Raw genomic sequence first — 111100 nt, 5'->3', positions numbered from 1 at the left:
GGTTGTGTGCAGCCATTTGTTTTTGTAACATCTGCTACATCTGTCCCACGTGTTATTTGCAGCTCAGTTGTTAGTTCTGCCCCTCTTGACTGTGACAAAAAGGTTTTGAACAAACTTAATGTCATAGCTTGTATTTGATGATCTTCTTCTTTGTTATTTACTTGAATGGTTTGATCATTGATTAATGGAGTAATATGGGGTTCTGATAAACTAAAATTATTTGTTAAAATAACATAAGCTAACATATTTCTACATCTATGCAAATGCATATGCAATATTTTTAATATTATTGTATTATAGTGAACTTATAAATCTGTATAAACAAAGAGATAAGGCTTGGGAAAAGCGTCGTCTGACAAAGGATTCTGCCGACTTCATTGCATATAAACAAATACGGAACTTATGTACAACTAAAACAAGAAATGCTAAATCCAACAATTTCAACGATTGTTTAAGCAATGAATTTAGCAATCCAAAACAGTTTTGGAAGAGAATCAACAGCATTACTAAGAAGTCTATAAATCCCACTCATATTAGAATTAATAATGAAGTTGTCAATGATCCCTCCTCAATTGCACTTGCCTTTAATCAGCACTTTAATTCTGTCTGCAGACTCAAATTTAATGACTCCTCATATTCCGATGTGCCTCTTAATAAAACCAGATGCAACAGCTCTTTTTCCTTTAGAAGTATCCGTCCGCCTGATGTTCAGAAGGTCATTGATGAATTAAGATTGGGTACTAGCTGTGGTTCAGATGGTATGGAGATCAAATTCATCAAACTTGCATCTCATGTATTATCATATCCTTTGTCTGATTTATTTAATTTATCTTTAACAACTAATGAAACTCCATTAAGCTGGAAATGTGCAAAAGTCATTCCATTGCATAAAGGTGGTGATCCTTCTGATCTCAATAATTATAGACCAATTTCAATTATTAATAGTATAGCAAAAGTATTTGAAAAACTAATTTTTAATCAATTATCCCATTATGTTAATGATTCTCATATTTTATCACCATGCCAATCTGGTTTCAGGCCAAACTACTCCACAACTACAGCCCTTCTGAAGTTGACCAATGATGTTCACTCAGCAATGGACAATAACATGGTTACTGGAGCAATATTTATAGATCTCACAAAGGCTTTTGATTTGGTTGATCATTATCTTCTTCTTGACAAACTGTGTGCTATTGGTGTCTCTAATAATTCTTTACTTTGGTTCAATTCCTATCTCCACCAGAGACGTCAGTGTGTATCATATCAGGGTAAACAGTCTGATTTTTTGATTATGGATAAAGGTGTTCTTCAAGGATCATCTTTGTATTTTATTTTTTTATTATTTTTTAAACAAACATATAAACAAACATGACAACACACGATAAGATATACAAGCATTAATTGTCAGGGCACATCCAATGAGATCACCTTTTAGTTAGTTGTCTTATATAAGATATACCCATAATACCTGTTATCTAAAAAAAAAACTACACACATATGCTCAGCTCGAACCCCCCCCCCCCCCTCCCGGACCCCACCTTGAGAAGTACCTCCACTATCCCTCGCACCTAACCAGACACTACCATTATAAGCTAGCTTTTATTCTCTCCACCACTTCTAACCACATTGACATTTTGGATTCATTGAGACCCAGAATTCTTGCTGTAGATATTTCATGGTAAATTACATCGAGATATGTAAGAAACCAAACTTTACGGCAAATTTTTTCGGGTTGAAACCAGCGTGATGCGATCAGCTTTTTGGCTACTGTGATACCCGATAAAACCAATCTCTTTAGCTGTGGATTCACTGCAAACTCAAAAACATCATTCAACAGCAATACCGAGGGGTGTACAGGTATATTCCAAGATACGAGTTTTGATATTTGTTGGGTCACATCTTTCCAGAATGCCTTAACTGGTGAGCAGTCCCAATACATGTGCATAAATGTCCCTTCGTCCCCATTTGTACATTGGGTGCATTTGGAATCTTGTTTGAGCCCCATTCGGCACAGTCTTATAGGAGTCAAGTATGTCCTGTGAATATAGTTAAGATTGATTTGTTGATGATCCGGGTTCCTTGATGTAAGTCGGACATTTGCCCAGGCTCCTTGCCAATCAAAGTCATTTTCCAGGTCTGGTATATCCCTCCTCCAGACAGAGTCAAGTTGGAGGGTTTCATACGAGGACGTTAGTAATTGATGATAAAATTCTGAAACAAAACCTCTCGATGTCTCTCTTGCGTAGAAGAATTTGTGGTATCTGTGGTGTTCAATTGGTCTGTCTAATGGAACACCGTGAGACTTCAAACATAGCTCTAACTGTTTGTGAAAAAGCCATGTGGACTTGGTGAGATTAAATTTTTTGCGTATTTCTTTATCACTACAAAAACCCTGTTTGTTAAAAACATCCCCTAATGAGTGTATGCCTTGCTCTTCCCATATAGGGAATCTTATAGGTCGTTTTCCAATTAAGAGAGCATTGTTATTGAATAAGGGAGTATGATTGTGCCATTCTTGTGGGTTAGGATTTTTTTTTTGTGATTCACGCCATATCCGGATCGCATGAGTAATTATGGGGCCAAATTTTCGTTCACAGTGCTTGATTGGTAGTTTAGTGTATGCTATGTCCTTCAGTCTATGTGGGGCTACTATGTTTTCTTCTATTTTTCTCCAAGATGCTAATGCTTGGGAGTCAAACCATGTTGTCAATGGACTTAATGAGTACGCCTTAAAATATAGGAAAAAATCTGGAAATGCCATGCCACCATCTGCTTTATTTCTCTGTGCGGTGGATCTTTTTATACGTGGTGGTTTGTTATTCCAAATAAATTTGTATGTGGAGGAGTGTAATCTTTTCCAGTAACCCTCTGGAGGGGGTAACGGTAGCATTGAACAGAAGAAGTTGATTTTAGGTAGTACATCCATCTTAACTATTGATATCCGTGCTTGTACTGTGTTTTTAAGTTTTGCCCATCTATCAAGGTCGTCTTTGATTTTGTTTTGGATTTTTGTGTAGTTGTGCTTCACCGTTTGTCTTATGGTAGGGAATATTTCCACTCCCAAGCATCTGAAATGTTTTACCATCGGTATCTGTCCTGGGAGGGTTGTATCTTTTTTTGCAGGGGTGTTAAGTGGAAGGAAAGCCGACTTCGGCCAATTTATCTTAAATCCCGATAAATCACCAAAGTCCTCAATCAACTTGAGCAGATGAGGCAATGTGGTGTTGGGGTTTTTCATGAACAATATTACATCGTCCGCATATAAACAAATTTTTTGTTGTGTGCCCTTGATTACGATAGGTTCTATGGATTGGGATTGTCTTATATATTGTGCTAAAGGCTCTAATGATAGATTGAACAGTCCGGGACTAAGAGGACAACCCTGTCTGGCAGAGCGTGATACCGGAAATATTTCAGAGATGATTGTGCCTGTTGTAATCATGGCCGATGGGTCTTTGTATAATACTTTAATCATATCGATGAATCCTTTTCCTAACCCCATCCTTTCTAGCACTGCCCACAGATACGACCATTCCAGCCTGTCAAAGGCCTTCATAGCATCCAGGGACAGCATCGCCTTAGGTATGGTGTCCTCCTTGTCGGCATCAAGTACGTGCAGTATACGTCTTATGTTCTCAGTGATCAGGCGGCCTCCTATGAAGCCAGTTTGGTCCGGGTGAACTAAAGACGTCATATGCTTTTGTAATCTGATGGCTAATACCTTAGAGTACAGTTTGATATCTGTTCCGAGGAGGCTTAAAGGTCTATAACTACCGCACTCGTTGGGGTCTTTGTCTTTTTTAAGGAGGACTGTTATGAGTGCAATATTGTCATTTTTATGGAAGTTCCCCTCCTTGACTGAGTATAAGATCATATTTAGTAATAAGGGGCCAATTATGTCCCAACAAGAAAGGTACATTTCTGATGGGAAACCGTCTCTTCCTGGAGCCTTACCACTTTTCATTGCGGTTATGGCCTTCTTGAGTTCCTCTAGTGTGATCGGTATTTCTAACTGTTTAGCGTCATCCTCTGAAAGTTTAGGGAGAATAATTTGATTAAGAAATGTGTCCATTTTGTTTTGATCGAAGGTCATTTCTGATTTATATAAGTCGGAGTAGAATACTTTGAATGTATCGTTTATTTTTACAGGATCTGTTACAAGTACTTGTTGTGCTCTAATGGTAGTTATATCTGCAAATGTTGCATTAATTCTTAATCGCATGGCTAATAGGTGGCTGGGTTTGGAACCATGGGAGTACTGCTGTTGTCTTGTGCTGCGTATTTGTATTTCCGATTGTTGTCTGTATATGGCATTGATCTCTATTTTTAGTACGTTAACTTGATTTTCTAGTCGAGTTGAGTTGTTGTATTTCAGAGAATTAAATAACGTTGAGTAAAGCGTTTCCAGCTCATCCAGTTTTGTGCTTTGATTCTTGCGCATTTTGGAGGAAAAGCTATCTGTGAAGTCTTTGATCATTCCCTTTACCGACATCCATATTATTCTGGGGTCTTGCACCGAGTTTGCATTCTCCCGTTGGAATACTATAAGAGCTTCTTTGAGTTGTGTAATGAATTCCTTGTTGTTAAGCAGCAACGAGTTAAATCGCCATCTTGGGGCTCGGGAGGATAGTATACCAAATGTACCTTTAAGGAGTAAATAACAGTGATCTGATAGTGCGTTGGGTATCATTTCCACTTCATAATTATCAAATAGTCTCTGTGATGCAAAGGCATAATCTATTCTGGATAGTGTATTATGTCTCGCAGATCGACAAGAGTACTTTCGGGTCGTGGGATTAAGTAACCGCCATAAATCATTTACACCTGTAATCTTTGACCAATCCTTTAATGCCTTCGATGAATTCTTTTGTTCGCTGGAAAAGGCGAGGTAAGATTTGTCCATCCTTGGGTTCCAGATGGCATTAAAATCCGCTCCTATTATAAATGAGTAATCGGGAATGTCTAACATTGCATTGGTTAGTGTAGTGAAGAAATCTTCTTCGTACAAATTTGGGGCGTATACCGCTATCAACGCTATTTTCCTGTTCTTATGTTCAATCTTAGCTATAGTTATCCGACCTTCTACATCAGACCATACTCCCTTTAGTACAATATTCAACTTACGTTTAACGACTATTGCTACACCCCGAGTTCTCGTACCAATAGAGGAGTGACTGATATTATGGTATATGTTGTCCGCTCATTTATCTATGTCTTTCCCTAGAATGTGTGTTTCGCTTAGCAGAGCAATGTCCACATGTTCTTTTTTCATCAGTGTGAGCACGCTTTTGCGTTTGAGTTGGTTATTTATTCCCCCGGTGTTCCATATCATTATATTCAAACTAGCCATAGTCTATACATGTTGCATTGTAATTTTTGGTAATGCTTCTAGAGTGCGAGGCAATAATAGATATACATCCCACTAGTGAGGTCCCGTTGAGAGCCGAGCTTAAAAACATACATATATACAAATAAAAATCCCCTACCCTTCCCTCCCACCGAGAGTCGTACAGGATTGTGTTCCATGAACACAACCTTTGCGTATGACTCCCTCCCTTGCACCACCGGATATCCCAGAATGATCCAATTATCCTTAACATTCCTATGTATACCATAGGATCTAACACTCTAAATTCTACCATAAGTAGAATGTCGACTGTGGCTTGGCCACTTACCCGTAAAAAATAAATAAATAAAAATTGAAATGAGATAAACTAAAAATAAAGACCAAAAATAAGCTTCAATTGTCATGCCCTAATCACTTACATTTTATATGAACTTGTGTAATTTATAGTAACCCATGAATAATATGAAGGTATTGAACTGAAGAGAGAGCCTCAATAAATCAGAGAGAGCGGATGAAAAAGAAAAAAAAACAAGTAAAAGGAAGAGAACATTAACTTAGATCTTAAAAGAGCATTGCTATGCTTAAACATCTAAAGTATAAATTGGAGAAGTAGTGAAATTATTTCCCATTAATAAAAAACAGTTTTTAAATACGTATATGCAGCATTTCCCCTGACCGGGGTGGGCGATGATCGTTGTGTAGAGTGATCTTTCAGCCGGCCGGCTATGATGGCTCTGTGGTTCTGCATATTCCCCCGAGGGGCTTCTGGTAGAGTGAATGACCACGTATTGCTGATATTCCAGAATGCTCCATATATCAAAGAATGCTTCGATGTTCTAGATTATTCCAATATGTCATTTTTACATTGTCTGAATGTTCCAGTATGTTCTGGAGTGTTCCAATCTTGAATCCAATATGTCCGCAATAATATAAACACGTCGGGGAAAGCATTCAAAAACTCTGAGCACGTAGGTCTCTCTGTCCCAAATCCTCGGTTATTAAAGATTGTACTATATGGTGACCTTGCATAACTGAGATTTAAAAGGCCATTTATACACTATTCTGCGTGTTGTTCAGACAGGAATTTGGCTGCATCTTCAGGCGAGTTGAGGAGAACCCTTGCTCCTTGTTTGTCGACAATGCGAAGTATTGCAGGGTATATTAGTAGGGGTCTGTATTTCCCCAGGTATAGTTGAGACATCACCGTCTTGAACTTGGCACGCAGTTCCACTACATCATGACAATAATCTTCAAAGCAGTGTATTGGTACCTCCATGTATTTCAGATTGCCTTTCATCCTGCGAGTTTCACGAATAATCATTTATTTTATTCTGACTTGGCGCAGGATAACCAATATCACTCTGGGCTTAGCGTTATTGTCACTGGAGCGGGGTCCCAATCTGAAGCACTGATCCACCTCCGGTATTTTAGGAAGGATCCCTGTTCCCAAGATTTTCTGTAATTCTGTGGCAAACTCTTCAGGGTTTGCACATCTCACTGATTCGTCCAGACCGACAATACGAATATTCAGCTTGCGTTTTTGATATTCCATCTCGAATATTTTGGCTTTCTGTTCTTTATTGATTCGCGTAAGCTCCAACGTTATTTCGCTGAGCTCCGTCTTGATTTCATTGTAGTTCCCCTTCATCTCAGCAGTTAGGTTAACTTTGTTAACCTCTACTTTATTGTAGATGCGAGTGAAATTGATTTCGTGGGCTTCCATTACTTTCTCCAGAGCCTCGGTGCGTTTATTCTGTGCGTCGGCGTCCGCTCTCAGCGCATCAATTTTGCCTTCAATAGATTCTTTAATAGCATCTACTTTTTGAGTTATTATCTTCTCCGACAGGTGTGATTGGAGGATCATTTCCTTCATTATTGTCTTCCCCATTTCCTCCATTTTCCGGATGATATGTTCGGTATCTGCGGAGGTGTTTGATGGGGTTGAACTTGAAGCGGCCTCTGTCAAGTCTATATTTCCTGCTGTCCGCTGTACGAATCCTGGGTCCCGCGGCGGGACCTCTTCGACTGGTTTTGGTTTCGCTGTGTCTTTCCTTGTGTTTGGCATCTCGATTCTTTTGGTCAATATAGTTAGTTGATAGTCTCAGTTGATATATGCGTCAAGTTTTAAACGCATTAATGGTTTAAAAATATGTTTTTAAAACGAAAAAAAAAATAACGGGTGAGCAGCTGTGTCACATGCGACCTACTCCATTCTAACGCTAAACCGGAAGTCATCTTTCGGACCATTTAGGACCATTATTATTTTCTATATTTGTTAATGATCTCACCCTGATACCATCTGACTGTCTTACTCAATTGTATGCTGACGATACAGTGATTTATTCTTCTAAGTCTGATATTCAACAAATTCAGTACTCTTTACAGACTCATTTTGATGCTGTCCAGAAATGGTTATCTATTAACAAACTTTTATTAAATAAGAAGAAGTCCTATAGTATGCTGTTTGGTACTAGATCAAATCTGGTGCAAATATCAAATCAGTTGTCGATTAAGTTTTTAGATGATGCTCCTCTTGAAAATGTCGATGAATATAAGTATCTGGGTCTTTGGCTTGATTCTCAACTCACCTTCAAGTCACATATTGATGCTGTGATGAAGAAAACAAATTGTAGCCTGAGAATATTGTATCGTTCTATTAACTGTTTTTCTCTTCAGGTTAGGAAAAGAATCATTATACAGCTGGTACTTCCAATAATGGATTACACAGACATAGTCTATCAAAACACCACACTAACAAATCTCCGTCCTTTAAGGGGAGACACTACAGGTGAATAGGGTAAAAAGATTAACTAATAGATATCACAATGAAACTTCCCCAGTTGATTACTTATATAAAGACAAGACTTTTTTGTATTACAAGTTTTCTGAAATTGTATGTTTAAATATGCAAATGAGGCATTATCTACTTAAATATGCACTAATTTACATATAATTCCAGGACAGAAATCTGAACATTGGATAAAGCCATTTTCAAAATTATAGTTTCATTTTGTTGACATATTAGAGCCAAAGGTTATTACAGAGGGGATTTTGGATATCTCTTTTTATCACTCCATAAATCAGAAAATTCTCCATTCAGTCCATTTTTATGGTAAAATTCCATATTTTGCCATGTTTTTTTGAATAAAATGTGATATAAATCAGGGTATGAATGCGATATCAACAAACCCTTCTGTAAATACCTTCAGAACATAGATATGAATAGAACTGGAAGGTTTGGTGTATGTGAGTGCTACTGAAGTGGAGATTTCTGGCTCAGAGTATGAGGAAAAACTCTTAAAACTCATTTTTGGGAAAACGCCTTCAAAGTTCTGTATTGTAAAATGCCATACTTTTTTTTTTAAACAGATATTTACAAACACAATACCTAATCAAACCATTAGTAATAGACAACCTAAACACATGCCTGATAACTGAATAATAATAATAATGATGTTATTGAACTGAACAGAACTACACAGGCTACAAACAGTGTAGTACAGTGTAGTACCCCCTAATAGGCAAAAAATATTTGAATAGATATCACTATGAAACTTTCCCAGTTTGTTATGTACATATAAACTAAGAAAAAATATATTGCAAGTTTTCAGAATTTTATGTTTATATATGCAAATGAGGCACTTCCCCATTAAATATGTGCACATTTATGGATGCAATAAGGCAAACTGAAGTAAAATAAACAACTAAATGTGTGTTATTGATGTTTTATTGTCACTAGTTTCATAGAAGACATGTTTAGGAAGCAAAATATAACAAAATCTCAAAATCAACAAAAAAAGTATATTTGCCTATTCACCTGCAGTGTCTCGCCTTAAATGTTACTTATAATAGTGTTTGCAGATTTATATTGAGGTGTCCTTATAGAACCCATCACTGTCTTATGTTTGAGTTGTTAAACTGGCTTTCTCCCCAATTCAGAAGACATTTTCATTGGTTGCTTTTTGTTTACAAATGTATTTACTTTAATTATCCCCCCTATCTAAAGCAGTTCTTAACACCATATAGTTCAACTTATAATTTAAGACACACGGATCTTCCTTTCTTTAGTATACCTCGAACCATCAAAGCTATCGGTCGACTTGCCTTTAAATATAAAGCACCAGCTGATTGGAACAAACTGCCTAGTTCACTCAGATCTCTTACTTCTTACCGGTTATTCAAGATATCTTTGTTTACTCATCTACAGACTACTTGCACCTGTTATTGATTTACTGTGTTAGGGCTTAAATGTCGTTTTCAGATCAAATTATAATTTTGTTTGTGTTTTATAAGGGAACATATATATATATATTGGTGATCCTCTTGGGAGGAATCAGTGTGGATTGTAGGAGTGAGCTTGGGAGAGCGTCAGTTGTCAGTGTATAAGTGCATTTGTTGTCTTGTTTTTTGTTTTGTTATGTATTGTATTGTATGTTTTGTATCCTATGTTAAGGACCCCCTCGAAAACGAGATAGCATATCTCAAGGGGTTTATCCTTCAAATACATTTCAAAATTTCAAATTTCAAAATGTCATAGCTTGTATTTGATGATCTTCTTCTTTGTTATTTACTTGAATGGTTTGATCATTGATTAATGGAGTAATATGGGGTTCTGATAAACTAAAATTATTTGTTAAAATAACATAAGCTAACATATTTTTACATCTATGCAAATGCATATGCAATATGTATAACTTGAATAAGTAATAAATACAGAAACAACATGTTTAACAATATGTAAATGAGTAGCTACATTTATTTTACATTACATTAACATTTATACGGTCTTTGGCCCTTTGAGGGCAACCATAATGCTGATGTGGCCCTCTGTGAAAATGAGTTTGACACCCTCTAGGCATTGGGGGAGGGAGGGCATTGTTGGTAGTTCTCCTTCCTTCCAGGGTGATTGCCAGTTGTCTTAGGACCTGGTTGTGTCTCCAGGTGTAGCGCCCTTGGGACAAACTGGTTTTGTAACCGGTGAGGATGTGCCTCAGTGTTGCGGGGGTTTGGCAAAGCGCACAAGAAGGATCTTCTCCAAACCACTGGTTTAGGTTCTTGGGCGTGGGGAGAACATCATAGGTGGCTCTGATGATGAAGCTGATTTGGCTTCCTTCCATCTCCCAAAGATCCTTCCATGTGAGCTTACGATGCTCCAGGTTTTCCCAGCTAGTCCATTGGCCCTGTTTGGACTGTGAGACTGCCTTTGCGCATCTGTCTGCCTCCTCTTGTTGCCGAACCTGAGCCACCACCAGCTTTCTCCTCTGGGTTGATGTTGCCTTGTGCCATGTGGGTCGACTTGTCCCAAGTCCAAACCCACCTGTTCCATGCTGCACCTGTCCTACAATGTCTCCATGCCTGAGAGCAGATTTTGCTTGCTGTACGGCCTCAGATGGGATCCATTTCCTCCCAGTTGCCAGTCTGGGAGCAGCCGCTCGGATCAAACAATGAATGAATGAATGAATGATGAATGAAAACTTTATTTAACAGATTGCAGAATGGGTACAGTACAGTACGGCTCAATACACACAATTGTTAAGGGGATGCAGACCAGAGAAAGACGTTTGTCTTGTTTACATCAGGGTCCCCCATTTTCAATTCATATATAGTGACATTTATGACATACACAACATACATGACATCATGACATTTATGGCATACAGGTATATAGTACTGTTACATTTGTGACATATATGATATGCAAATATACAGTACTGTTACCCATAGATCCGGACAGAGAGTATATACATATGATGGGGAGAAGACTGTACATTAGGAGGGGGTGGGTGGGTGGGAGAAGATATATACATACGGTGGGGAGGAGACTGTCTATTAGGAGGGAGGGAGGGGTTGGAGATTTACCGTGGCCAGTTTAGAATTGCAGCCTCCCGTAGGTGCTCTTTAACCGGCGATGCGGTGCGCCTTACCGCCGTTGAATGCCAGCACCCACTTCAATGATAGCGTTGTGAACGCATAATCTCTGTTTTAAATTATGGCTATGTGTCTAATCGGCCCGTCGTTTTTTAATGACTTGTTTGCAGTCAACATTGTCGAGACGGATTGTTTTTTTAATCGGTTAATTTCTGTTTTATAGCATTTTGAAAAGCCCTCGTTTTTCAGGAAAATATAAAGATTCCGTAATAAACGGCATTTACTGGAATATTCTGGCATACACAAAAAACGTTGTCATTTTTTGGCCTATTTATGAATAGTTTTCAAATAAACGCTAGATTATCGATAGTATATGTGTAGTTATGCACGCTAGAGAAGTGATCTGGAAAATATATTCTCTCATTTCCTGATCAGCGAGCACACACTCACAGCCACACACTCACAGCCACACACACGCATATGGGACACGTTGATATATAGGTGAAAACAGCTCTGATTATCCCAATACTGGTCAAATACCTTACCGCAGATCAGTGGCGGCACATATCAGACCCGGGCCGGGGGGCGGGGCCACATGATGTAAACACATTATGGTGTTCTTGTTCTGTTCTTGACTTATTGTTATGTTTCTTCTTGACTTGTTTAAAGAAGACGTGTATGGCCCATGGGGACATTAACATGTGTTGTCGGGCCTTACAAATACATTTTATTTGATTTGATTTGATTAATAAAATGACTACATTTCTGACACACCATTCAGCACCATGGATAGCCACAACCAGAGCACAGAGCAGTAATCAAATTGGCACAGCGGCCCCACACATTAAAATCGGCACAGGCCACACATTAAAATTGGCACAGCGGTCCCACACATTAAAATAGGCACGGCGGCCCCACACATTAAAATCGGCACAGGCCACACATTAAAATTGGCACAGCGGTCCCACACATTAAAATAGGCACAGCGGCCCCACACATAAAAATTGGCACAGCGGTCCCACACATTAAAATAGGCACGGCGGCCCCACACATTAAAATTGGCACAGCGGTCCCACACATTAAAATAGGCACGGCGGCCCCACACATTAAAATTGGCACAGCGGTCCCACACATTAAAATAGGCACGGCGGCCCCACACATTAAAATTGGCACAGCGGTCCCACACATTAAAATAGGCACGGCGGCCCCACACATTAAAATAGGCACGGAGTAAATAAAGTGTACTCACCACTACTTGAAGGCTACTTGGCGAGCCTTGCGCTCCGCGAACTCGTCCACAATCCGCTGTATGTCCAATTTCATGAAGGACTGTCCGAGGCGGTTAGTTGAGTGTCGGGGGGGAATGAGTCTGTGGCTGAACGAGCTTCTCATCTTGACTAGCTCGTCGTAGAGGGGGTGGTAGGGGTTCTCCATGATGGCAGCCAGCTTCCTTATCATCCCCCTCTCTGCCATCACCTCAAGTCTAGGTAGCTCGACTCCCACCACGGAGCTAGCCTTCCTCACCAGCTTGTTGAGCTTGTTGGTGTCCCTTGAGTTGATGTAGCCTCCCCAGCATGCCACAGCATAGAAGGGGATGCTGGCCACAACAGACTGATAAAAAGACTGCAGCAGTCTGTTGCACACATTGAAGGACCTGAGTCTCCTCAGGAAGAACAGCCTGCTCTGTCCCTTCCTGTAGAGGGCCTCTGTGTTGTCCGACCAGTCCAGTTTATTGTTCAGGTGTACCCCAAGGAACTTGTATGAGTCCACCATCTCCACATCCACCCCTCGGATGGAGATGGGAATCGGGGGGGGCCTCTTCTTGCCCCTCCGGAAGTCCACCACCAGCTCCTTGGTCTTACTGGTGTTGAGTTGGAGGTGGTTGCTGTCGCTCCACCCCACGAAGCTCTCCACCAGGGCTCTGTACTCCTCCTCATCATCGTCGGTGATGTAGCTTATGATGGAGGAGTCGTCTGAGAACTTCTGCAGGTGGCACCCGAGTTGCGGCAGAAGTCTGAGGTGTAGAGGGTGAAGAGGAAGGGTGACAGCACAGTTCCAAGTCAAGTCAAGTCAAGTCAAGAGTTTTAATTGTCACGGCATACAAGTATACAATGAAATGCGGGTGGTCTTGCCCGCAACGATGTGCAATACAGTGTTACAACATATAATAGAATCCAATAAAAAAAAAACATTGTGCAATAAACAGGTAACAGGTAACATGGTGTGACATCTCGGTATCTGTACATAGTTATTTACAGAGCATATAGGACATGCTAGGTAGCTTAGGTAGTGCAATACACTGTTCCTGTTATTCTAATTTAAAGTGGCCTTTCCTTTTGGCCATAAGTGTGCGGCATGAGTGTGTGCCCGCTCATGTTAAAGTGTTAAGTGGCTGCTAGTGTGTGAGCGTGCACAGCGTGCGTGTTGTGTGTGTGTTCATGTGTGCTTGTGTGTGGATAGTTCAGTGTTCTGTGGCACTCAATGTTCATTGTTCAGGGCTCTGATCGCCTGGGGGAAGAAGCTGAGCCTAAGCCGCTCTGTCCTAGTAGCTGGGGTTCGCAGGCGTCTGCCTGACCTCAGCAGCTGGAACAGGCTGTTATTGGGGTGGTGAGGGTCTTTCATTATCCTGCAGGCTCTGGATTTGCACCTCTTGTTGTATAGGACCTGCAGGGGAGGTAGTGCAATACCCGTGGTACGCTCGGCTGAGCGCACCACTCTCTGTAGGGCCTTCTTGTCTTGTGCCGTGCTGTTTCCATACCAGGCAGTGATGTTTCCGGTCAAGATGCTCTCTCTACAGCTCCTGAGTAGAAGGACTGGAGTATCTTCCCCGATACTCTGAACTTCCTTAACTGTCTCAGGTGGTAGAGGCGCTGTTTCGCCTTCTTTACTGTGTCTATGTGTGTTGACCATGTCAGATCCTCTGAGATGTGGACCCCCAGGTACTTAAAGCTGCTCACCCTGTCCACGGTAGCCCCGTTAATCATCAGTGGTGTGTGTGTCTCCTGCTGTCCTCTCCTATAATCCACGATCAGCTCCTTGGTTTTACCAATGTTCAGGAGCAGGCTGTTGTCCTGGCACCAGCGTTCCAGTACCTCAACCTCCTCCCTGTAGGCCTTCTCGTCATTGTCCGAGATCAGCCCCACCACCACGTGTCGTCTGCAAACTTCACTATGGAGTTGGAGCTTGGGGGTCGCCGGTGTTGCTCACCAGTATGTCAGACTGACTGTCCTTTAGTCTGACGTACTGTGGCCTCTCAGTGAGATAGTCCTTGATCCAGGCCACCAAGCCGTGCTCCAGCTGCATCGCGGAGAGCTTCTCCGCTAGCAGTGACGGCTGGATGGTGTTGAAGGCGCTGGAGAAATCAAAGAACATAATCCTCACTGAGCTGCGCGGCTTCTCCAGGTGCGTGTACGCTCTGTGGAGCATGTAGATGATGGCATCCTCCACCCCGATGTTTGCCTGGTATGCAAACTGCAGGGGGTCGAGGGAGTCACGCACCAGGGGCTTGAGGTGTTGCAGGACCAGTCTCTCAAACGTCTTCATGACGTGTGACGTCAGAGCGACTGGCCTGTAGTCGTTGAGGGTGCTGGAACGTCCCTTCTTGGGCACCGGGACAATGCAGGAGGTCTTCCAGAGCTGGGGCACCCTCTCCAGCCTCAGGGAGAGGTTGAAAAGATGCTGGAGCGGTGCTGCCAGCTGCTCCGCACATACCTTGAGCACCCTGGGATTGGTGTTGTCCGGTCCTCTGGCCTTGTTTACATTAATCCTGGAGAGCTGCCTACTGACCTGACTGATTGTGATCGTCAGGGTTGGGGGTGGTGGGCAGTCTGCTGGTGTTGGCGGTGGGGTGCCGTTGCTGATGGGTGTGGGTGGGTGGGGGGTGGGGGGGCTGCTTTGTAGGTGTGATCTGGTGCTGGTGTCGATGGGTGGGGGGAGGGGTGTGGGGAGGCCACTCTGGTCAAAGCGGTTGAAAAACGAGTTGAACTCGTTTGCACGCTCTGGCGGGCCCTCAACAGCTGTGCCCTGCTGTTTGAAACCAGTGATCTTCCTGACCCCCGCCCACACCTCCCTGGTGTTGTTGACCTGTAGTCTGCCCTCCAGCCTGTCCTTGTAGCTGACCTTGGCTGCCCTTAGCTCTTTTTTGAGCTCCCTTTGGACAGCCCTGGCCTGCTCAGTGTCCCCTGCCATGAAGGCCCTCTTTTTCCTGTTTAGCAGGTGTTTAATGTCCTTGCTAATCCAGGGTTTATTGTTTGAAAAGCAGCGTACCTTCTTTGTGGGTACGATGCTCTCCTCACAGAACCTGATGTAGTCTGTGATGCAGTGGGATAGTGTGTGCGTGTGTGTGTGCGCGTGCGTGCGTACGCACGCAAGGGTGGTATTACTTACCCTGGAATGACTGGCATGCTGGCTGAGCAAGTCTCAGGGGTTGCAGGAAGTCCAAGGAGACGGTTCCTATAGTATACAGAATATAAGAAGAAGCGGCATTGCGTTCAGTGTAGGAAAGGTCTATTATGGTTTATTGTGAAAAGAAAGGTATTAGCTTTACCTCCTGCTGATGTTAATTTGAGCATTTCTGCTCTCATCTCCGGACTTGTGGGGAGGAAAGTGCTTGACATCTCCACACTGTAAAACCTGGCCACTGCTGCCAGGTGTTTACACACGGCCCCAGTTAGTCCTGCCGGGCATGAGCACATCTCCGCCTCCGTGTCCACGATGTACGCCCCCGAGCCCTTCACCTCGTACCTGTTGTCCTCAAGCTATACAAATCATAAGTCATACAGGACATTACACAGTGGCTAAATCTGCACTGGTTACTGCAGTCAGTCATCTCTAAAAGTATGCATTTGATATATTACCCGCTGAATCTGAGATGCAGTGATGTTGCTATCCTGGGGAAGGAATCTCCTCTTGTTGTATGTCACCCAGTGTCCGAGGGCAACATCAACAATGCGGGCCTCATAGTAGACATCCAGCCTCGAGGTCAGGAGGTGAAAGAGTTGGCATGGGTTGAAGGCTTTAACCCTCTGCATGATCCTGTCTTTCGCTGCTTCAGCGAAATTGTTGGTGTCATTTCCCCGGGTGAGGAGACTGCGGCTGCACCGGTGGCTCAGTGCCCAGCACTCTCTGCGAATGTAGAGGCGCTCAATGTACCTCAGGTACTTTTCATACCTGCAATTGATCAAATAAGGAAACAAACACAGAAGATGCACAAACATGGATGTAATGACAGCAGGCTCATGAAGAGGTAGACACAAGCCTCCTGACTTTCTTGCACCAAATTTGCAAGACTGCTGTGCTGTGTGATTGTGGGAATGTCTGTGTACATAAGCAAACGCGTCTAAGCACTAACCTGACAGCAACAGGGTGCTCTCTCGCCTCCGTGTACAGCCTTTCCACCTCTGCTGTCTCCTTGGAGTAGAGCATCCCTTGAACCAGAGTGAGCAGAGTTGGTCTGTCTCGGCACTCCACCAGACTCTCCTCCTCACAGCAAGAAGGTCCAGGGTTCGATTCCCGCTTGAGGACCAGGTTTCCATGATGCCAGTTACCCAGGTGGGGTATCTCCCAGGCCTTTCTGTGTGGAGTTTGCATGTTCTCCCCGTGCTCGCAAGGGTTTCCCCCCCGATAAGATAAACCCAATGGAAAAACATGCACAACAACAAGATCGCTAACGCTGTGGCGTCCTTGACGAAGACGGACAGGAGCACTTGGATTGGTCCCCTGGCGCGGCTCACGTTGACGCCTGTCTGCTCCCGGCTGCCCTTGGGGGGGAAGGGCGACGGGATGGGTTAATCGCAGATACGAATTGCATGCATGCATCGCATGTGTGCCAATTGATGACCTCGGAGCAGGTCCTAAATTATTATTATTATTTTAACCATCTCCATACTGCTTGTAGCAGATGGAAAAAGCACAGGAGAAGAGTGGCTAGTGGGAATGCCCTCCCTAAGGCTCCCCTCTCTGCCGCGCAGTCATCGGTGATGAAGACCTGTGGCCCAGCTGCTCCCCTGCCAGCAAAGGCCCTCTCTCCAATCAAATTAGTCAGCAGCTGTAGCCCTTCAAAAATCGTCTCCTCGTCCTCAGACTGGCAGAAGAAGATCCCCAATGGTACGCCTCCGGCAGGGCTGTGCGTCAGCAACAAAAAAACTCTGATGTTTTCCCTATCCATGTTGCCGGATGAATCTATAAAGCACAGTTCGCCACTGTGCTTCAGCTGACAGACCGACAAACACAGATGGACAGACAGACAGACAGACAGACAGACAGACAGACAGACAGACAGACAGACAGACAGACAGACAGACAGACAGACAGACAGACAGACAGACAGACAGACAGACAGACAGACAGACAGACAGACAGACAGACAGACAGACAGACAGACAGACAGACAGACAGACAGACAGACAGACAGACACACACAGAGGCAGGCAGGCAGGCATAGTTAGTGTTAGTTAGTGTGTTACATAGTTACTTAGTTAGTTGCCACCTCAGCACCACTGTGAATGGAACACCATGACAAAATCACAGTATACAGATACCTGGTGGTGCACTCGTTTCATCAGGGGAGAGCACAGCGCAACTAATGGGGCCCCTCAAGAAGAGGTGCCCATTACAGCACACGCATCCTGGCACTTGGCGTTGTACGCGTCCACCTGCTGACCGAGGGCTTCCACCATACTCTGGCCACTCTGGGCGCCAAATTGGTTCCTGAACACCTTTGCGAATAATCTGAAAGATTATTGGCAAAGAACACTAATTTAGTTGGTGAAATTGTAACTGCATAAAATTCCAATTCAATGAACATCTACATGGTTATGAATATTTTGGCAGTACTGTAGTTTATAACTGAACGTCTACCTATGCACATAGGACAGGTCTGGGCAGATCCCTCTGTTTTCTGCAGCATACACGTATGCGTCTCCGTGTTCGATTAGGAGATCGTGCTTTAGCACAGCCAAAGCAGCGCTAGGCGTGTGGCCTAACTCAAATAACCCGGTCAGCGTGTCTATGGCCTTTTGTCCAACATCTCGATAGCGCATGGCCTCTGCGACATGGAGATTATGGTTGTGAATATTCACAATGCGAACTTGCATTGGGAAATTAGGGATGTGTGGGTCTTTACTCCTGTAAAAGAAATCAAAATCAACTTATCAATAAAAACTAGGCCCCAACTGTTATGTCCATAAAAACAATTGAATTATAAGTATTGTATTGTATAGTTCAAACTCACCGGGTCATTCCTCTATTTTTTAGTGTAACAGCCATGGTAGCTTGGCAGCCGGTGTTTTTGGATGTCTGCTTGCCTTGTCTCGCCCCGATCACCTTATGCTGGCACCTGTAACTTTTCTGCACAACATTTTGATTGAATGCAGTATGGGTTAGCATTATGCGTATGGGTGAAAGGCACAAATGGTAGTCTAACAAATGACATAAGACGTTTTGACAACACAATTCTTACCTTGAATAGGACACGGCTCCCCCCCCTTGGTCGCGTAACCTCCACTCTCCATGTAACCCTGTATGACTCCTTCACCAACTCCACCCACTCGTTGGCCTGTTCCACAGTGCGGACATCCGCGTGTACTGTAGACACGAAACCAGTGTGGTCTCCTAATGGGGCGACCTCTTCTTCATACTCACACACATGAAGCGGAAACGCGTCAGGCAGCCAACCCTACAGCAGAGATGCAATTAGCCTACTGGTAATTTAAGACCCCCACATAAAGATTAGGAATGATCATAATCAACGACAGGGATTCATTTTAACTGTGGGAAGTCCTCTATATTGTTTCTCACTGGGTCATCCTGCTCACAAACACCATCACTGCGTCTAAAGTCCAAATGAATGCAAAAACAGCAGGCTAGCTATTTAGGTATTAACAATTGTATGTATTGACCTGTACTAATAAACTTTTCAATCAATCAATCAATCATGTAACCTACTGTACCTCTGCGCTGGCTTGCACGTTGTAATGTAGTTAATCAATCAATCATGTAACCTACTGTACCTTACTGTACATGTGCACTTACTGTACCTCTGCTTTGGCCTACAGCGCACAGCAGGTAATGGCGTTAATCAATGAATGAATGAATGAATGAATGAATGAATGAAAACTTTATTTAACAGATTGCAGAATGGGTACAATACAGTACGGCTCAATACATACAATTGTTAAGGGGATGCAGACCTGAGAAAGACGTTTGTCTTGTTTCCATCAGGGTCCCCCATTTTCAATTCATATAGACATTTATGACATACACAACATACATGACATTTATGGCATAGGGACATATAGGTATTTGGTATTGATACATTTGTGACATAAGCGGTATTCAAATATACAGTACTGTTACCCCTAGATCCTGACAGAGTATATACATATGATGGGGAGGGGACTGTACATTAGGAGGGGGTGGGTGGGTGGGTGGGAAATATACATACGGCGGGGAGGGAAACATGCGTGGGGAGGAGACTGTCTATTAGGAGGTGGTGGGGGTTTTGGGCATTTACGGTGGCCAGTTTAGAATTGCAGCCTCCCGTAGGTGCTCTTTAAGAGCGGTTTTGAATGTGGGCAGGGATTCACATTCCTTTACAGCTTTGGGTAGGGCGTTCCACATTGTTGTGGCATAATTGCGAAACGTGTTTAGTCCCTTGTTTGAGCCGAATCTGGGTTTAACATGATTTGTTGAGCTTCCTCTGGTGTAGTGGTTGTGGTATTCACTGACCTTTGGGAAGTATTTTGACATGTACATGGGCACCCCGGTCGTATAGTGTATCTTGTAGACCAAGCCCATTGCAAGTTGCTGTACTCTGTCGTCTACTCTAAGCCATCTTAGGTTGTCAAAGTGGGCAGGGGTGAGGTGGGTTCTGGGGTTCAGGTCAAGTAGTAGTCTGACCAGTTTGTTTTGTGATGTTTGTAATTTTGTTTTAAGCGCCTTTGAGGTGCTTTGGTACCATGAGGTGCACGCATAGTCATAGTACCCTTGAATGAGTGCTCCTGCCAGAGTCTTCAGGGTATTCTTGTTTACCGGAGAGGAGATCCGGTACAAGAATCTAGTTCGTTGGTTGACTTTTTTTATTACATTGGATGCCATTTTGTCACAGGAAAGATTTGCCTCTAGGATGGAACCCAGGTAGGTAATTTCGTCTTTCCTTGTGACAATATTGTCACCCACTGTAACTGAGAAGCCGTCGGTCTTGCTGAGTTTGTTATTTGAACCGAAGAGAATGGACTCTGTTTTGCCCATGTGTAATGATAGTTTGTTATCAGCGAGCCATATGCAGATTTTGCCTAGTTCCGCGCTGAGGGTTTTTTCAACCTGCAACTTGTTCTTGTCAGAGACCAGCAGGGCTGAGTCGTCCGCAAACAGGAACAAGTTGCAGTCACAGGCTGACGACATGTCATTTGCATAAATTAGGAAGAGTAGCGGTCCTAGTATGCTTCCTTGTGGAACACCACAGCTCACTGTGAGGGGGGGGGATAGAGTACCGTTTACCTCTACCATCTGTTCTCTCCCCTCCAGGTAGGATTGCATCCAGCTCACTGATAAGCTATCAAAACTAGGGATGCTCGATATTGGCTTTTTTACCGATACCGATATTCCGATATTGTCCAACTCCAATTTCCGATACCGATACCGATACCGATATCAACCGATACCGATATATGCAGGGTTTCCCCCCCAAAAAACGGAATAATTTCAGGTAACTAATAATTTCACTGGATGCATTCAAAAGGCTTTCTAAATGTAAGCATTATCTGTGCAAAATATGATAATTAAAAAAGTAAAAATGAACATTTTAAACCAACATGCATACTTTTGACAATAAATAAAATAAGAATTGGTTCTTACTTGCTTGCCTGGGTAAATAAAGGTTAAATAAATGTTAAAAAAAAAAAAAAAAAAAAAAAAAAAAAAGGGTTTTTTTTTTTTTTTTTTTTTACCGATACCGATATTTTCCGATATCACATTTTACTGCCGATATCGGCCGATAATATCGGTCGGCCGATAATATCGGACATCCCTAATCAAAACCAATTGCTTTTAGCTTGTCCATTAGAATGGAGTGATTGACAGTGTCGAAGGCCTTTTGTAGGTCCAGCATGACCATGCCGCAGTATTTGCCCGCGTCCACCTCTTGTTTGATGTGGTCGTTCAAATAGAGGAGGCATGTGTCAGTGGAGTGGGACGTTCTGAAGCCAGATTGGAATTCGTAGATTAGATTTTTTTCCGCCAGGTACTTTTCGACCTGTTCGTAGACTATTTTCTCCATGACTTTCGAGATGGAGGTAAGAATAGAAACAGGGCGGTAGTTGCCTGGGTCTAATTTGCTGCCCTTTTTGTGCAGAGGGGTCACTCTCGCAATTTTGAAGTCCTTGGGGACGTGCCCCTGTTTTATAGAGAGGTTTATTATGTGTGTGATGACTGGGGTGATGGCGGCTGCTGCGTCTCTGAGGAATTTGGAGGGGATGTTGTCATGGCCAGTGGCCTTGTTAGGTTGGAGGGCGCTCAATTTTTTGAGTACCTCATCGGTTGTTACCATTTCAAGTTTGAAGTCGTCTTTGTGGACCCCTAGGTTTTTGTAGTATGCTACTATGTGTTCTACCCCATAATGCCCTGAGTGGGAGGGTAGTTTGTTTACCAGTGTTGTGGCTATGTTTGTGAAAAAGATGTTTAAGTAATTGGCTACATCCAGCTTGTCTGTGATGAGCGTGTTGTCCGTCTTTATGTTTATGTTTGAGAATCTGGTTTTAAGTTTTTTACTGCAGCCTAGTTGATTATTGAGTAATTTCCAAAGTTCGCAGGGTTTGTTTTTGTTTTCCTCAGTTTCGTCGTTGATGAAATTTCTTTTTGCGGTTCTGATCATGGTGTTTACGTCATTTCTTAGTCTGTTTCTTTGAATTTTTAGTTCAACCACGTGGGCTTGGAGTTCACTGTTTGAGCTTTTGGAAAGCTTTGTCTGACTTTTATGAAGTTCAGAGCATTTTTTGTCTCTGGTTTTCATAGCGGCCAGCATTTCAGTGTGCATCCATGCCTCAGCGCGATTTTTCACCCTGGTGGTTCTTATGGGTGCCATGTTGTTGAGTATTTCTGTGAATTTGGTTTTGAATCCAAGCCATGTTTCTTCAACCTGTGTACCACTGAGTTCATCTGACCAGTCCAAGCTCCCCAGTTCTAGGTTAAAGGCCTCATAGAGTAAGTTTTGAGGTCTCTAGATGTGACTGTTTTGTGACAGCCGGCCTTCTGTTTTAGCTTTTTGCGGGTACAGAAAATCATATAATGATCACTTAACCCGCATGCTATCACCCCTTTATTGGAGATCATTGACTTGTCAGAGGTCAAAATGAGGTCAATGGTGGTTTGTGTCGAATCGCATACCCTTGTGGGTTGGGTGATTAGCTGGCTGAAACCGTGCAGATCAGAAAATCTACTGAAGGCCTTGAAGACGGGTGCTGCTTTACGCAGCATATCCGTGTTCCAGTCCCCAATAAGAATTTTTTCTACCCCCTCCACCCCAGCTAAACACCCATCAAGTGTGTCATAAAAGCCACTCTGTTCTGGTGGTCTATAGATTGTGCCTACTAGTACTGGTTTCGCCCTGTCTAATAAGATTTCAATCCAAACAGTTTCAATTTCATCATGGTTAAGGTCAGTACGGTTGATGTATTTGGTATCCTTGTGTATATACACACAGACACCACCTCCATACTGGTTCCTATCCCTCCTGACTATTGAGTAGTTTTCAATTTCAATCTCTGGATCCTGTACAGATGAGTCTAATTTTGTTTCTGTGAAACACAATATGTTAGCTGGATGCAATCCTACCTTGAGGGGAGGGAACAGATGGTGGAGGTAAACGGTACCCTATCCCCCCCCTCACAGTGAGCTGTGGTGTTCCACAAGGAAGCATACTAGGACCGCTACTGTTCCTAATTTATGCAAATGACATGTCGTCAGCTTGTGACTGCAACTTGTTCCTGTTTGCGGACGACTGACAAGAACAAGTTACAGGTTGAAAAAACCCTCAGCTCGGAACTAGGCAGAATCTGCATATGGCTCGCTGATAACAAACTAGCATTACACATGGGCAAAACAGAGTCCATTCTCTTCGGTTCAAATAACAAACTCAGCAAGACCGACGGCTTCTCAGTTACAGTGGGTGACAATATTGTAACAAGGAAAGATGAAATTACCTACCTGGGTTCCATCCTAGAGGCTAATCTCTCCTGTGACAAAATGGCATCCAATGTAATAAAAAAAGTCAACCAACGAACTCGATTCTTGTACCGGATCTCCTCTCTGGTAAACAAGAATACCCTGAAGACTCTGGCAGGAGCACTCATTCAGGGGTACTACGACTATGCTTGCACCTCATGGTACCAAAGCACCTCAAAGGCGCTAAAAACAAAATTACAAACATCTCAAAACAAACTGGTCAGACTACTGCTTGACCTTACTCCTAGAACCCACCTCACCCCTGCCCACTTTGACAACCTAGGATGGCTTAGAGTAGACGACAGAGTACAGCAACTTGCAATGGGCCTGGTCTACAAGATACACTACACGACCAAGGTACCCATGTACATGTCAAAATACTTCCCAAAGGTCAGTGAATACCACGATCACAACACCAGAGGGAGCTCCACAAATCATGTTAAACCCAGATTCGGCTCAAATAAGGGACTAAACACGTTTCGCAATTATGCCACATCATGACATCAATGTGGAACGCCCTACCCAAAGCTGTAAAGGAATGTGGATCACTACCCACTTTCAAAACCTCTCTCAAGGGACACCTACGGGAGACTGCAATTCAACACTGGCCCCTGTAAATATCCTAACCCAACCCCCTCCTGTCATGCACTTGTCCTAATAAACGAACCTACAATGTAACACTCAACACTCTGATGAACATTGTTACTCAGCTGATAGAGTTTTTTTTTTTATCCACTTTTTCTCCCATTTTCTATATTTTCTCCCATCCCAATTTCGTATCATCCAATTCAACCCTCCCCTGTCACGGACGCTGTTTCTTGCCTCCCACAAGCCGGCTGCAATGTGGACTAAGTCATACATAGCACAAGTCCCCTCCGGTACTTGAGGTAACAGCAGTCGCATCATTTCACCTGCGCAGCTCGATCTCTCAGTGGCGAGGAGTAACGCGTGGGAGGCTCACGCTGCCCCTGACACTTCCTGATTCTACTGCGCAGGCGCACCAACCGACCTGTAGGAGTCGCTGTCCACAACGCCCGATTCCCACCCCCTAATACGGCCAATGTGTATTAGTACGGACGACCAGCTAAACTGAAAGCAAATGTGGAGCGCTGGGCTCGAACTGACGAGCCCAGCGTCTCCAGCATTTTGTGGCGAGTGCCTTGCCCACTACGCCACGTAGCCGCTTACTCAGCTGATAGAGTTGTGCCCTTCCTGATGACTTGTCGTACAGAACTTGTAAGTCGCTTTGGATAAAAGCGTCAGCTAAATGACTAAATGTAAATGTAAATGTAAATGTACAGTCATTTACCTAGTATGGTTTTGTCAATAGTCCAATGTACAATTTTGTTTGTTTGTACAGTGTCTCCCCCCCCCCTCAATGTACAGTTTTGCTTGTTTATACAGTGTGCCCCCCCCCCCCCCCGCCCCAACCACCTCCAATGTAAATTACCCAGTATGGTTGTCAATATCCCAACGTACCCAACCTCCTCCAATGTACAGTTTCTACGTCAAATGTATATACTCCCTTTTCTTGACTCCTTCTGTATCACAAACAGTACTGTATTTGCAAATCTGGTATGTCATAAATGTATAGATGTAGCAGTACTGACTATCTGTATGTCATGTATGTCATATATGTCCTGATGAATTGAAAATGGGGGACCCTGATGTAAACAAGACGAAAGTCTTTCTCTGGTCTGCATCCCCTTAACAATTGTGTGTATTGAGCTGTACTGTATTGTACCCATTCTGCAATCTGTTAATAAAGTTTTCAATCAATCAATCAATTCAGCCTTACCGTTTAAAAACAACTGTTTGATTTCAGCCAGTTTAGGTCTCAGGCTATTTGTATTAAGATGAAATATGTGAAGTCCATTTTTGCTGGTAATCAGATTGTCTTGCACAGTCTCTGGAGCGCAACAGTAAGAAGCATTTTGTATAAAAGTATTCTGTACTTCTGTATGACAACTATTAAAGAAACTTGAAACTTGAAACACTTGAGGTAACTCTGTTCATTTGTGTCCTGTCCTGTGGTGGGGGAGGGGGGGCGTTATTGCTGTTTGTGCCGTGGGTGGGGAGGGGGTGATTCTTTGTCCTTTGCTGGAGTCTGTATTCCTCTGTGTGAAAGCCCGCGATGTGGGGGGGGGGGGGCTGGTTGTTTACAGATGTGTCTGATTGTACTCCATTGTGGGGGAGGGGGGGTGCCTTTTGTCCTGGCCCGGGCCCAGGTAGACTAGCTGGCATGGCTGGGCCAGCCAAGCTAACCGTCGGGTCCTCGGTGGTCTAGATGTCCCGCGCCGCTCTCCCTCTAGCCTCTCGCCAAGTCTGCTGGGGCTTCGGTGAGGGTGTGTCGCCGCTTGCTGGTCGGCTGGTGCAGCTGCTGGCTGAAACATGTAACCTACTGTACCTTACTGTACCTCTGCTTTGGCCTACAGCGCACAGCAGGTAATGGCGTTAATCAATGAAACATGTAACCTACTGTACCTCTGCTTTGGCCTACAGCGCACAGCAGGTAATGGCGTTAATCAATGAAACATGTAACCTACTGTACCTTACTGTACCTCTGCTTTGGCCTACAGCGCACAGCAGGTAATGTAGTTAATCAATGAAACATGTAACCTACTGTACCTCTGCTTTGGCCTACAGCGCACAGCAGGTAATGTAGTTAATCAATGAAACATGTAACCTACTGTACCTTTGCTTTGGCCTACAGCGCACAGCAGGTAATGTAGTTAATCAATGAAACATGTAACCTACTGTACCTCTGCTTTGGCCTACAGCGCACAGCAGGTAATGTAGTTAATCAATGAAACATGTAACCTACTGTACCTCTGCTTTGGCCTACAGTGCACAGCAGGTAATGTAGTTAATCAATGAAACATGTAACCTACTGTACCTTACTGTACATGTGCGCTTACTGTACCTCTGCTTTGGCCTACAGCGCACAGCAGGTAATGGCGTTAATCAATGAAACATGTAACCTACTGTACCTTACTGTACCTCTGCTTTGGCCTACAGCGCACAGCAGGTAATGTAGTTAATCAATGAAACATGTAACCGCCTGTAGCTTACCTCTGTGCTGCACGTTTGGTGGCGTTGTGCAAAGAGTTAACATGTCCTCCATATGACTCAATGTTCAGATTAAAGAATAAGAAAAAAAAAATCAAGATTTTTAGAAGTGGAAATGTACGTTTCTGGTGGAATTACCCATCATTTGGTCTAAAGATAAGATTTAAAAAGTGGGGCAATCATGTTGACAATTAGGATTCATTTACGACAACAGACTATAGACTATATTATGAGTAACAGTTCTCATTTTGCTTTTAAGATGGATATGTACCCGTTAAAACCTAATAATTATATAGGCGGCTGAGTGGCGCAGCGGACATTGCGCTCGTCACCAACGCAAGAGACACCGGGTTCGACTCCGGCTGTCGGCGTTGCCTCCAGCTTGGGCCAGCCGTCATACTAACTCAATTGGCAGAGTTAGCGGGTGGAAGTCGATGGGTGGTAATCTGGACGTTGTGGACAGCGACTCCTACAGGTCGGTTGGGGACGCCTGCACAGCAGAGACAGGAAATGGCGGGGGTAGTGTGAGCCTCACACACGTTACACCTCGCCAATGAGAGTCCGCGCTGACAGGAAAAAAGATGTGACAGGCTGCCTCCTCGTGTATCGGAGGAGACACGTGATGCAAGGCTTCTATCCTCCCTACAACCGGACAGTGGGGGGCATATGCGAGCAACATTCAAGACAGGGGAGGGGAGAATTGGCACACTGGAATTGGAGAAAAATAGAAAGAGGATAAAAAAAACTAATTATATAGTGTCGTGGAATATATTATCATGTCATTATGAGTCTTTGTTATTTTATCATGTCATACAGCTTGAGTTTCAGTCCGACCAGATTTACTGGTTAATGTGTGTATGTCTCTTTAAGATTACTCTGATATTCTCTCAGTCATAACGAAGTTGTTGTTTCTCCCAGCCATAGAGCCATAACCCAAGGTCATGGGAACTGTAAGATGGAGCTGTTTTCCTTCCAGGCTTAGCCATAACATAGTCGTATTATTAATTTCTCTAACCAGCCATTTTGTTTTCTTCTACGTCATTTCATGTATTCAATTGTATGTCTGACCAAGCCTCTGGGTCAGTCCTCGGTCAGACGCTAGTGGGTTAACATGTCTGTCTCTGGCTGGGGACTGGTCTGGCAGCGTGGCCACGCTGTCATAACCTTTCTTTATTGAATAAACCTTTTTATTATTATGAATAATGACTCAGAATGATTAATGTAAACGGCTCATCGTTTGTCCTTTAATAATTCCCATTACAATAGCCTACTATGAAACGGAACCACAATGTGCTTTTATAAGAAGAATATGCCTTTATACATATAAAAGTTAAAAATAAAAACAATACATTGTAAAAAAATGAAATGGTACAACCATGTGTAGAAGAGTGTTGTATTAATTTATTCACCAGGTTTCAAATACTTTTAAGAAATATCAGGTGTACAGAAGAAGCTATGACCACAAGGTGAATGACTAATTAATGAGCTCCAGCTATTATTGTGCCAGCGCCCCAAAAAGTTGTCCATCTATGTCAGATTTCAGAATTGTAAGACGGTTTCAACTTGACAACAAACATTCTAAAAGGACCCAAGTTTAAACACAGAAGAGAAAGCCCCGATAGGACCCGATCCCAGGCCAGCAGGGGCACAAGTAGGTCCAGAGACAGGGGTCCCAAAACACAGGAGATAAGGCCCAGACAGGACCCGATCCCAGGCCAGGGGCACACGTGGAGACAACTTCTACAGACTTTGGGTACCAGCGTCTTTTCTAGCTCGACCTAAATCCACCTCTTATCTGCACTGACAGGAGGCACAGGATTGTTTCCAACTGCAAAACAACTACAGACTGAGAAGCCCTCCTCTCCATTAGCCTGACGCACATCCATAAGGAGGGAGCCCCATCCCCCCGCACATCTCGGATTGCCTGCCTTGAATGCACAGACCAAGCTTTGGTTTGGCATACGTCTACTATACAGCAATCTATTCTAATGTACTGTAGCATGGTCACTGTACGGTACAACACAATGACACGTTGGTATGTTGAAGGTATAGCAATCATGTTCCCCTTTTTGATCCACTTTTTCTCCTCTTTTTTTCTATTTTTCTCCCATCCCAATTCCAATGTGCCAATTCTTCCCTCCCCTGTCTAGAACGTTGCTCGCATATGCCCCCCACTGGCCGGTTGTAGGGAGGATAGAAGCCTTGCATCACGTGTCCCCTCCGGTACACGAGGAGGCAGCCTGTCACATCTTTTCACCTACCAGCACGGACTCTCATTGGCGAGGTGTAACGTCTGGGAGGCTCACACTACCCCCGCCATTTCCTGTCTCTGCTGTGCAGGCGTCCCCAACCGACCTGTAGGAGTCGCTGTCCACAACGTCCAGATTACCACCCATCGACTTCCACCCGCTAACTGAGTTAGTATGACGGCTGGCCCAAGCCGGAGGCAACGCCGACAGCCGAAGTCGAACCCGGTGTCTCATGCGTTGGTGAGGAGCGCAATGTCCGCTGCGCCACCCAGCCGCCCCGACACGGGTCATTTTCTAATCCGTTATATAACAGGAGAACAAATGTATAATCACACAAATTGAAAACCAGTGATGGACGTAGCTTTATTTGAGATTATGTCAAAATTGGGGAGTAAGTGTGCATCATCATCACCACACTTTGTGTGAAGAAAGGTAAGAGTAAAGTGTGAAAATGATTTTGTCTTTTTATTTTAAACGTTTTAAATCTAAAAGTCCTCATTAACTCATTGACTGCCACGCTGTTTTTCCATCTTTACTCCCTGGCGCCAGCGTTATTGACCATTTTTACGATTTTTGCGGACCAATCGCATATTCTATATTATAGCTATGGAGACAATAGTATGGCTCATTTGACAGGCACTATTTATAGTCCAACAGGGACAAACCAGTTCATTTCTACATACTTTCGTTTGTGCGCTATTCTACGCTAAACATCGCCTCATTTCAAAATAATCTCGTTTTCTAGATCGTGAGATATGACGTGTTATATGCATATGCGCAAATCGTTCAGGTTGCTCGCCTGAAACCTATATTATTTCCAAATCAAAAGGTATATAACATAGATGTTTCTTCACAAAGTTATCAAGGGGGGGGGGGGGGTCGTTTTACGAAGCTGCGATCGTTATCAAAAGCATGTTTTAGGTTCGGTAAAATACGACGCTGTGGTTAATACAAAAGCATGTTTTAGGTTCGGTAAAATAGACCTTACCTTTGTCAGAAGGTACTCCAAAATGAATAATCCCAGTAGTTCCATCACGATCACCATTACTGGTGTGCATTGGGCCTGGCTGGCTATAATACGGGAAACAATAGGTTTCAGGCAAGCTAATCGGCGACAGATGGCTGTGTGCTGATTCACTTTGAGGGGGAGGGGATTCCTGCAGCCGGAGGTACTGAGAGACAACTGAGAGACCCAGTTCAAAAGGTAAGCGATACTGCCACCTGTCAGGATTCGATCGTCATTGCAATTATAACGTAGGCAGCGGTGCCAGGGAGAAACAGACGGGTCCACGCGAGTGTTTAGAATGGGAAAATCGAAAAAAATATAAAAGGATCTAAAAATGAGATATCTCGGGTTTGGCGCTCAACGCTTGGATTTGAAACATGAGAAATCTCGTGTTTGGCAGAGAATGAGTTAAAAGCTACGTAACATTTAATTTTTTTTAATTTTATATAAACTTGGTCCAACCTAGTAATTGCTATCGATACTATACGATATATAAAAAATAATACAAACCAAGTTTCTAGTTAAAAGAACAGAATTGACACAACTTTGATTTGAATCCGAAGTTTTTCACCCCCCCTCTGAACAGACAAGTTTGATCCCTATCTGGGAAAATAAGACATCAGCGTGGGACCGGTAGAAGAACTAGGGTCAGTTGTAGAACCTGGATGGACCGTCAGAATACCTGGATGGACCTGCAGAGAGAGGAGAGATGATCAACACACGGAGGAATAAAAGACTGAACATCATAGCCTAGATTCTAGGCCCTAGAAGACTGTCTTTCTCGCAAATGTTTTTCTACTTTTGCCATACAGACTGGTCTTCATCGTATCCATCGATTTCCAGGAATTGCCATGCAATCAGGGACTGCGTTCCAACTGCTGTTCTGTCCCACGGTGGAACCGAGCCCCTGATTGGTTGCCATAGTTGTTGATCTAAAATGCAGGCCCCCGCTGACAAAACAGTAATGGTATCTCCCAAAGCAACGAGTGGTAATGTTAACTTCAGTAGCGTAAACAAAACGAGCGGTAACGTTAACTCAATGGACGCCATACCCGAATAAAGTCGGGTTAACTCGCCGACGATTGAGCGCCAAACCCGAGAAAAGTCGGGTTTTCATCGTATCTATATTTCCGTTCATTATCCATACAGGGAGCCTGGTGTTATCATAGGGAATGAGTCTGAGATAGCAAAAGTGCAATACCGGCCACATCCTACCAGGCGGCGGTATCGAGCACACTTTGAAACATTGCGTCTTGGGCTGTGCATCAATATAAATGGTCCGGTGTGATTTTTCCATGTCGGGCAAGGGGAGCGGTTGTCCCGATCGGCTTGAGGAGCGTCAAATGCTCCAGATGGATGATGTGTGGCGGATTATGTTGGCGACACGATCGACACCAATACTGGGACTTGTGATCAGATAATTGGAATATTCTTTTTGGGGCACATCCTAGTCAAGGTAAGGGCTATATGATATCAATCTTGCGTTGATCAAAGCATGCCTTCATTGCGATCCAAGCGTATGTGTGTAACGCTAGTCCATAACGTATTCCGTTGGTGAAGATCAAAGCATCAAAAAACTACCCCCCCCCCCCCCCAACCCTTTCATGCATTCATGATGGAACATAATACCCATCATATGCATTTGTTTTTTAATTGTAGCGTGTGTAGGGACAGAACGCCAATGCATTTAGTATAATACACGTTGCGGGCTATTACCAGCCTCCCATGAATTACCATAAAACCATACTTATATTTACCACGGTATAAAACGGGAATGTATGGATGAAAAAACAATTTCTTTTTCACATATTGAACGATAGATACTCGATGTCAAATGAGCAATAGTATTGTATCCATAGCTATAATATATAATATAGTTATATCCCTGCAAACACCGCCACGTATTCCTATACTTTAGAATGCTGGCCTTTTAACCACACATTAGCACCCTCTGGCGCTGATTGAGTTAACATTAGTAGCATAAATAATAATAATAATAAATTAAATTTGTACCGCACTTTATATTTGTGAAAATCTCAAAGTGCTACAGGAGATAAAGATAAAAAGTTAAATGAATAAAAACAATTCAAATGAATAAAACAACCAATGAAATGGAAGAACATAAAAATTAAAATAAAATAAGAAGCTTACAGTGATTAACTGGTCCCTAACACTATTGGATGTGATTTATCTTGAGATATCCACGGCGCGGGTGATTGGGGTGGGACAGGCAGGTATTGACCTGTGGTTTGCAGCAGCCGAAAAGGTCAGGACCGCCGTGTGCGGCTGAGCGGGGTTGAGGTGCGTGTTCGGGTGAGTCCGGGGGTCTCTTGGGAGGGGGAGGAGGAAATGTTTTGTCTGTCTTGTCCTCTTGAGTTTAGCTGGGGATTTTATGGGGGGGCAGCTATTTAACTATTTCTTCACTGTTTGGTCACTTTTACACGGTCTCTGAGAGTCTATGGAACACCTCTACAGGTTTTTGTTTTGTCATGAAGGTTCATTGCTCTGTTTTCGGGTTGTGTTCTCAAAAAGTGGTTCTTGTGGTGAATTGGAGATGTACGTTTAATTAATATAGGGTCACACAGCCGGGAATCGGGGCTGAACACTGGGAAAGACCATTTATTAGATAGTACCCCTTGGATTTAAAATTTAGAAGGTTGAACTCTGTTTTCTTTTCTCTTTGTCTGTATAAATTGTTATTCTGTATTATTGTTTTTGTTATTTTCTTGTGAAGTTCTATGTATTGTGATTGTGTTTAATGTGTTGTCTTGTTTCATGTGAATAATAATTAAAAAAAATTGATCAATCTTTTTTTTTAAATAAAATAATAATAATAATAATAAAAATGAATAGAAGTCAAATTAAAAGTAAAAGAATAATTCAGGCAAATGCCTTGTTAAAAAGAAATGTTTTTAGGCCCCTTTTAAAAACCTCAACGGACTGTGGTGCTCTCAGATGGTCGGGGAGGGCATTCCACAGCCGAGGAGCAGCTGAGCAAAAGGCCCGGTCACCCATGGTGTAGAGGTGTGTCCTGTGTATGGGTTGGAGTGTGTTTGAGTGTCCAGAGCGGAGGGAGCGGGTGGAGGTCGGGGGAGCAATGAGCTCTTTTAGATAGGAGGGGGCGTTGCTGTGGATGCACTGATGGGTGAGGAGGGAGACCTTGTATTCAATCCTGGAGGAGACAGGGAGCCATGAATGGAGTATGGGTGTGATGTGATCATATTTCCACACTCTCATCAGGATCCTAGCAGCACAGTTCTGGATGTGTTGGAGCTTCTGGATGCTCTTGCTAGGGATCCAGATGAGCAGTGCGTTGCACTGCAGTAGTCAAGCCTTGAGGAGACAAAGGCGTGAACAAGCTTTTCCGCATCTGGCAGGGTGAGTGTGGGACGGAGTCTTGCTATGTTTCTAAGGTGGAAGAATGAGGTTTTGCACAGGTGCTTAATGTGGGAGTCAAATGTCAGGTGGGGGTCCATTTTTATGTCCAGGTTCGTTATTACAGATGAGAGGGGGAGGTTCTGGCTGGAAAAGGTGATGCTGGTGGTTATTGGGGATGATTTGGTTTGGTGTGGGGTGCCGATTAAAATGGCTTCTGTTTTGGCGCTGTTTAGTTGTAGGAAATTGTGACTCATCCACGCCTTTATCTCTTCAAGGCAGGTGGTCAATGTGGATGAAGGTGATGATGGTGGTGGTGACGGTAGGGGGGCAGAGGGAAGTGGATGAGGCGTGGATGAGCTGACTCTAGAGCTATGTGGCAGGGGCTCAAAACGATGACAGACTACAAAGGCGCCTCCCTCAAACTGAACAGTGACATCTCCTTAGCAAACGACCTCAATACCTTCTATGCGAGGTTTGATGCTGGTAATAACAACACCAGCTCACAAGCCTCGGCAATGGGGGGGGGGGGGTCGGCTGCTGATGGAGGCGCAGTGTTCAGGGTAACAGAGCATGAGGTGAGGCGGACCTTTAAAAAAGTGAATATCAGGAAGGCAGCAGGTCCGGACGGCATCCCCGGCCGCGTCCTAAAAGTCTGTGCCGACCAACTGGCCCCAGTATTCACTGACATATTTAACCTGTCCTTAGAACAGGCTGTCATCCCCACCTGCCTGAAGAAGTCCACTATTATCCCTGTACCCAAAAAATCCAAGCCTGCTTGCCTCAACGACTACCGCCCTGTAGCTCTCACCTCCATAGCCATGAAGTGCTTTGAGAAGCTAGTAAAGGGCTACATCTGCTCCTCCCTCCCCATCAACATGGACCCCCTGCAATTTGCATACCGCCCCAACAGGTCCACGGAGGACGCCATATCCCATGTGCTGCACACAGCAGCATCACACCTGGACAAGAGGCAGGGGAACTATGTGAGAATGCTATTCATCGACTACAGCTCGGCATTCAATACCATAGTCCCCTCCATACTCATAGCCAAGCTCAGGGACCTGGGCTTGGGCTATGACCTCTGCCAGTGGGTCTTGGACTTCCTGACTGGCAGACCCCAGGTGGTGAGAGCAGGCAACTGCACCTCCTCATCCATCACCCTCAACATAGGGGCCCCCCAGGGCTGTGTTCTGAGTCCCCTCCTCTACTCCCTGTACACACACGACTGTGTGGCTCAGCGGAGTAGCAATACAATCGTCAAATTTGCTGACGACACAGTGGTGGTGGGCCTGATCTCTGCCAACGACGAGAGGGCCTACCTGGAAGAGGTCAAGGTCCTGGCGGGATGGTGCCAGGAAAACAGCCTCTCCCTGAACGTCAGCAAAACAAAGGAGATGATTGTGGACTTCAGGAGGTCGGGGGTCAAGGACTACAGCCCCCTCAGCATCGACGGGGCACCGGTTGAGAGAGTCAACAGCTTCAAGTACCTCGGAGCCCACATATCCGAGGACTTGAAATGGACCATACACATTAACAGTGTGGTGAAGAAGGCACGACAACGCCTCTACTTCCTCAGGCGCCTAAGGAAGTTCCAAGTCAGCCAGAAGATCCTTAAGAACTTCTACTCATGTACAATAGAGAGCATCTTGACCGGCAACATCACCTCCTGGTTTGGGAATAGCACTGCAAAAGACCAAAGCAGACTACAAAGAGTGACACGTTCAGCCGAACGCACAATTGGAGGGGGGCTCCCCACCCTCCAGAACATTTACTACAAGCGTTGCAAGGGGAAGGCTAAGAGAATTATTAAGGACTCGAGCCACCCGAACAACTGCCTCTTTGAACTGCTGCCGTCAGGCAAGCGATACAGGAGTCTCAAGGCGAGCACAGAAAGACTCAGAAGTAGCTTCTATCCCCAGGCCATCAGGCTGCTAAACGAACAATGAATGAACACTACACAACAACAACCACCAAACACACATAGCACACACATCCACACGCACACACTCACTTTAAACAAACACACTGTAGCACCCACTACACACACTTTATAGCACACACCCACTTTAAACAAACACACTGTAGCACCCACTCCCCACACTTTATATTTATGGATGAAGGATTGCACTACAACTCGTACACCTTACTGTAAATTGTACCTAAAATTGTACCTCATCCCATTTCTGCTTTGCACTAGATAGTACTGTACATTAGTACACTGCATAGTTGTGTATTGTATATTATATGGTAACTCAGAACATTGTACATATGTCTATACCGAACAACTGTGACCTCATTTTCTTCTTCTAAATTCATGCTATATTATGTTATTATGTTATTTGATACTATCTTGTCTAGCACAGTCTCTGGAGCGTAACAGTAAGAAGCATTTTGTATGAAAGTATTCTGTACTTCTGTATGACAACTATTAAAGAACTTGAACTTGAACTTGAAGTGGGGCAGTCCTGAGGTAGAGTTGGGTGTCATCAGCGTAGCAGTGGAAGTCAAGTCAAGTCAAGAGTTTTATTTGTCACGGCATACAAGTATACAATGAAATGCGGGGGGTCTTACCCGCAACGATGTGCATAATACAATAGTAATATATAATAGAATCCAATAGAACGACATTGTGCAATAAAACAAGTAAACAGAGTAGGGCATATCGGTATATGTACATGAGTTATTTACAGAGCATGGTAGGACATGCTAGGTCCTGTGGTAGTGCAATACACTGTTAGCTACGGATGAGGCACTGGATCTTTATGTACATGCTATATTATACAATCTCAAGTTATTAGGGCTGTCTTAAATGCTTCGAAGCTTCGAACGTTCGATTCGATGGCACAAGCTTCGAACATTAAAAAAAAATCGAAGTTTATAAAAAAATAAATAAAAATCTAATTTTTTTTTTCAACATTTTATTTTTTTTACTTCGATTTGTGTGTAGGTGTGTGTGTGTGTGTGTGTGTGTGTGTGTGTGTGTGTGTGTGTGTGTGTGTGTGTGTGTGAACTACCCATCCCAGTTAGGACAGCCGAATCCCGTCCAATCTTTCGCCGTCGACTAAAGACTCACTTCTTCAACCATTATCTGAAATGATAAAAAAGAAAAGAAAAAAAATCTAACCGTGACTAACCTTACTGTCATGCACTTGTCCTAATAAACGAACCTACACTGTAACACGCAACACTTGAACATTGTTACTCAGCTGATAGAGTTGTACCCTTCTTGCTGTCTTGTCGTACAGAACTTGTAAGTCGCTTTGGATAAAAGCGTCAGCTAAATTACTAAATGTAAGTGTGTGTGTGTGTGTGTGTGTGTGTGTGTGTGTGTGTGTGTGTGTGTGTGTGTGTGTGTGTGTGTGTGTAGGTGTGTGTGTGTGTGTGTGTGTGTGTGTGTGTGCGCGCGCACCTTGTAGAATTCCACACATAAGAAAGAAAGATACTGGGATGAATAAACAAAATAGGAAATAAAATGTAGAAATGCATGCAATACATAAATAAATATGAATCTCCATATATGAAATATAACATTTAGATAAGGTGCTACTGAGATGTTTTGGTGAGTTCTTTGTTTTTTTGTGGAAGTTGCCCTTCTTAAAAATGCATGAACATTCACTGATAATTGGTCTGTAGTGGAGTCTACAAGGTCTACATTGCCGGACCATGTAGAATCCGGACCTTGTAGACTGACATAATTCTGTGCATAGTTTAGTCTACACAGGCCATATTTCAAATAATCAAAATCTTACTTCATTCATCTTAAACATTCTTGATTTGGGGGATTGGTAGTTCCCATGAAATCTGAAGTTGTTCAAACGACAACAGCGATCCACCTTGAATTAAATCACGCAGCCGAGTGAAACCTTGTTGGATGCGTCAGTCACGAAAGGGGCTACTTAATTAATTAATCCAACCCACTTTATTTATAGAGCACATTTAAAAACAACAACGTTTACGAAAGTGCTGTACAAGTCCCACAACATAAGATAAAAAAAAAAATATATTAAAAAAAAAAATATATAAAAAAAAAAAAAAAAAATCGAAGCTTGGCCCCGAAGCTTCGATTGCCAAAAAAAGCTTCGAAGGTCAGCCCTACAAGTTATACTCTACTATTCTTAAAGTGACCTTTCCTTTTGTAAAGTGACCATAAGTGTGAGTGTGTGTTTGCTCATGTTAAAGTGGCTGCTAGTGTGTGAGCGTGTACAGTGTGTGTGTCGTGTGTGTGCTCATGTGTGGAGAGTTCAGTGTTCAAGGCTCTGATGGCCTGGGGGAAGAAGCTGAGCCGAAGTCTCTGTCCTAGTAGCTGGTGTTCGCAGGCGTCTGCCTGACCTCAGCAGCATGAACAGGCTGTTGTTGGGGTGGTGAGGGTCTTTCATTATTCTGCAGGCTCTGGATTTGCACCTCTTGTTGTATAGAACCTGCAGGGGTGGTAGTGCAATACCCGTGGTACGCTCGGCTAAGTGCAGCACTCTCAGATACTTCCCAGATACTCTGAACTTCCTTAACTGTCTCAGGTGATAAAGGCGCTGCTGTGCCTTTTTTACTAATGAGTCTATGTGTGTTGTCCATGTCAGATCCTCTGAGATGTGGACCCCCAGGTACTTAAAGCTGCTCACCCTGTCCACGGTAGCCCTGTTTATCCTCAGTGGTGTGTGTGTCTCCTACTGTCCTCTCCTATAATCCACAATCAGTTCCTTGGTTTACCAATGTTCAGGAGCAGGCTGTTGTCCCGGCACCAGCGTTCCAGTACCTCAACCTCCTCCCGGTAGGCCTTCTAGTCGTTGTCCGAGATCAGCCCCACCACCACTGTGTCGTCCGCAAACTTCACTATGGAGTTGGAGCTGAACTTGGCCACACAGTCATGTGTGTATAGTGAGTATAGCAGGGGGCTCAGAACACAGCCCTGGGGGGACCCGATGCTCAGGGTGATGGTGTTGGAGGTCTGACCCCCCACCCTGACCGCCTGGGGCCTTTCACTCAGAAAGTCCAGTATCCAGGCCAGGGTTTCCGTTCGAATTTTTTTTTGCAGGTCTGAGTGTCCGGTAGATTTCAATCTACCGGACAAATGGGATCAATTCCGGTCAGAGTTTATTGAGCTTAAAAACAATTGATATGCCTATATAAAGAATGACATCATCAAGGCATTTATAATATTTTAACTTAAAACTAGGCTACTTTTGCATATATACAGTCATTAATATATTCCAAATAAAATAAGTCCCGAGACTTCGTGCTGCTGCCGACTTGAGGTGTCGGTGGGCAGTCTGCCCGACCTTAATAAACAGCAGTCTGTTATAATCACATTTTTATGAGCTAACGAATTCCGTTATATTGGACATTTGTATTAATTATATCAAGCGAAGAACTGAGAAATTTGGCAGAGAGAGACGGCAACATTATCGTGGGTTTGCGTGATGTATATCTCCACCTCCCAACGACTTGGTGCTGGTCATAATGTCCTGTGAAAATAATTCCCTCTAAACACAATTTGATTATTTGAATTGTATTAAAATAGGCAAAAATTAAATAGCCTATGCGATGAACGAAACAATAATTTGTTTCATCGTTGCTTCACCAAGCAGCCGGTCTAATAATGACATCCTGTTGTCAGCGCGAGCTGGCTGCTGATATATTTACGTGAAGCATGGAGCAGCAGTGTTTTTAGGTCCGGTCTGGAAACCGCTCAGCAGCGCCCCCACCCAACAGCTGAATTGCCAATGGCTGAATTGGAGTACTGCACCCTGCCGGCCGGCAGATGGATGCTTCTCGCAAATATATCAGCAGCCAGCTCGCGCTGACAACAGGATGTCATTATTAGACCGGCTGCTTGGTGAAGCAACGATGAAACAAATGTAATGATTGTTTGTTTCGTTCATCGCATAGGCTATTTAATTTTAGCCTATTTTAATACAATTCAAATAATCTAATTGTGTTTAGAGGGAATTATTTTCACCGGACATTATGACCGGAGAGATTAAATATGTCGGACTTCAACAGATTTTGCCGGTCAAATACCGGTAATTACCGGCTAACGGAAACACTGATCCAGGCGCTCAGAGCGGAGCTCAGACCCAGCTCGATCAGCTTGTCCACCAGTCTGGTGGGGACTATGGTGTTGAACGCTGAGCTGTAGTGAATGAACAACAGTCTCACATAGCCCCCCTTCTGGCGGTCCAGGTGAGAGAGTGTGTGTTGTAGGATATCCCATGCCGGCTGATGACACGACCACAACGAGTGGTAACGTTAACATTAGTAGCATAAACACAACGAGTGGTAACGTTAACATTAGTAGCATGAACACAACGAGTGGTAACGTTAACATTAGTAGCATAAACACAGCGAGCGGTAATGTTAACATTAGTAGCATAAACACAACGAGCGGTAATGTTAACATTAGTAGCATAAACACAACGAGCAGTAACGTTAACACAATGATCGCCAGATGGCGCTGTGGGCGTATGGCCGTTTGTGCCAGCGCTTTGTTCAATGGGATAATGCCGGTGTTTGCAACTGCTAAAACTATATTAAATATTATAGCTATGGATCTAATAACATTGTCGATTGTCAGTGAGTTTCTTCCGGTCAACATGCAAAAAAAAACGAAAAATTTCATCCGTACATTTCCGTTTTATGCCGTGGCGAATATGAGTATAGTTTGAGTGATTCTGAGTAATCCCAGGAAAAGACGCGAAAACAGTGTTTTAGTGAAATTCACAAAACACATTGCCATTCCTCGCTTGGATCAACAATCAATCTGAAATCAACTCTAGATTATCGGTATTATCTTTCATCATGCACGCATGAAAGGGAGACGGGGACGCGGGGCCACTCCGTGCTTTTGATCGCTACCAACACATACACACCACCCCGACACGCTTCGATCGCGGGGAAAGAATTATCGGATCAACGCAAGATCGATAACATATAGTCCTTACCTTGTCTATGATGTACTGCAAAAAGAATAATCCAACTATCTGATCGCCATTCCAAATACTGGTCGCGTCAGTGTATCCAGCGGTATCCAGCATTGCATATGAAAGGGGGGGGGGGCCTAGTCGATGCATCGATATAAGCCGGAGTGTATAGACCCCGCCTGCACGGCTCAGCCGAGAAAAGAAACCACATCGTTTCAAATGGGGTGCAATAGCGGCCGCAAGGCGTTAGGCGGCGGTATCGGACCGCTGCGGTCTCAGACAGAGTGTCACCCAGTCCTACAGCACAGCAGGATGAATTATGAATGGAAATAGCTAATAAAAGAAGAAAAGATCCAATAACGAGTTTCCTCGTTGTTGGCGGCCAACGATTGGCGGGCTATAACGAGTTAACTCGTTTTTGGCGCAGAAATGGTTAACATTAGTAGCATAAACACAACGAGCGGTAGCATTGTGTGTACCTGAGTGGTTGCCTGAGAGGTTGCCTGAGAGGTTGCCTGAGAGGTTGCCTGAGTGGTTGCCTGAGTGGTTGTCTGAGTAACGGTTTCCGGTGCTGGGCATTCTGGAAGGAGGGGAGGAGTAGCTCATGGAACTCATGGATGAGTTGTTGTTGTTGTTCATGCTGCTGTTCATACTGTTGCTCATACTGGGGCCCTAGGAGAAACATAGAAAAGAGTTTAAATTCAAACACTGTTCTCCATAGAACTTGCAATGCATACTATATTTTTTATAAATCTTTTATAATTGTTTATCTACACTACTTCCTCTGTCAGTTCTTAACTATAGACCTGTTCGCTGTATACAAAAAGACCCTGTTCGAGCCAATCAGCAATACCAACTGAGTCACATGACTAAGTTGCCCCCTGCCTGCGCGAGTTGCTGCGCAAAAAAAATATGACTGTGCTCTATGGAGAAACCAAGACACCTGACTAAAAGTTGTTTCAAACAAAAACGTCTGGATGTAATTTTGCCAAATCAGCATGGCTGTGAGTGTGAGTCTTTCACCTTTTACATATCTAGCTTTGGCATGGATCGATTGTTTAGATCACTAGATTGATAGTCTGCCCCGTTGTTCTGACCAGGATTACGTTCCTTTTGCCCCCCTTGATGTGCGCGCACACAGAGTCTGACGTGGACAGCGAACAGGTCTCTAGGCTGGGGCACAAGATGGGTCCGTCTCTGGTCGGTCGTCACTTGATACAAATGACTGGCTGAGACCACTTATCGATAACTGCGGCGACTTATCGATTGTTTTGCATGTGTAAAAAAATTTAATTTAAAAAGTTTAAAATACTTTAAAGAAAGAAAATTATTTAACGTTAGTTTGTGTGTCGTGGGCCAACTACAGCACCGCAAAAACTACAGTGAGTGCATGTGACACACACACTAACGGTAAATACGTTTTTTTTTTGTGCAAAAGATTTGAATACAAATCTATATTTATCGATAATTTTGTCCCGATTTATCGATTCTTCCAAATGGCATATAGTCTCAGCTTTACAAATCACCTGTGTGTTTTGGTGCGACTGGGTCCCAGAGTGACACTTTAGATTAGATTAAATTCAAATGTATCACACAACACAAGTACAGAACAACGAAAAGAAGTTTGGCATCCAACCAGCATGTTTTTTTTTTAATCTTTTTCCCCCTCCTTTTTCCGATTTTTCTCCCATCCCACCCTTCCTGGTTGTTGCGCACTTTCCCCTACTGTTGGTCCGAGAGACCGGAGACTGTCACATGCTTTCCTCCGACCCAGCCTGGCCGCGCAGATTCTCCGGGGAGAGTGTAGCGTGTGGGAGGCCGCACTATCTCTCCCTAGATCCTACCCATGCTGAGCAGGCGCCCCGACCGAACTGTAGGGGTCGCTGTCCACAACGCCCAGGACCCACCCTTCAGCTTTCCCACCCTCCAATACTGCCAATTGTATTAGTGTGAACGACCAGCCAAGCTGATAGCAACACCGGGAGCTGGATTCGAACACGCGAATCCAGCATCTCCGGCGTTGGTGACGAACGCAATCTCCGCTACGCCACCTGACCGCCGATCCAACCAGCATGTTAAATGCAACAGTAGATTACCAGAGCAAAATGTACTATACAATTCATAAAAAAATATGTTTCAATATAAATATGATGGCAAAGTTTGTTAACAAATAAAAAAAATTTGCCTTCATGGCAAATCAATTCAATAACATTTGTTTTTGTCACGTTTGTGGTGGCCTATTTTGTTTTCAAACAAAGATGGTCAATCACAAATGTAATTTAGATTAAAAAAAGATATATCTTCGAACAAAAAAAGTCCATCTGTCATCACCTTCAGCTAACTGAAACCTCACTTAGAATTCAGCTCCTCAAAGCACACCTAAATGATCCAGCTGCCTTTGAATTCATGTTTTTTTGTTGTTACCCTAGTGGGAGTATTTAATTTTTATTACAATTCCATTATGATTTTATGTCCTTTATGCATTTTAAAATATTAGACGTCTCTGCAATGTGGTCTCTTGTCTTCCTTGTATTCTTTTTCATATCCACTAGATGGAGATCGGTAGGATTAAAGCACTGATATTTAGGATTTAATCATCAAAGTTTTGAACTACTGGGCCCAGGTGATTAAACTGGGTAAAAAATATATAAATATTTGATTGTACATGCTATCATACAGAGTTATATGAGTTATATGCAGGAGTGTAAGTAACTTGAGGTCAAATGCTAGAAAAGTATAAGAACCCTGACTCTACAGTGTAGCTTAACGCTACTAAACTATGGCACTGTGTACGCTTTGTAGTCTGAACGCAAAGCTGAATGCAGAGTGGCAGGTTAAACATACTTCTACAACTAGCCACTTAATCCTCTCCACTCTGCTTACAGTTAGTTTTAGCTGTAGTGTGTGAACAAAACATGAGGGGTCTCATACCGAGTTAACACTCTGGAGGCTGTAATCCATCAGCACGTCCGTTAGCTTCTGCGTCACCTTCAGTATGATCTGGGCATCGTTCTCGTTCTCGATGCGGAAGGAATCCTGTGGAAAGTTATCGGCACGTTTTGTAGAATGGAAACCAACAGCTGGTGTGATCAGATGGAAAGCATCACGATTCCTAATGAATTAATCATAGTAATTTTTAGGGATGGGCAAAACTAACAATTTATATTCAATGGGAAGTTCCCCACCCCCCGTTAACATATAATAAATGTTTTACTTAACACATTGTGTGCCAAAAACAAGTATACTCGCTATTGCCCGCCATGCGTTGTGCGCCAGAAACGAGTTAACTCGTTTTTGGGATTTTTTCGCCATGGCATTCATAATTCATCCAGCCTCCCTCCGCTGCTGCAGCTGGACCCTGTTCTGATATTGCAACGCCTCAATACCGCCGCCTGGTGGATGTCGGGCGAGTTACACTCCAAGCCAAACCAGAAGTGCATCTGGGAGAATCCTCCGGCAGTAATATCTTGTAGCGTGGATCTAGATACACACTTGAGTGCATTGGGATCGCTTTCAAAACGCAATAATCAATATGAATTCGGCGTTTCCTTCACGCATGATGAAGCATAATGTATACCGATCATATACATTTGAATTTTTTAATATAGCGTGTATAGGAAAGAAACGGCAATCGATAATCTATCATATGCGTCAGGGCCTATAACTCACGTTTTGCAGAAAACCTTAAAAACATACTTATATTCACTACGGTATTAACACGACAATGTATGAATGAAAAAATATAACGTTCCCACATCCGGAACGATAGATACCCGATGTTGAATGGGCCATAGTAATGTCAATATAGCTATAATATTTAAAAAGTTATAGCCCTGCAAAGAAAGTAAACATCTCCATAGGGTTACAGCACTGGCAGACTGGGCCCAAGGATGGGTACAATGCATGGCGGACAATGTGTTAATAGCAAACATGACAATCAAACAAGCAAGCTAGCTGCTGTGATTGCTAACAGCTAATGCTAACGGACCAAGCTAGTAGGGCTGAGCCCAAACGTTCTGACCTTTGTTCGTTACGTTGGCATTCGATTCTTAATTAATGGGTTCGAACCTCCACTTAAAAGAATATAAACGTATTTTTTATTTTGCGTTTTTTTTTTTGCATTTGTTTTACACGAAAAATATATATCAGAATGTCATACATCAGAATATCACAGTACTATGTTGTGTTAACAATCATTCGAAAGTCACGCTCGAACACAGGTCACAACAACACTAGTTGGGTATAAGTCTAGTTGGGATGAGGAGGGGTCCCCGTCATACATTATCAGGAAATAAATCAATCATGAAAAAAAGAGTTGAGTGACTCACAGGCTCACTCGTCTTATTTCATAATACAACGTTTCTGAATGGACGTTTGGATTAAACAAAGTGTATGCAGTGATGCTGATGCTTTCCCAGCGGAACACAAGTTACTTAACGTTACACGGGTATGTTATGCACATTACCGCAATTAAGCTATGCAGCCAGAGCGCAGCCCTTTAGCTTGCTAACGTTAAGATAGCAGGAGCCGTCAGCCAACAAAGATGTTGTTTCAACAAATGTATTCACAAAATCGATTATCATCCAAATGTTATTGAAGCTTCCCGTGACCAGTAAGTAGGTACTACTACTCAACCGCAGCAATGTGCGCTATGTGCCTGAAGTCAAGACTCGAAAGTACTGAACTAGAAAAAGTATTTAGGAGCAATCTTTTGCATGATTAAAAACATCCGTCCGAAAGACCCTGGTGAATGTTCGAATCCCAAAAACAGGCTTGGGGACAGCTCTACAAGCTAGCGTATTTTCGAGAACTAAAGCATTCGTCCTGAACGTTACATCACTGATGCTTGAAATGTGTGAACTTAGTGAAACAACATGGTTAACGTACAAAACGTTGCTACCATGTAACATCTCTGGTCTCTCTTTCTTCATCTTTCTTTTCTGTTCCATCAGCTGTTAACAGACTGTTGTGCTACCTGGCTAGCAAAAAGGCAAAAAGCAGGTGTACCAGCCAAAAGACCGTTGTAGCATGTAGACCTGAAAAAGTCTTTCTATCAATTTAAAGGGTGCTGTAAGTGGTATTTTCTGTTTGTTAAAACAATAGCTCTACACTCAGACAGCCACCACTGATATAGAGTGTCTGGTCAGTAACATGGGTCTCCCAGTCCCTCCGCTCTGCAGAAAACACTAAATACATGTTCCATCAAGAGACACTCACCAGGTACTTGAGCAAGGTAGCGGGGAGGCTGCCGCAGTCTGGAGTTGCTCCCATCAAGCCGGGTCCGTCGATGGGTCTGTCGATGGGTCTGTCGATGGGTCCGTCGATGGGTCCGTCGATGGGTCTGTCGATGGGTCTGTCAGCCGGCCTGTTCATCGGTCTGTTCCCCATCAGGCTGCCCCGGAACTCGTCAGGGTAATGTCTTTCAGGGCTATCGCCCAACAGTCCGGCCATCTCGAAGCAGTCTCTTCCGCCACTCGACCCAAAACCGTCCCCTCCTCCGCCCTGGCGAGGACCTTTATTGGGTCCCGAGTAGCCCTGGTTCATGCCACCCATCGGGAAGTCGGAGAGAGGACCTCTGTGATACTCTCCAGGAAACATGGGGTCAGAAAGCCTGCCACCTGCCAGAGAGACATGGCGATTAGATTCAGAAACACTTGATCTGACAAATACAATGAATGTACCGTAATTTTCGGACTATAAGGCGCACCTGAATATAAGCCGCAGCAGCTAAATTGAATGATGTGTACATATATAAGCCGCACTGGACTATAAGCCGCAGGCGTTTTAATGTTTAATTACCATATGTAAGGGTTCGTGCACAGAGGGGATTGTCGGGAAAGAGATGGCTGTTTGAGGAAGCTCCCATTTATTAACATTTTTGTTTAAACAGTAACGTTAGCTCACAGAACGATAGCCACGTTAGTTAGCCAGCGCCAGCCAGGTACTAACGCTAGCTCACAGAACGATAGCCACGTTAGCCAGCGCCAGCCAGGTACTAACGCTAGCTCACAGAATGATAGCCAGTTAACCAGCGCCAGCCTAGTACTAACGTTAGCTCACAGAACGATAGCCAGTTAGCCAGCACCAGCCTAGTACTAACGTTAGCTCACAGAACGATAGCCACGTTAGTTAGCCATATCTTAAATTTATATAGCGCCTTTCAGGAGACCCAAGGCGCTTACCAGCTAAGGGAGGGGAACAGGGAACAACGTTACAACAAAATATTAATCAAAAGGAAAGAAAAGAAAGAAAACGAAAGAAAAGGGGGAAATCAGGCAGAGTCATTTACAAATTTGGTGAAAAGGTGGGTTTTGAGTTGGGATTTGAAAGAGTGCAGGGATGTAGCACTACGGATGTTTGGAGGGAGTGAGTTCCAGAGGGTGGGTGCGGCCACAGAGAAGGCTCTGGGACCAACAGTCCGCATGTTGGTGGTGGGGATGGAGAGGAGACCGGAGTCAGAGGACCGCAGCCTCCGGGGCGGAATGTAGGGATGGAGGAGGTCCGCTAGGTACCGGGGGGCAAGGGAGTGAAGGGCTTTGTAGGTGATGAGGAGGATCTTGAAATTGATGCAGGACTTGACTGGAAGCCAGTGGAGGTGGATGAGGGTGGGGGTGATGTGGTGCGAGGACTTGGTGCAGGTGAGAACCCTGGCAGCAGAATTTTGGACATATTGTAGCCTGTTCTACAATAGTACTAACGTTAGCTCACAGAACGATAGCCAGTTAGCCAGCGCCAGCCAGGCACTAACGCTAGCTCACAGAACGATAGCCAGTTAGCCAGCGCCAGCCAGGTACTAACGCTAGCTCACAGAACGATAGCCAGTTAGCCAGCGCCAGCCTAGTACTAACGTTAGCTCACAGAACGATAGCCAGCGCCAGCCAGGTACTAACACTAGCTCACAGAATGATAGCCAGTTAGCCAGCGCCAGCCAGGTACTAACGCTAGCTCACAGAATGATAGCCAGTTAGCCAGCGTCAGCCAGGTACTAACGCTAGCTCACAGAACGATAGCCAGTTAGCCAGCGCCAGCCAGGTACTAACGCTAGCTCACAGAACGATAGCCAGTTAGCCAGCGCCAGCCAGGTACTAATGCTAGCTCACAGAACGATAGCCAGTTAGCCAGCACCTGCAAAATCCAATGCCAAACTGATGATATCAGGAGCTATCAGTAGCTAGATAACATTAGACAACGCCTCATGCATTAATAAACTAAAGTGAATAGTTTGTTGACTGTGTCATTTTGTTTAATGCTTCAGTTATGTTGAAAGAGGAGCTCTGAGCTGCTCATACACTAGACTCTTGCCGTAATGGTTTGTTGACGTGGGTCTGTGAGGGGGAGGGGCAAGGCGTGCACTGCTGCAGCAGATTTAGGAGTCCGATCTGACGGTCACAGAGCTGAGGGAGCGTGCCCAGTTAGCTGTAAAAATCCATAAATTAGCCGCACCGTTATATAAGCCACAGGGTATAGTCAGAAAATTATGGTACACAAATTTGTCTTGGTGACAGTGACGCAAAGTAGGACAGGGCCTTTCGTTCAAACCTTGTAAAATGTTAAATACCCACCCCCCTATTAAATCTTCTGCTGCTTACCTTCTGTGTAGGGTTTGGGTCAAGTGCAGAGAGTAATTTCATCGGCGACCCAATGCATGCCTGTGCGTGTTCTCAAGCCGTTTTCACACACCCCCGACCCCACCCACACATCTCCCTACCCTCTGCATAGAGCGCACCTACAGGCCGTAGTAGCAGTGTACCTGGCGGCAACAACCACATTTAAACCGCGGACACGGTCTTAAAGGAAAACGCCAACATTTTGGGAAATTTGCTTATTTGCCATCTTCCCTGTAGTTAGACAAGAAGATACATACCTTTGTTGTCTCTGTGCGTGCGTTAGGCTTAGGGAACGCCCGCTCTGTTAGCTTAGCTTCGCTTCATCACTGGAAGTGGGTCAGACTTGTACCCTCAAGTTCCCTACAGTCACGAAAGGATCCGAACCGATTGAAGTTTATGGATACCATGACTTAAAATCCTCTTACCTTGACGATTAAAAGCCTCCCCAATTTAGAAAACAGTATTCCCATGGCTGGTGTTGATATGCTGCTACTGTAGCTAACGAAAACCAACAACCGGACACTCAAGCAGATAACGAGGGTAATAACTTCCGGTCGGGGGGTTGAAAAATAAAAGAGCGACGTCTATAGCAGCGGAAATACGTTTATTTTGTACATTATCTAACGTTAACACAAACCTAAACTAACGTTACAACTAACCTAAAGTTAGTTTAGGTTCGTGTTAACGTTAGATAATGAACAAAATAAACGTATTTCCGCTGCTATAGACGTCGCTCTTTTATTTTGGAACCCCCCCCCCGACCGGAAGTTATTACCCTCGTTATCTGCTTGAGTGTCCGGTTGTTGGTTTTCGTTAGCTACAGTAGCAGCATATCAACACCAGCCATGGGAATACTGTTTTCTAAATTGGGGAGGCTTTTAATCGTCAAGGTAAGAGGATTTTAAGTCATGGTATCCATAAACTTCAATCGGTTCGGATCCTTTCGTGACTGTAGGGAACTTGAGGGTACAAGTCTGACCCACTTCCAGTGATGAAGCTAAGCTAAGCTAACAGAGCGGGCGTTCCCTAAGCCTAACGCACACACAGAGACAACAAAGGTATGTATCTTCTTGTCTAACTCCAGGGAAGATGGCAAATAAGCTAATTTCCCAAAATGTTGGCGTTTTCCTTTAAAGGAAAATCTCACTGTTTGACCACAGTTATTGTTCTTCTTTCCCATCACAGTACAACCTCAATACCAGTACATCTCTACAGGGAACAGCGATACGTCACAGCAGGAAAACGTCTCACCTAATCGTGGCCCCGGGGGTCCCATCCCTGGACCTACTGGCGGTGCCACCTTGGGAATAGTAGAGCCTGTGGCGGAAGAGGACAGACCGGAGAGATGAGTTCACAGTTACACCTAGAAAACAGTCCAGGCGGACGACACTTGAGAAGCTTGAGAGTGACTTACGGAGTCCTTTGGAGGCTTGGACTTCAGACGGCTCCTTATAGATCACCTACGACAAGCACCAGACAGGAGAGGTTAAAGGTCAAATCACAGATCACTCGTCCCCGTTTGAAATTCTGTGAGGAAATTTTTTTTATTCTTTTTGCAAAGTCAACGGAAGGATGGGAACAGAGAGAGACATATGTAGCGAACTGAGGGGAACAGGCACTCACTTAATTAGCTCTGGTATCCTGTTTGTAACGCATTTCTACACATCAGGGGCGATGACACGTTGATGATATAGCCGGTGCATCAGCAAGGCCCCGGAAGATTATAAAAGACCCCAGCCATCCCAACAACAGCTTGTTTCAACTGCTGCGTTACCGTAGCTCAGAGCCAGGTGGAGCAGGCTCAAGGACTCATACTACCATCAAGCCATCAGACTCATGAACACTATCTAGTAATTGTGATTTTATTGTGTGTATTTATGTATTTTAAGTATTTTTAAGTACTTTATGTACATTTTATTCTACTGTTGCACTTTTTATATCACCACTCTCAGCACTGTCACTCTACACCGCTGGAGGTAGAGTCTAGGTGAGGCTGGGCCGCATCAAATATTCCACAAAAAAAGGGTTTCAAGTATTCCAAAAAAAGTACAACTGATCCAATCTTCTCACAAACTCACTAAAACCTCACAAACACCAGCAACTGAGCATTCTCAGTGGTGTCAGTGGACTCATCCACAGCTATGGAAATGCACTGTGCATTTTTTTTTTTATTCTATCACAAAGCTGTTTAATCAAATCATCAGCCAGTATTTCAGTTATTCTGGTTGCTGTGCTATCTGAGGAGGATTTGCTTTTGTTTGCCTTCAAACATAGTCTCCATCACTTCAGTCATACATTATTTTATTATGTATGCATCAGAGAATGGCTTCTTGTGTTTAGCCAACACCCATGCCACTGAGTGAGGACTTGGTTGCTTTTTCTCGTTGTGACATAGCTTTAACAATAATTCTGCTTGCAGCTTGATATGATGATTTCACTCCATTTATTTTTGTGGTTCTTAGCACTGATTTTTTTTTTCCGTAGTGGCGTTTCAAATTGCCACTCTTCACAAGAGCTACCGTTTCTTGGCATATTAGGCACATTGGTTTGGTGCTGGGAGGATGCACGCATATTTTTCAGTCCATTCAGCACGAGCATGCCATATTTTTCTACTAACTGCCTGCTGGCGAAACTAGGCTACTAGCTACATTTATCTCACGGAGATACTGTAAAACTGGGAACGAGGTTACTAGCTACAGTACCTGCAGATTAGACTACCAGTAGATGCGCTGTCAACTCTCGCTCTGACTCGGACCCGCTGAAAGAGACAACACTCATTCCGTGAAAACCCGCCCTACTCTGCTCTGATTCGCAGACTGTGGGTGGGGGGGGGGAAACGCTGACGGGACGCTGAATGTGATTGGACCAGAGTAGACAGACAGACAGGCAGAGCACTGCTTGCAGAGGAGACAGCGGAGAATTTCGAGAATGCCTGCCATACGCACTGGATATATTTTCCTTCCACTTGGTATCACTCCGAAATCACGTTTCAACCAAGTCACTAACGTAACGTTGCCGTCATGAGCCTGCGCTATGGTAGCCTACAAGTGATCAAATAAATAAAACATCCAACTCGCACAACGCCTCTGCAACAAGTTGCGCGCGGGCCGCACTAACACTAAACTTTGATGTCAAGTAGGGGGCCGCAAAAAATATCATCCAGCGGGCCGCAATTGGCCCGCGGGCTACGAGTTTGAGACCCCTGATCTAAATAGTGTCTGTCAAATGAGCCACACCAGTGTTTGAGTACACCCGCTTAAAACAGTCAAAACAAAGAACAACATTTCCCATGATTAAAAATACTTCAAAGTGTATAAACCTGTCTATAAACACCCAATATTTCATTATATGATGTGTGCTTAACACTTTCAGTGCCGTTCACGTAGAACTACGTTTCTGTCGTCCGATCGTTGAGTGCCGGAAACATAGATCTACGTTTCTGTCACAGTATTTCTTTTATTATCTATATAATATTAATAATAATAATTAATTTAATTTATATAGCGCTTCTCAATAACCCGAAGTCGCTGACAATAGTCGGGAGCAAAAGTAAAAACAAAGAAACAAAAGCAAAGAAACAAAACAAAAGGAACATGAGACCATGTTCCATTCATAATTCAGCGGGGCACCTTGTGCATACTGTTCTGAGTGTGTCTGAGCTGGCAGACGGTATTATACCGCCCTCTAACGCCTTCGGCCAGTAATGGACCCGGTTAGAAATGTGTTTGTTTATTTTCTATACTGAGCTGCGGCGTAAACACTCCGGCAAAACACACGCTTCTAGGGATGGCTTGGACAACTGACCCCGCCCTCCCGTTGAAGAGCAATGCCCAATAACGTCGGAGGCACGATCGCTGTGGATAACTGGAATGGCGATGAGATTATTGGATTCTTTTTTTTCCATTACTTCAGAGACGAGGTAGGGACACCATATATGAAAGCTTGCGTTGATCTGATATTTATTTCTACTGCGATTGAAGCTATAATATGTGTTTATGTGTCTAGCTGTTCTGCCGTTGGGGGGGGGGGGGGGGGGCGTGCCGGTCTAAGCCACATTGCATGTGTGCACGACAAAGGATAATAGTGATGATCTAGCATTGATTTCAGGAAGATCCGATAATCAGGCGAGAAATGACAACGTGTTTATTGAATTACACAAAAACGCTGTTTTCGTGTCTTTTCCCTGGAATTGCTCAGAAGCGGCCGGACTATGTTCATATTCAAAACAAGTCAAGTCAAGTCAAGTCAAGAGTTTTAATTGTCACGGCATACAGGTATACAATGAAATGCGGGTGGTCTTGCCCGCAACGATGTGCAATACAGTGGTACAACATATAATAGAATCAAAAAATGAAAAAACAACATTGTGCAGTAAACAGGTAACAGGTAACATGGAGTGACATCTCGGTATCTGTACATAGTTATTTACAGAGCATATGGGACATGCTAGTTAGCTTTGGTAGTGCAATACACTGTTCCTGTTATTCTAATTTAAAGTGTCCTTTCCTTTTGGCCATAAGTGTGCGTGTGTGCAACATGAGTGTGTGCCCGCTCATGTTAAAGTGTTAAGTGGCTGCTCGTGTGTGAGCGTGCACAGCGTGCGTGTCGTGTGTGTGTTCATGTGTGCTTGTGTGTGGATAGTTCAATGTTCTGAGCACTCAATGTTCATTGTTCAGGGCTCTGATGGCCTGGGGGAAGAAGCTGAGCCTAAGCCGCTCTGTCCTAGTAGCTGGGGTTCGCAGGCGTCTGCCTGACCTCAGCAGCTGGAACAGGCTGTTATTTGGGTGGTGAGGGTCTTTCATTATCCTGCAGGCTCTGGATTTGCACCTCTTGTTGTATAGAACCTGCAGGGGGGGGTAGTGCAATACCTGTGGTACGCTCGGCTGAGCGCACCACTCTCTGTAGGGCCTTCTTGTCCTGTGCCGTGCTGTTTCCATACCAGGCAGTGATGTTTCCGGTCAGGATGCTCTCTACAGCTCCTGAGTAGAAGGACTGGAGTATCTTCCCCGATACTCTGAACTTCCTTAACTGTCTCAGGTGGTAGAGGCGCTGTTTCGCCTTCTTTACTACTGTGTCTATGTGTGTTGACCATGTCAGGTCCTCTGAGATGTGGACCCCCAGGTACTTAAAGCTGCTCACCCTGTCCACGGTAGCCCCGTTAATCATCAGTGGTGTGTTAATCAAACGGTATAAAATGGAAATGTACGGATGAAGAAATAATCTGTTTTTTTGCACGTTGACCAGAAGCAGCTCAATGAGACTCGAGGGTGTTATTAGACCCATAGCAATACTATAAAATATAGGTTTAATTCTACAAACTACAACTACGTTTACATGGGGTTAATGGGCGGCACGGAAGTGGTCACTTCGCGGAAGGGGTGTGGCACTCAATGTGTTAACGTTCAGCGCTCGCGGAACTTTGCTCTCGTCTGTCGGTTCCGGGCTGCATTTTTCGCAGATCATTAAGAATTAAGATGGCGCGACCAAAGTCAGTCACCGTTTGGCAAGTTCCGCAGAGATTGTGCGTTTTTGTGCAAGCCATTCCGACGAGTGATCACGTCTGGTTGTAAACGGTCCTGAACTGACCAGTCACCGCTGATGGCGAAAATGATTGACCACCGTTGTAGCCAAGGAGCATCTGCTCCGAAAGCAATCCCAGACGAGTGCCGATTGCAACGAGAAAGGGGCAGAAGAAGACAAACAAGTGCTTTGTTTTGACTCACGTGTCTGAATGAATGGAAGTGGATGGCCATTTTGGATAATCACGCTGATTATTATTATATATATATATATATATATATATATATATATTTTTTTTTACATTTGCGTAGTTTCAGCTGGCATTTCATACCTGCATATTTTGACCAAGAATTGCGTGGTTGGTACACAAAACGCGTGCAGTTTGGCAGGTCTGTATCTTCCCTTCATCCTGGGAATCCTCACCTTTAGTTGACCTCTTCTTCTTGACCTCTGCTTCTCCATCTCTGCTGCGGACTCTTTCATCTTCTTCCTCACGGCAGGGACCTTCGTAGCCTCTTCCTCCACACAGCTCACAATGTCAGGATGGGCTTGCTTCTGTAAAACACACCAGAACCAATATGAGGAACCATTCTATGCGTTCATTAACAAACACAGACAGACACACACACACACATACATACGCACTCACCAGATGACAACAGAGGAACCATCACACACACCATATGACAAGAGGAACCATCACACTCACCAAATGACAACAGCAGTGGCGAATATTCATGGGAGCCAAAATATGAACAGTAAAATTTTTTTTTTTAATATATATATATATATATTTTTATAGTTTACAATAATAAAAAAAATTATTCATCGCAAACATAGGCTTGGTTAGAACTAGGTAGCGTGATTTTTTTCCGTAGCCTATGTGTGCGAGGACACTTCGCGTCTGGCCATAAGTGGCCAATCAAATCACATTAAAAGCAAACGTGACCAAACGTCTTCGCCTTTGGAATATGCAATGAAGCATTAGCATTTTATTAGCAACTTATTTTTCGCCGGCGGGACATTTACTGAGGACCAGCACAGCACACCACTGTGGATATTATGATTTAACAAATCTATCTGTCCAGGAGGAGGACCACATTATTGGCCAGGTAAGCAGCCTAAGCAGTTTCTAACTAACGTTATCAAGCTAGCTTGGATGCTAACTACTAACGTTATCAGGCTAGCTTGGATGCTAACTACTAACGTCATCAGGCTAGCTTGGATGCTAACTACTAACGTTATCAGGCTAGCTTGGATGCTAACTACTAACGTTATCAGGCTAGCTTGGATGCTAACTAACGTAACCAAGCTAGCTAGCTTGTAGCCCCTTTCCTGACTGCAAGCCAGGGGCTCGAATACGCAGTCACTTATTCCTCCATAGTAGCCAGGTTAATTTGCACCACCAAGTACTGCTTAAAAGCTAGCGGTGGGTCCAAAATATATCAGATATAAATTTCAAAAGGTACCCAGCGTTCCATTAGGGTTTCACACACACACAAGCGGCGGGGTTTGAAAGCTTGGTGTTGCTAATAAACATTTTAAATCATTTTTATAAACGAGTAAAAAAATCACTGAGCTATCGCTAAAATGGCTGCTTCCGCATTTTACAGTAGGAGCGCTGTGATTGCTGGGCGCACCAGACACGTGACAATCACAGCACGTAAGTTTCACCACGGACATATGTACCTGTGATGTTTGTTTGGTTTATTTAATTCTTTTTGAGGCGTGCTGTCCTATAAATGCCAAGTAATAGTTGTTTCATGGACCAAGACCACAACAGTCTCCTCTCCTATAGCGTCAAATGTTTTATCTGCTGACAAAGCACAATACCTGTTGGTTTTTAGTTCACTCATTGTTCAGGGAAACACATTGTTAATGACATTGACGGATTGTGAATTTTGTGATTGACTCAAATTATATTTATTTGGAAAAATAAATATAGTCACTTTATTTGAAGAGTCAAAACTGTTCTCTTGGCTTTGTTTTGTTCATAGTAGTAACGCCGCCGAGCCATACTGTACTTGTTGACTGCATGGTTTGACTGGCCGCCGAGCCATACTGTACATGGTGACTGCTTGGTTTGACTGGCCGCCGAGCCATACTGTACATGGTGACTGCTTGGCTTAAATATTAAAAAAATATTTTAAAAAATATATATTAATAAAAAAAAAGTTAAAAGAAAAGATTTAATAACTTTTTTTTTTGCATCCTCTGTTATTTTACCCACGCGACGCCACGGGACAACAGAGGAACCATCACACTCACCAAATGACAACAGAGGAACCATCACACTCACCAAATGACAACAGATGAACCATCACACTCACCAAATGACAACAGATGAACCATCACACTCACCAAATGACAACAGAGGAACCATCACACTCACCAAATGACAACAGAGGAACCATCACACTCACCAAGTATTTGAAGCTGTGTTTCCAGCCCTTGACATGGGCCAGCATGTCTGCCTGCGGTAGTTTGGACACGGCGCAGAGCTTACACCAGTAGTGAGGAGGGACAGATTTGCTGGGGCTACGGAATTCCCAAACATAGTGCAGGCCTGTGGAGACACACAGAACATTCTGATGAGTGCGTCAGCGCGGATGATGAGTGTATGTGAGGAACTGGCTTTGCTGCTTACCAAGAACAGGCTCAGTGACGCCCTTCAGAAGATTGGTGAGAGAAGCAAGAGCACAGACGGATGTTCGTGTTCCTTTATTGTAGACTGAGAAAACACAACAGCAATTAGCACAAAGCTAAACGATAATAGTCACTAAACTAAAGCCTTACAAGTGGACAAGTGAAACCCCAAGGTTCACATCCAACCAACTAACCTCCATGCAGCCTATGGCTGAGGAGCCTCGTCTATAAAGGCAGGCATTACGTCATTACAAATGTGACTGTGCTTTTATACAAACTACAGGGTCAGAAAGCCAGTTAAATCAGGCCTGGATGTTATAGGTCCTTTATTCGCTGAAACCCGCGGGTTAGGGCGCTTTCACATATAGTTTTGGTGGACTCGGTGTGGACTCTGTGCGGTTCGGGGGGTGAAGTTGCAACATTGTTGCATTCTTCATTTGGTTCGTCTGCATTCACATTGCAATTTGTCAAACGCACCAAACTTTCTGAACAATGTAACGCAGTCGAAAAGGGCGCTCGTCTATTGGACACAATAGAGAGTGGAAATGTGTGTGTGTGACTGCGAGCCCTAACGTGTGTGTGTGTGTGTGTGACTGCAAGCCCTGTCTGACTCCAGATCAGCGGAGGCGTCACAATTTTCAGTCGGTGGTAGGGTGACCAGGTGTCCCGCTTTTGGTTGTACTGTCCCACCATTTGACCGAATGTTGAGAGGATGTCCCTCTTTTCGAAGCAAAAAAAAAACATGGGTCTAAAAGCCCCTCCCTACAGTAAACGTAGCAACCCGCCTCTTGTCCACACACATTGATCTGCTCGTGATGCTACCTCATATCGCAGATCTGATTGGTTAGGTAGTAATTTAGCGCTCTGCTCGTGAGAGTCGTGACTCACTTCCTATATTTGGTTTTTCATTTCCGATGAAGCGAACCGAGACCTACGTTTTCAGGCGGACCAGAGTTTGCGTGTTTGGTCCACACCAGAGTTCGACTGAGCATTCACACCACCCCAAAAAAAGCGGACTATCCGAGAAAACGAACTCTGGTCCAATAGTCCGGACCAAACAGCTCTGGTGTGAAAGCACCCTTAGAAACACAACCTCCTCATGAGTGCTCGTTACGCCTGGAGGGAACAGTGGCAGCAGTAGTTCTCTGCCAACCTTCACATAGCCCAGAGCTGGGCCGCAGGACTACAACTCCCATGAGGCACTGCTTCTCACCATGCCCATCCACCTCTGTGGATACCGATGAGACAGCCCAGCTGTCAAAGACTGATGAAACACCTGCATGATTCAATGTAATCCGATAAGCAGGGAGAGGAGAGTTCACTACAATTTAGGAGCATGGAGTGGATCATTAGCCACTCACTCAAGTAAGGCCAGTATAACACAGGCCTCAAGAGTGGAGAAAAGAGAATACTGCATTCAGCAGTGTTTTCAAAAATGGTAGATAGATGTTCACAAAACTACCGCCCAGCACAAAGTGCCCTGCAGTGAGAGGGTCCTCAGCAAGCAGCACTCCAACAGATGCATGAAGACACCAACGATGTCTAGTCCTTATAAACCCTGGTCCAAGTGCTCTCGCCACTAAAGCTGCCAGGTACAAAAGAAGCTAGAGATGCCGGCCATTGCTGAAGCATCGTTCTGTAAGGATCCGTTGTCATTTCTAACGTTGTTCAGTTCATAGCTCAGAACCACTGAAAATGAAACAGGTTTAGCTAAATATTTTAGCAAGACCTTGGAAAATACTCTTCAAGAGTACATCTGAGCCGTGAAGAACACTGAGCCCCCGGACAGCCCGATGTCGAACCACACCTCAGAGAGTGAATCTCAAGGGTGGTGAACATGCCACCGCCACCCCCATCAAGCACTCGCCAAGGGCTCAGCTGCCAACTCCCATCATCAGCAGCGTGGTACTGTTGTGGAGCCAGGACTTACCTACGTTAGTGGTTTGCTGCTGCCTTTTCTGTCAGTGGAAGGGAGACACATATAGGCATTAGTGACGGGATGAGACTAGTCCTCCACACTCAACAGGCTATGAAGAAATGTTAGATACATCCTCCATATTCCCTGGATAAAGACAGGGGCACATCAGAGATGTGTCTTTACATTAGTGTAAAACGTAAAGTAAAACTAAGTAGCCCTTGCCAAAGGTTCAATGAATCACTGATTGAGACCTATTATGTAATGTTTAAAGTTCATTAAATCAATACCACATGAGGCAAAGCCACTATCCATAGAGTTGAGGTTGGTGGCTCACAATCTGATGCCAAATCGATCAGTTGTGGGATCCCAAAAGGGAGCGTCTTAGGACCACTGTTGTTGTTGTTGTTGTCGTTGTTGTACATAAATGATATACACATTATATACCATTTGCTCAAGTCATTTATTTATGTATGCTGATGATTCTGCCTTGATGGTTTCTCATAAGAATTCAGTATAAATTGGCTCTCTGATAACAAGCTCTCCATACATCTTGGCAAAACACCCAGGCTTAACAAAGCACAGGTAATACCGTCATATCAAGTTCAAGTTTCTTTATTAGTTGTCATACAGAAGTACAGAATACTTTTATACAAAATGCTTCTTTCTGTTACGCTCCAGAGACAGTGCTAGACAAAAATAGATAAGTATAAAATAAGTATAGCAAGTATAAAATAGAAGTCAAGTACGTGGACAAAAGTGTATATATACAATGTACAATGCAGAGTAGAAGTAACTGAGTTACAATACAATATACTATACAGTGCAAAGCAGAAATGGGATGAGGTACAATTTAGGTACAATTTACAGTAAGGTGTAATGAGGTATGGGTTGTAGTGCAAATTCTTTTTTTTTTAATCTACTTTTTCTCCCCATTTTTTCTATTTTTCTCCCGTCCCAAATTAGGTATTGTCCAATTCTACCCTCCGCTGTCTCGAACGTTGTTAGGCCATGCCTCCCACAAGCCGGCTGCAATGTGGACGAAGCCTTGCATCACGTGTCCCCTCCGGTACTCGAGGAGGCAGCCGTCGCATCTTTTCACCTGTACAGCGCGATCTCTCAGCGGCGAGGGTCTGCGTGGGAGGGATACGCCACCCTTGTCGCTTCCTGTTCTACTGCGCAGGCGCACCAACCGACCTGTAGGAGTCGCTGTCCACAACGTCCGATCCCCACCCACCAGCTTCCCACCCCCTAATACTGCCAATTGTATTAGTATGAACGACCAGCCAAGCTGGTAGCAACGCCGAGAGCGTCTCCTGCGTTGGTGGCGAGCTCCTTGCCCATTGCGCCACCTATCCGCCTGTAGTGCAAATTCTTTACCAATAAATATAAAGTGTGTTTAGGTGTTCTACAGTGGGTAAAGTGGGTGCTGCAGTGAGTTGTTTGTTTAAAGTGAGTGTGTGCGTGTGGATGTGTGTGCTGTGCGTGCATTTGATGGTTGTTACATAGTGTTGTCATTTACCATTCTGTTGGCCTGAGGATAGAAGCTTCTTCCGAGTCTCTCTGTGCTTGCCATGAGACTCCGGTATTGCTTGCCTGACCGCAGCAGTTCAAAGAGGCAGTTGTTTGGGTGGCTGGAGTCTTTGATAATTCTCTTAGCCTTACCCATGCACCGCTTGTTGTAAATGTCCTGGAGAGTGGGAAGCCCCCCTCCAATTGTGCGTTCGGCTGTACAGGCCACTCTCTGTAGTCTGCTACGGTCTTGTGCGGTGCTATTCCCAAACCAGGAGGTGATATTGCCAGTCAGGATGCTCTCTATTGTGCATGAGTAGAAGTTCTTAAGGATCTTCTGACTGACTTGGAACTTCCTTAGGCGCCTGAGGAAGTAGAGGCGTTGCCGTGCCTTCTTCACAACACTGTCAATGTGTGTGGTCCATGTCAAGTCCTCGGATATGTGGACTCCGAGGTACTTGAAACTGTTCACTCTCTCAACCGGTGCCCCGTCGATGCTGAGGGGGCTGTAGTCCCTGACCCCCGACCTCCTGAAGTCCACAATCATCTCTTTTGTTTTGCTGACGTTCAGGGAGAGGCAGTTCTCCTGACACCACTGCGACAGATTCTCTACCTCTTCCAGGTAGGCCCTCTCCCTCTCCCCACCACTACTGTGTCATCAGCAAATTTGATGATTGTGTTGTTGTTCCGCTGTGCCACACAGTCATGTGTGTACAGGGAGTAGAGGAGGGGACTCAGACCACAGCCCTGGGGGGCCCCTATGTTGAGCGTGATGGATGAGGAGGTGCAGTTGCCTGCTCTCACCACCTGGGGTCTACCCATCAGGAAGTCCAAGACCCACTGGCAGAGGTCATAGTTCAAGCCCAGGTCCCTGAGCTTGGCTATGAGTTTGGAGGGGACTATGGTATTGAATGCTGCGCTGTAGTCGATGAACAGCATTCTCACATAGTTCCCCTGCCTCTTGTCCAGGTGTGATGCTGCTGTGTGCAGCACATGGGCTATGCGTCCTCCGTGGATCTGTTGGGGCGATATGCAAATTGCAGGGGGTCCAGGTTGATGGGGAGGGAGGAACAGATGTAGCCCTTCACTAGCTTCTCAAAGCACTTCATCAACCAAGAGCTCTGTGAATTACTTGGGCTGTATGTGTGATGACATCTTTAGAGGGGAAAGCTTGGCCATGAAAGTGTTCAGGAAGGTAAACTCCAGAACAAAATGGTCAGAGTTTCATTTGTAAGAGGATAAATACTGCCTTAGGATACTAGCAACAAGCTCAGTCCAGTTAGGGCTGGGAGGTGTACAGAATATGAAGGTGTACCATCATGCAAAGGGATGGTAAGAAAATAGACAGTTTTGAATGACGGCACCATTACAATTGTATTACAAGATAAAGACAAACAGTAAAGTAAAAAAAGAATAAAGTTATCTCATACTGTAATTTGTACTGGGAAACGTAATACCGTCAAATTATTTTACCATCAAAACAAAAAGAAAGATATTATTTCAATTTCAAGTTTATTTCGTCACATCCCTATCCTTTTACAATGTAGAGGAATGAAATTACAAAAGAATTAAAAAGATTAATCAATAATTTAAGAAATTTTAATTAGCAACATATTAGAAAAAGGGCAGCATAGTGCATACGATAGCAATAAAGAAATGACCACCTTATATCATAATGATGCTGGATTGGAATTATGGGCCCCATCTAACTCGCTCAAATTAATGGCTTATGCTTAAAGGAACACGCCAACTTTTTGGGAAATTAGCTCATTTGCCATCTACCCTGGAGTTAGACAAGCAGATACATACCCTTTTCTTCTCTGTGCATGCATTAGGCTTAGGGAACAGCCGCATCGTTAGCCTAGCTTAGCGTCATTCACTGCAAGTAGGTGTGCCAGGGTAGGTGAAACAGATACATTTTCATTCATCACTCGGCTAGTAGTAGCAAGGCTCTCTGCCTGCCACTACTCTCAGCCATAAGAGGGGCGTGCTAGCGTAGGGTCACGTGGGTTTAGTGGCCAATCAGAGGAACCCGGAAACCGAACAGCGTTGTAGAAGGCATAGACGCGACCCGACCGACCAGTAAGGAGTCGCTGTTGCAACGACCGGGACTCATACCCCACCGGCTTCCCACCCACTAACACTGCCAATTATGTTTTGTAGGGATGACTGAGCATTGAAAATGAAGACCAACGCTCAATTGCATTCCAGAGTGCTAAATAAAGGTTGAATGATTGAATGAATGAAAAGGTAAGCTCATGTGTGTGTGACAGAATAATAGATCATGTTAATTAATATTAATGTTAAGATAATTCCTTTAGGGTGCAAGCCACTTCAAGGCTGCTTTTTGAAAGGGTGGGAACTTACCTTGGCAGCTCCATTGGCATTCTTAAATGTATTCTGTAGTGGTTGTGCACCACCTTGGTCATTTGTTCCGGGAGGGTGAAGCACATTAGGTTCATACTCCATTCTTGACTGTGGGGAAAACATGGAAGACCGATCTGTAAAGGACACATACGATAAGAGATTAGATAAGATATTCCTTTATCGGGGACAGAGCTTTCAGTGTGGCAGCTCCCACTCTCTGGAACTCCCTCCCCGCAGAACTCCGCACCAACTCTGGACTCATTCAGAAAAAACTGCTCAAAACCCACCTCTTCAACTTGGCCTTTAACCCCTAATCTCTCACTTTGTATATGTTGTGTCTGTCCACTGTCTGTTACTTTGTTATTCCCCCCCCCCTCCCTATGTAAAGCGACCTTGGGTCCCTTGAAAGGCGCTATATAAAATGAAGTTATTATTATTATTATTATTATTATTATTATTATTATTATTATTATTATTTATTGATCCTCTTTGGGAAATCCGGGCATCAAACAGTGTAAGTAATAGGGGTGGGACGATACATCGATCCAGATCGATACATCGATGTAATTATCAACAATCGAATCGGATCGATGCGATGTAATAAGATCGATTCATATCGATACTCTTATTTTGAAAATCCTGTGGCGAGTCTCATATCTGCCCAAGAACAACAGCAGTAGCTCCGTGTGTGTAGATGTTACAGCATAGCATTCTCCCTTTCTGTGTGTGTGTGTGTGTGCGCGCGTCTTTGGAAAGACAAGATGAGGTCAGAGGAGTTTGATGTTTAAATGTTATTTAAACATAAACAATATAATACATAATAAATGTAGGCCTATACATGATCATGCAACATCAACAAATTGTTGTAGGAACGGTTTGGGAGAGGGAGGTTGTGAGTTTTGAGTTCCAAAAAATGTAGCTTAAAGTTTAAAGCTCAATATATAAAAACGTGGCACTTTACAGTGAACAGGAGGTCTATTTGTATTAAAAACAATAGATTGATTTTCCTTTAAATGTCTGGAAGAGCTCAAAAATACAAATGTCAAATGATATTTTCATTACCTTTTTTTTGTTGATCTAAATGTTACCGATTGTGTTAAATGGGCATATGATATCATCTCATATCGATCGCAGGCACCTGAATCTAATCGTATCGTATTGTATCGTGAGAGACTTTGTGATATCGGCAAATATCGTATCGTTGTCCAAAGAATCGATATCATATCGTATCATGATGAAACTGGTGATTCCCACCCCTAGTAAGTAAGCAATATAAGATAAGATAAAATATGAGAAAAGTAAACAATCAAAAGGTGCAGATAAGGTTCTGTATGCCCCATCAGTTATATTATATGTTACAATAAAAATGGGCAATAAAGAATTCGAATCTGAATATATAGGCTACTATAGAAGTAAACACACTGTGCAGTATACACAAGGTACCCTAACTGGCATGATATTATTATACGCCATACGTTGTAGTCCGTGCAGGTTTGGTGGACTCGCCAAACAAACTCACCCCAGAACTCGCATCGGCCCAAATTAGTTATTGTTTATTAAAAATGTCCATGCCCTTGGTCCAAAATATATACTTGCTGAAGGACTCGCATAACTCCCAGAGCCAGTGTGTGTGGCCAATAGCGGACGGGCTCAAATTCAACACGACAGACAGAGGTTCATTCCAGGTGCAGTAGAGTATAACTCCCTGCCAAATTACAAACATCACAAAACAAACTGGTCAGACTACTGCTTGACCTTACTCATAGAACCCACCTCACCCCTGCCCACTTTGACAACCTAGGATGGCTTAGAGTAGACGACAGGGTACAGCAACTTGCAATGGGCCTGGTCTACAAGATACACTACATGACTAAGGTACCCATGTACATGTCAAAATACTTACCAAAGGTCAGTGAATACCACGACCACAACACCAGAGGAAGCTCCACAAATCATGTTAAACCCAGATTCGGCTCAAACAAGGGACTAAACACGTTTAGCAATTATGCCACATCAATGTGGAACGCCCTACCCACAGCTGTAAAGGAATGTGAATCCCTACCCACATTCAAAAACGCTCTAAAAGAGCACCTACGGGAGGCTGCAATTCGAAACTGGCCACCGTAAATGTCCAAACCCCCCCACCCCCACCTAATGTACAGTCTCCTCCCCACCGTATATATTCTCTCCCACCCACCCCCTCCTAATGTACAGTCTCCTCCCCATCATATATACTCTGTCAGGATCTATGGGTAACAGTACTGTATATTTGCATAATATCATATATATGTCACAAATGTAACAGTACTATACCTGTATGTCCCTATGTCATAAATGTCACTATGAATTGAAAATGGGGGACCCTGATGTAAACAAGACAAACGTCTTTCTCTGGTCTGCAATGCTCTGCATCCCCTTAGCCGTACTGTATTGTACCCATTCTGCAATCTGTTAAATAAAGTTTTCATTCATTCACCTACGGGAGACTGCAATTCGAAACTGGCCCCTGTAAATGTCCTAACCCAGTAATAAATACACGAGACCCTCTTCTTGGACCAAGTAAGGTTTCGTAGTTTCGTCGATAATCCAATGTACAGTTGATTTGAACGTTAGTACAATATTATTGTAACCAGGTTGGGTTAAGCTACTTTAACGTTAGATACATCCAGAGCTCTCCCGACTATAATGTTAGCTACGCTACACGACTTTCACTAAAGTTAACACTTTAGTACTAGGCAAAGGGCCATCAAATAATGTAACGTTAGGTATGCTGTATTAATAGCCTGTTAAATAGTCAATACAATTTCTTACATTTATACGAACAGTGGAGAAGCCTCTAACCTCTGGATCATGTGGATGGCTGGTTCATGAAAAATAGACCACCGAAACACTTCCGGTATTTTGAGCTCATGGGAGAGGGCCAATAGGGTCCAGCTGCAGACTCGGTCCAGATTGGTACTTCCGCCCTGCCACAGGACTATTACTCCTGTGACAGGGCAATGCGCTGATTGGCGGAAAGTACGGAAGTATCTCGAATTACGTCTGACGTTTCTCTACGTTAGCGAACATTAAACGTTGTATTCATAAAATAATATAAACTCAGCAGCATGGGGAGGGCCGGGGGGAGGGGAGGTACAGGTAGTAGAAGACATAGAGGTACAGGTCACATAATTATAGTACAGTGGAGAAGTAAAAATTGAATAAAAAGGCAGTGTAAACAATATACAATATTATTAACTCTAATAATAACACGCCTCGCCGGGCTCATTATAATACGAGAGCCGTGGGTCTGCATTGTATAGAGCGGATCCCCCGGCCGTATTCAAGCGCTGGAGTGCTTTGCGATGGATCAAACTGTATTAATATAGTAGTAATAATAGTAGTTGGCTAGTTGCACGCTTCTGGCCACCTCCCGCAGTGCGCGCATGAATGAATGAATGAATGAAAACTTTATTAACAGATTGCAGAATGGGTACAGTACAGTACAGCTCAATACATACAATTGTTAAGGGGATGCAGACCAGAGAAAGACTTTCGTCTTGTTTACATCAGGGTCACCCATTTTCAATTCATCGTAACATATATGACATACATGACATACAGATAGACAGTACTGCTCCATCTATACATTTATCATACCAGATTTGGAATTACAGTACTGTTTGTGATACAAAAAGAGTCCAGAAAGAAAGGAGTATATACATTAGGCATGGAAACTGTACATTGGATTGGGTAGGTGGGGGGGGACTGTACATTGGAGGTGGTTGGGGTGGGGGGGGGGGGGGGTTGGTTAGGAGTGGGGGGGGGGGGGGGTTCGTTAGGAGTGGGGGGGGGGGGGGTTGGGTAGGGGGGGGGGGTATACACACATACTGTCTCGAAGACACTCTGATGTCACGAGACCGCCGCCATCTTGGTATAGGGGGACCATACGGATTTCTACCATCAAATCCATGCATTGAGCTCCGTTTTTATTACATGTTTTATCACATTCTTGTTCATTTCATAACATTTTCATACGATTTGTTTTGAAAATATTGAGGCCAACATGGCATTTCACTATTTCGAAAGCCTTTCTGGTGATTCTAAGGCGAGATGAGTCAAAGATCTCCCCCTGATTGACTTGACATAATGTCCATACAAAACACCTGCAGACATGGCCATCTCTCGAATACCCAAATTGAAGCTGCTGTGTTACGTTTTGTACTAATAACGAACACAGAAATCCAAATCGCAAGTTTTATATAATACCAGCTGATGCATCACGGAGGAAAAAGTGGCTGGTGGCTAACTCGCTCCGTGTTGTGGTCGTGGTAGCTACATGCTAAGCTAACGTTAATTACATAATATCGAACAGATAGGAGCTTATCTTATCTAATCTTACGTGGTGGTACCACGTGTGCCACTACCCGATCAAACATCCACGTAAGATTAGATAAGATAAGCTCCTATCGGTTCGATATTATGTAATTAACGTTAGCTTAGCATGTAGCTACCACGACCACAACACAGAGCGAGTTAGCCGAACGTTAGCCACCAGCCACTTTTTCCTCCGTAATGGTATAAAACTTGCGATTTGGATTTCTGTTTTTGTCATTAGTACAACGTGTAACTCAGCATTGTGAAGGACTGAAGAAAATTCCGCTTGATAGTCTTTAATTTGACGCTTTAACGATCCGTTTCTGCACTAAATTAACCGTACACAATGTACGAGGCGGGGCAGTTACCCCCAACGCTGCAGTTGCTTAGCAACAACAGGCAGGAAGTTGACTTCGAGAATAAAATTAATTGTCAAGAGCCAATCGCACAGGTTGCCTCATCTCATCTGGCTCTGCAAATAGATCTAGAGTCTGAATATCATATATAGCCTGCTGATGATCTCTCTCGAGTCAAATCCATTCTGAGAACGGAATGCAGTGCCTGCGAGCGGGTCTTGATTGATTGAAAATTGTATTAACAGATCATGCTGGACCTACAAAAGGCCTTTGACACTGTCAATCACTCCATTCTTGATTGAACATTTTATTAACAGATTGCAGAATGGGTACAGTACAGTACAATACACACAATACACACAATTGTTAAGGGGATGCAGACCAGAGAAATACTTTTGTCTTGTTTACATCAGGGTCCCCCATTTTCAATTCATCATAACATATGACATACACGACATACAGATAGACAGTACTGCTACATCTATACATTTATGACATACCAGATTTGCAAATACAGTACTGTTTGTGATACAAAAAGAGTCCAGAAAAGAGTATATACATTTGACGTAAAAACTGCACATTGGGGGAGGTTGGTTAGGTGGGGGGGGGGCTGTACATTGGAGGTGGTTCGTGGGTGGGGGGGGGGGGGGGGGGGGGGGGTGTTGGGTAGGAGGGATGGGGGGGGACACACTATACAACTGTACAAGCAAAACTGTACATTGGAATATTGACAAAACCATACTTGGTTCATTTACTGTCCATTGGAGGGGGTTGGGTTAGGACATTTACATGGGCCAGTTTCGAATTGCAGTCTCCCGTAGGTGTTCTTTGAGAGTGGTTTTGAAAGTGGGTAGTGATTCACATTCCTTTACAGCTTTGGGTAGGGCGTTCCACATTGTTGTGGCATAATTGCGAAACGCGTTTAGTCCCTTGTTTGTGCCGAATCTGGGTGGCACATGATTTGTGGAACTCCCTCTGGTGTTGTGGGCGTGGTATTCACTGACCTTTGGGAAGTATTTTGACATGTACATGGGTACCTGTGTAGTGTATCTTGTAGACTAGGCCCATTGCAAGTTGCTGTACTCGTTGTATACTAGTCTAAGCCATCCTAGGTAGTCTTCGGTTCAAATAACAAACTCAGCAAGACCGACGGCTTCTCAGTTACAGTGGGTGACAATATTGTCACAAGGAAAGACGAAATTACTTACCTGGGTTCCATCCTAGAGGCAAATCTTTCCTGTGACAAAATGGCATCCAATGTAATAAAAAAAAGTCAACCAACGAACTAGATTCTTGTACCGGATCTCCTCTCTGGTAAACAAGAATACCCTGAAGACTCTGGCAGGAGCACTCATTCAAGGGTACTACGACTATGCGTGCACCTCATGGTACCAAAGCACCTCAAAGGCGCTTAAAACAAGATTACAAACATCACAAAACAAACTGGTCAGACTACTACTTGACCTTACCCCCAGAACCCACCTCACCCCTGCCCACTTTGACAACCTAGGATGGCTTAGAGTAGACGACAGAGTACAGCAACTTGCAATGGGCCTGGTCTACATACACTATACGACTAAGGTACCCATGTACATGTCAAAATACTTCCCAAAGGTCAGTGAATACCACAACCACTACACCAGAGGAAGCTCAGTGATATTCTAATGAATTAGGTCATTAATATGCATTGGCTGAACTTTACAATATTAGTCTAATATTACATTAACATTAAAATCATAATAATTTTAAATAGGAATTTAATTAAAGAACACAAAACATAACCTTTCCTGCATCAACTAAATCCATAAAGTCAGTCCCGTCACAACACTGTCAGTCCTGTCATGCCACGGTCAGTCGTCACACAGGACATTATGATATAAAAATGGACTATTTAAGAAAATATTGATGAAATAATGTCTTTAACTGTGTAAATGAAGGTGGTGGTGTATACACCGTTAAGTTTTTTGTAAAAACCTATGTAAAGTTTTTTTTTTTTTTTTTTTTTAAACTATACGAGTGCCTGGCAGTTATTCTGTGCTTACCATCCACTACAGATGACCGAAAAGTTGCTTACATTTCTTATAGGAATTACAAAACCATGTTAGATACAATCAGGGACATGTGATGAATAAGAACATGATATTTGTATCAAATACATTTATTAGGAAACCATTCAAACATATACAATTTTTTCTGTGACAGGGCCTGACATTTATGGGTGAAATTATGTGTACAAATACATTTTATTCAAGTATAAAAACATGCTGAGGTGACATGCGTTTCTTATAGTTTAACTCTTTGGACGCCAGCCCAGATGACAGTCGGGTTATCTCGCAGACCATTCAGCGCCAGACCCGACACGATGGACACCGGTACTTGGACTCGCAATCAGACAATTGGAATATTCTTTTTGGGGTACATCCTAGTGAAGGTAAGGACCATATATCAATCCTGCTGTGATCCAACCATGACTTCACCTAGATCGCAACATGTGTGTGTAACGTTACTCCACAACGTATGCCGCCCGTTGGTGACATCAAAAAACAACCCCCCAGGCGAGAAACGGCAATGCTTTTAGTGAAAATCACATTGACTGTATATCGTCGTTTTCTGGGATTAGACAGAATCATTCTAAAACTATATTCATATTCACCACAGTATAACACGGGAACGTATTGGCGAACATTTTTATTCTTTTTCATATATTGAACGATAGATAGGTGATGTCAAAAGGCCATAGTATTGTATCGATAGCTATAATATAGAATATATATATAGCCCTGCAAACACCACCACTTATACCTATCTCAGAGCGTTGGCCCAGTAGGAACAAAAGATGGGCTAGACCGTGGCGTCCATTGAGTTAACATGTCCTCCATATGACTCAATGTTGAGATTAAAGAATAAGAAAAAAGAAAAGTTAAGATTTTTAGAAGTGGAAATGTACGTTTCTGGTGGAATGGCCCATTTGGTCTAAAGATAAGATATATATATATTTTTTTTTATTATCTTTTTCCCCCCTCCTTTTTCCGATTTTTCTTCCACTGTTAGTCGTTATGCCAATATTAGGGCTGGGCGATATGGAAAAAAATCTTATCGCGATAACGATATGATAATTTTATTTTATTTCTCGATATCGATAATTATCGAATTGTTATAAGTATATTTTTTTTTATTTTATTTTTTTTTTAACAACAGATGTATGTTTATTTTGCAGCAATTCTTTGTCGTTGCCGCCATCTTTAGTGTTACATCCCCTCACACTCCAGTTCTCAGGCTGCAGCTGGTTTAAAAGCTAAAGTAAACCGGCTTCTCTGCTGGCTGTGGCTCCAGAGGAGTTGAACAGTTCTGGCTCTGCTAGTTTATTTTCGATCTTTTGGCGCTTTTTTGGTGGACAAACCACCGCACATGTGCACTGTGACTGGAGTCTAGTTCTGCTAGCACACATAGCCTACTGTGTACAGACGGTTTCAAAATGTATTTTAAATTAGAAAGCAAACAAAATAAATGGACAAGAGAAAAAGAAATCTGAATTTGGTCAGTATTGTCATTTGGACAAGCAAAGCCATTACTTTAAGTTGCAGGCAAGAAAGACAAGTCTGTCCACTGTCTCTGGTTTTAAAACTGCCCTGTTGCTTGCAGGTAAAAAAAAAAAAAAAAAAAACGATTTTTCGATTTTTTTTTAATTTCGATATTCGATATAGATTATTAAAATATATCGCGATATTTATCGTTATCGTTATATCGCCCAGCCAATTCCCAACCCCCTTCCTGGTTGTTGCGCACTCCCCCCTACTGTTGGTCCGGGAGGCCGGAGACTGTCACATGCTTTCCTCCGACGCATGTGCAGCCAGCCGGCAGCCAGCCTGGCAGCGCAGATTCTCACGGGAGAGTGTAACGTGTGGAAGGTCACACTACCTCCCTCCAGATCCTACCCTCGCTGTGCAGGCGCCCCGACCGAACTGTAGGGGTCGCTGTCCACAACGCCCAGGACCCACCCATCAGCTTTCCCACCCCTAACACTGCCAATTGTGTTAGTATGAACGACCAGCCAAGCTGATAGCAACGCTGAGAGCTGGATTCGAACCCAGCGTCTCGTCTCCAGCGTTGATGGCGAGCGCCTTGCCCACTACACCAGCTAGCCGCCCTTAAAGATAAGATTTAAAAAGTGGGGCAATCATGTTGACAATTAGGATTAATTTACGACAACAGACTATACAGGCTATATTATGAGTAACAATTCTCATTTTGCTTTTAAGATGGATATGTACCCGTTAAAACCTAATAATTATATAGGCGGCTGAGTGGCGCAGCGGACATTGCGCTCGTCACCAACGCAAGAGACACGGGGTTCGACTCCGGCTGTCTGCGTTGCCTCCGGCTTGGGCCAGCCGTCATACTGACTCAATTGGCAGAGTTAGCGGGTGGAAGTCGATGGGTGGTAATCTGGACGTTGTGGACAGCGACTCCTACAGGTCGGTTAGGGACGCCTGCACAGCAGAGACAGGAAATGGCAGGGGTAGTGTGAGCCTCCCACACGTTACACCTCGCCAATGAGAGTCCGCGCTGGCAGGTAAAAAGATGCGACAGGCTGCCTCCTCGTGTATCGGAGGGGACACGTGATGCAAGGCTTCTATCCTCCCTACAACCGGCCAGTGGGGGGCATATGCGAGCAACATTCAAGACAGGGGAGGGGAGAATTGGCACACTGGAATTGGAATGTGAGAAAAATAGAAAGAGGAGAACCTAGTAATTGCTATCGATACTATACGATATATACAACAACAAAAAAATAATAATTAAATACAAACCAAGTTTCTAGTTAAAAGAACAGAATTTATACAACTTTGATTTGAATCCGAAGTTTTTCACACCCCCCTCTAAACAGACAAGTTTGATCCCTATCTGGGAAAATAAGACATCAGCGTGGGACCGGTAGGTGCAAGAGAACTAGGGTCAGTTGTAAAACCTGGATGGACCGTCAGAATACCTGGATGGACCTGCAGAGAGAGAGGAGAGATGATCAAAACACGGAAGGGTAAAAGACTGAACATCATAGCCTGGAAGACGGTCTTTCTCGCAAATGTTTTTATACTTTTGCCATACAGACTGATCATCATATCCATCGATTTCCAGGAATTGCCATGCAATCAGAGCCAATCAGGGACTGCGTTCCAACTGCTGTTCTGTCCCACGGTGGAACCGAGCCCCCGATTGGTTGCCATAGCTGTTGATCTAAAATGCAGGCCCCCGCTGGCAAAACAGTAATGGTATCTCCCGAAGCAACGAGTGGTAATGTTAACTTCAGTAGCGTAAACAAAACGAGCGGTAACGTTAACTCAATGGACGCCATACCCGAATAAAGTCGGGTTAACTCGCCGACGTTTGAGCGCCAAACCCGAGAAAAGTCGGGTTTTCATCATATCGATATTTCCATTCATTATCGATCCAGGGAGCCTGGTGTTATCATAGGGAATGAGTCTGAGATAGCAAAAGTGCAATACCGGGCACATCCTACCAGGCGGCGGTATCGAGCACCCTTTGAAACATTGTGTCTTGGGCTGTGCTGCTGTGCATCAATCAAAATTGTCCGGTGTGATTTTTCCATGTCGGGCAAGGGGAGCGGTTGTCCCGATCGGCTTGAGGAGCGTCAAATGCTCCAGATGGATGATGTGTGGCGGATTATGTTGGCGACACGATCGACACCAATACTGGGACTCGTGGTCAGATAATTGGAATATTCTTTTTGGGGCACATCCTAGTCAAGGTAAGGGCTATATGATATCAATCTTGCGTTGATCAAAGCATGCCTTCATTGCGATCAGAGCGTATGTGTGCAACGCTAGTCCATAACGTATTCCGTTGGTGATGATCAAAGCATAAAAAAACGACCCCCCCCCCCCCCCCCCAACCCTTTCATGCATTCATGATGGAACATAATACCTATCATATGCATTCGTTTTTTTTTATTGTAGCGTGTGTAGGGACAGAACACCAATGCATTTAGTATAATACACGTTGCGGGCTATTACCAGCCTCCCATGAATGACCCTAAAACCACTTATATTCACCACTGTATAAAACGGGAATGTATGGATGAAAAAACTATTTCTTTTTCACATATTGAGCGATAGATACTCGATGTCAAATGGGCAATAGTATTGTATCCATAGCTATAATATATAATATAGTTAACTTATATCCCTGCAAACACCGCCACGTATTCCTATACTTTAGAATGCTGGCCTTTTAACCACACATTACATAGCGCCCTCTGGCGCTGATTGAGTTAACATTAGTAGCATAAATAATAATAAATTAAATTTGTACCGCACTTTATATTTGTGAAAATGTAACAAGTTAAATGAATAAAAACAATTCAAATGAATAAAACAACCAATGAAATGGAAGAACATAAAAATAAAATAATAATAATAATAAAAATTAATAGAAGTAAAATTAAAAGAATAATTCAGGCAAATGCCTTGTTAAAAAGAAATGTTTTTAGGCCCCTTTTAAAAACCTCAACGGACTGTGGTGCTCTCAGATGGTCGGGAGGGTATTCCACAGCCGAGGAGCAGCTGAGCAAAAGGCCCGGTCACCCATGGTGCAGAGGTGTGTCCTGTGTATGGGTTGGAGTGTGTTTGAGTGTCCAGAGCGGAGGGAGCGGGTGGAGGTCGGGGGAGCGATGAGCTCTTTTAGATAGGAGGGGGCGTTGCTGTGGATGCACTGATGGGTGAGGAAGGAGACCTTGTATTCAATCCTGGAGGAGACAGGGAGCCAGTGTAGGGAATGGAGTATGGGTGTGATGTGATCATATTTCCGCACTCTCATCAGGATCCTAGCAGCACAGTTCTGGATGTGTTGGAGCTTCTGGATGCTCTTGCTAGGGATCCAGATGAGCAGTGCGTTGCAGTAGTCAAGCCTTGAAGAGACAAAGGCGTGAACAAGCTTTTCCGCATCTGGCAGGGTGAGTGTGGGACGGAGTCTTGCTATGTTTCTAAGGTGGAAGAATGAGGTTTTGCACAGGTGCTTAATGTGGGAGTCAAATGTCAAGTGGGGGTCCATTTTTATGTCCAGGTTCATTATTACAGATGAGAGGGGGGGGGGGGTTCTGGCTGGAAAAGGTGATGCTGGTTATTGGGGATGATTTGGTTTGGTGTGGGGTGCCGATTAAAATGGCTTCTGTTTTGGCGCCGTTTATTTGTAGGAAATTGTGACTCATCCACGCCTTTATCTCCTCAAGGCAGGTGGTCAATGTGGATGAAAGTGATGATGGTGGTAACAGTAGGGGGGCAGAGGGAAATGGGGCAGTCCTGAGGTAGAGTTGGGTGTCATCAGCGTAGCAGTGGAAGGATATCCCATGCCGGCTGATGACACGACCACAACAAGTGGTAACGTTAACATTAGTAGCATAAACACAGTGAGCGGTAATGTTAACATTAGTAGCATAAACACAACGAGCAGTAACGTTAACACAATGATCGCCAGATGGCGCTGTGGGCGTATGGCCGTTTGTGCCAGCGCTTTGTTCAATGGGATAATGCCGGTGTTTGCAACTGCTAAAACTATATTAAATATTATAGCTATGGATCTAATAACATTGTCGATTGTCAGTGAGTTTCTTCCGGTCAACATGCTAAAAACTGATAATTTTTTCATCCGTACATTTCCGTTTTATGCCGTGGTGAATATGAGTATAGTTTGAGTGATTCTGAGTAATCCCAGGAAAAGAGGCGAAAACAGTGTTTTAGTGAAATTCACAAAACACATTGCCATTCCTCGCTTGGATCAACAATCAATCTGAAATCAACTCTAGATTATCGGTATTATCTTTCATCATGCACGCATGAAAGGGAGACGGGGACGCGGGGCCACTCCGTGCTTTTGATCGCTACCAACACACACCACCCTGACACGCTTCGATCGCGGGGAAAGAATTATCGGATCAACGCAAGATCGATAACATATAGTCCTTACCTTGTCTATGATGTACTGCAAAAAGAATAATCCAATTATCTGATCGCCATTCCAAATACTGGTCGCGTCAGTGTATCCAGCGTTATCCAGCATTGCATATGAAAAGCATTGCATCGATATAAGCCGGAGTCTTGCTGGAGTGTATAGACCCCGCCTGCACAGCTCAGCCGAGAAAAGAAACCACAGCGTTTCAAATGGGGTGCAATAGCGGCCGCAAGGCGTTAGGCAGCGGCATCGGACCGCTGCGGTCTCAGACAGAGCGTCACCCAGTCCTACAGCACAGCAGGATGAATTATGAATGGAAATAGCGAATAAAAGAAAAACTGATCCAATAACGAGTTTCCTCGTTGTTGGCGGCCAACGATTGGCGGGCTATAACGAGTTAACTCGTTTTTGGCGCAGAAATGGTTAACATCAGTAGCATAAACACAACGAGCGGTAGCATTAGTAGCATAAATACAACGAGACATGTTTTAATTTTATATTTGAGAGGTAAATATGACATTTTATTTGCATTTGGCTGTAATTTGTAAACACTCGAGTAAAACGGACTTTGAACTTGTGACATAGGCACACGGGTGCGTACACGAGTTGTGCCTTAGCCCACTGAATCACTGTGACGCACAAATGATAATCTACAATTTATTTAATATAAGAGCAGATTCATACTTTGTTTCAATGTTTGTTCGCTGTATTCATGGAAAGAACAGCTTTTGGGGAAGTGTTCAGACACTGCATCCCCATTGATGCTGAACATTCCATAGAAAGTAGAAATCACTTTTAATAAGGCACGGCTCAGATGAAATCTCAGGTGAGGAGATTTGGGGAGCCTCAAGACGACACTGTGTGTACCTGAGTGGTTGCCTGAGAGGTTGCCTGAGTGGTTGTCTGAGTAATGGTTTCCGGTGCTGGGCATTCTGGAAGGAGGGGAGGAGTAGCTCATGGAACTCATGGATGAGTTGTTGTTCATGCTGCTGTTCATACTGTTGCTCATACTGGGGCCCTAGAAGAAACATAGAAAAGAGTTTAAATTCAAACACTGTTCTCCATAGAACTTGCAATGCATACTATATTTTTTATTATTTTTTATAATTGTTTATCTACACTACTTCCTCTGTCAGTTCTTAACTATAGACCTGTTCGCTGTATACAAAACGACCCTGTTCGATCCAATCAGCAATACCAACTGAGTCACGTGACTAAGTTGCCCCCTGCCTGCGCGAGTTGCTGCGCAAAAAATATATGACTGTGCTCTATGGAGAAACCAAGACACTCGCCTGACTAAAAGTTGTTTCAAACGAAAACTTCTGGATGTAATTTTGCCAAATCACCATGGCTGTGAGTGTGAGTCTTTCACCTTTTACCTATCTAGCTTTGGCATGGATCGATTGTTTAGATCGCTAGATTGATAGTCTGCCCCGTTGTTCTGACCAGGATTACGTTCCTTTTGCCCCCCTTGATGTGCGCGCACACAGAGTCTGACGTGGACAGCGAACAGGTCTCTAGGCTGGGGCACAAGATGGGTCCGTCTCTGGTCGGTCGTCACTTGATACAAATGACTGGCTGAGACCACTTATCGATTGTTTTGCATGTGTAATTTTTTTTTTAAGTTTAAAATACTTTATTAAAAAATAAAGAAAATTATTTAACGTGTCGTGGGCCAACTACAGCATCGCAAAAACTACAGTGAGTGCACGTGACACACACACTAACGTTAAATATGTTTTTTTTTGCAAAATATTTGAAAACAAATCTATATTTATCGATAATTTTGTCCCGATTTATTGATTCTTCCAAATGGCATATCGTCTCAGCCTTACAAATCAAAATCACCTGTGTGTTTTGGTGCGACTGGGTCCCAGAGTGATACTTTAGATTAGATTAAATTCAAATACACAAGTACAGAACAACGAAAAGAAGTTTTGCATCCAACCAGCATGTTAAATGCAACAGTAGATTACCAGAGCAAAATGTACTATACAATTTATAAAAAAATATGTTTCAATATAAATAAGATGGCAAAGTTTGTTAACAAATAAAAAAAATTTGCCTTCATGGCAAATCAATTCAATTAAAAAAATGTTGGTCACGTTTGTGATGGCCTATTTTGTTTTCAAACAAATGTTGATGACATAAATGTTTATGCTCATAAAAGTATCACAACAAAGATTGTCAATCACAAATGTAATTTAGATAAAAAATATATATATCTTCGAACAAAAAAAGTCCATCTGTCATCACCTTCAGCTAACTGAAACCTCGCTTAGAATTCAGCTCCTCAAAGCACACCTGAATGATCCAGCTGCCTTTGAATTAATGTTTTTTTGTCGTTACCCTAGTGAGAGTATTTTATTTTTATTACAATTCCATTATGATTTTATGTCCTTTATGCATTTTAAAATATAATTAGACATTATAGATGTCTCTGCAATGTGGTCTCTTGTCTTCCTTTTATTCTTTTTCATATCCACTAGATGGAGATCGGTAGGATTAAAGCACTGATATTTAGGATTTAATCATCTTGAAAAGTCTGAATCTGGATCAGGGTGATCCTATCCTGAATTGCTTTGAAATACCGGGACAAAATCTGGCAGAGTTGTCTGATCATTGATCACAAGAAATGGGATTTCAAAGTCTGATCGGATCTGATTGAGATTCAAAGTTTTGAACTACTGGGCCCAGGTGATTAAACTGGGTAAAAAATATATAAATATTTGATTGTACATGCCATCATACAGAGTTATATGGGTTATATGCAGGAGTGTAAGTAACTTGAGGTCAAATGCTAGAAAAGTATAAGAACCCTGACTCTACAGTGTAGCTTAACGCTACTAAACTATGGCACTGTGTACGCTTTGTAGTCTGAACGCAAAGCTGAACAGAGTGGCAGGTTAAACATACTTCTACAACTAGCCACTTAATCCTCTCCACTCTGCTTACAGTTAGTTTTAGCTGTAGTGTGTGAACAAAACATGAGGGGTCTCATACCGAATTACCACTCCGGCGGCTGTAATCCATCAGCACGTCCGTTAGCTTCTGCGTCACCTTCAGTATGATCTGGGCATCGTTCTCGTTCTCGATGCGGAAGGAATCCTGTGGGAAGTTATCGGCACGTTTTGTAGAAACCAACAGCTGGTGTGATCAGATGGAAAGCAACACAATTCCTAATTAATTAATCATGGTAATTTTTAGGGATGGGCAAAACTAACAATTTATATTCAATGGGAAGTTCCCCACCCCCCGTTAACACTTTGATTACCAGCAATGCGGTGCGCCTTACCCCCTGTGAACGCATAATCTATGTCTTAAATTATGGTGTTGTGAAGGATCAGATTAAACCGAATATATATATTTATTTATGGATATATATTTAATAGTATTTGTATATCGTTTGATATCCCTTGTATATTCCTTGTACATATACACTGAATATCCCTTTAGTCTACTAACAGCCCATAATAATTTCATTCTCTCATTGGACAAGAACTTGGCGCCAGCAGCCAAGCCCCTTGGTTCAAGTTCAATCGTGCCGACGAACATGTCGTTACTAGCCCGGTTCCGCGTAGGAATACGTCTGGCGAAATACGAATGGTACTATTTGTTCACAGCGCATATATATATGGCGCAAGTAAAGTAGAACTTTCTTTTAGTCCCTTAGCCCTTAGTTCTTTACCCTCCAACCTAGTGGCAAGACGTTAAGCCTCACCCACGATACACGTGTGGTGCAGTATGGTCAACTTGGCCTCAGAATGGCATTGAGACATCGTGTGGATTAATAGTTGAATTGTCATAGTTTGGCACTATACCGTCGAGTGGGACGTATTTCTATTAAGTTAATAATAGTCTATTATGTATGGTGCATCGTTCGGTTAGAGTTATACAGTGAGTAGTACCCCCATCGTTTCCTCGCGTTATCTAGAGTCTTAACCAGGCTGGGCAGACCACGTGTGGTGCTTTCATCCGAGGAGTTCTGGGCTAGGACGAGTGGACCTGCACATTGGATTACCTTACCCGGACGACGGCGAGCCCTACACGGCTTGGATTATCTACTTGCTTTGGGTGCTTTGATTTATGCCATGGATAACAGCCAACACTGGTGAGTGTTGGAACTACCCCCCGAGAGGAGTCCAGGTGAGACGGCGCTCTACCCCGAGTGAGGTCGCCTCACGTCTCTTCGTTGTGGACCGGCAGCTACCGTCTACAAGAGGGCCCAACTGTATTCATCTGTGGACCAAGGTTCTGTGGGCACCGTGTTCAGCACTCTGAATTCTCCCAAGAAATCGTTGGCCAGATGGGATATCGCCGGCGGCTCTCCTAAACCCCCCCCCCCTACTGACTTACAACCAGCAGGACCCCCCTTTAGTATATCCAGCTATAATCATTAAGTACCATCGCTATAGTTCCCTAAAGAACCAGGTTGTATACTTGCTTCCTGCGTAACCAGAGATTGGACATTCAATGTTGATTTGCCTACGAATACTCATTTGCCTTACAAGTGCATTCAAATCATAAATGTCATTAAGTGAACGTTGTATATACCCTTTGCTATATATTAAATATTCGACTTATACATTTGTGTGGACTTGGTTTCATGGTGGGAAAGTGTTCATCATATCTATATCATGTACTGTGTGGCCAGTAGTTAAAGTACATAAAGCGGTAGTGGTTTAATGATACCATACTTATCAATACAGTCAGGGAATTGTACCCCTCAGTTACAATGGCTAATGTGTCTAATCTGCCCGTCGTTTATCAATGACTTGTTTGCAGTCAACATTGTCGAAACGGATTGTTTTTTTTAAAATCGGTTCATTTCCGTTTTATAGCATTTTGAAAAGCCCTCGTTTTCCTTGAAAGTTTCAGGAAAATATATAGATTCTGTGATAATCGCCGTTTACTGGAATATTCTGGAATACACAAAAAACTGTCATTTTTCTGCCTATTTATGAATCGCTTTCAAATAAACGCTAGATTATCGATAGTATACGTGTACTTATGCACGCTATAGAAGCGAGCTGAAATATCGATTCTCTCATTTCCTGATCAGCGATCACAGCCACACACACGCATAGGGCAAACGCTGATATATCTGTGAAAAAAGCTCAGATTATCCCAAGACTGGTTAAATAGATTCCTTACCTCAGATCAGATGTTATCCAAAAAGATTATTCCAATTCCTGATCGCCATTCCAAATATCAATCATGTTTATTGATTCAGCGTTGGGTACTGTAAATACATAATCCACACGTTTTCCGGGCCGGCGATCACAATGGATTCTTCAGTTGGCTTGACTGAAAAGTTAAATGAGGAAACTGGCCCCCCCCCTTCATCAGTCTAAAGTAATGGGGTGCGATAGGGGGCGGTATCTTCCCAATTGAGCTCAGAGAGAGTCTGCAACACTAACCTGAGGCTGGATTGATGAAATATGAATTCAAATCGCCAATAAAAAAAATACGACAAACAAACGCTATATAGCGTTGCCGGCACTCAACTGGCGGCATGAACTAACGACAAAACGCGTTAACATATAATACATTTTTTACTTGACACATTGTGCGCCAAAAACGAGTATACTCATTATTGCCCGCCATGCGTTGTGCGCCAGAAACGAGTTAACTCGTTTTTGGGATCAATATAAAAAAAATTCGCCATGGCATTCATAATTCATCCAGCCTCCCTCCGCTGCTGCAGCTGGACCCTGTTCTGATATTGCAACACCTCAATACCGCCGCCTGGTGGATGTCGGGCGAGTTACACTCCAAGCCAAACCAGAAGTGCATCTGGGAGAATCCTCCGGCAGTAATATCTTGTAGCGTGGATCTAGATACACACTTGAGTGCATTGGGATCGCTTTCGAAACACAATAATCAATATGATTTCTGCGTTTATTGCGTCATACAAGCGGGAAATGGATCTAGCAGATCGATGTCAAATAATTTGAATATTTTTCCTCCAGTCTCATCGGCGAACGGTAAGAGGAATCTAACGTTATTTTCAGCCCGATTGTTTATTCATTTCACGGCAATCCATCTAATCATTGTATCAACCCATAGTAAAAAAAAAAGACGCTACTGACGATCAAGGAATTATAAACGACCCCCCCCCCTTTCCTTCACGCATGATGAAGCATAATGTATACCGATCATATACATTTGAATTTTTTAATATAGCGTGTATAGGAAAGAAACGGCAATCGATAATCTATCATATGCGTCAGGGCCTATAACTCGCGTTTTAGGAATTACTGCAGAAAACCTTAAAAACATACTTATATTCACAACGGTATATTAACACGACAATGTATTAATGAAAAAATATAACGTTCCCACATCCGGAACGATAGATACCCGATGTTGAATGGGCCATAGTAATGTCAATATAGCTATAATATTTAAAAAGTTATAGCCCTGCAAAGAAGGTAAACATCTCCATAGGGTTACAGCACTGGAAGACTGGGCCCAAGGATGGGTACAATGCATGGCGGACAATGTGTTAATAGCGAACATGACAATCAAACAAGCAAGCTAGCTGCTGTGATTGCTAACAGATAATGCTAACGGACCAAGCTAGTAGGGCTGAGCCCAAACGTTCGGACCTTTGTTCGTTACGTTGGCATTCGATTCTTAATTAATGGGTTGGAACCTCCACTTAAAAAAATATAAACATATTTTTTTATTTGCGTTTTTTATTTTTGCATTTATTTTACACGAAAAATATATATCAGAATGTCATATATCAGAATATCACAGTACTATGTTGTGTTAACAATAATTCGAAAGTCACGCTCGAACACAGGTCACAACAACACTAGTTGGGTATAAGTCTAGTTGGGATGAGGAGGGGTCCCCGTCATACATTATCAGGAAATAAATCAATCATGAAAAAAAGAGAGTTGAGTGACTCACAGGCTCACTCGTCTTATTTCATAATACAACGTTTCTGAATGGACGTCTGGATTAAACAAAGTGTATGCAGTGATGCTGATGCTTTCCCAGCGGAACACAAGTTACTTAACGTTACACGGGTATGTTATGCACATTATCGTAATTAAGCTATGCAGCCAGAGCGCAGCCCTTTAGCTTGCTAACGTTAAGATTATCCCTGTACCCAAAAAATCCAAGCCTGCTTGCCTCAACGACTACCGCCCTGTAGCTCTCACCTCCATAGCCATGAAGTGCTTCGAGAAGCTAGTAAAGGGCTACATCTGCTCCTCCCTCCCCATCAACATGGACCCCCTGCAATTTGCATACCGCCCCAACAGGTCCACGGAGGACGCCATATCCCATGTGCTGCACACAGCAGCATCACACCTGGACAAGAGGCAGGGGAACTATGTGAGAATGCTATTCATCGACTACAGCTCGGCATTCAATACCATAGTCCCCTCCATACTCATAGCCAAGCTCAGGGACCTGGGCTTGGGCTATGACCTTTGCCAGTGGGTCTTGGACTTCCTGACTGGCAGACCCCAGGTGGTGAGAGCAGGCAACTGCACCTCCTCATCCATCACCCTCAACATAGGGGCCCCCCAGGGCTGTGTTCTGAGTCCCCTCCTCTACTCCCTGTACACACACGACTGTGTGGCTCAGCGGAGTAGCAATACAATCGTCAAATTTGCTGACGACACAGTGGTGGTGGGCCTGATCTCTGCCAACGACGAGAGGGCCTACCTGGAAGAGGTCAAGGTCCTGGCGGGATGGTGCCAGGAAAACAGCCTCTCCCTGAACGTCAGCAAAACAAAGGAGATGATTGTGGACTTCAGGAGGTCGGGGGTCAAGGACTACAGCCCCCTCAGCATCGACGGGGCACCGGTTGAGAGAGTCAACAGCTTTAAGTACCTCGGAGCCTACATATCCGAGGACTTGACATGGACCACACACATTAACAGTGTTGTGAAGAAGGCACGACAACGCCTCTACTTCCTCAGGCGCCTAAGGAAGTTCCAAGTCAGCCAGAAGATCCTTAAGAACTTCTACTCATGTACAATAGAGAGCATCTTGACCGGCAACATCACCTCCTGGTTTGGGAATAGCACTGCACAAGACCAAAGCAGACTACAAAGAGTGACACGTTCAGCCGAACGCACAATTGAAGGGGGGCTCCCCACCCTCCAGAACATTTACTACAAGCGTTGCAAGGGCAAGGCTAAGAGAATCATTAAAGACTCCAGTCACCCGAACAACTGCCTCTTTGAACTGCTGCGGTCAGGCAAGCGATACAGGAGTCTCAAGGCGAGCACAGAAAGACTCAGAAGAAGCTTCTATCCCCAGGCCATCAGGCTGCTAAACGAACAATGAATGAACACTACACAACAACAACCACCAAACGCACATAGCACACACATCCACACGCACACACTCCCTTTAAACAAACACACTGTAGCACCCACTCCACACACTTATAGCACACACCCACTTTAAACAAACACACTGTAGCACCCACTCCCCACACTTTATATTTATGGATGAAGGATTGCACTACAACTCGTACACCTTACTGTAAATTGTACCTAAAATTGTACCTCATCCCATTTCTGCTTTGCACTAGATAGTACTGTACATTAGTACACTGCATAGTATTGTGTATTGTATATTATATGGTAACTCAGAACATTGTACATATGTCTATACCGAACACTGTGACCTCATTTTCTTCTTCTAAATTCATGCTATATTATGTTATTATGTTATTTGATACTATCTTGTCTAGCACAGTCTCTGGAGCGTAACAGTAAGAAGCATTTTGTATGAAAGTATTCTGTACTTCTGTATGACAACTATTAAAGAACTTGAACTTGAACTTGAACTTGGAGCCGTCAGCCAACAAAGATGTTGTTTCAACAAATGTATTCACAAAATCGATTATCATCCAAATGTTATTGAAGCTTCCCGTGACCAGTAAGTAGGTACTACTACTCAACCGCAGCAATGTGCGCTATGTGCCTGAAGTCAAGACTCGAAAGTACTGAACTAGAAAAAGTATTTAGGAGCAATTTTTTGCATGATTAAAAACATCCGTTCGAAAGACCCTGGTGAATGTTCGAATCCCAAAAACAGACTTGGGGACAGCTCTACAAGCTAGCGTATTTTCGAGAACTAAAGCATTCGTCCTGAACGTTACATCACTGATGCTTGAAATGTGTGAACTTAGTGAAACAACATGGTTAACGTACAAAACGTTGCTACCGTGTAACATCTCCGGTCTCTCTTTCTTCATCTTTCTTTTCTGTTCCATCAGCTGTTAACAGACTGTTGTGCTACCTGGCTAGCAAAAAGGCAAAAAGCAGTTGTACCAGTCCAAAGACCGCTGTAGCATGTAGACCTGAAAAAGTTATTCTATCAATTTAAAGGGTGCTGTAAGTGGTATTTTCTGTTTGTTAAAACAATAGCTCTACACTCCAGACAGCCACCACTGATATAGAGTGTCTGGTCAGTAACATGGGTCTCCCAGTCCCTCCGCTCTGCAGCAAACACAAAATACATGTTCCATCAAGAGACACTCACCAGGTACTTGAGCAAGGTAGCGGGGATGCTGCCGCTGTCTGGAGCTGCTCCCATCAAGCCGGGTCCGTCGATGGGTCTGTCGATGGGTCTGTCAGCCGGCCTGTCCATCGGTCTGTTCCCCATCAGGCTGCCCCGGAACTCGTCAGGGTAATGTCTTTCAGGGCTATCGCCCAACAGTCCGGCCATCTCGAAGCCGTCTCTTCCACCACTCGACCCAAAACCGTCCCCTCCTCCGCCCTGGCGAGGACCTTTATCGGGTCCCGAGTAGCCCTGGTTCATGCCACCCATCGGGAAGTCGGAGAGAGGACCTCTGGGATACTCTCCCGGAAACATGGGGTCAGAAAGCCTGCCACCTGCCAGAGAGACATGGCGATTAGATTCAGAAACACTTGATCTGACAAATACAATGAATGTACCGTAATTTTCGGACTATAAGGTGCACCTGAATATAAGCCGCAGCAGCTAAATTGAATGATGTGTACATATATAAGCCGCACTGGACTATAGGCCGCAGGTGTTTTAATGTTTAAATACCATATGTAAGGGTTCGTGCACAGAGGGGATTGTCGGGAAAGAGATGGCTGTTTGAGGAAGCTCCCATTTATTAACATTTTTGTTTAAACAGTAACGGTAGCTAGGTACTAACGTTAGCTCACAGAACGATAGCCACGTTAGTTAGCCAGCGCCAGCCAGGTACTAACGCTAGCTCACAGAACGATAGCCAGTTAGCCAGCCTAGTACTAACGTTAGCTCACATAACGATAGCCAGTTAGCCAGCGCCAGCCTAGTACTAACATTAGCTCACAGAACGATAGCCACGTTAGCCAGCGCCAGCCAGGTACTAACGCTAGCTCACAGAACGATAGCCAGCGCCAGCCTAGTACTAACGCTAGCTCACAGAACGATAGCCAGTTAGCCAGCGCCAGCCTAGTACTAACGCTAGCTCACAGAACGATAGCCACGTTAGTTAGCCAGCACCAGCCAGGTACTAACGTTAGCTCACAGAACGATAGCCACGTTAGCCAGCGCCAGCCAGGTACCGACGCTAGCTCACAGAACGATAGCCAGCGCCAGCCTAGTACTAACGCTAGCTCACAGAACGATAGCCAGTTAGCCAGCGCCAGCCTAGTACTAACGCTAGCTCACAGAACGATAGCCACGTTAGTTAGCCAGCACCAGCCAGGTACTAACGTTAGCTCACAGAACGATAGCCACGTTAGCCAGCGCCAGCCAGGTACTGACGCTTCACAGTTACACCTAGAAAACAGTCCAGGCGGACGACACTTGAGAAGCTTGAGAGTGACTTACGGAGTCCTTTGGAGGCTTGGACTTCAGACGGCTCCTTATAGATCACCTACGACAAGCACCAGACAAGAGAGGTTAAAGGTCAAATCACAGATCACTCGTCCCCGTTTGAAATTCTGTGAGGAATTTGTTTTTATTCTTTTCGCAAAGTCAACGGAAGGATGGGAACAGAGAGAGACATATGTAGCGAACTGAGGGGAACAGGCACTCACTTAATTAGCTCTGGTATCCTGTTTGTAACGCATTTCTACACATCAGGGGCGATGACACGTTGATGATAGCCGGTGCATCAGCAATGCCCGGAAGATTATAAAAGACCCCAGCCATCCCAACAACAGCTTGTTTCAACTGCTGCGTTACCGTAGCTCAGAGCCAGGTGGAGCAGGCTCAAGGACTCATACTACCATCAAGCCATCAGACTCATGAACACTATCTAGTAATTGTGATTTTATTGTGTGCATTTATGTATTTTAAGTATTTTTAAGTACTTTATGTACATTTTATTCTACTGTTGCACTTTTTATATGTATAATTTTTATATTATACCACTAACTTTTTTTCTTACATCACTATTATGCTGGTTTTTATTGTCTTTTTGCGTATGTATTGTTCTATGTATATATTATTGACATGCTGTAGGCAGAGGGGGGCAAGACCCAATAATTTTGCTCTTTTTTGAAGGAGAATATGACAAGTTTCAACAATAAAACTGAATCTGATGAGTAAAATCGAGAAAATATAATGTGGTTTGAGGCTAAATAAAACAGACCTTAGGAGGCCCCAAGACCGCTATGGCGGTGGCTGCCAAGGGACATCTTCAGACCTGCCAACCATGGGAAAATAGTTTGAGTACCACAATAGTGTAACGCTCGCGCACTTTGCTTTGCAGATGCCATATCACCAAGTTATTCAACATATAACGGCAAGTTGTGTTCTACAATGAATGTAGTTGTAAAGGGTTTCTGCCCAAATTGGTCTCAAATCTTCTGCTTGTAGGAAGAATGAGTTAATTCTAGGGGTTGAATCTGTAGCAGCCGTCATTTTAAAATGTTTTTTCCCCTCCACGTGGCGTCGACAGTCTGCAAGACACCGACCGTACACACACGTATGTCTTTCTTCATAATTCAACTATTGACTGTTGAAGGGATCAGGCATAATTGTATAATTTGATCCAATTCTTAAATCACTTGCACTCCACTAGACTATATTATGATATACAGTGCTAGTCATAATACACTGCTTAACTCATTCTGCGCCAACCACGTAATATTACGCGTTTGCTTGGCAGCGGTTGAGCGCCAAACACATTTTAGTTTTTAGATCCTTTGATCTTTTTCCTCTGATCCCCATTCTAAATCATCATCCGGATCATTCTAGCCATCCCTGGGTCGTTTGTATACGTTGGAATTGCAATGCCGATCAAATATCACTAGGTGGCAGTATCGCCTACCTTTTGAACTCCGATAGAAAGGCAACAGGATAGTCAATTAATGCACCGGACTATCGAGGCTCGCTCTGTGGGGGAGGAGCTCTTCCAAAGCAATCGCTAGCAGATCTTTAGTGTCCCGTAAACATGTGTAATTACATATAAATAGGTAATAGCGATCGCCGATGGGATAATTGGAATTATTCTTTTTGGATTACCTTCTGGCTAAGGTAAGGACCCCCTATGTGCATTTTACCGAACGTGAAACATGTTTATGTAACGATCACAGTGGCTTACTTTACCGGTCATAAACGAGGCCTTTTCTAACTATCGGATTTTCGACTACCCCAAATGATGATTTTGTGAAGGTACATATGTACATGTTATATACCTTTGATTTGGGAGTATTTGGGGGTTCAGGGAATCAACCAGAGCGATTTGGGCTTATTGCACATAACGCGTTTTATCTCACGATCTATGAAAAAAGACTGGATTATCTTGGAAATGCACGATGTTTAGCGTGTAATAAACTACAAACTACAGTGTGCAGCTGCTGGATGGCGCAGCGGACATTGTGCTTGTCACCAACGCAAGAGACACCGGGTTCGACTCCGGTTGTCAGCGTTGCATCCGGCTTGGGCCGGCCGTCATACTAACTCAATTGGCAGAGTTAGCGGGTGGAAGTCGATGGGTGGTAATCTGGACGTTGTGGACAGCGACTCCTACAGGTTGGTTGGGGGACGCCTGCACAGCAGAGACAGGAAAATGGCGGGGGTAGTGTGAGCCTCCCACACGTTACACCTTGCCAAATGAGAGTCCGCGCTGGCAGGTGAAAAGATGTGACAGGCTGCCTCCACATTTATCGGAGGGGACATGTGATGCAAGGCTTCTATCCTCCCTACAACCGGCCAGTGGGGGGCATATGCGAGCAATGTTCAAGAGAGGGGAGGGGATAATTGGCACGGCTAAATTGGGATGGGAGAAAAATAGAAGAGGAGAAAAAGTGGATAAAAAAAAAACTACAGTGTGCAGAAACAAACTATTTTTTTCCATGTTAGACTACAAATACACAAGCTGTGACAATAAACATATCTATCTAAATCATGGGTCTCAAACTCAATTTACCTGGGGGCCGCTGGAGGTAGAGTCTAGGTGAGGCTAGGCCGCATCAAATATTCCACAAAAAAAGGGTTTCAAGTATTCCAAAAAAAAGTACAACTGATCCAATCTTCTCACAAACTCACTATAACCTCACAAACACCAGCAACTGAGCATTCTCAGTGGACTCATCCACAGCTATGGAAATGCACTGTGCATTTTTTTTTATTATATCACAAAGCTGTTTAATCAAATCATCAGCCAGTATTTCAGTTATTCTGGTTGCTGTGCTATCTGAGGAGGATTTGCTTTCGTTTGCCTTCAAACATGGTCTCCATCACTTCAGTCATACATTATTTTATTATGTATGCATCAGAGAATGGCTTCTTGTGTTTAGCCAACACCCATGCCACTGAGTGAGGACTTGGTTGCTTTTTCTCGTTGTGACATAGCTTTAACAATAATTCTGCTTGCAGCTTGATATGATGATTTCATTCCATTTATTTTTGTGGTTCTTAGCACTGAATTTTGAGGAAAGGCTGCATCAAAATAACTGTTTTGTTTCGTAGTGGCATTTCAAATTGCCACTCTTCACAAGAGCTACCGTTTCTTGGCATATTAGGCACATTGGTTTGGTGCTGGGAGGATGCACGCATATTTTTCAGTCCATTCAGCATGAACATGCCATATTTTTCTACTAACTGCCTGCTGGCGAAATTAGGCTACTAGCTACATTTATCTCACGGAGATACTGTAAAACTGGGAACAAGGTTACTAGCTACATACAGTACCTGCAGATTAGACTACCAGTAGATGCGCTGTCATCTCTCGCTCTGACCCGCTGAACACTCATTCCGTGAAAACCCGCCCTACTCTGCTCTGATTCGCAGACTGTGGGTGGGGGGGGAGAAACGCTAACAGGACGCTGAATGTGATTGGACCAGAGTAGACAGACAGACAGGCAGAGCACTGCTTGCAGAGGAGACAGCGGAGAATTTCGAGAATGCCTGCCATACGCACTGGATATATTTTCCTTCCACTTGGTATCACTCCGAAATCACGTTTTCAACCAAGTCACTAACGTAACGTTGCTGTCATGAGCCTGCGCTATGGTAGCCTACAAGTGATCAAATAAATAAAACATCCAACTCGCACAACAACAAGTTGCGCGCGGGCCGCACTAACACTAAACTTTGATGTCAAGTAGGGAGCCGCAAAATATCATCCAGCGGGCCGCGAGTTTGAGACCCCTGATCTAAATAGTGTCTGTCAAATGAGCCACACCAGTGTTTGAGTACACCTGCTTAAAACAGTCAAAACAAAGAACATTTCCCATGATTAAAAATACTTCAAAGTGTATAAACCTGTCTATAAACACCCAATATTTCATTATATGATGTGTGCTTAACACTTTCAGTGCCGTTCACATAGAACTACGTTTCTGTCGTCCGATCGTTGAGTGCCGGAAACGTAGATCTACGTTTCTGTCACGGTATTTATTTTATTATCTATATCCATTCATAATTCAGCAGGGCACCTTGTGCATACTGTTCCGAGTGTGTCTGAGCTGGCAGACGGTATTATACCGCCCTCTAACGCCTTCGGCCAGTAATGCACCCGGTTAGAAACGGGTTCGTTTATTTTCTATACTGAGCTGCGGCGTGGGGGCGGGTCCTAAACACTCCGGCAAAACACACGCTTCTAGGGATGGCTTGGATAACCGACCCCGCCCGCCCATTGAAGAGCAATGCCCAATAACGTCGGAGGCACGATCGCTGTGGATAACTAGAATGGCGATGAGATTATTGGATTCTTTTTTTTCCATTACTTCAGAGACCAGGTAGGGACACCATATATGAAAGCTTGCGTTGATCTGATATTTATTTCTACTGCGATTGAAGCTATATGTGTTTATGTGTCTAGCTGTTCTGCCGTTGGGTTGCAGGAGGGGGGCGCGCCGGTGCAACATTCCCTGCCACGCTTATATCCATCAATGTTTGATCACTGCCACCAGTCTAAGCCTATGGAGATGTTTACCTTCTTTGCAGGGCTATAACTTTTTAAATTGTATTGCTAAATTGACATTACTATGGCCCATTCAACATCGATTATCTATCGTTCAGGATGTAGGAACGTTTTACTTTTTCATTCATAGGTTCATACGAAAATACCGTCTAGAATATAAATATGTTTTTATCGTTTTCTGCAGTAATTCCTAGAACGTGAGATTAGGCATAAACGCATATATAGATTATCAAATGCTGTTTGTTGGCAATACACGCTGTTGTGAAGGGCCAGATTAAACCGAATATATATATTTATTTATATATATATATTTAATTGTATTTGTATATTCTCTAATATTCCCTGATATCCCTTGTATATTCCTTGTACAATATGCATTGAATATCCATTCTAGCCTACTGAACATCCCATAATAGTCTCCATTCTACTATTGGTCGAGACCTTGGTGCCAGGCTGCCATACCCCTCAGACCCAGTTCAAACGTACCGCTCGACATGTACGAACAAGTCCTAGTTCCGCGTAGGAATTTGGCTACCGCACCACTAATGGGACTATTTGTTCATAGTGCGTATATATACTGCACTACTAAAGTAGGACTTTCTTTTCAGTCCAGTTTCTTACCCTCCAATAGAGTTAGACGTAAAGCCTCCCCGCGACGCCACGTGTGGGAGTAAGGCCAAGTTCGCCTACCATCGGTATTGAGACATCGTGTATATTAATATTTGAATAGTCATATTTGGCACTATATCGTCGAGTTGGACGTAGTCTATTAAGCTAATAATAGTCTGTTAATATATAGTGCTTCGTGCGGTGAGAATACTACCGTAGTCAGTACCCCATCGTTTCGGGCAGAGAACTGGCTGCTTACCCAGGGTGGTTGACCCTATGTGAAGCTGCACCCGAGGAGCCCCAGAGCCGACGAGCGAGTGGACCTGTATACCGGATTATTCTACCGACGACAGCCCGCCTTCCCAGGCACGGATTATGCTTTGGATACTTTGATTATTCCATGGATAAAGACCCCCGACACTGCCGTGTGTTGGAACCCCCCCCCCTGGAGAGGACGCAAGGTGAGGAGACGCTCTGCAAGACGAGGCCGCTTCACGTCTCTCCCCCGTGGACCGGAGAGAGCCGGCCCACAAAGAGTCCACCTGCTTTCATCTGTGGTCCAAGGATCGCCGGCGCATTGAACGGCACTACAGTGGGTTCACCTGGGATACCCTTGGCCGGACGAGGCAGCCGGATTCTACCCCCCCCCCCCCCTCCTACTCCTGTCGGCTTACAAGCGACCGGATTAACCCCCTCTAGTGTATCTAGTATAATCATTAAAGTATCATTGCTGTTATTCCTTAACTATTCCAGGTCGTATATTTACCACCTGCGCCTTCAGAGATTGGACATTCTCTATTGATATACCGACGAATACTCCTTGCCATAAAAGTGCATACTATTTCAATTCATAAATGTAATTAAGTGATTAAGTGCTTATTCTACACACCATCGCTGTGTAGAAATAAAGACCTGTTTCTAATTCGTACATTTGTGTTGGATCCGTTTCATCTACGTGAGAGTGTTCATGATAATATATTTATGCCGTGTACTGGGTGGCCGAATATTAAGTACAAAGGTAGTGGTAGTAAGTATCATATCTAGTAATACAGTCAGGGAATTGTACCCCTCAGTTACACACGCTATATTAAAAATGTCAACTGTACATGATCCTAAACGTTATGACTGATCATGCGCGGGTGAACGGGGGGGGGTCGTTTATAATTCCGTGATCGTCGGTAAATGCTTTATGTAGTATGGGTGATATATTGATCGGAGCAGTTTGCATGGATAATAATAAACAAACGCGCTGAAAATTACGTCAGTGTCCTCTTACCATTGGCCGGTGAGACTGGAGCAAAAAGATCCCACTTATTTGACGGTGATCGAGTCGATCCATTTCCGGTTTGTATAATAATAATAACAGCCCAAATCATATCGATTATTGAGTTATGGCAGCGATCCATATACACGGTGTGTGTCTTGAGTCCCGCGACAATATGCGAGTGCCGGACGCATTTCCAAGACGCACCGGGATCACAAGAGATCCACTTCCGGTTTGGCAACTCGCCGATCATCCTCCAGGTGGCAGTATTGAAGCATTGCAGACAGGGGGCGAAACTAGAGCCCGCCACCCGCCATTGGCGCTCAGTTTTTACGTTTGGCGCCTCCCACTGAGAGGTCTCCCCGCCGTGTGGCGGGCAATCAAATAGTCATGTGAAAACCGAAAATCATGATCCAATTCTGAGCAGAGTTCTCACTCGCTGTCTCAGCACAGACACGCAGCGCATTGCTGGTCCTACCCCTCCCGCACCTATTTCTGTATGCTGCATGTAAACAGAGGACAGTCACCGTGACATTAGTCTAGTCAGAGGGACCTCCGTGAGCTGACGTTAGCTACTGTTACAAAATGACCCAGTCAACTATTCACTTTTAGTTTAATACATGAGGCATTGTGTAACGTTATCCAGCCGGCTAGCTACTGATAGCTCCCGACATCAACAACTGCTCCAGCAAGTGTCCAGTGCATAATACCTCCGTTGGCTAGGTAGCTCATGTTAGCTCACTAGTCACTACGAAATGTCCCAGTAAACTAAATAGTTCAGAGGCGTTGGCCCAACGCCATCCAGCAGTAGCTACAGATAGCTCCTGACATCAATGTCCTACAACATGCGTATTCGAGCCCCTGGCTTACATCGCATGAGGGCTGCTGAATAGGGTCCAGGTGCAGCGCAGGAGAATCCTTTCATGCTGAATGTAGAGTTTAGGGTCCAGGTGCAGCGCAGGAGAATCCTTTCATGCTGAATGTAGAGTTTAGAGCCCAGCTGCAGCGCCGGTGAATCCTTGCTGGAGCTGGAGGCCACTCGAGTATACACACAGACAGTGGAGCTGTTTGCAGACAGCGAGGTGGCGATGTCTCGCAGATAATACAACTACAAGTATGATTATATAATATATATATTTTATTAAAAAAAATATATATATATATATATAAAATAATAATAATTATTTTTTTAATCAAAAAAAAGTTGGCAGGTAAGAAATATGCTTGGCGGGTAGATTCTTCCCATCTACCCGCCACTGGCCGGTGAGTCAAAAAGTTAATTTCGCCCCCTGGTTGCAGAGTTGTGCATGCTCCCACTGCATCATACCAGGCTCCGTGAGGGAATTATGAATAACATGGCGAAAAAATTAAATATGATCTCAATAACGTCGTACGCCGTGGATTGGCAGAATTCGCATGAACTTGAAACACGTTGTACGACGTTTATGGCGCAGAATGTGTTAAGAATTAAGATGGCGCGACCAAAGTCAGTCACCGTTTGGCGAGCTCCGCAGAGATTGTGCGTTTTTGTGCAAGCCATTCCGACGAGTGATTACATCTGGTTGTAAACGGTCCTGAACTGACCAGTCACCGCTGATGGCGAAAATGATTGACCACCGTTGTAGCCAAGGAGCGTCTGCTCCGAAAGCAATCCCAGACGAGTGCCGATTGCAATGAGAAGGGGGCAGAAGAAGACAAACAAGTTCTTTGTTTTGACTCGCGTGTCTGAATGAATGGAAGTGAATGGCCATTTTGGATAATCACGCTGATTATTATTTTATATATATACATTTTTTTTTTTTTTTTTACATTTGCATAGTTTCAGCTGGCATTTCATACCTGCGTATTTTGACCAAGAATTGCGTGGTTGGTACACAAAACGCGTGCAGTTTGGCAGGTCTGCATCTTCCCTTCATCCTGGGAATCCTCACCTCTAGTTGACGACTTCTTCTTCTTCTTGACCTCTGCTTCTCCATCTCTGCTGCGGACTCTTTCATCTTCTTCCTCACGGCAGGGACCTTCGTAGCCTCTTCCTCCACACAGCTCACAATGTCAGGATGGTATCGCTTCTGTAAAACACACCAGAACCAATATGAGGAACCATTCTATGCGTTCATTAACAAACACAGACACAGACACACACACATATACGCACTGACCAGATGACAACAGAGGAACCATCACACACACCAGATGACAACAGAGGAACCATCACACTCACCACATGACAACAGAGGAACCATCACACTCACCAAATGACAACAGAGGAACCATCACACTCACCAAATGACAACAGATGAACCATCACACTCACCAAATGACAACAGAGGAACCATCACACTCACCAAATGACAACAGAGGAACCATCACACTCACCAAGTATTTGAAGCTGTGTTTCCAGCCCTTGACATGGGACAGTATGTGTGCCTGCGGTAGTTCGGACACGTTGCAGAGCTTACACTGGTAGTGAAGAGGGACAGATTCGCTGGGGCTACGGTATTCCCAAACATAGCGCAGGCCTGTGGAGACACACAGAACATTCTGATGAGTGCGTCAGCGCGGATGATGAGTGTATGTGAGGAACTGGTTTGCTGCTTACCAAGAGCAGGCTCAGTGACGCCCTTCAGAAGATTGGTGAGAGAAGCAAGAGCACAGACGGATGTTCGTGTTCCTTTATTGACTGAGAAAACACAACAGCAATTAGCACAAAGCTAAACGATAATAGTCACTAAACTAAAGCCTTACAAGTGGACAAGTGAAACCCCAAGGTTCACATCCAACCAACTAACCTCCACGCAGCCTATGGCTGAGGAGCCTCGTCTATAAAGGCAGGCATTACGTCATTACAAATGTGACTGTGCTTTTATACAAACTACAGGGTCAGAAGGCCAGTTAAATCAGGCCTGGATGTTATAGGTCCTTTATTCGCTGAACATATCATTTTGGTGGACTCGGTGCGGACTCTGTGCGGTTCGGGGGGTGAAGTTGCAACATTGTTGCATTCTTCATTTGGTTAGTCTGCATTCACATTGCAATTTGTCAAACGCACCAAACTTTCTGAACAATGTAACACGGCCGAAAAGGGGGCTCGTCTATTGGACACAATAGAGTGGAAATGTGTGTGTGTGACTGCGAGCCCTAACGTGTGTGTGTGACTGCGAGCCCTGTCTGACTCCAGATCAGCGGAGGCATCACAATTTTCAGTCGGTGGTAGGGTGACCAGGTGTCCCGCTTTTGGTTGTACTGTCCCACCATTTGACCGAATGTTGAGAGGATGTCCCTCTTTTCGAAGCAAAAAAAAAACATGGGTCTAAAAGCCCTCCCTACAGTAAACGTAGCAACCCGCCTCTTGTCCACACACATTGCTCTGCTCGTGACACTACCTCATATTGCTGATCTGATTGGTTAGGTAGTAATTTAGCGCTCTGCTCGTGAGAGTCGTGACTCACTTCCTATATTTGGTCCGCGTTTGGTCCGATGAAGCAAACAGAGACCTACATTTTCAGGCGGACCAGAGTTTGCGTGTTTGGTCCGCACCAGAGTTCGACTGAGCATTCACACCACCCCAAAAAAGCGGACTATCCGAGAAAACGAACTCTGGTCCAATAGTCCGGACCAAACAGCTCTGGTGTGAAAGCACCCTTAGAAACACAACCTCCTCATGAGTGCTCGTTACGCCTGGAGGGAACAGTGGCAGCAGTAGTTCTCTGCCAACCTTCACATAGCCCAGGCAGGGCTTGACATTAGCACCGGCCACCGGCCAAATGCGGGTAGAATTCGGCTGTGGCGGGTAACTCCGTCATTCTACCGGCCACAGTGGCCGGTGACTTTTTTTCTATGAAAAAAAAACATTGTAGTCTACAAAAGGCATCGGCAATAATTAAGTCAATCCAAGTGACTACATAATACTACAACAATTCGGAAAAGTGCATTACCGGCCAGATCCTGGTAGTGGTGCTGTCTCGAGAATAGAGTACTCCTTGTTTTCAGACCGGATGTTAATTTTTTTCATTCAGGCCTACTTTTTCGTTAGCGTGAAGCTATGCCTTCATCAGATCGCATGGAATACCTTTTGCGACGCCGAATGTAAAGGAATATAGCATCAGCCAATGGACATATCGATCTACCAGATGGCGATCAATAACTGGGAACTCCTTTTTGGGATCCAACCGGCCACAGATGATGATCAAACTATGTGGCAGTTAATGTGTTAAGGGGATGCAGACCAGAGAAAGACTTTCGTCTTGTTTACATCAAGGTCGCCCATTTTCAATTCATAGTGACATTTATGACATACACAACATATATGACATCATGACATTTATGGCATAGGGACATACATGACATACAGGTATATAGTACTGTTACATTTGTGCCATATACGATATGCAAATATACAGTACTATTACCCATAGATCCTGACAGAGTATATACATATGATGGGGAGGGGACTGTACATTAGGAGGGGGTGGGTGGGTGGGAGAGAAGTATACATACGGTGGGGAGAGAATATATACATACGGTGGGGAGGAGACTGTACATTAGCGATCATATGCATTTTGATTTTAAACATATTCATCATGCTATAAAATGGGAACGTATTGAAGAAAAAATTATTTAGTGTGGTGATTTTTGGCTGGTGAAAATGCTGAGTGGCTATAGTATTGACTTTGGAAAACCACTAGCCACAGTGGCTAGTGAGCCAAAAAGTTAATGTCAAGCCCTGGCCGCAGGACTACAACTCCCATGAGGCACTGCTTCTCAACATGCCCATCCACATCTGTGGATACCGATGAGTAGGGTTGGGCATCGTTTGGATTTGAACCATTCCAGTTCCGATTCTCCATTTCGATTCCTGTTCTAAACGATTCTCGCTTCCGATTCTTTGAGGTGCAGGTCAAAACAGGTCACAGCTTATTTCGCAGGAGTTTTTTTTTTGTTTTTTTTTTCCTCTTTAATTTTTTTTCATACTATTCACATTGTCACTTGACTTGATACAGTTTAATTTGGTTGCTGTACTGTAACTAGGGTATTAATTAACAAAGTAAAAAAAAATTAGAGGGGAACTATTTGACTATTTCTTTCACTATTTGGGCACTTTTACACAATTCCTGAGAGTCTATGGAACACCTCTGTAAGGTTTTTTTCAAAAGATCCGTTGTCATTTCTAGCATTGTTCAGTTCATAGCTCAGAACCACTGAAAATGAAACAGGTTTAGCTAAATATTTTAGCAAGACCTTGGAAAATACTCTTCAATAGTACATCTGAGCCGTGAAGAACACTGAGCCCCCGGACCGACCGATGTCGAACCACACCACAGAGAGTGAATCTCAAGGGTGGTGAACATGCCACCGCCATCAAGCACTTGCCAAGGGCTCAGCTGCCAACTCCCATCATCAGCAGCGTGGTACTGTTGTGGAGCCAGGACTTACCTATGTTAGTGGTTTGCTGCTGCCTTTTCTGTCAGTGGAAGGGAGACACATATAGGCATTAGTGACGGGATGAGACTAGTCCTCCACACTCAACAGGCTATGAAGAAATGTTAGATACATCCTCCATATTATTATTCCCTGGATAAAGACAGGGGCACATCAGAGATGTGTCTTTACATTAGTGTAAAACGTAAAGTAAAACTAAGTAGCCCTTGATAGAGCCAAAAGTTTAATGAATCACTGATTGAGACCTATTATGTAATGTTTAAAGTTCATTAAATCAATACCACATGAGGCAAAGCCACTATCCATAGAGTTGAGGTTGGTGGCTCACAATCTGATGCCAAATCGATCAGTTGTGGGATCCCGCAAGGGAGCGTCTTAGGACCACTGTTGTTGTACATAAATGATATACATTATATACCATTTGCTCAAGTCATTTATTTATGTATGCTGATGATTCTGCCTTGATGGTTTCTCATAAGAATTCAGTATAAATTGGCTCTCTGATAACAAGCTCTCCATACATCTTGGCAAAACACCCAGGCTTAACAAAGCACAGGTAATACCGTCATATCAACCAAGAGCTCTGTGAATTACTTGGGCTGTATGTGTGATGACATCTTTAGAGGAGACAGCTTGGCCATGAAAGTGTTCAGGACACTGTGCCCAGACAGCAGTGCTTCGACAAAAAAAACTAAAATGTCTCCACGTGGTAAATACACAGGTCACGACATGTTTAAAGGAAAGTTTGAAAGGAGAGTTGTATTTGGAGTGTTGGAACTAGGCTACACTGGCACACATAGTTCCAGTAAATGACACTAAGCTAGGCTAACGGTGTGGCTGTTCCCTAAGCCTAATGCATGCACAGAGAAGAAAAGGGTATGCATCTGCTTGTCTAACTCCAGGGTAGATGGCAAATGAGCTAATTTCCCAAAAAGTTGGTGTGTTCCTTTAAGGTCTCCTTAGCACGGTATGAACTTGGAAAGTCAGCCTTTTGTTTTAATGACCCAGTTTTTGGAATGAGCTTCAACAAAAATGTGCCACTAACATATGGACAATTTTATATTATGATGGTAAACCTCCCTGCGTCAGTATGTAACTGTTTTACTTTTAACTAGATTTTAGCTTTATTGTGTGCTTTTTTTCCCTCTCACCCCCCAATTTTGTTGTTATACCAATTCTCCCCTGGTCGTTGTGCTGCCCTACTGTTGGTCTGGGAATGGATGTAGACTATACCACATGCTGCCCTACTGTTGGTCTGGGGAAGGATGTAGTGTAGACTACTACATGCTGCCCTACTGTTGGTCTGTTGAAGGATGTAGTGTAGACTACTACATGCTGCCCTACTGTTGGTCTGGGGAAGGATGTAGTGTAGACTACCAGCGCAAACACACCAGCCGTGCACACAGGCACTCGCAGGTTCCGTGCGAGGCCGGGCACACCGAGTCCGACTTTAGAGCGGGCGAAAGTGCACGGAGGAAGGCACATTTACATTGGAACAGCTGTAAATGCCTAGTCTATTGCGAAGTCAGTCCCTGTTTGAAGATTTTTTTTAAAGATTTGCAGTTCCAGTGTTCTATTGTCCATTTTGCATGTATAACCAGTTATTATATTTAGAATTAGAATAATTAATTATTTTTACATTTTAGAATGATGATCAGTGTGACTATACTCCTGAAAAAGTATAGTAATATGGTTTATTTGTATTGGGAAAGATGGACACATTAGCTGGTTGAACAACATCTATATGTGTGGTAATAATGCAGATATTGAGTGTATTTCACGCCTCTAAATCCAACCAAAGCAGAAACAATCGCTTCCAGCCCGAGAGTCGCGCGCGGTCGGTGGGCACAGCTACGTCCGTTAACATGGGAGCGAAAGTGAAGCACTGGTCGCCCGCGCACGGCTGGTGTGTCTGGGCTGTACCACATGCTGCCCTACCGTCGGTCTGGGGAGTGTAGACTACCACATGCTGCCCTACCGTCGGTCTGGGGAGTGTAGACTGCCACATGCTGCCCTACCGTCGGTCTGGGGAGTGTAGACTACCACATGCTGCCCTACCGTCGGTCTGGGGAGTGTAGACTACAACATGCTGCCCTACTGTCGGTCTGGGGAGAGTGTAGACTACCACATGGTGCCCTACTGTCGGTCTGGGGAGAGTGTAGACTACCACATGCTGCCCTACTGTCGGTCTGTGGAGGATGTAGACTACCACATGCTGCCCATCTGTTGGTCTGGGGAGGGTGTAGACTTTCACATGCCTCCTCCGATATACGTGGAGTCACCAGACAGCGAGGAGTTTCACTGGGAGATCGTAACACGAACAGAGGTTCACACCATCTCCCACAGATCCCCTCCCTGCTGGCTGACCCGACCGACCAGTAAGGAGTCGCTATTGCAATGACCGGGACTCATACCCCACCGGCTTCCCACCCACTAACACTGCCAATTATGTTTTGTAGGGATGACTGAGCATTGAAAATGAAGACCAACGCTCAATTGCATTCCAGAGTGCTAAATAAAGGTTGAATGATTGAATGAATGAAAAGGTAGGTTCATGTGTGTGTGACAGAACTCAATAATAGATCATGTTAATTAATATTAATGTTAAGATAATTCCTTTAGGGTGCAAGCCACTTCAAGGCTGCTTTTTGAAAGGGTGGGAACTTACCTTGGCAGCTCCATTGGCATTCTTAAATGTATTCTGTAGTGGTTGTGCACCACCTTGGTCATTTGTTCTGGGAGGGTGAAGCACATTAGGTTCATACTCCATTCTTGACTGTGGGGAAAACATGGAAGACCGATCTGTAAAGGACACATACGATAAGAGATTAGATAAGATATTCCTTTATTGATCCTCTTTGGGAAATCCGGGCATCAAACAGTGTAAGTAAGCAATATAAGATAAGATATATGAGAAAAGTAAACAATCAAAAGGTGCAGATAAGGTTCTGTATGCCCCATCAGTTATATTATATGTTACAATAAAAATGGGCTATAAAGAATTTGAATCTGAATATATAGGCTACTATAGAAGTAAACGCACTGTGCAGTATACACAACGTACCCTAACTGGCATGATATACGCTAGGGCTGGGCGATATAACGATAATTATCGCGATATATTTTAATAATCGATATTGGAAAAAAAATATCACGTTTCGCAACTATGCCATATCAATGTGGAATATTCTCTCCCTGCCGTATGTATATTTCTCTCCCACCCACCCCCTCCTAATGTACAGTCTCCTCCCCATCATATGTATATACTCGGTCAGGATCTATGGGTAACAGTACTGTATATTTGCATATCATATATGTCACAAATGTAACAGTATGTCATGTATGTCCATATGCCATAAATGTCATGATGTCATGTATGTTGTGTATGTCATAAATGTCACTATGAATTGAAAATGGGTGACCCTGATGTAAACAAGACAAACGTCTTTCTCTGGTCTGCATCCCCTTAACAATTGTGTGTATTGAGCCGTACTGTATTGTATTTGTACCCATTCTGCAATCTGTTAAATAAAGTTTTCATTCATTCACCTACGAGAGACTGCAATTCGAAACTGGCCCCTGTAAATGTCCTAACCCAGTAATAAATACACGAGACCCTCTTCTTGGACCAAGAAAGGTTTCGTCGATAATCCAATGTACAGTTGATTTTAACGTTAGTACAATAATATTATTGTAAGGTTGGGTTAAGCTACTTTAACGTTAGATACATCCAGAGCTCTCCCGATTATAACGTTAGCTACGCTACACGACTTTAACACGTTAGTGCTATGCAGAGGGCCATCAAATAATGTAACGTTAGGTATGCTGTATTAATAGCCTGTTAAATACCATTTCTTACATTTATACGAACAGTGGAGACGCCTCTAACCTCTGGATGTGGATGGCTGGTTCATGAAAAATAGACCACCGAAACACTTCCGGTATTTTGAGCTCATGGGAGAGGGCGGGGGAAGTGGGGGGAAGGGAGCGTGAATTAATGGGGGAGCCTTGACGTAGGGGGTTGTAGCTACGGCTAGCCAACAATCACATAAACATCCAACACAACATCAACATTAACTTAACTCATTAATTAATTGTATCTCTCACTCTCACGAGCTCCATGTAACGCGGAAGTGCTGGTGCTCTTCTTTAAGGCTGCGTTTTGCAAATATATTTTAGGTGCATTACCGCCACCTACTGGACTGGAGTGTACATTTTTATAAACCCATTTTCCCACAATGAATGAAGAATGAAAACTTTATTTAACAGATTGCATAATGAGTACAATACAGTACGGCTCAATACACACAATTGTTAAGGGGAGGCAGACCAGAGAAAGACGTTTGTCTTGTTTACATCAGGGTCCCCCATTTTCAATTCATAGACATTTACCATACATGACATCATGACATTTATGGCATGATAGGGACATAGGTATATATAGTACTGTTACATTTGTGACATATACGATATGCAAATATACAGTACTGTTACCCAGAGATCCTAACAGTAAATATATAAATATGATGGGGAGGAGACTGTACATTAGGAGGGGGTGGGAGAAAATATATACATGCGCCGCGGTGGGGAGGAGACTGTCTATTTGGAGGGGGGGGGGGGGGGGGGGGAGATGTATGGTGGCCAGTTTCTAATTGCAGCCTCCCGTAGGTGCTGTTAAGCCTTAAGGACCCTGCTTTTCTTTATCATAAATTGATCAATAGAGACCGTATTAGATACCCAATTATCATATCATGGGGTATCATTGGAAAGCCACACTCATTGGCTACAACCCTGTGCAAAGATTTGATTGACGGAGCTAGAGCCCCGGGAGTCGGGGGTGGTAATGTGTACTTTTGCATACTTTGGGGCACGCCTCACATATTGGCATGTAACTCGAGAACCGCTGAACGGATTTTGTCACCTGAAAGGGCAATCGACAGGCAACAAATAGGGCTTTAATTAAAAGAAATGCACACCCGAGCCACTAGAGGTCAGCAAAGAATCGTCCACATGTGGGCCCTTGGATGTTAAGAGGTCAATGTTTTTAAATATTTTTTTTGTGGCCAAGAGTAAAGACCATAACCCTATCAAAAACAGTAGTCAAATTGTATATTTTCATTTTTACCGATATTTTATATGTTTTATCGGAAATACAAATTTATCAGAAAATGCTAATTATCGTAAAAACCGCAAGAAATGACTAAATCCATATTCAACCCTGCCATTGGAAATAGGAGCATTTTCCCTATCCATAGATGTATGATTTGACCATAATAAGGTCAAGGTCAAGTTCAAGGTCAAATATGAATTTATAATTAAAGTCGATTATCATTAATTACTGTATCTACAAATCCTTCTGTTTAATCATCTTCCCGTGGTTCATTTGCTTAGATTTTTTGTACACATGATCTCAATAAGGTGGTGAATGAGCTCAGTGAGCATTTTCTCGTGCCCCGTATCAATTTTTGATCATCATCATCATCAAAATCATAAATCATAATTAATCATAATTAATTTATTCATTACAATTTACTCAGCCTAGTAACAGACACAATATTTCTGACACTGGAAATACATACCCCCAGGTCCCTAGATGTTCCTAGATACCAAGAACATGCAAATTGACCTTGCAGAAGTGGAGCAATCTTCCATTTACTTAGGTATGTACCTTTTAGGCGAAAACGGTCTACAGATTAACAGGTTAAGAGCGATTTTGAATGTGGGTAGGGATTCACATTTTTTTTACGGCTGTGGGTAGGGCGTTCCACATTGTTGTGGCATAATTGCGAAACGTGTTTAGTCCCTTGTTTGAGCCGAATCTGGGTTGCACATGATTTGTGGAACTTCCTCTGGTGTTGCGGGCATGGTATTCACTGACCTTTGGGAAGTATTTCGACATGTACGTAACATGGGTACCTGTGTGGTGTAGTGTATCTTGTAGACCAGCCCCATTGCAAGTTGCTGTACTCTGTTGTCTACTCTAAGCCATCCTAGGTAGTCAAAGTGGGCAGGGGTGAGGTGGGTTTTAGGAGTAAGGTCAAGTAGTAGTCTGACAGTTTGTTTTGTGATGTTTGTAATCTTGTTTTTAGCGCCTTTGAGGTGCTTTGGTACCATGAGGTGCAAGCATAGTCGTAGTACCCTTGAATGAGTGCTCCTGCCAGAGTCTTCAGGGTATTCTTGTTTACCAGAGAGGAGATCCGGTACAAGAATCGAGTTCGTTGGTTGACTTTTTTGATTACATTGGATGTCATTTTGTATGTGTAATGGGAAATATTAAAGGACTAAACGATGAGCCGTTTACAAATCATTCTGAGTCATTATTAATAATAAGAAGAAAGTTTATTTCACCGTGGTCACATATGAAAGGACAGCCTATAGTCAGAGACAATATGTTAATCCATTAGCGTCTGGCCATAGACTGACCCAGAGCGCTGTTCACACGTATGTTAAATACACAGTTGTCAGACATAACATAATATATCAGATATGATGACGAAGGTAAACAAAAATGGTTCTCAGTCAGTGGGAACAACAACAAAGAAGTTATGGCTGGCGAGATGTCGGTCCATTGGAGTCTTCTTAAAGAGACATACACACATTAACCAGTCAACCTGGTCACACTGAAAGTCAAGCTGTATAACATGATATCTCAACACAGATCTATAAGAACATGATAATATATTCCACGACAGTTCCCCCGTCTGATAATTAATCACAAACATTATCACTTCATAAAGACAACAAAAAATATTATCATCATTAAACCAAAAATAACACAAATAATAAAAACTCAGCACAAACTATTTTTATTATCTAAAAAAACAAAAGGTCCTCTGCATAGACCCCGTGTCACGTGCAAAAGAGAAGTTGCCATAACAGCCAACCATCATTAGCGTCTCTTTGCAAATGTCCAGACGGTGGTTGGAGGACTCAATAGTACAGTCCAGCCTCTGGTTTTGTCAAGGCCATATTTCTCCCACCACCAAGCTGAAAAAATAGAATCACAAAAAAACTAGGAGAGTATCTTGCAGAAAAATAATTTCCCTTATTCAAAACAAAAACATTCTCACAAAACTCTTTCAGTAGAGCGAAAACAGAATAACAGCAAGAACACGTGACTGCAAACTGCAAACCAAAATTTGCAGACTCTTCACAAAGAATGAAATATAATCTCAGGGAAGTCACACATAACCCAAGTTTACCATTGCAATGCACAGCATATTCAAAAACATCTTCATTCTGAACCAAGTTCAGTACATTATTACCTAATATCTCTTAGGATGATACCGTAATATCTGTATATGTTTTGGTTCAAACTTGCCTCATTTATCATCTGTGACGAATCCCGGAACGGTCTCTCCTCCTTCCTCTGCCAGTCCAAACACCCCCTCCTCTGTAGTCCATGGCTCCGATGCAAGGAGCAGCCCGATGAATGGCCCAGACCGGCTGGCTTAGATCTTTGTCATCAGTTCATGCCCACTGATTCTGGTCGAAAGCCTGATGGAAGCCGTCTCTTAGATCTCTATCCCTGGACCACCGATAATATCAGGCTGGCTGTCAGTTGATGTTCTTAGCGTCCCATCAGCTGGGTGTATGCTTTCACCAGCCGATAGGCCTAGTTCTGCAGCAGACTGGGACAGCTTACTTTCCCCGTAGTCAGCTGTAGTCGGTTCCCCCACTCAGGTTCTCGGTTGTGCCCCTGATGGAACAGGCCTGCTGGAAACCGTCACACAGATCTTTCTCCCCGGCTGATCGTCACGGAGAACTGTCCAGTGTCCATAGCTGTAACTGCAGAGCAGAACCCCGGTTCAGTAGAATAGCTGGGCCAGCACTTGTCAGTGGTCCTCTGCGCCCCATAGCTGTGTGTCCTCTTCTCGGGCAGAGACGGGGTACTTGGACCGCACAGGAGACTGAAGAGAGACACGCCCAGCGAGAGACTCACAAAAGGAAAAGAGAGAGAGAAAGAAAATAAAAATAAAAAGCTGTCCGGTAACATTTTACACACTAAAATAGTAAAAAGGTGTCCACTGAGGTTTGAAGTTAGGACATTCTATACTATACCCTCAAGAGTCTCGTTGGCCAAAAAAAAAAAACTATATATATATATATAATATTGAAGCCCACACCCCTCTGATGCAACTGGGACGTACCAATATCGAGAAACCTACAGAAAAACCACCAAAAACAATATCTTAATATACCCAAACCAAATCGCTCTGCATTTTGTTATGAGAGGTGGTTGTTAGTTGTCACAGACAAAACATGCCCCCTGTAGGCCATGCTAGAGAATTTATGCCAGTAAGCTGGTTTATCATTAAATGGAGTAACCGAATATTACACTAGAAATGTAATGGTAGGCATGTCTAAGAACATAACTTCCCCTATTATGTAATACAACTGTTTGATTATGACACATTCTCAGTGACTCGATGTGGGCTGACAGTGGGTAATGTACAATGTCAAATAACAATCTCACAATGCAATGTCCCCTCAAATATATTTGCTTTTCCCCAAGACTTATCTAATTGCAGATTGCTATCAAACTGTATTTGATCATCAATATAATGCATTTGGGGCTATAAATCACGTTCTGGAGAATGCTGCAGAAAACGATAAAAACATACTTATACTTTAGACCGTATTCTAGTATGAATATGCGAATGAAAAAGTATAACGTTGCTACACCCTGAACAATAGATACTTGACGTTGAATGGGCCCCAGTAATGTCAATTTAGCCATACAATTAAAAAAATTATAGCCCTGCAAAGAAGGGGAACTTCTCCATAGACAAATAGAGCTGGCGTGGGATGGTTCGAAAGCCATCTTGACCCGTGTATGTACCCCAGTAAAAATTTAAATAAAATAAAAATGAAACATGACAGTCTTGAATCTGTATATCAATATTATTATTAAAATAGATTCACCCGAATCCCCTGGTAGATCCTAGACTCTAATCACTTCAGTACAGACCTATCTTCAAAAATGTGCCTGCATTATCCCACTGTCCCCCCTAGATGGTGGCAAACTCAGTCTAGAGTATTTTAGCTGACGTGTCACTCCCTGGTTCTAATCTCCTCGTGGCTCTGCGCAGCCATCTTGTCTTGGTGCAAATTTGTTGACCTTTCCTCTGCCCTGCACTGTTTTGGGCCCACACTCGTTATCAATGTTTTGTCTTACATTGAAATGTCAACATTCAGCCGTGCTAGTTGTCAACTGGCAGCTGCACTAAATTGGTACGTGTTCCATACAAGCTCTCGCCAGAGGCACCAAGCTCCCAGTAGCACCGCAAAAAGCAACAACTTGAATACAAAAACATTTCATACATTTATTTATAATATTAATAATAATATTATTTAATCTCCTGACAGCCGGGCTGCCCCCCCAAAAAATGTAATACCTGTGCAAATTTAATTTAATATCTTTCAAGGCCTTAATTTTTAGCATTTTTTGCATTTTGTACTTAGTTTGTATATATAGTATATCTTGCAGTGTTTGGACTTCCTTTTAAGGGCATGAAGCACACTCTCAGAAGGCTCACACAGAACCAAGCATTCCACTGTAATGTACATGCATGCACCCTATATGTGACAAATCAAATAAAACTTGAACTTAAATGAAGAATTATGAATTTAAAACCCTTTTCTCTGTAAAACTGTACAGTCATGTGACCACACACATTAGCCTATTATCTGTTCTGTTTCCGTTTTATTTGCTTCATTGGCGTACACAGATTGTGTTATTGGCCGAGGTAAACCCTGCATGTGCACACGGTGCATGGAACATGTGCGGCGGTTTGCTTTTGGAGATGCCAAATATTGTGCATCACATTTGGCACTCGGCTATCTTTGTCAAGCTTCATCTGGGAGTATTAATACATATCCACTCTATTATCCACAAGCATACATTACTTGTGAACGCCTGCACTAAAGGTCTCTACTCTGTACCGACTTTTAGATGTTGCCTGGTTGCCCGCATGTACCTCTTCCACTGCCTGTCCCAAAACACACTATTACAGCTGGCGTTCTCTCTGTGTCAAACTAAATATGTTTATGGATGCACTATTGTTTGTTTTTATTTGGCCTCAAACATTCTCTCGCTCCCCTTTGCCTCCCTTCTCATCTCCTACATAGTGGCTTCTGTGCTCTGTAGATAAGACTCTCGATTTCCAAAACAAAAACCGTGCCGCTCTGCATGTTTGAAAGTGAGAGGGCAAGGTTATGATACATTACGACCGCAAAGTCATTAGTGGCATTTCCAAACCTTGAATTGTTTCTACAGCTAAATCAGACATCCGTCCTTCAATCAAATTTTCCTAGTTACTTTCCCGCAGGGTTTTTGCTAATCGTGTCCATGTCTGTATCACGACATTATAGGCATATACATATACACATATATGATATATACATATATATACATATATATATATATATATATATATATATATATATATATATATATATATATATATATATATATATATATATATGATTTATATATATATATATATATATATATATATATATATATATATATATATATATATATATATATATATATATATATATATATATCGCAGTGGACCCTGAGCTTGGTTTTCCTCCATTTTCATCCAGCAACTCTACAGCTCCTCTCTGTCTCTATGTGGCTTCTTGTTTTCATTCCTGTGTCTGATAAGATAGGCTATTCTCTGTAGTGTAAAACACCACTCCTACACTGTGACCTCTGTGTCTTCAAAACACATTACAGCTGGCTTCCCTGTTCAGTTTAAGTTAGCATTGAAGAATACACAGTGATGGTCAGATATAGGTAATCCGATTACTGATACTTTATCAATGTCCATCATTAAACCTAGGATGTCACCATGTTGGTGAGTGGGTTCATTTACATGTTGTATTAGCTCAACGCTGCAGTAGGTTGGTAAGCTCAATAGCCTTGGGGTCGTTCCTATTCAGATCTCCACGTGAATGAATGAATGAAAACTTTATTTAACAGATTGCAGAAAGTGTACAATACAGTACGGCTCAATACATACAATTGTTAAGGGGATGCAGACCTGAGAAAGATGTTTGTCTTGTTTCCATCAGGGTCCCCCATTTTCATTTCATATAGACATTTATGACATACACAACATACATGACATTTATGGCATAGGGACATATAGGTATTTAGTACTGATACATTTGTGACATAAGCGGTATTCAAATATACAGTACTGTTACCCCTAGATCCTGACAGAGTATATATGATGGGGAGGGGACTGTACATTAGGAGGGGGTGGGTGGGTGGGAGGGAAATATACATACGGCGGGGAGGGAATATATACATGCGGTGGGGAGGAGACTGTCTATTAGGAGGTGGTGGGGGTTTTGGGCATTTACGGTGGCCAGTTTCGAATTGCAGCCTCCCGTAGGTGCTCTTTAAGAGCGGTTTTGAATGTGGGCAGGGATTCACATTCCTTTACAGCTTTGGGTAGGGCGTTCCACATTGTTGTGGCATAATTGCGAAACGTGTTTAGTCCCTTGTTTGAGCCGAATCTGGGTTTAACATGATTTGTTGAGCTTCCTCTGGTGTAGTGGTTGTGGTATTCACTGACCTTTGGGAAGTATTTTGACATGTACATGGGCACCCCGGTCGTATAGTGTATCTTGAAGACCAGGCCCATTGCAAGTTGCTGTACTCTGTCGTCTACTCTAAGCCATCCTAGGTTGTCAAAGTGGGCAGGGGTGAGGTGGGTTCTGGGGTTCGTATGTACGTATGATTCATCTTTCACATCTCTAAGGATACCACCTGAGAATGCACTACTTAAATATGTGAGCAAAACATTCTGATGTTGATAATGATGTCTACAATGTTTTACTGTTTTTAGATTATCATTGTTAATTGTGATTGTCGGTGAGTAACTTCCGGTTGTGTGATGTCCGGGTAGCAGCTTGAATCTCGAGCTCCTCAGAACCCCCGAGATAAACGACCCAACAAACATATTGTCAGCAACATTTAACGAGTGAGACGGTAAGAAGTCTAAAGATGAGCCCGAAGAAACTAAAGGCTAAAAGAAATACCAAAACCAACTCTGGAAATGAGAAAGATGGCACAGATGAACAGGCTTGTCAAACCAGCTCTTCCGACACTGACGAGGAAACAGAGAGAGAGGAATCCGCGATTCAGAGAGAATAAAGAAGCACACAATGCCACTCAGTCTTCAGTGAGCAAACTTGAAACATCTATGTCGCAAGTAACTGAATGGATTGACAAAACAGAAGGTAGAAACGGTAATTGAAAAAGAAATCACGAAACTGGATGATAGTGGAATGAGACACCAGAGGGCGCTCAAATACCTTGTAAAAAGAGATGCAGAAATTACAGCAACCTGTTGTGAAGACTTGAAAAATAGACTCTCAGACGCAACAATATCCGGATCTACCAAGTCCCTGAAGGTAGCGAGGACAAGGATACTAAAGAGTTTGTGAAGCAGCTATTGACAATATCCCTGAAAATAACACCTGAACTTGAGTCTGAGATTAAGATAGAAAGAGCGCACAGATCACTGATGGCCAAACCGAGAGATTCTAGCGCCCCCCCGCGCTCTATCATTGTGCGCTTTCTAGATTTCAATATCAAAGAACAGGTATTACAGCTCGCATGGGGACAACCCGTCACACTTCAAGGGAAAAGGATCTATTTTGATCACGATTACTCCCCAGACCTGCAAAAGAAGAGGGGTCAGGTGCGTCACGTCATCAAACAGCTGAAGGAAAAAGGGATATGAATGAATGAATGAAAACTTTATTTAACAGATTGCAGAATGGGTGAGGTGGGTTCTGGGGTTCAGGTCAAGTAGTAGTCTGACCAGTTTGTTTTGTGATGTTTGTAATTTTGTTTTAAGCGCCTTTGAGGTGCTTTGGTACCATGAGGTGCACGCATAGTCATAGTACCCTTGAATGAGTGCTCCTGCCAGAGTCTTCAGGGTATTCTTGTTTACCAGAGAGGAGATCCGGTACAAGAATCTAGTTCGTTGGTTGACTTTTTTTTATTACATTCGATGCCATTTTGTCACAGGAAAGATTTGCCTCTAGGATGGAACCCAGGTAGGTAATTTCGTCTTTCCTTGTGACAATATTGTCACCCACTGTAACTGAGAATCCGTCGGTCTTGCTGAGTTTGTTATTTGAACCGAAGAGAATGGACTCTGTTTTGCCCATGTGTAATGATAGTTTGTTATCAGCGAGCCATATGCAGATTTTGCCTAGTTCCGTGCTGAGGGTTTTTTCAACCTGCAATTTGTTCTGGTCAGAGACCAGCAGGGCTGAGTCGTCCGCAAACAGGAACAAGTTGCAGTCACAGGCTGACGACATGTCATTTGCATAAATTAGGAAGAGTAGCGGTCCTAGTATGCTTCCTTGTGGAACACCACAGCTCACTGTGAGGGGGGGGGATAGAGTACCGTTTACCTCTACCATCTGTTCTCTCCCCTCCAGGTAGGATTGCATCCAGCTCACTGATAAGCTATCAAAACCAATTGCTTTTAGCTTGTCCATTAGAATGGAGTGATTGACAGTGTCGAAGGCCTTTTGTAGGTCCAGCATGACCATGCCGCAGTATTTGCCCGCGTCCACCTCTTGTTTGATGTGGTCGTTCAAATAGAGGAGGCATGTGTCAGTGGAGTGGGACGTTCTGAAGCCAGATTGGAATTCGTAGATTAGATTTTTTTCCGCCAAGTACTTTTCGACCTGTTCATAGACTATTTTCTCCATGACTTTCGAGATGGAGGTAAGAATACGATAAGAATAAGATACGCGCTAATTGCCCATACCCGGCACGACTCAGGATGACAACAGAATCGGGAACGAAGGTGTTTGACTCTCTGGTGGATGCAATTCCCACACTGAAAGAACTGGGAATTCATGTCCAAATCGACGAAAGAGAGAAACTACAAAGAGAACTGACAAGGGACAGGTCACAGGTGGCGAACACAAAGAAGAGGGCGAGAGCAGCGAACGAAAGGAGCCATGACGTCACTATCTGCCGCAGACCTAAGATCATTCATGGACGTTAAAGATGAGTAAACCAGTTAGATATAGTAATAGTAGACTAACGAAATGTTTACAATAAGTGTAAAACAC

At 43.5% G+C, this 111100-nt stretch overlaps 2 protein-coding genes across 3 annotated transcripts; both read right to left on the bottom strand.

Annotated features, from left to right (window-relative positions):
- Window positions 1-27917: 27917 nt before the first annotated feature.
- LOC311246050 (uncharacterized protein) lies at window positions 27918-64506 on the bottom strand. Of its 2 annotated transcripts, XM_084336121.1 has the most exons (12): window positions 64429-64506; window positions 61618-61751; window positions 57754-57781; window positions 55825-55908; window positions 55601-55743; window positions 53601-53732; window positions 49072-49117; window positions 48909-48974; window positions 45268-45668; window positions 42982-43086; window positions 40530-40722; window positions 27918-30450 (listed from the first exon to the last, which is right to left on the bottom strand). In XM_084336121.1, exons 2-12 carry the CDS (start codon window positions 61738-61740, stop codon window positions 30407-30409), a joined length of 1365 nt encoding a protein of 454 aa, XP_084192247.1. In that variant the 5' UTR covers window positions 61741-61751; window positions 64429-64506; the 3' UTR covers window positions 27918-30406. The 2 variants fall into 2 exon arrangements, with proteins under 2 accessions (XP_084192247.1, XP_084192248.1); XM_084336122.1 differs by lacking the exon at window positions 57754-57781.
- A 3344-nt stretch (window positions 64507-67850) lies between these two features.
- Window positions 67851-100920, bottom strand: LOC311245760 (uncharacterized protein). Its single transcript, XM_084335736.1, has 11 exons — window positions 100839-100920; window positions 99648-99781; window positions 96974-97001; window positions 94140-94220; window positions 93917-94059; window positions 93472-93609; window positions 85122-85167; window positions 83814-84166; window positions 77298-77402; window positions 75162-75312; window positions 67851-71329 (listed from the first exon to the last, which is right to left on the bottom strand). Exons 2-11 carry the CDS (start codon window positions 99768-99770, stop codon window positions 71286-71288), a joined length of 1212 nt encoding a protein of 403 aa, XP_084191862.1. The 5' UTR covers window positions 99771-99781; window positions 100839-100920; the 3' UTR covers window positions 67851-71285.
- Window positions 100921-111100: the final 10180 nt, after the last annotated feature.

This window comes from Notolepis coatsorum, assembly GCF_963971535.1.
Source record: "Notolepis coatsorum genome assembly, chromosome: 19".
NCBI classification, from domain to species: domain Eukaryota; kingdom Metazoa; phylum Chordata; class Actinopteri; order Aulopiformes; family Paralepididae; genus Notolepis; species Notolepis coatsorum.
Note: the sequence above shows the minus strand (reverse complement) of the source record. Positions and strands in the feature narration are given on the sequence as shown.

What these genes read in the sequence shown, in the direction of transcription:
- LOC311246050 (XM_084336121.1), bottom strand. Translation starts at nt 61,740, where the DNA reads ATGTTTTCCCCACAGTCAAGAATGGAGTATGAACCTAATGTGCTTCAC. An exon ending in AACACAGCTTCAAATACTTG is followed by an intron (nt 53,733 to 55,600) that starts GTGAGTGTGATG and finishes TGTGTTTTACAG; the next exon opens with AAGCAAGCCCATCCTGACAT. An exon ending in CTACCTTGCTCAAGTACCTG is followed by an intron (nt 43,087 to 45,267) that starts GTGAGTGTCTCT and finishes AACTTTCCACAG; the next exon opens with GATTCCTTCCGCATCGAGAA.
- LOC311245760 (XM_084335736.1), bottom strand. Translation starts at nt 99,770, where the DNA reads ATGTTTTCCCCACAGTCAAGAATGGAGTATGAACCTAATGTGCTTCAC. An exon ending in CGTCACTGAGCCTGCTCTTG is followed by an intron (nt 94,060 to 94,139) that starts GTAAGCAGCAAA and finishes GTGTCTCCACAG; the next exon opens with GCCTGCGCTATGTTTGGGAA. An exon ending in CTACCTTGCTCAAGTACCTG is followed by an intron (nt 77,403 to 83,813) that starts GTGAGTGTCTCT and finishes AACTTCCCACAG; the next exon opens with GATTCCTTCCGCATCGAGAA.